The sequence below is a fragment of the Pristiophorus japonicus genome, chromosome 11 (assembly GCF_044704955.1).
Source record: "Pristiophorus japonicus isolate sPriJap1 chromosome 11, sPriJap1.hap1, whole genome shotgun sequence".
NCBI classification, from domain to species: Eukaryota; Metazoa; Chordata; class Chondrichthyes; family Pristiophoridae; genus Pristiophorus; species Pristiophorus japonicus.
Window position 1 is genome coordinate 53,858,289 of NC_091987.1, and position 144,179 is coordinate 54,002,467.

The window sequence follows — 144,179 nt, forward strand, 5'->3', positions numbered from 1 at the left end:
CACTTCCATCAGTGGCACCTCCTCCAAAGTCAGTACAACAGTGGGAGCTCCATTCCCTCACCTCCATGTTGGTCTGGAGGGTTGGATTGGAAGATGTTCTCCTTCAGGCTCGTCCGCATCTGAATCATCATCTGCATCGTCTGGGTTGATCTCAAGTTCTGCAAAATATAACACAACAGTCAAATGGTTAGCAGCAGAGGAGGGGGCAGAGTGGGTGGCATGAGTAGGCTCACACATCACCGGCCAGGCAGTAGGCTGATTCGAAGGACCACTATGAATTTGCAGGACTTTCCCTCTCCCTCGAGTGTGGGTCCAGCTTGTGCAGTAGTAGTTGCTTTTTTCCAGGCAAGACCAATCAAAGCAGCGACCCTTTCCTCCAAGGGTATCAGTGGGTGCAGATTTGCCAGGCCTCCTCCTGTTTGAGTTCTTTCCCTTTTATTATGTGCCATCTTCCTCTGCAAAGATGAAAACCTAACTTTTTAGAGAGGGTGTCTTTCTGCTGGGTGGGACATATACAGATGGTCACATTTACAATTGCAATTTCATTGAATAAATGAAAATATTACTTACACTAACTATTTGACCAAGGTTCTGCCACTTTTTGCACTGGCCTCCAGATCTCAGGATGGTCACCATTGCGCTGTAATCTTCTGCAACTTGGTTCTAGCATTTCTTCATTTCTTTAGGTGGAACTTTTATGTGACCTCTGCTGGTGTCCAGCTCCTGCCATCTGTACTCAATCACAGTAACTAAGAAATTCTTGGTCCTTGCATTGCATTGCATCTTGTATTGCTGCAGCTGCGATTTTTTCCAATGCTCTCACACAGCACTCAACGTTCTCACACACACAGCTGGCTCTTGAAAAGTGGCCGATTGCCAAATCCGAGCTGTACTGAGCATGTGCATCCATTGCAACAACGTCAAAAAATAACACTTTTTTTTCCCCGCGCATGCGCAGAAGGTGCAGCATCGTTTTTCGGCGCAGACAGCAGGCTCCACCCCCCGAAGCGACTGGACACGCTGCGCGGCGCCAGATTCAAATTATACATCGGGGAAACTTTGGCAAATTATTTCTGGCCTAGAAAAATGGGTGTAACTCTGGCAATATGCCAGAAAACTGGCTTGGGGAAAATTGAGCCCAATATAAAGTACCTACTTTGCATAATATGTATGACATTCTGGAGAGATTTTTTATGAGCTGCTGTTGCTCTGTCCAACCTATCAGCATGATACCCATTACAGCTAACATATCTATAACAAAGTATAGCGTATTAATGTTACCCGTGTATATATATATATATATATATATATATATATATAAAAATATTTATTTAGATGTTGGGTTACAAATATATATTTATTTTATTTAGATGTTGGGTTACAAAACTCCTGCTGTTCATTGGTTAAGAAGAGTTAATAGGATTTTGTTAACTGTGTGATCACATCTACCAATTTTGTCACCTTGGCAAACATTAGTAACTTTTGTTGAATGTTTCACTTAGTTAGAGATTTTACTGGGGTTTGGCCTACCAAGACTAAACTTGAGTGCAACAAGGTAGTAGGCCAACTTGATTTACAGTATTCAGTGTCCTTCACCCCTGCCCCCTCCCCACCTTAGAAATGCTCCAGAAAAATACAGATGAGTCAACCTAAAATTTACTACTAAACATTACAACTTCTCTATATTTTGCCTTTGTCACATGTGGGATCTTTTTCCCTGCACACTTGTCGAAATAATTTTTTAAATCTTGCAGCCACAAAATAATCCTGACACAAACTTTTTTGCAATACCACTGTTATCTTCTATTATTGTCCCACTGTTGCGCTAATAAAAGAATGTTAACAATACCATTAATGGCAATGCTACAGTACATGGGTGTTAAACAAAGGGGCTGGCAGCAGAGTGTTCAGTGACATTGACATGATTTTTAATGAAATAGTAATGCATGAATTGGTAGCACTGTCATGCTATTTAATTAGTTTAAATTAGGAGAATGCATCAGGGAAATGGGGAGACAGTAAATGGGGGAAAAATTAATGGAATGGATTCAACACACTCTTCTGAGGTGGTACAAAACGAGCCCTATAAGGGTAAAATTCCTGTACTGTATGTGGTTCTGGTTAATGAACCAAGACAAGTCAGCAAAATGAAGGTAGGAGGAAAAATATGGGGATGAGCAATCATAACAATTAAATTTGTTCAAATAGAGAATGAAAATAACAATTAAATAACTTGGAGTAACAATGGGTAATATGGAAGTGTGAAATTGATATATCACGGTCTAGAAACATTCCGATGAGGATACAGGAGCTATATCGGGGGCTGTGGTTCTGTAACGAAGTAGTACGATTGGGCTAGAAATAAAGGCCCTGAATTTGCGGTCCCTACGGGGGTGTATGTGGTGCGCACGCGCCCATAGGGGCCTTGCAAGTTCTGGGTTTAGGCATGTGAAGCGCATGTGCCTAAACCCGGCCCTTCCAATCTCTCAAGAATCCTCTTGACATGGCACGTATCCATAGCCCAACTTCTGCCCAGTGAATGTCCTTAAAATTCTTACGACTGATAAAGACAGGCATAAGGCTTGCTTTTATCAGCACAAGACTTTTAAAGGATAGAAAAATATTTTTTTCCAATAATTTTAACATTTAAAATCCTATTAAATAAGTTTATTTTTTAGACCCTTTTAAAATGTCAATTTATTTTTCAAAATGTTTAAATTTGTTTTGAATAATTAATTAAATTCCATTTTGATTTTAAATGTGATTTACATTTTTTTTAATTTTAAGTGTGTTTTTTGGGGTATTCCCATTCATACCTGTGGTGAGTTCCGTATGTACGGAATCACCATAAGTATGAATTGGAATACCCCTACTTTGGTTGGGCTGGCCCACGTGATCCCAAGTACCATGCGAAGTGCCTACATCCCTGTAATACGTGGGCATCTATGCAGGTCTTCGCGTAGAGGCCCAGGACCACCAGGTAAATCCGTAAAAAAATTTCAGGTCGGAGGTCCGACCGCAATTTCTGGGCCATTGTTTTAAAAAAAAAAGTCATATGACAAAGCTAAATCTAGTGACACAAGAGTTCAAAGATATCCTGTGATTTTATAAATTGAAACGAGTACAGAAACTAAAAGTATGGAAAAATACTTGCAACTAATGTAAAGGGAAATGGTAAGGGTTTTTACAAGTACATCAGCAAATAAGAATCATTTGAGGGGGCAAAGCTGCTCAAATGATTATAGTGAGATTAGTATTTACTTAACAAAGTTGCTTCAGTTTTTAGAAAGTGAAGGAAGTCTTAAATCTTGTGGATGAAGCAATAGAAGGGCATTCAATAAATATGTGGATTGATAAAGAAACAATTCTTAAGTGCATATGTGGTCCTGTGTTCAGGACTGCATGGTATGCACCTCAGAGTACAGAATGAAGATAGTGAAGACGTAATGGAGGGACTAACCATGATATTCCAACATTAGAAACAAAATAATTGAATACTTGAGAGGGCATGTACTGATCAAAGATTAGAACATAGATTTGGGAAGTGTCGGCCATGTTTGACTAATCTGATTTAAAGTATAAACGGGAGATGTGGGCTTGAAGAAAAAAATGTGATAAACGATTGCACAAGAAATTGGTTGAGAAAATTAGGGTCCATGGTACAAAAGGGAAAGTGACACTACAGATAAGACAGATGGCTGAAAGTCAGGCAGAAAGTGGTTGCCAGTTTCACAGACATCTGTTAACTGCAATCAGTGGCTAATGGAGTGCACCAGGGATCGTTTTTGGGATTATGAGGGGAATTTTAACATTGAAGAGCCCATGCGTTTAGGTGTGGGTGGGGGGGGGGTTAAGTTCATTGAAAATGTCCGCGCATCTGGAAGCCAGCTCCAACCTGCCGACTTCCGGTTTAACTCTTCAGAAGAGGTGAGTTTCCAATTTAAATATGCAAATCGTTCCAATGTGGCGATATTTCAATGTGCTTTCAAATTTAATGCTGCATGCGCAATAGTTTATACTGGGCTTCCTGAAACCCGCTATTTAAACCAAGATGAGAACACAAAGCAAATTCATGGGGCTCATTTAAAAATCTGTCAAATACTGCAATAAATGCTCATTGGTGCTTTCTTACCACTGGGAAAGTGTTTGTTCAGAGTACTTGTGATGAGAGGTTAGATTCTATACTTTGGATGTTTGGCAACTGATCAGGATGGGTGGCTTTGGCTGCCTTGGATTGGACCTTGGACGAGGATCAGCAGCAGCAACAGCCTGTTGTGGAGAGACCTGCAGGTGCTAAGCACAGAGGGGGAACAGCAATGGCATTGAGCTTGCAGGAGGCACTACCCATGTAACAGGATGTACAGGCAAAGGCTCAGGTTCCTAAACTTCTCTGGAGAGCAGTGCCTCTAGTGGATGAGGTTGTTGCTTAAGAGCACAAGAACATGAGAGATAGGAGCAGGAGTAGGCCATTCGGTCCTTTGACCTGCTCTGCCATTTAATAAGATTGTGGCTGAACTACTATATCAACTCCACTTCTTTACCGAATCCTCATATCCCTTGATTCCCTTAGCACCCAAAAATCTATCTATCTCGGTCTTGAATATGTTCATCAAATGAACATCATACTCTATGGGATAGAGAATTCCAAATATTCACAATCTCTGAGTGAAGAAATTTCTCCTCACCTCAGCCCTAAATAACCTAAGACTATGACACGTAGTTCTATATTCTCCAGCCAGGGGAAACAGCCTCTCAGCATCTACCCTGTCGAGCCCGAAAATAATTTTACACGTTTCAATGAGATCACTGCTCTACTAAACTCCAGAGAATATAGGCCCATCCTACTCAATCTCTCCTCACCGAACAGCCCTCATAAGAACATAAGAAATAGGAACAGTAGTAGGCCATACGGTCCCTCGAGCCTGCTCCGCCATTCAACATGATCATGGCTGATCCGATCATGGACTCGGGTCCACTTCCCTGCCCGCTCTTCATAACCCCTTATTCCCTTATCGTTTAAGAAACTGTCTATTTCTGTCTTAAATTTATTCAATGTCCCAGCTTTTACAGCTCTCTGAGGCAGCGAATTTCACAGATCCACAACTCGCCGAGTGAAGAAATTTCTCCATCAGTTTTAAATAGGTGACCCTTTATTCTAAGATCATGCCCTGTAGTTCTAGTCTCCCCCATTAGTGGAAACATCCCCTCTGCATCCACCTTGTCAAGCCCCCTCATAATCTTACACGGTTTGATAAGATCACCTCGCATTCTTCTGAATTCTAATGAGTAGAGGTCCAACCTACTCGACCTTTCTTCATTAGTCAACTCCCTCATCTCCGGAATCAACCTTGAGAACCTTCTCTGAACTGCCTCCAAAGCAAGTATATCCTTTTGTAAATATGGAAACCAAAATTGCACGCAGTATTCCTGGTGTGGTCTCACCAATATCCTGGAGTCGGGAGGCCCGGGAGTTCGAGCATCATCTGAGGCAGAGCGGGGAGATCGAGGCGGCCTACAAAAGGCCCAGTAGTCGGGAGGCACGGGAGTTTGAGCGTCGTTGGAGGCCAGCTGGTGCAGCTGCAGCAAGGAGGCAAAAAGAAATCGAAAGGTGACGTCACAGCCAAGGGGGTAAATGATTGGCTGGTGATTGGTAAGTAGTTTTAGTTTTTCTTTTCCTTTTCTATATCAGTAGGTAACATTTAGCCTTGTTGCCAATTTAAGTTAATCTCACGGTTAAGACATGGTAGAAGAGCTCGGACACGTGTTATGCTCCTCCTGTACTATGTGGGAAGTCAGGGACGTTTCCGGTGTCCCTGACGACTACGTGTGCGGGAAGTGTATCCGCCTCCAGCTCCTGACGGACCGCATTGCGGCACTGGAGCTGCGGGTGGATTCACTCTGAAGCATGCACGATGCTGAGAATGATGCGAATAGCACGTTGGTCTCACCGCAGGTAAAGAGTACACAGCCAGATAGTAAATGGGTGACCAACAGGAAGAGCAGTGCAAGGAAGGTAGTGCAGGGGTCCCCTGTGGTCATCCCCCTGCAAAACAGATACACCGCTTTGGGTACTGTTGAGGGGGATGACTCATCAGGGGAGGGCAGCAGCAACCAAGTTCATGGCACGGTGGGTGGCTCTGCTGCACAGGAGGGCAGGAAAAAGAGTGGGAGAGCTAGAGTGATAGGGGATTCGATTGTAAGGGGAATAGATGGGCGTTTCTGCGGCCGCAACCGAGACTCCAGGATGGTATGTTGCCTCCCTGGTGCAAGGGTTGAGGATGTCTCGGAGCTGGTGCAGGGCATTCTGAAAAGGGAGGGTGAACAGCCAGTTGTCGTGGTGCACATAGGTACCAACGATATAGGTAAAAAAACGGGATGAGGTCCTATGAGATGAATTTAGGGAGCTAGGAGCTAAATTTAAAAAGTAGGACCTCAAAAGTAGTAATCTCAGGATTGCTACCAGTGCCACGTGCTGAGTCAGAGTAGGAATCGCAGGATAGCTCAGATGAATACGTGGCTTGAGGAGTGGTGCAAAAGGGAGGGATTCAAATTCCTGGGACATTGGAACCGGTTCTGGGGGAGGTGGGACCAGTACAAACCGGACGGTCTGCACCTGGGCAGGACCGGAACCAATGTCCCAGGGGGAGTGTTTGCTAGTGCTGTTAGGGAGGAGTTAAACTAACATGGCAGGGGGATGGGAACCTATGCAGGGAGACAGAGGGAAATAAAATGGAGGCAGAAGCAAAAGCTAGAAAGGAGAATAGTAAAAGTGGAGGGCAAAGAAACTCGAGGCAAAAAAACAAAAAGGGCCACATTACAGTAAAATTCTAAAGGGTCAAAGTGTGTTTAAAAAGACAAGCCTGAAGGCTCTGCCTCAATTCAAGGACTTTGCGGAATAAGGTGAACGAATTAACTGCGCAGACAGCAGTTAACAGATATGATGTAATTGGCATCACGGAGACATGGCTCCAGGGTGACCAAGGCTGGGAACTCAACATCCAGGGGTATTCAACATTTAGGAAGGATAGGCAGAGAGGAAAAGGAGGTGGGCTGGCATTGTTGGTTAAAGAGGAAATTAATGTAAGTAAGGAGGGACATTAGCCTGGATGATGTGGAATTGGTATGAGTGGAGCTGCGGAATACCAAAGGGCAGAAAACGCTAGTGGGAGTTGTGTACAGACCACCAAACAGTAGTAGTGAGGTTGGGGACAGCTTCAAACAAGAAATAAGGGATGTGTGCAATAAAGGTACAGCAGTTATCATGGGCGACTTTAATCTACATATTGATTGAGCTAATCAAACTGGTAGTAATGCGGTGGAGGACGATTTCCTGGAGTGTATTGGGATGGTTTTCTCGACCAATATGTCGATGAAACAACTAGAGAGCTAGCCATCCGAGACTGGGTGATGTGTAATGAGAAGGGACTAATTAGCAATCTTGTGCGAGGCCTCTTGGGGAAGAGTGACGATAATATGGTAGAATTCTTTATTAAGATGGAGAGTGACACAGTTAATTCAGAAACTTAAGAGTCCTGAACTTAAGGAAAGGTAACTGCGGCGGTATGTGGCGTGAATTGGCTAGAATAGACTGGCAAAGGATACTTAAAGGGTTGACGGTGGATAAGCAATGGCAAACATTTAAAGATCACATGGATGCACTTCAGCAATTGTACATCCCTGCCTGGAGTAAAAATAAAACTGGAAAGATGGCTCAACCGTGGCTAACAAGAGAAATTGAGGATAGTGTTAAAACTAAGGAAGAGGTATATAAATTGGCTAGAAAAAGTAACAAACCTGAGGACTGGGAGAAATTTAGAATTCAACAGAGGAGGACTAAGGGTTTAATTAAGAGGGGGAAATAGAGTACGAGAGGAAGCTTGCAGGGAACATAAAAACTGACTGCAAAAGCTTCTATAAATATGTGAAGAGAAAAAAATTAGTAAAGACAAATGTAGGTCCCTTGCAGTCGGATTCAGGTGAATTTTAATGGGGAACAAAGAAATGGCAGACCAATTGAACAAATACTTCGGTTCTGTCTTCACAAAGGAAGACATGAATAATCTTCCGAATGTGTACTAGGGGACAGTGGGTCTAGTGAGAAGGAGGAACTGAAGGATATCCTTATTAGGCGGGAAATTGTGTTAGGGAAATTGATGAGATTGAAGGCTGATAAATCCCTGGGGCCTGATAGTCTGTATCTCAGAGTACTTAAGGAAGTGGCCCTGGAAATAGTGGATGCATTGGTGATCATTTTCCAACAGTCTATCGACTCGGGATCAGTTCCTATGGACTAGAGGGCAGATAATGTAACACCACTTTTTTAAAAAGGAGAGAGAGAGAGAGAGAAGGCGGATAATTATAGATCGGTTAGCCTGACATCAGTAGTGGGGAAAATGTTGGAATCAATAATTAAGGATGAAATAGCAGTGCATTTGGAAAGCAGTGACAGGATCGGTCCAAGTCAGCATGGATTTTTGAAAGGGAAATCATGCTTGACGAATCTTCTAGAATTTTTTGAGGATGTAACTAGCAGAGTGGACAAGGGAGAACCAGTGGATGTGGTGTATTTGGACTTTCAAAAGGTTTTTGACAAGGTCCCGCACAAGAGATTGGTGTGCAAAGTCAAAGTACATGGTATTGGGGGTAATGTATTGACGTGGATAGAGAACTGGTTGGCAGACAGGAAGCAGAGAGTCGGGATAAACAGGTCCTTTTCAGAATGGCAGGCAGTGACTAGTGGAGTGCCGCAGGCTCTGTGCTGGGACCCCAGCTATTTACAATATACATTAACGATTTGGATGAAGAAATTGAGTAATATCTCCAAGTTTGCAGATGACACTCGACTGAGTGGCGGTGTGAGCTGTGAGAAGGACGCTAAGAGGCTGCAGGGTGACTTGGACAGGTTAGGTGAGTGGGCAAATGTATGGCAGATACAGTATAATGTGGATAAATGTGAGGTTATCCATTTTGGGGGCAAAACTACGAAGGCAGAATATTATCTGAATGGCGGCAGATTAGGAAAAGGGGAGGTGCAACGAGACCTGGGTGTCATGGTTCATCAGTCATTGAAGGTTGGCATGCAGGTACAACAGGCGGTGAAGAGTGGAAATATCCTCTCCGTGTCCACCTTGTTGAGCCCCCTCATTACCTTATTTGTTTCGATAAGATTGCCTCTCATTCTTCTGAACTCCAATGAGTATAGGCCCAAGCTACTCAATCTATCTTCATAAGTCAACCCCCTCATCTCCGGAATCAACCAAGTGAACCTTCTCTGAACAGCCCCAATGAAAGTATATCCATCCTTAAATACAGAGACCCAAACTGTACGCAGTACTCTAGGGGTTCAATTTTCCCCAAAGCATTTTTTTGGTATACTTGAAGAGTTACGCCGATTTTTTTTTTTTGTGGCCTGAGTACGCCAAAATAAATGTGTTATAAGTTTCCCCTTAGGATCTTGGCGTGGCCTAACCCAACGGGGGTGGAGCCTTGATCTGCGCCAGAAAGATTGGGCTGCCGTGGAAACCTGAGAGTTCTCCTGCCTGCCGGTGCGATCTCTTGCCTGCGGTGAGTTCTGTCAGTTCACCAGCCCGCCCCTAGCCCAGGCTGAGTGGTCTCCTCCCTTTCAGTCAAAGGCTTCCTCCCCCTCTCTCTTACCTTTCCTACTGCTGCTGTCTGGGCATCTGCTGCACTTACCTACGCCGATTTCTTTAACTCTCCGCAAGGGTTTTCTCAAGTGGCCACATATGCTGGCCTAAGTAGAAATGGATTAACTATTAGCTGGCCAAAGTTGTCTAAATGGCCAGAACTGGTGTCGGTAGCTGATAACGCCCCATTTTGAGAAAAAAAAAACTAACCTTAAAAAAAAACTTAACTGAGTTACGCTGGTGCAAATTGATTGAGGAAACCGGGGATTTTTAAGTTACACCAGAAAAAGTAGCCTACTCCAAAAAAAAAAACTTGGCAACTCCTGGCCAAAATTGAGCCCTAGGTGTGGCCTTACCAATACCCTGTACAGTTGTTGCAGATCTTCTCTGCTTTTATACTCTCTTCCCCCTTGTAATAAAGGCCAACATTCCATTTGCCTTTTTGATTACTTGCTGTACCTGCATACTAACTTTGTGTTTCATGTATAAGGACCCCCAGGTCCCTCTGTACTGCAGCACTTTGCAATTTTTCTTCATTTAAATTATAATTTGATTTTTTAATTTTTCTGCCAAAATGGATAACCTCACATTTTCCCACATTGTACTCCATCTGCCAAATTTTTGCCCACTCACTTAGCCTGTCTATATATCTTTGTAGAATTGTTGTGTCCTCCTCACAATTTGCTTTCCCCACCCATTTTTGCATCATCTGCAAACTTGGCTACATTACACTCAGTCCCTTCATCCAAGTCATTAATATAGATTGTAAATAGTTGAGGCCCCAGCACCGATTTCTGCGGCACCCTACTAGTTACTGTTTGCTAACTGGAAAATGACCCGTTAACCCGACTCTGTTTTCTATGAGTTAGCCAATCCTCTATCCATGCTAATATATTACCCCCAACCCCGTGAACTTTTATCTTGTGCAATAACCGTTTATGTGGCACCCTATCAAATGCCTTCTGGAAATCCAAATACACATCCACTGGTTTCCCCCCTTATCCACCCTGCTCATTACATCCTCAAAGAACTCCAGCAAATTTGTCAAACATGATTTCCCTTTCATAAAACCATGTTGACTCTGGTTGATTGAATTATGCTTTTCCAAATGTCTTGCTACTGCTTCCTTAGTAATGGACTCTAGCATTTTCCAAACTACAGATGTTAGGCTAACCAGTCTATAGTTTCCTGCTTTCTGTCTACCTCCTTTTTTAAATAGGGGCGTTACCTTTGTGGTTTTCTATTAGGCTGGGACCTTCGTAGAATCCAGGGAATTTTGGTAGATTACAACCAATGCATCCACTATCTCTGCAGCCACTTCTTTTAAGAACATTGTAAGCTGCTGCTTTTAATCTAATACTATCCGTAACTTTTTAAAAATTTGTCGCTGGCAAGGCGAGCATTTGTTGTCCATCCCTAATTGCCCTTGAGAAGGTGGTGGTCAGCTGCCACCTTGAACCGCTGCAATCCATGCGGTGAAGATACTCCTATAATGCTGTCGGGGAGGGAGTTCCTGGATTTTGACCCAGCGACGAAGAAGGAATGGCAATATATTTCCAAATCAGAAAGGTGTGTGACTTGGAGGGGAACTTGGAGGTGATGATGTTCCCACGCGCCTGCTCCCCTTGTCCTTCTAGGTTGTAGAGGTCGTGGGTTTGGGAGGTGCTATCGAAGAAGCCTTGGCGAGTTGCTGCAGTGCATCTTGTAGATGCCATGGTGCACCAGTTGTGGAGGGAATGTTGAAGAGGGTGGATGGGGTGCCAATCAAGCAGTCTGCTTTGTCCTGCATGATGTTGAGCTTCTTGAGTATTTTTGGAGCTGCACTCATCCAGGCAAGTGGATAGTATTCCATCACACTCCTGACTTATGCCTTGTTGATGGTGGAAAGGCTTTGGGGAGTCAGGAGATCAAATATTCACTGCAGAATACCTAGCCTCTAACCTGCTCTTGTAGCCACAGTATTTATGTGGCTGGTCCAGTTAAGATTCTGGTCAATAGTGACCCCCAGGATATTGATGGTGGTGGATTTGATGATGGTTATGCCATTGAATGGCAGTGGGTAGACTCTTGTTTGTTGGAGATAGTCGTTGCCTAGCACTTGTATGGCATGAATGTTGCTTGCCACTCAGCAGCCCAATGAAGCCTGAATGTCATCCAGGTCTTGCTGCATGCGGGCATGGACTGCTTCATTATCTGAGGAGTTGCAAATGGAACTGAACACTACATCATCAGCAAACATCGCTAGCCATGGCTGTACCACTTTTCCAGTGGAGTTTTTATTACTCAAGGGAATGTATAATTGTTGAGAATTATGAATTTTTAAAAATGTTTTCCATTGCTTATCTACCACATATCTTTTGATCTAATTTTCCAATAACTCAGCCAATTCTCCCCTCATACCTCTAATTGGCTTTGTTTAAACTTAAGACCCTAGTTTCAGGCTTAACCACATCACTATCAAACGCAACATGAAACTCTATTGTATTATGATTATGCTTCCCCAGAGGATCCTTTACTATAAAATTACACAATACTGGATCTAAAATAGCCTGATCCCTATTTGGTTCCGCAACATATTGTTCCAGAAAACTGTCTCGAATGCATTCTATAAACTTGTCCTCCAAGCTACTTTTGCCAATTTGGTTTGCCCAGTCTATGTGAATATTAAAGACCCCCCAGGATGATTGCATTACCCTTGTTACATGCTATCTAATTTCCTGATTTATACTCTGTCTTACACTGATTACTGTTTGGGGGCCTATAAACTACTCCCACCAGTTTTTTCTACCCTTTGTTATTTTGTACCTCCACCCATACTGATTCTGCATTCTGATTTTTTTAGGCTAAGATCCTTTCTCTCTACTGGCTTTATTATCAGAGCTATCCTACCTCCTTTTCCATTTTGCCTATCTTTTCTAAAAAGTCAAGTACCCTGGAACACTTAGTTCCCAACCTTGGTTATCACGGCTCAGTAATGGCTGCTAGATCAAACCCATTAATCTTTTATCTGAGCCATTAATTCTTTTTAATTCATCTATCTTGTTACGAATGCTTTGTGCATTCAGATATAGCGCCTTTTAATTTTAACTTTTTACTATTTTTCCCTGATGTAGCCTATTACCGGTTATTAAACTCTCCGTCCCTTCCTGACATAACCTGCTTAATTTTACCCAAATCGCTACTCTGCTCTACAGCCTTGACTTTTCTCTTCAGTTGTGTCAGGTGGTGGCAGACGTCTGCAGCCTACTCGAAGATGACCTGCAATCTGCTGGACCTGGTGGCCACACATTACCAGTGGCTGCCAAAGTGACAACCACCCTCAACCTTTTGCCTCCTTATTCTTCCAGGGTGCTGTTGAAGACATATCTAAGATCTCCCAGTAGGCTGCACACAAATGTATTAGGCTGGTCGCGGATGGGATGTTTGCCAGGGCTGGCAATTATGTCAACTTCGCCTGTGATGAAGCCAGTCAGAATAAGTGGGAGCTTGAGTTTGCATTTTTGGCTGGCTTTCCCATTTGTGTAGGGCACCGTCGACTGCACACACGTGGCAATCTGTGCACCTCCAGATGAAGCCAGGAAGAATTCATAAACTGCAAGGGGTTCCACTCCGTCAGTGCCAGATTTCCGAGAAACTGCCATGATCCATTCTTCCTGTGCAATCCAAGCTGCCTCAGCTTTTTGGACCTGCAAGTAGACTTGAGGGGTGACTGCTAGAAAACAAAGGATACCCCCATGAAACTTGGCTGCTGGCAGCACTGAGGGACCCCACCAATGAAGCCCAATAACCTTATGACTACCAGATGGCTTTGAACAGGCGATTGGCATGCTGAACATGAGCTTCAGGTGCCTGGACAGATTTGGAGATGCCCTTCAGTACTCATCAGCCAGGGTCTTCAGAATGATTGTGGTGTTCTGCACTTTGCACAACATTGCGCAGCAGCGAGGATTGGAGCTGTAGGAGGGACAAGGCACTGAGCAGCAATAAGAGCTGAATAGCCTCCTGTGCTAAAATCTCTATTTACAAATAAAGATGTTTTATAAATTGCTCCCAATGGTTCACCTGGTTAAAGTAGTGAGTAACTAAGTCATACAGACCAAGAATATCAGAAATGCAACTTCTGATTTGTACTGAATTAATCAGTCTCAGCCAGGGTAGGGTCACTACAAATACAAACTACCTAATCGAAAGATGAGGTGCTATTCCTCAAGCTCTGTCAGTTGGTAGCACCCTCGCCTTGCAGTCAGAAGGTTGCGCACAAGTGGGTTCAAGTCCCACTCCAGAGACTTGAATACACAAATCTAGGCTGACACTCTTGAAAAGTACTTCCCTGCCAGGCAGCTAGCCAGCTCGGCAGGGGGGGGGGGGGGGGGTCATCATGCTTGCGGACTGAATGGAGATGTTCAGAAAAGTGATCACCCAATCTGCATTTGGTCTCCCCGATGTGTAAGAGATAACTAGGTGGCAACAGTGTTAATGTGATAATTTTATAATTTGTTGGAAGTATTTTCTAGCTGCAAGGATACTGGCACCTGGTTGCTATACTTGCTGGAAGTACATCAGCGTGGATATTGTTGAAAGCAGGTTCAGGCTTGCCTCTATGATGCTTTCAATGAATGAAAAGTCTGTTAACATGCATGGTCAAGGCTCATACATGAATATTGTCCTTGTGGGAAATCTATTGGCGAGTAAATGCCACCTGTAGAATCATACCTGTAGCAAGGAATCCATTGCTTTCAGGAGAGGAGTGTGTGTAAGGTGCAGGATATTTGTTAAAAGTTAACCTGGCCACTTCGGTGAAGGGGGGAAAATTGGAAGGAAATGAAAATGAGAAAAATAAAATGAATATATCATTTAACCACTCCAATGTTGTTTCACTGGCCTTATTAATATATAATCTTTGAGATTACTATTCTAGTTGTCCTTGCATTTCTCCTTTATAATGGAAAGCTGCTAAGATGAAATTCAAACATTCATCCCCCAGTTTTCTCCTGTTCCCTCCTTTCATTGCTAGGTCATACTGAAGCAAAATTCTAAAGTTGCAGAAGCTCCCCGCTCATGAATATCACTCTCGCTCACTTGCAAACTTGCACACTAACACGGACACACACACTTCCGGATTGATTTCACACTCTCCAAGAGGCAAAATGGCATGGCTGTGATCAGCTAATTAACCACTGACCATTGTAGCATTTTTAAACACCCATTGTAAATGATATTTCATTTAAATTAGTAAATCTCCTCATAGTGACCTCTAAGGATTTGATGATAATTGGTGTGAACTTTGTTTATAGATAAATGCAAGAATCATCCAAGTGTTGCCCAGAGTAGTACAATGTTATTTAAGACCAAGTATACAAAAATAGTTTTCTAGCAGAAGGTTTGAGTGTATTAATAACTGGAAACATTCAAAGCCTTTTTTTGTTTTGAGAAGAACTGAGGTTTTCGCTGGGTTTATATTTTTGGTGCTGATTAGGACTTGCTATTTGTAATGTTAACCTATTATATTTTTCTTTTAACCTATGACAGATTTTTACAGTAAGCCGCTGCCACCAGTACATGTGAGCCAGAAACCAAATGCTGATACCCATGATGTCATTTCCTAGCAGTATGGATGTCTTGTTACTCTTTGAACAGAAAAAGTAGATAATTTTTGAATTTTTATATTAAAAAAAAATCAAACTCTTGGTTCATTTTTCTTTTTTTTTCCCCCTCCAAAATCAGGAAAGATCTAAAGGACCTATCATCAAGAAGGAAAATAATCTACTGGTGATCACTTTTCAGAACAAAACAGACCTTTGGATTCTGCATTCAAGGATGCTGTATTGAATCTGCATTGGCATGTTAGTAATACAAAAAAAGGCTGGTATGGACAGACTTTAGCTTCGAGGAAAGTGTTGAATGATATATTAGACATACGGCATCCTTTGTAAACAGATAGCGAGACAATACACTACAAAAGTATTTCTTCTGCTGTTTAAGCCAGTGGTACTTTGTATCAATTGAAACATTCCTGAAGACCCACTGAAACCTGGCAGAAAAAAACTAATCTTTTTTTTAATAAGATTTGGTATTTGTATAGTACAGACCATTTTAATGCCATTTGTAATTAATGTCTTTTGAGCAATCTTTCTAGAAAATGCAACATCGTTATGAAACTAATTATGTTTAGAACTGCAGATATTTTAGGTTTTGTTTCAAAGTTTAAGCAAGAACTTCTATTCAAGTGGTCTTGAAACTCAACTGGACTGGATATCTGCAAATACTGAATTATTGTATGTTCCATGGAGGAAAATGTGTGTTTTTTTTAAATATCACGTGTAATATTAACTTGCATAATGCATTCACCTCCCTCATATACTGTTGAGTTTCCTCTGGATATGCTCTTATAATTGTTTACACACACATCCCAGTTTTAAATTGCAGAACCACTTGGCTTTAAAGACTCGCATCCTCCGCGATCAGAGAAAACAAATCACGGTTATGTAGATTAGTCAAATGAGAAATTATTTTAAAAGTTGTTTGTATTTTCTATTCTGAGATGTAGATGGATCTGTTCTTGTAGAGAACAGCTGTATAATGTAGTGTACATCAGTGGTCATAAGTTATGTAAAATTTAGAGTTTATCTTCATAATTAAACAACATATATTGTTTCTGTAATGCTTATTCCTTTTCATAAAATGTTTGAGATTATTTACTGTTACATATTTGTATTTATCAAACCTAGTTTGTGACAATTTTTCAAGCACTTTTTGTACATCTTTCAGGAAAGAATCTTGCATCTTCAAAAAGTATTAGGAGCTGTGAGAAGACTACAGTGAATCACTTGGTGTTATTAAACTGTACTGCATGGGTATAAATCAAACAAAACCTGCTAATAAATTTCATTAGAATAACTTGATACTTTTACAAATACAGTACTTTTAAAACCCCTATACTTGTCAATTTAGTTTATAATCTGAGGGTTTATGATGATTTGCTTGTGCAATAACTAGCACAATTGGTACTGAAGTTGCTGCTCTGAGAAACATATTGCAGATCAGCAAGGATGCTGGCTGGCATACATGACTTGTTTATAGGTGTTCCATTTTTATATATTCCCCATCTGCAGTTTTTATACTGCACAATTTAAGCACCACAAAAACTATTGAATAGTGGTCTATTCTCATGTATTGACGTTGAATCCTAATGAATTGACTTGGACATGCACTAACATCAAACTATTGTTTCATCAATCAAAATGATCAAGTTAATTTTACCAGATTATAGTGGAAGATAAAGCCTTTCTGCAAACACATTTCGCACTAAATTAGCTTTATGCACCTTGTAATTTCTCGTTGTAAAATTTTCAGTTTTTTGTTTCTCTGCAACTGAAAAGTAGTGTACCAACTCATGCACATTTTTCCTCCTCCAATTATCCATCTTTCCTCACAGTTGGAGTATGAATGTCAGCAACTATCTAGTAACTCACCAAGTAGGAACTTTGTGTGTCAGCCTGGACAGGTTATGCCACTGATATTTAACCAGTGGGCTGTCACAGCTGAGCCCAATCTGTTTTCCTGCGATGTCTGTGTCTGTCTGCACATTCCAGCAAGGGGACCAAGTGGATAACTCTCAGATGTTCGAACACCAGCTGATTCCCTGTGCTCCCGCCGCGCCCCCCCCCCTCCGCCCCCCCCAAAAAATACACCCTCCCAGTCTTTCGGAAAGTGTGGCCAATTGTCATAATACATAAAGCCCCATCTAAAATTGGGTAACAGCACAGACAAGGGGTTGAACCTGTGAACTTATTGTACAGGATGCAACTAATAATGGTATATTCATGTTTGGTAAGAACATTATAAATTGTCAGATTTATAACATTAAATATTTGTATCAAAATATTTATGTTTATATTTCTGATTTCTTACTGAGTTTTTCTTAATCCAAGTACATAAGTTTTATCACAGTCAATTGTTACTATTTATTTTGTTCCAGGACAGCCAAAGTGTTAGACTGTGTGCTCTGCTTTTTAAAAAAAAAAAAATCCACCTCTGGTTTGCATCAACAATTCCTTTAAAAATAAGAGTATGATTAAATGGTGCGTTCTTGCATTTCAAATGTCAACAACAAATTTAATATTACAAATTAAATATTTTGATTTACAGTATGCTTCCCTTTTAAGCCCAGCTTGCTTAATCACAAATGTATTTTTGAAAGTAGTTATAGCCATTATTTTGAACATTTTTGTAGTAATATATCTATTTGTAATCCAGTAATCATTCTAAATATATATACTCATTTATTAAACATACTTGTTTGTCCAAAGTCAATACTATGTAGCAGTGTTTGGAATGTTGTAAAATATCATACTCAATAGCTAATATCTGATTAAAACATGGTGATTATTATACTTCAGGGTTTCATTAATAACTCAAGATTTTATGATCTTTTAAAATAAAAAGATTACCTTTTTAAAAGGTGTGGGATAATTTTTTTTTCTTCCGTCATAAGTTTGGAGACTAAGGTGTAACACAGCTTCAACAGTAATTACTCCTTTTTACTTCTGATAATCTATGATCGAACACAGGCTGGAGATCACCTCTGATGCATTGCTTACAAATGAAATGAATCTGTACCAAATTAGTTCTTGGTGGATGAGGCAAGAATGTCTTTTACATCTGTGCCTTTGTCTTGATTGTTCTTTGACTCAAGCTACGTTGTATATCAATTTGGACAACTGGAATATTTTCACAGGTGATTCCCGCAAGCAGCAATATTAGCTAATCCGACTACAAGGTCCAAAAATGTGAACAGCAATCTGTCCATCCCAGATGGCTAGTTTCAGTCTGTGAAATATGCAGGAAAAAGTGATTGGTTCATAATGAACCAGTCATCAACAAAAACAATTCTCTTTTTAACAAGAGTGGTCAACTTAGAGTATGCAGGACTATCATTGCCATAGCAGTTGTTAAAGATCATAAATGAAATAAGTTGTATTTTAAGTCTCAAGTTATACAAGCTGAGCTAAAAGCAATTGTGCTTTTGCAAACACAAATGTTTAATTCAGCTCTTGGTACAAAATATCAAATACCAAAATTGATTTATAGTGATAAGTAATGTTTCTAGAATATTTAAAACGAAATTATGTAAATAGGTTCTGTTTATTAGACTTTAAATTTCAATTTTAAAAGAATCAGGCTGTGCTATATTCAGGATCAAACTTATTCAATCACATTGTGACCAGGTTATCCTTGTTAACTTCTCTGACTTCTGACTGGCCCTGCTGCTTTTATAAATGCAGCTGGCATCAAAAATCATAATGGCAATATCTGAAGCATTTTAAGATATCTGTGGACCTTGTGATATAGGATATTTTTGCATTTCAATCTCATAGAAACATAGAAAATAGGTGTAGGAGTAGGCCATTCGGTCCTTCGAGCCTGCACCACCATTCAATAACATCATGGCTGATCATTCTCTCGGTACCCTTTTCCTGCTTTCTCTCCATACCCCTTGATCCCTTTAGCCGTAAGGGCCATATCTAACTCCCTCTTGAATATATCCAATGAACTGGCATCAACAAATCTCTGCAGCAGGGAATTCCACAGGTTAACAACTCTCTGAGTGAAGAAGTTTATCCTCATCTCGGTCCTAAATGGCTTACCCCTTATCCTAAGACTGTGTCCCCTGGTTCTGGACTTCCCCAACATTCTACCCGCATCTAACCTGTCCCGTTCCATCAGAATCTTTTATGTTTCTATTAGATCCCCTCTCATCCTTCTAAACTCCAATGTATAAAGGCCCAGTTGATCCAGTCTCTCCTCATATGTCAGTCCAGCCATCCCGGGAATCAGTCTGGTGAACCTTTGCTGCACTCCCTCAATAGCAAGAACATCCTTCCTCAGATTAGGAGACCAAAACTGAACACACTATTCCAGGTGAGGCCTCACCAAGGCCCTGTACAACTGCAGTAAGATCTCCCTGCTCCTGTACTCAAATCCCCTAGCTATGAAGGCCAACATACTATTTGCTGCCTTCACCGCCTGCTGTACCTGTATGCCAACTTTCAATGACTGATGAACCATGACACCCAGGTCTCATTGCACCTCCCCTTTTCCTAATCTGCCGCCATTCAGATAATATTCTGTCTTCATCTCACATTTATCCACATTATTCTGCATTTGCCCACTCGCCTAACCTGTTCAAGTCACCCTGCAGCTCTTAGCGTCCCCCCTCACAGCTCACGCCACCACCCAGTTTAGTGTCATCTGCAAACTTGGAGATATTACACTCAATTCCTTCATCTAAATCATTGATGTATATTGTAAAGAGCTGGGGTCCCAGCACTGAGCCCTGCGGCACCCCCACTAGTCACTGCCTGCCATTCTGAAAAGGACCCATTTATCCCGACTCTCTGCTTCCTGTCTGCCAACCAGTTCTCTATCCACGTCAGTATATTACCCCAATACCATATGCTTTGCTTTTGCACACCAATCTCTTGTGTGGGACCTTGTCAAAAGCCTTTTGAAAGTCCAAATACACCACATCCACTGGTTCTCCCTTGTCCACTCTACTAATTACATCCTCAAAAAATTCCAGAAGATTTGTCAAGCATGATTTCCCCTTCATAAATCCATGCTGACTTGGACCGATCCTGTCACTGCTTTCCAAATGCGCTGCTATTTCTTCCTTAATAATTGACTCCAACATTTTCCCCACCACTGATGTCAGGCTAACCCGTCTATAATTACCCACTTACTCTCTCCCTCCCTTTTTAAAAAGTGATGTTACATTAGCTACCCTCCAGTCCATAGGAACTGATCCAGAGTCGATAGACTGTTGGAAAATGATCACCAATGCATCTATTTCTGGGGCCACTTCCTTAAGTACTCTGGGATGCAGACTATCAAGCCCTGGGGCTTTATCGGCCTTCAATCCCATCAATTTCCCAGACACAATTTCCTGCCTAATAAGGATATCCTTCAGTTCCTCCTTCTCACTAGACCCTCTATCCCATTTTGAACCTAAAAAATTCATTCTGGAAAATTTACTCCAGTAAAATCTATACTCCTGCTTCCTAAGAAGTCCCTTTGTTTTTTTTGAATACTTAAATATTGAGTTGCCCACTCAGTTTTTCAGGCTTTGATCAACCTCATGGGCCACTAATTTACAGAATTGTTAGAATTATGAGATTGTAATCCCCACAACTGCCTGCCCCAAAATCTAGCACCAGTGGTGAGCCTGGACTTTGGTAGCATTGGAGGAAGAGATGATGCTGGGGGCTGGCCGACATCCTGACGTTCAGCAGGACTGTGGTGCAGCTGCTGAGGTTTGGCAGCACACATCATGGTCCTGCACTTCTGCAGTACGAAATGTGGGGTTGGTTGCTGAGGTTTAATAGCATAAGAAAATGAGCTATCCTGAAGCTTGGCAGCAATGTGGTGTGGGTCTGGAGATTAGCAGCAAGGGGTGGAGGGTCATGGGGATTTTTTACACTGAAAAAATGATGCTGTAGTAGGGTGCCTCGTAGCACTGAAAAGCGGGGGCCTTGAGTTAAGAATGGCGCACGGGGCTCCTGGGGTTTGGTAATGCTGTGTCAGGGTTTGGGGTGTAGCAGCAGTAGCTAGCGGTACCAGGCATGTGGTAATTAGAGCGGAGGAGTCTTGGTTTTTGTCACTGTCAGGGCGGTTCCTAGGGTCTGGTAGCAGTAGGGTAGGAGCCCTGCGCCTGTGACAAGACAGGGTGGTGGATCTGCCAGCACTGAGGAAGGCTCTGCAGTCTGGCAGAGGTGGAAGAGGCAAGTCCCAGTGCCTGACAGCACCGACAGAGCGATTCACAAAGTGAGAGGGGTGTTCCTGGGGTTCAGGACTCAGGAAGCACAGGGGAGGGAGCATTACAGCTTCTCCCTAGGCTGGCGATCCCGGTGGGTCGGTCTCGGATCGACTACTGGTGTCGGAGGAACGTGAGCTGCCCCGCGTCAGCCGGCCGGGGGAGGGCGGTAGAGCCGGGGGCCGGTGCCCCGTGGCCGCCATGATCCGGGGAGCTGTCGCCACCGCTTTGCTCACACAAGCCGGCGGCGGTACAGGTGTCGGCCTCACTTTATCACGCGGCCGGTTCAAGTCTCTCAGGGCCGCAGAGCAGCTTGGACAGGTCCGCGGCCCAGAGCGGGGTCCGAGTGTAGGCCCCGGCCCCCGCCCCCAGCAGCAGGTGAGAGCCGCCATTCGCCGTTGGATGAGCCGAGGGCCGATGGTGCCACAGTGACTCGGGTTCAGGCTGGCTGAGTTTGCCGATACTCGCCCTTATTAATGTGTAAATGACCCGGCAACTAGTGGCGAGCAGGGGATGCTTCTGACAGGGTCACAGACCTGAAACAGTAACTCTGTTTCTCTCTCCACAGATGCTGCCTGACCTGCTGAGTATTTCCAGCATTTTCTGTTATTTTATATAAGGGATCATTATCATAAGCAGTTCCACTCTAAAAGTGAGTTCTCAGGTGACTGCACAGTCCAATGCGGGAATAACAGTCTCTGTCACAGGTAGGGCAGACAGTGGTTGAAGGAAAGGGATATAGCCGGGGAATCGCCAACCGGCACAAGTTGCCGGATGATTTGTGCCGCATCCGCCGTGAACTTCCCCCTAAGTGTCACAGAGCCATAAGTTGCTGTGGCGGGACATCTCACCGCGTCTGCTGTTAGCTAGACTTGGCCTTGCACGTTTAGGATTTTTACATTTTTTGCTTGGCAAGTTGCTAACGTCACAGCGAGGGCATGCAACAATGCATCTCCTTAACCAACCGGATTGAAGTATGGCGATAAACACCGCAAGGACTGAGAAGGAATTGTAAATTAGAGTGGGTGAATTCAATGTCAAATCAGGTACAGGAAGTGAAATAAAAAGAGGGAAAGAAAGATTGGATTCCGAGAGAGAAAAAGAGACAAAGGAAAAGTGAAATTAAAAAAAAATCTTCAACAAATAAAACCTGAAGAAATGAGTCCACACTTGTAATTATAAATTTTCAGTGCCGGAAAGGTTAACTGGCAGTAATTAACAGTTATTGTGTCGTTAAAAGGGCACTTGTAATGGACGAGACTAAACTTTCTGTGGCAAGTTTAGTTCGTATCTACTGTGCAAGGACAGGAACTTCACGCCGTTCAACACATTTCAATGGTGAGGAATACAGCAAGATGCCGTTTTCACGGCAATGCGAACAGCAGTTTTGGGATTTTTGAGTTTTACTGTGCCTCTGCCCATCATCTGAAATATCTGTACCATTTGTGCATAAATAATGAGTGCCATTAACCGCACAGGAAAATCAGGGCCATGTTGCTGCATTTTCTCATTAATTGTCGATTAAATGTGCCAGAGGAAATTAAGTCTAGTAATTAACAGCGTAAATACAGTTTTAAAAAGTGATCATTATTCATGACTGCCGACGAACCTTTATTGCCCAGAAAATGAACAATTGCAAGTTTGGAGTCTCATTCATTCAGGCTGTGAATTGTTGTTGGAGATTTAAAAAATGTTAAGAAAAATCAAAATTCTGACTCTTCCTTTCTGCCTCTTTTATCTCTTTCAATCCAATCTTTCTTTCCCTCTTTATTTTTCTTTCTGCACCTTATTTGGCATTCACCCTTCTTCTCAGTCCTTCCCCTGTTTATTTCTGAATCCTTAAATATTATTGTTAAGGAGATAGACTGTTTGCCCAGTTTTTCATTAAGGTCCAAGATACCCTGTTGCCCTTCTGCACCGTTATCAGCTCACACTTTCGGCAACGTTGTGGACAATTCTTTTGAAAGCCTAAATGTGCACTAAAACAAGGCTAATGAGACGCTTGGCAATATCCGGCCCAATGTTTTTTACATCAGTTGGTCAGCCAGGGATGGACTGCGCTCAGAGTGCTCGGGTTGGAAATCCAGATATACTTAGTGCATAAACAACCCCAACCAAGGGCCGTAGAGTAGGAGAGAAGATAAGGTCAATAGGTCAAGTGACATCCAGCTTGAGTTTTAAAAACTTGCACAATTGCAGCAGGCGACCGGTTCAAAATCATGGAAAAGAATGATCAGAGTAGGAGAAAGGGCAAGGAGTCCTCATTTCAATGGAAGATTGCAGGCCAGAGAAAGAGCATGTAAGATGGAATATTTCGAGATTATGGGGAAGAAGAGAAGAAAGGAGTAATGATCACAATATTAGTGATAAAACAGACACAAGAAAGATTCTGATGAAGCAATTCACGTGGGTTGAAGCTGAGAGAAGGACCAGCTATCAGCTGAAAAACCTTTTCTTGTATGCTGGCAAGGAGTGAAAGAGATGTTAAAAGGACCTCCCCAGATACAAAACAGCATTTTTTATATAATGAGATGTTAAAAATAAAAGTTTTGGGGTTCAAAGAGGAAATGGGGCTTCTGGGAAGAAGTTAACAATGGAGAAAATGTAGTAGTTCTATTTGATAGCAAGATAGTGAGTCAAGAATGTCAATAATTAAAGTATTAAAATAGGAGATTGATACAGATAGTTGCTATGACATGAAGAAACTGTCTTTGAAGAACTCGAAGAAACAGGAGTATAAGTTTTCTAGTCGTAGCAGAACTGGAATGTGCCAAGCATAATGCTTCCCAACTTTCCAGCTGGATTAAACTCCCAAGGTTTTCTGGCACCAGCTTTAATTATATATTTATAGCAAGTTCATGACACATATTGGGGCTTGGTGGTGAGATATGTCTAAAGGGCATGGAAAAATTGTGCATGTACTGCAACAAAAAATTCGAGATTTTAATTAAATATTGCATATGAGGGCGAAATGCTGCAGCCTTTGTAAAGCCCACAAATATTTTAAAAGGTTTGTGTGTATGCATATGTATCAACCTTTACAAAACTGTAGGGGTCAAAAATGTGGAGGCAAGAAAAATCTATAAGTGATGGAGTGACACAGCACCCGGCCCCTAGACAGCTGGCCAAGTCATGCTGCTGCATGAGCTGGGCGCAGGGAATTACATTGAATCCACAATAGAGAAATGGGCTATTCTGCCCATCTAATCTATGCTAGTGTTTTATACTCCACATGAGTCTCTTCCCACTCTAATTACCTCTTCCCACCCTGCCACCTTATCCCACTATTCCCTTCTCCCTCAGGTATGCATCAAATATCCCTTAAATGGATCAATGGAATTTGTTTCAATCACTCCATGGGTGGCATCGAGTTTCACTTTCTGAGGAGAGTCGGCATTGTCCACAGAGGACAACAATGCAACATGCCTGGCAGGTGGCGACGGCCAGGTTTAGTGCTGTGTATATTATCTGCTGGACCTGGGACCAGTTTGGAAGAAGATAGCACACCTTCAGAAAGCTACCAAGCTCAGATACTCAAGAGTAGCATTTACCAGGTAGAAGGCCCAAGTGTGCATGCCACCCACAAAAATGTTGCTTGTTCAACATTTATTGCTGGCTGAGGTCAAACTCTTGCACAACTATACAGCTCTTTTGTTGATCATGCATGCCAACATCTGTGGTTGGGATAATTTGGAGTCCATTATTAAAGAAGCAGTAGCAGGATATTTGGAAAAGCATAATTCGGTCAGGCAGAGTCAGCATGGATTTATGAAGGGGAAGTCATGTTTGACAAATTTGCTGGAATTCTTTAGGATGTAAAGAACAGGGTGGGTAAAGGGGAACCAGTGGATGTGGTGTATTTGGACTTCCAGAAGGCATTTGACAAGGTGCCACATAAAAGGTTACTGCACAAGATAAAAGTTCATGGGGTTGGAGGTAATATATTAGCATGCATAGAGGATTGGCTAACTAACAGAAAACAGAGTGTCGGGATAAATGGTTCATTCTCGGGTTGGCAATCAGTAACTAGTGGGGTGCCACAGGGATAAGTGCTGGGACCCCAACTACTTACAATCTATATGAACGACTTGGAAGAAAGATACAAAGATGGGAGGAAAACCAATGTGTGAGGAGGACACAAAAAATCTCAAAAAGGTCATAGACAGGCTAAGTGAGCGAGCAAAAATTTGGCAGATGGAGTATAATGTTGGAATGTGGCAGAAAAAAAAATCAAAGAGCAAGTTATTATTTAAATGGAGAAAAATTGCAAAGTGCTGCGGTGCTGCGGTACAGCGGGACCTGGGGGTACTTATGCATGAAACACAAAAGGATAGTATGCAAGTACAGCAAGTGACCAGGAAGGCAAATGGAATCTTGGCCTTTATTGCAAAGGGGATGGAGTATAAAAGCAGGGAAGTCTTGCTACAGTTGTACAGGGTAATGGTGAGGCCACACCTGGAATACTGCGTGCAGTTTTGGTTTCCATATTTACAAAAGGATATAATTGGTTTGGAGGCAGTTCAGAGAAGGTTCACTAGGTTGATTCCAGAGATGAAGGGGATGACTTATGAGGAAAGGTTGAGGAAGTTGAGCCTCTACTCATTGGAATTCAGAAGAATGAGAGGTGATCTTATCAAAACGTAAAAGATTATGAGGGGGCTTGACAAGGTGGATGCAGAGAGGATGTTTCCATTGATAGGGGAGACTAGAACTAGTGAGCGTAATCTTAGAATAAGGGGCCGCCCATTTAAAACTGAGATGAGGAGGAATTTCTTCTCAGAAGGTTGTAAATCTATGGAATTCGCTGCCTCAGAGAGCTGTGGAAGCCAGGACATTGTTTATCTCTGTATTAAATGTATTCAATTTCTTAACCGATAACGGGTTATGGGGAGCAGGCAGGGAAGTGGACCTGAGTTCATGATCGTATCAGCCATGATCGTATTAAATGGCGGAGCAGGTTCGAGGGGCCATATGGCGGCCTACTGCTCCTATTTCTTATGTTCTTGTACTCTGGCAAGGCATGCATTCAAACTGTAGATCACAACTGACACCCTTGGCATACTCACATCTTCAATGGGCCTCACATTTGAATATTATCAGTATTATATATGGTTACTTATTGCAACAAAATGGATCTCATGTCTGCTATCAGTGACCCCTCACTTTGGGAAGTGCTATTCAATGGAAAAGGAGATGAAGCTGGTAATGCTAACCAATGCATCAACCTGTTTACTGAATGTATGGGCAGCACATTAGCTGATATTGCAGGCGATATTACACAAGCCTGAAAGGAGGCAGGGACAAAAATGTTGAGGCAGAAGTTGTTGCCAACTCCCATTGGCTTGCTTTTCCTGTATGAATTCAACTATGAAATACAAGATTTGTGGTGCTTTGAAATCAACCCCCATCATTACTTTTCAACTTGCTGACCACTATATACTCTTCAAGACATTTAGATGTCTTGTCAGTCTTGAGCTTCCATGAAATCTCCTTTTTCGTATTCCTTCTTCCTTTCAGCTCCTCCTGTTTTGCTGAAGCTTTAAAAATACTTTAATTACTACTGACTTTCTGGTGAATTAGCCGACAATATTTGGCTTACTAGGTTGTACATAAAAGTTATATACGGTCAAGAGAAAGGCAAATTTTTAAAATAAAAATGCAAACACAAATTAATACCAAAAGCCAGTACTATACTGAAAACCTGGTGTAAAGCTGTTTTACAGCTGTATCAGTCATGGAGCTTGCCTTAGCTACCTTCCAGATTGGTAGAGTGAGCACCCAGTCCTAAATAAATGAAAAATTGTGCGAGCCTTCATATAAATGGATCATAATATTTAAATGACGCCATAACCCTTTTTAACGAGGCCACTTTAAGACAGTCTTAAAGGCCTTCCAGAAGTCTGTGCTTAGCCCTAAACTAGTACAGATCCGCATATATAGGTCTGAGTCAGATTTTACAGTACCTTTCCTGTACCACTGACCTTAATGATTGAAAAATATACCCTAGGATTTTCATTGCCCAATGAAGAACAAGCATGTAGGAGAGCAAACTGTAATGATTAAACTATTAAACAATAAGATAAATGGAGGTCATATACACTGAGGCATGAAAGAAATTGATGAATGTGGAGTGGAAGAATCAGCAAAGGAATGGACAGCATTGGATCATTCAGTGTAGGTGATTGTTAATGTGGAGAAGAAACAAAGTTTAACAGAGAACAACTACATGGAATCTCTGAGTGCCATCAATTACAGCACAGATAAATTTGAGAGGAAACTAGATATCCATAAACATAACTAGTGTAAAACCATATAATGGTTTAGAAGTGTACATGCAAGTCCCATCAAAGGCTTTTGAAATACAAGACTGGGAGATCAACAAAGAGCTCATGAACTGAGTTCCAGGGTGTGTACCATAGACAAGAAGTTTAGTAATGGAATGATCATACTGAAAACAATGATGATCACAATCTAAGCTAATTTTAAGTTTTTGAATAATTTGAATTAATAGCATCTTCAGTAACTTTAGAAAGTACAGATACAAGGGTAACTAGGGTTATCGACCTTTAAATGGTATAATTGTCAATTATAGCTTTTCATTAAGAAAAAGACCGGCTGCCTAACTGCTAAAAAAAAGTTATTAAATTAGTACCTGGCTATATTCTTAAACATACACACACTTGGTCTACTTAGACTTGCCTAGGAATGCGAGTATGATCTTGGATATTATTTCCACCAACTTAATCATTTTTAGATACTGCGTGGCAGTGCAGGACCTATTAATGTTTACCTGCTTCTGCAGGAGCAGCAGAGAAGTACTTGGGTATAGACGTACCTAATTGCACCAAAACTACAACTGGAATGTTTCTACTTGGGTTTTGCAAAACCTATAATTTATGATTGTTAGAAGCAAAGTATTTCTCACCTTGAAACAATTCAACCTTTTAATCGGGATTGAATTTATTCCAGAGTTGAGCAAATAAGCAAGAATCTAACACAGCGCAGCTGCCTGTTTACTTCCAAATGCACAAACCGTATATAATATAAACGGGACAGCTGTACAAGAACCACAGCTTACCTTGTGTGCAGCAGGCAATATTTTGAGAAATTAGTAGCTGGTGCACAACTGAGACATTGGTCTTTTCTAGCCATTAAGTTTTGGAAATATTATTTCCCTCCCTCCCCTCCACCCCTGCCAATGAGTGCAGCATTTAAAATCATTGGCGAAGATAGACAGATTTTTGAGTGATAAGGGAATAAAGGGTTATGGGGAGCGGGGGCAGGGAAGTGGAGCTGAGTCTATGATCAGATCAGCCATGATCTTACTAAATGGCAGAGCAGGCTCGAGGGGTCAGGTGGCCTATTCCTGCTCCTATTTCTTATGTACGAGAATAGACATCAATTTTGAGGGAAGATATTTTTCTATAGGGTAGCTTTTAAAATGCAATTATCTCGGAATAGTTTAAGTCACAGCTTTATACAGCAAAGAGTATAGGAATTATTATAAAGGTATTGGAATGCACTTTGAAAGAAATAAAACAGTTTTTGTAAACCTTTCCTCCCTTTCTCCTGAAGGTGTGTTACATACTAGGGTATGGCCAGCAGCTCTTCAGCACCTTGTTCATTGGCCATTTTTCATATGTAAATTTTGGCAGGCAATTTCTTCTTTCTCACCACCCCTTTCTGCCCCTTCCAACCCCGCCCCCCCCCCCCCTCAACTGAACAACATTTAGAAGAGAGAACTTGGGTTGTTTTCACTGCTGTTTTAATGTAAACTGCATATACACAGTACATGAAGAACATTTGAACATTTTTGGTGCATGCTTACTATTATTTGAAAAAGGATATCTGGATAGTCTCCACTGGATACAGGAAGTTTTGTATTATTGGTTACTTTCTACATAGTGAAATAACAGGATAAAAGAAGGTGATGGCAATTTAAAGACAGATTCATAATGAGCAACAGAGTTGGTGGAAGCAATTACTGTTATAAATTTTGTTTTCATTTTTTAGACAAACAAGAAGTCTCATATCAGACAGAAACCACAGAAACAAATTTGCAAACCTGTTTTGGAACATTTTGATGAAAAATATGGACAAGAACTTGGGGAATTATGGGACAAAGTCAGGTAATAAAAGAGGTAATTTCCTCCTTGATAAATTAGATTGAAATAAGGCATAAATATTGTAATATTCATTTACCAAATACAAATAAAGTTATGATTACATGCTATAGATGTAATCCCAGTCTCAATTTAACATGTCATCTGAAATACGCACCGTCAACAGTACGACATTAAAGTGTCGGCCTAGATTACACGCTCAAGTCTCTATAATGGGGCTTAAACCTACGATTTTCTGACTCGGAGAATTGAGTGCTACTATTGAGCCAAGCCGAATGTCGAAGGAAAAGTTAAAATTTGTCAACAGATTAAATAATTAAAACTAGTGTATCTCTTGCAGCATTGCTCATGGGGTGAGATTCAGACCAGATACTCAGTTTGACAGTGCTGTGGAGAGTATAGGCCAGATGGATTAGAGAACGTAGTTGTAATGTGGAGCTAGCACGGGCATAACTGGCTGAATGACTACTTTCTGTGCTGAAATTTCTGTGATTCATTGATTCTGCTTTGGTTCGGTATTCACTAAGGAGGACACAAATAACCTTCCGGATATAAAAAGGGGTCAGAGGGTCTAGTAAGAAGGAGGAATTGAGGGAAATCCTGATTAGTCGGGAAATTGTGTTGGGGAAATTGATGGGATTGAAGGCCGATAAATCCCCAGGGCCTGATGGACTGCATCCCAGAGTACTTAGGGAGGTGACCTTGGAAATAGCGGATGCATTGACAGTCATTTTCCAACCTTCCATAGACTCTGGATCAGTTCCTATGGAGTGGAGGATGGCCAATGTAACCCCACTTTTTAAAAAAGGAGGGAGAGAGAAAACAGGGAATTATAGACTGGTCAGCCTGACATCGGTAGTGGGTAAAATAATGTAATCAATTATTATGGATGCCATAGCAGCGCATTTGGAAAGAGGTGACATGATAGGTCCAAGTCAGCATGGATTTGTGAAAGGGAAATCATGCTTGACAAATCTTATGGAATTTTTTGAGGATGTTTCCAGTAGAGTAGACAAGGGGAACCAGTTGATGTGGTGTATTTGGACTTTGAGAAGGCTTTCGACAAGGTCCCACACAAGAGATTAATCTGCAAAGTTAAAGCACATGGGATTGGGAGTAGTGTGCTGACGTGGATTGAAATATAGAAAATAGGTGCAGGAGTCGGCCATTCGGCCCTTCGAGCCTGCACCGCCATTCAATGAGTTCATGGCTGAACATGCAACCTCAGTACCCCATTCCTGCTTTCTCGCCATGCCCCTTGATCCCCCTAGTAGTAAGGACTACATCTAACTCCTTTTTGAATATATTTAATAAATTGGCCTCAACAACTTTCTGTGGTAGAGAATTCCACAGGTTCACCACTCTCTGGGTGAAGAAGTTTCTCCTCATCTCGGTCCTAAATGGCTTACCCCTTATCCTTAGACTGTGACCCCTGGTTCTGGACTTCCCCAACATTGGGAACATTCTTCCTGCATCTAACCTGTCTAAACCCATCAGAATTTTAAACGTTTCTATGAGATCCCCTCTCATTCTTCTGAACTCCAGTGAATACAAGCCCAGTTGATCCAGTCTTTCTTGATAGGTCAGTCCCGCCATCCCGGGAATCAGTCTGGTGAACCTTCGCTGCACTTCCTCAATAGCAAGAATGTCCTTCCTCAAGTTAGGAGACCAAAACTGTACGCAATACTCCAGGTGTGGCCTCACCAAGGCCCTGTACAACTGTAGTAACACCTCCGTGCCCTGTACTCAAATCCCCTTGCTATGAAGGCCAATGTGCCATTTGCTTTCTTAACCGTCTGCTGTACCTGCATGCCAACCTTCAATGATTGATGTACCATGACACCCAGGTCTCGTTGCACCTCCCCTTTTCCTAATCTGTCACCATTCAGATAATAGTCTGTCTCTCTGTTTTTACCACCAAAATGGATAACCTCACATTTATCCACATTATACTTCATCTGCCATGCATTTGCCCACTCACCGAACCTATCCAAGTCACTCTGCAGCCTCATAGCATCCTCCTCGCAGCCCACACTGCCACCCAACTTCGTGTCATCTGCAAATTTGGAGATACGACATTTAGTTCCCTCGTCTAAATCATTAATGTACAATGTAAACAGCTGGGGCCCCAGTACAGAACCTTGCGGTACCCCACTAGTCACTGCCTGCCATTCTGAAAAGTACCCATTTACTCCTACTCTTTGCTTCCTGTCTGCCAACCAGTTCTCAATCCACGTCAGCACACTACCCCCAATCCCATGTGCTTTAACTTTACACATTAATCTCTTGTGTGGGACCTTGTCGAAAGCCTTCTGAAAGTCCAAATACACCACATCAACTGGTTCTCCCTTGTCCACTCTACTGGAAACATCCTCAAAAAATTCCAGAAGATTTGTCAAGCATGATTTTCCTTTCACAAATCCATGCTGACTTGGACCTATCATGTCACCTCTTTCCAAATGCGCTGCTATGACATCCTTAATAATTGATTCCATCATTTTACCCACGACCGATGTCAGACTGACCGGTCTATAATTCCTTGTTTTCTCTCCCTCCTTTTTTAAAAAGTGGGGTTACATTGGCTACCCTCCACTCCATAGGAACTGATCCAAAGTCTATGGAATGTTGGAAAATGACTGCCAATGCATCTGCTATTTCCAAGGCCACTTCCTTAAGTACTGTGGGATGCAGTCCATCAGGCCCTGGGGATTTATCGGCCTTCAATCCCATCAATTTCCCCAACACAATTTCCCAACTAATAAGGATTTCCCTCAGTTCCTCCTTCTTACTAGACCCTCTGACCCCTTTTATATCCGGAAGGTTGTTTCGTTCGGCATTCACTAAGGAGGACACAAAGTACTTGTTCAATTGGTCTGCCATTTCTTTGTTCCCCATTATGACTTCCCCTGATTCTGACTGCAGAGGACCTACGTTTGTCTTTACTAACCTTTTTTTCTTTACACATCTATAGAAACTTTTGCAATCCGTCATAATGTTCCCTACAAGCTTCCTCTTGTACTCTATTTTCCCTGCCCTAATCAAACCCTTTGTCCTCCTCTGCTGAGTTCTAAATTTCTCCCAGTCCCCGGGTTCGCTGCTATTTCTGGCCAATTTGTGTGCCACTTCCTTGGCTTTAATACTATCCCTGATTTCCCTTGATAGCCACGGTTGAGCCACCTTCCCTTTTTTATTTTTATGCCAGACAGGGATGTACAGTTGTTGTAGTTCATCCATGCGGTCTCTAAATGTCTGCCAATTCCCATCCACAGTCAACCCCTTAAGTACCATTCGCCAATCTATCCTAGCCAATTCACGCCTCATACCTTCAAAGTTAGCCTTCTTTAAGTTCTGGACCATGGTCTCTGAATTAACTGTTTCATTCTCCATCCCAATGTCGAATTCCACCATATTATGGTCACTTTCCCAAGGGGCATCGCACAACGAGATTGCTAATTAATCCTCTCTCATTACACAACACCCAGTCTAAGATGGCGTCCCCCCTAGTTGTTCCTCAACATATTGGTCTAGAAAACCATCCCTTATGCACTCCAGGAAATCCTCCTCCACTGTATTGCTTCCAGTTTGATTAGCCCAATCGATATTCATATTAAAGTCACCGATGATAACTGCTGCACCTTTATTGCATGCACCCCTAATTTCCTGTTTGATGCCCTCCCCAACATCACTACTACTGTTTGGAGGTCTGTACACAACTCCCACTAACGTTTTTTGCCCTTTGGTGTTCTGCAGCTCTACCCATATAGATTCCACATCATCCAAGCTAATGTCCTTCCTAACTATTGCATTAATCTCCTCTTTAACCAGCAATGCTACCTCACCTCCTTTTCCTTTTATTCTATCCTTCCTGAATGTTGAATACCCATGGATGTTAAGTTCCCAGCCCTGATCATCCTGGAGCCACGTCTCTGTAATCCCAGTCACATCATATCTGTTAACATCTATTTGCACAGTTAATTCATCCACCTTATTACGGATACTCCTTGCATTAATACACAATGCCTTCAGGCTTGTTTTTTTAACACCCTTTGTCCTTTTAGAATTATGATGTAGTGTGGCCCATTTATATTTCTTGCCTTTGTTTACTCGGCCTTCCACTATTGCTTTTTACCATCTGTTTCTGACTCCATATTACTTTGCCCTATCTCGCTGCATAGGTTCCCATCCCCCTGCCATATTAGTTTAAACACTCCCGAACTGCATTAGCAAATGTTACCCCCAGGACATCAGTTCCAGTCCTGCCCAAGTGCAGACCGTCACTTTTGTACAGGTCCCACTTCCCCCAGAACTGGTTCCAATGTCCCAGGAATTTGAATCCCTCCCTCTTGCACCACTGCTGAAGCCACATATTTATTCTAACTATCCTGCTCCCTCTACTCTGATTAGCACGTGGCACTGGTAGCAATCTAGAGATTACTACCTTTTGAGGTCCTACTTTTTAATTTATCTCCTAGCTCCCTAAATTCAGCTTGTAGGACCTCTTCCCGCTTCTTACCTATATCGTTGGTACCACGACAACTGGCTGTTCACCCTCCCTCTCCAGAATGCTCTGCAGCCGCTCCGAGACATCCTTGACCCTTGCACCAGGGAGGCAACATACCATCCTGGAGTCTCGGTTGCTGCCGCAGAAACTCCTATCTATTCCCCTTACAATAGAGTCCCCTATCACTATAGCTCTCCCACTCTTTTTCCCACATTTCTGCGCAGCAGAGCCACCCACGGTGCCATGAACCTGGCTGCTGGTGCCTTCCCCTGGTAAGTCATCTCCCCCAACAGTATCCAAAACGGTATATCTGTTTTGGAGGGAGATGACCGCAGGGGACTCCTGCACTACCTTCCTGCTCTTGCCTTGTCTCTTGGTCACCCATTCACTATCTGACCTAACCCTTACCTGCGGTGTGACCAACGCACTAAATGTGCTGTCCACAACATTCTCAGCATCGCGCATGCTCCAGAGTGAGTCCATCCGCAGCTCCAGTGCCGTCATGTGGTCTGTCAGGAGCTGCAGCTGGACACACTTCCCGCACACATAGTCAGGGACACTGAAAGCGTCCCTGACTTCCCACATAGCACAGGAGGAGCATGGCACAGGTCCGAGCTCTCCTGCCATGACTTAACCCTTAAATGAATTTACTTACTAAAATTTACTTAAACACCAAACAGCTACTTAGTAGTTCGCTGCCAATTAAACCAATCTAAAAGTCAGTCTAAAAGAGAGTTATACTTACCAGTCGAACAGCCAACCACTTACCAGCTTGGCTGTGACGTCACCTCTCGATTTCACACCCCTCTATCTTTGTCTGCAACTGGTTGGGCTGGTCTCTGGGCCTCCGTCTCCTACTCTCGTAATCTTTATCAGCTGCTCTAGTGTTAGCACTGGTAGGAAAAACAAGACAAAACAGCACCTGCCACCCCGGCTTGCCTGAACTCACCCACTTACCATACTCACAAATGCCACTCTATGCTGTTGCACTCCGTGCTCTGCACGAGCTACCTCTTTTTAAACTGTATTGCGGTCAGATTGAGAACTGGTTGGCAGTCAGGAAGCAAAGAGTAGGAGTAAATGAGTACTTTTCAGAATGGCAGGCAGTGACTAGTGGGGTACCGCAAGGTTCTGTGCTGGGGCCCCAGCTGTTTACATTGTACATTAATGATTTAGACGAGGGGATTAAATGTAGTATCTCCAAATTTGCGGATGACACTAAGTTGGGTGGCAGTGTGAGCTGCGAGGAGGATGCTATGAGGCTGCAGAGTGACTTGGATAGGTTAGATGAGTGGGCAAATGCATGGCAGATGAAGTATAATGTGGATAAATGTGAGGTTATCCATTTTGGTGGTAAAAACAGAGAGACAGACTATTATCTGAATGGTGACAGATTAGGAAAAGGGGAGGTGCAACGAGACCTGGGTGTCATGGTACATCAGTCATTGAAGGTTGGGATGCAGGTAGAGCAGGCGGTTAAGAAAGCAAATGGCATGTTGGCCTTCATAGCAAGGGGATTTGAGTACAGGGGCACGGAGGTGTTACTACAGTTGTATAGGGCCTTGGTGAGGCCACACCTGGAGTATTGTGTACAGTTTTGGTCTCCTAACTTGAGGAAGGACATTCTTGCTATTGAGGGAGTGCAGCGAAGGTTCACCAGACTGATTCCCGGGATGGCGGTACTGACATATCAAGAAAAACTGGATCAACTGGACTTGTATTCACTGGAGTTCAGAAGAATGAGAGGGGACCTCATAGAAATGTTTAAAATTCTGACGGGCTTAGACAGGCTAGATGCAGGAAGAATGTTCCCAATGTTGGGGAAGTCCAGAACCAGGGGTCACAGTCTAAGGATAAGGGGTAAGCCATTTAGGACCGAGATGAGGAGAAACTTCTTCTCCCAGAGAGTGGTGAACCTGTGGAATTCTCTACCACAGAAAGTTGTTGAGGCCAATTCACTAAATATATTCAAAAAGGAGTTAGATGTAGTCCTTACTACTCGGGGGATCAAGGGGTATGGCGAGAAAGCAGGAATGGGGTACTGAAGTTACGTGTTCGGCCATGAACTCATGGAATGGCGGTGCAGGCTCGAAGGGCCGAATGGCCTACTCCTGCACCTATTTTCTATGTTTCCACCAATTTCTAACGTTGCCTTTTATACAGATAGGATCAAAAATTCAACTCTTCAAAGCAATAAATATGTACCCTATGGAGACCACACATTCTTCGAATTGATGGATATTAGACACAGAGCAGACTTTTATGAGACTATCAGAAAGAATGTGACTGCTTTATTGGCAAATGTGTGTTGCATAGGCTTACAGAGCATTCGTTGTTATCATTTTTCTTGGTAGCAAGATCAGGTCATTAAATATGGCAATATCTGGTTTTCAATCCTCAAATGGCCTCTCAAATCTTTGAGACACATTTCTGTGATCTGAGAGTATAATGAATAAAGAAGGAAGTAGATTAATCACCTTTTGGTAATACAGTCATTAATCTTTTTAATTATAACTTCTGTACATTACCATAATTTCCACACTTCACCCCTCTTGATTCATAATTGTACTGGACTATTACTTCAGTACTTTTAGTTTTTAATAAGTTTAACGCTGTGCATTACCAGAATTTGTAGACCATTACAATAAGCTTATTTATAGTTTAATTGTAAAACTTCATGTTGTGCATTTTCACTTGCTAATATCTCTGATCGTTGAAAAGAATGGAGATGTGTACTCTGAGGAAATCCTTATGTAGTGAAAGATTTAATTCAAACAACCCTGAAAGAGAAAGAATCCCTGCAATTTGTCTCCCAGTTGGGCTTGTTCCTAGTTGTGGTATATGAACCATATATGAAATTATGTAAGTAACTAAAATTAAGAATCTATTGTATTTGTTCATCCATCATATTTTGCCCTAGGGTGGTTTCTCACTCAAGTCTCACACATCTTTGAGCTACTTATTGGGAAGAGTAGCTGAGGTGGTTTCCCGTCGTCTTCCACACAGTTTTTATCTTCGGAGTACCTTCTCTTAGGTAGGCTGGAATCAACGCTAAAGATCCCCACTGCACTTTACAATGGGGGGAACCCAAACCATCAGACGCAGGTACTTTCGCTGGACGTCAGTATTCAGAGCCAGCAATCCTGTCTCCACTTGCCAGGCCTGTTTGGAGTAGGGCCAAACCCAATCTTTCTGACTTAGAGGTGGTAATACTGCCACTGAGCCAATGGTTACTCCATCTGGACATAATGAATGTCAATCCAGTATTTAGAGACCATTTTCTGGTTTCCATTTGCTAGGGCTATCTGGAGTGGGGCTCGAACCCTTCACCTTCTGACTCGGAGGTGGGAATGCTACCATTAAGCCATAGGCTCTCTCCCTATCTATTCTGTAATACTAAGTTTTCATGAAAGTTAATACAACATGCCTGAACTTTATAATAGTGCTCTTTGTGATTTTTTTTTTGGGGCATTAAAATCATATAATTTACAAGTGCCCCCTATAAAAGGGGAGGAGGACACTAAAACCGGCAATTAAAACAAATTAAACTTTAAAACATAAAATCAAATTAAAATTTGGTTGCCGGGGGTGATGATGCACTCCAGTCCCTCCGACGCCCACCTCTCACGGAAGGCCACGAGCGTACCGGTGGACACCGCGTGCTCCATCTCCAAGGACACCCTGGCCCAGATGTAGGCGCGGAAGAGAGGCATGCAGTCAGGCTGAACGACCCCCTCGACCGCCCGCTGCCTGGACCGGCTGATGGCACCCTTGGCCGTGCCCAGGAGCAGTCCTATGAGGAGGCCCTCGGACCTACCTGCTCCCCTCTGCACAGGGTGCCCAAAGATCAGGAGTGTGGGACTGAAGTGCAGCCAGAATTTCAGGAGCAGCCCCTTTAAATATTGGAAATGGGGCTGCAACCTCGTGCATTCAATAAAAACATGGAACACGGACTCTTCCAGACCGCAGAAATTGCAGGCGGCCTGGGAGCCCGTGAACCGGCTTAAAAATTTGTTGCACGGGACTGATAGTGCTCTTTGTATATTTTGGCGAGTACTTCAGCTGATGGCTCTTTATCCTACCTGTATCTAATTAGCATAGCAGCATTTGTAGCACCTGTAACTAATTAGCACAGCAAAAGTGTTGCACCTGCATCTAATTAGCACCACAACAGTTGACCCACCTGTGTCTAATTAGCACAGCAACCATTCTTCAAACTGGAGCAGCTGGACTGGCTGATTACCGTCTCAACTTGTTCTCTCTCATAAGGGAGTGAGTACTCATCATCCCGATCAGTGACCATCCAGGGGATAACCTCTGTCACACATTTTTGAAAGGCTCATTAATTGAAGAGCAGGCAGCACCTTTTCATCCAAAGATCAAGTTGGTTTGTTTCATTGGGAACTTCTTAATTGTGTTTAGAATGTATTTTCCTGCAGTAAATTGGGTGAATCCTGTCCAGTTCTATACTTGAGTATTTACTTGCATATAGTATTTTGTTGTAGGGTGGTATTGAGGAAGGTCCAATCACATAGTACTGTCAGTTGTGTATATGTGCAAGTAATACTGTAAAGTTCATCTCAAAACTTTAGTCAAAAGCAGGATAAGTCAAGATGCTTGACCCTTGAGAGATTAAATATTGGAGTTTGCATCTATTTAGAAATTGTTTCCAAATTACAGCACACGATCAGATGAAGGGCTCCATTTTAGTTGTGCTTGAAATGTTATATTAGACATGACATTATAATGCAATATGATATACCAATATTGAAAGTGGTGGAAGACAAGTTCTAATGAAGTTACCTTGGTAAAAAACAGAACTTTGCTGAACCATCAAATACTGTTCTATTTATATGTATGTATACTCTTTAGTATTTATCAAATGTTTGTGCTGTCACTGTTCAATTGTGTATATATATATTGGTTGGTGTACATCGTGAAAGTCTGGTCTGTTACCCACCAAATTGAACAATATTTGATAGTGTGGTTGAATGTAAGTCAGTAAGCAATTGGTATTTGATCCTTGGTGCTTGCTTCTGCTAAAAGTCGTTATCAAAAAGATACAGATTGTAGGAGATGAGGACTGCCTGCCTCTCTGTGGTTACATCCAAGCCAGGATGTCCCTGGAGATGGAGCACACGGTGTCCATCGTGGCCTTCCACGAGAGGTGGGCGCCGGAGGGACTGGAGTGCATCATCACCCCCGGCAACCACATTTTAATTTGAACCACATGTCTAAAGTTTAATTTGTTTAAGTTTGTTGGTTTTAGTGCCCCCAGCCCCCCTTTTAGCCAGGCGGCACTTGTATAATTTGTGTTTTTGGTGCCCTCAAAAAAAAAAACAAGGGGGCACTTGATTGAAAGTTTTTGGAGTGTGACCCCCCCCCCCCCGTCTTTAACCAGGGGCACTTGATTATTGATTGCAACAAAATAGTTGTAGACCTGTTGATTGTGCCCTTAAAAGAAAAAGGGGCACTTGATTTAAAAGTTTTACTTGATTTCCAGTTGCAACTTATTGTAGGTGATGAGGACTGCCTGCCTCTCTTCTGCGGTTACATCCGAGCCAGGGTGGTCCCTGGAGATGGAGCACGCGGTGTCCACCGGTACGCTCACGGCCTTCTGCGAGAGGTGGGCACCGGAGGGACTGGAGTGCATCATTTCAACAGGGAACAGAATTTTAATGTGATTTGATTTGACAAAGGTTCCCTTTATGTTCAATTGTTAGTTTGTGTTTTCGGTGCCCTCAAAAAAAAACCCAAAGGGGCACTTGAATGAAAGTTTCTGGAGTGTGATCACCCCCCCCCCCCCCCCCCCCCCACCCCACCACCACTTTTAATCAGGGGCACTTGATTATTGTTTCTACAAAAATAGTTGTAGGAGATGAGGACAACATAAAGGAGCTGTTGTTAAACCACTGAGATAAAATGATTTATAAAACCTCATCTGTTTAAAAAAAGCCTGATGACTGAAGTACTGTACAATTACTACTGCCTTGTCTATATGCAGTTGTACAACACATCTGAAATGTGATTGTAAGTTAATTTTAATATGCCCCCAAAAAAGGAATTCATGGAACTTGGTGGCATATTTTATCATGGTCTAGTAATTAAATGCATAATTACCAAATTATTGGTAAAAATAATACAATATAGATTATTATTATCAATAGTTATTGTTTCTCTTTTGGCTTGTTCCATATTTGAAGTACTGTGTAACTAGCCAAAGATAATGTATAGTTTTCAGGTTAGGATGCCAGTTTTTGAATCTTAAACAAAATTTAAAATCTAATTTTTGTAATCATTACATTTTATATTTCATATGGTAATGAAGGGTCCAGTAGGAGGAGGAGAAGTAGGTTGATGAGAATAAACATTATAGTTACAACCTACCCTGCCATGAGTGCTGACACTGCTGTTCATAAGGTTGGAATTGTTGAGAGAAAAAAAGAATAAAATGTACAGTTTCATATGTTGTTCACTGCCCTGGAGCATCAGCTTGCTTCACTTAATAGCACTCTTGCCTCTGGGCCAGAGTTGGAACCCATACCAGGACTTCAGCCCCTGGTATCTGCTATGTGCCTAATGAGGGCTTAAAGCCATGTTTGTCAATTTCTAATGACTAACTACTGACTATCCACCTGGGAAAGAGGGAGATGAACAGGATCTCTTTAGGGTTAAGATGGCTCCAAAATTGTATGGCTGGCAATGGAAGTTCGGAACTGTTAACTTTTCATGGCAGAGTTAATAATCAGACACCTGAGCCAGGCAAGTCTGCAGTGGATGATTGATCAGTCAGCCTGACTCATTAATGGGTGCTGTTGGGCTATATCTGTCAGTGAGGGTGCTTTATTTCCATTTGGTTCCAGATAATCATACAAGCCAGTACCCTAATGGATGGACAATGCAGCGGGAAACTTGCGTGCCTCAGTGAATCATAGAAATTTACAGCACAAAAGGAGGCCATTCGGCCCATTGTTTCTGTGCCGGTTGAAAAAGAGCTATCCAGCCTAATCCCACTTTCAAGTTCTTGGTCCATAACCTTGTAGGTTCCGACACTTCAGGTGCATATCCAAGTACTTTTCAAATGTGGCGAGGGTTTCTGCCTCTACCAGTGCCTCTGATGTTCAGAGAAGGTTCACTAGGTTGATTCCGGAGTTGAGGATGTTGACTTATGATGATAGGTTGGGCCTATACTCATTGGAGTTCAGAAGAATGAGAGGTGATCTTATCGAAACGTATAAGATAATGAGGAGGCTCGACAAGGTGGATACAGAGAGGATATTTCCACTCGGGAAACTAAAACTAGGAGGCATAGTCTTGGAATAAGGTGCCACCCATTTAAAACTGAGGAGGAATTTCTTCTGAGGGTTGTAAATCTATTGAATTCTCTGCCCCAGAGAGCTGTGGAGGCTGGGTCATTGAATATATTTAAGGCAGAGATAGACAGATTTTTAAGCGATAAGGGTTATGGGGAGCGGGCAGGGAAGTGGAGCTGAATCCATGATCAGATCAGCCATGATCTTATTAAATGGTGAAGCAGGCTCGAGGGGCCAGGTGGCCTACTCATGCTCCTATTTCTTATGTTCTTACCACCCTTTCAGGCAGTGCGTTCCGGACCCCACCACCTTCTGGGTGAAAAAAATTCTCCTCAATTCCGCTCTAATCCTTCAACCAATTACTTTAAATTTATGCCCCCTGGTTATTGACCTCTTTGCTAAGAGAAATAGGTCCTTTCTATCCACTCTATTTAGGCCCCTTATAAATTTATACACCTCAATTGAATCTCCCCTCAGTCTCCTCTGTTTCAAAGAAAACAGTCCCAATCTTTACTCATAGCTAAAATTCTCCAGTCCAGGAAACATCCTTGTAAATTACCTCTGTACCCACTCTAGAGCGATCACATGCTTCCTGTAATGTGGTGAGCAGAACTTTACGCAGTTTTCTAGCTGTTTCCTAACTAGTGTTTTATTCAATTCTAGCATAACCACCTTGCTCTTGTATTCTATGCCTCGGCAAAGAAAGGAAAGTATCCCGTATGCCTTCTTAGCCACCTTATCTCCCTGTCCTGCCAACTTCAGTGATCTGTGGACATGCACTTCAAAGTCCCTCTGTTCCTCTACACTCCTCAGTAGCCTACCATTTATTGTGTATTCCCTTGCCTTGTTTACCCTCCCCAAATGCATTACCTCACATTTCTTTGGATTGAATTCAATTTGCTACTTTTCAGGTTTGCAGCTTACCAGCATTGGTGCCGGAGGACTGCTAATGTTGTACCGTTGTTAAAAAGGGCGAAATTATCAGCCAGTCAGCCTAACCTCAGTGGTGGGCAAATTATTGGAAACATTTCTGAGGGACAGTATTAACCACCTGACCAGTCCATTCATATCTTCCTGCAGTTTACAGCTTTCTCCTCAATATCAACCACACAGCCGATTTTTGTATCATCCGCAAACTTCTTAATCATGCTCCCTACATTTAAGTCTAAATCATTGATGTACACCACAAAAAGCAAAAGACCTAGCAGTGAGCCCAGCAGAATGCCATTGGAAACAGCCTTTCAGTCACAAAAACATCTGTCGACCATTACCCTTTGCTTCCTGCCTCTGAGCCAATTTTGGATCAAACTTGCTACTTTGGATCCCGTGGGCTTTTATGTTTCTGACCAGTATGCGATGTGGGACTTTGTCAAAAGTCTTGCTAAAATCCATGTAGATTATATCAAATGCGCTACCCTCAACGACCTTCCCTTAACAAATCCATGCTGACTGGCTGTGATTACTCCGTGCCTTTCTAAATGACAATACTGTTCCTCAGAAATTTTTACAATAATTTGCCCACCACTGAGGTTAGGCTGACTGGCTGATAATTTCGCCCTTTTTAACAATGGTACAACATTAGCAGTCCTCCGGCATCAATGCTGGTAAGCTGCATTTTTTTAGCTGGTTATACACCAGCAGTAGTACCTTTGCACACACCTTGTGTTGCTAAGATATGTCTCTCATAGAAACATAGAAAATAGGTGCAGGAGCAGGCCAATTGGCCCTTCGAGCCTGCACCACCATTCAATATGATCATGGCTGATCATGAAACTTTAGTACCCCATTCCTGCTTTCTCTCCATACCCGTTGATCCCTTTAGCCGTAAGGGCCACATCTAACTCCCTTTTGAATATATCTAACGAGCTGGCCGCAACACCTTTCTGCGGTAGAGAATTCCACAGGTTCACCACTCTCTGGGTGAAGAAGTTTCTCCTCATCTTGGTCCTAAATGGCTTACCCCTTATCCTTTAGACTGTGACTCCTGGTCTGCACTTCCCCAACATCTTCCTGCATCTAATCTATCCAATCCTGTGAGAATTTTATGTTTCTATGAGATCCCCTCTCATTCTTTTAAATTCCAGTGAATATAAGCCTAGTCAATCCAGTCTTTCTTCATATGTCAGTCCTGCCATCCCAGGAATCAGTCTGGTGAACCTTTGCTGCACTCCCTCAGCAGCAAGAATGTCCTTCCTCAGATTAGGAGACCAAAACTGTGCACAATATTCAAGGGGAGGCCTCACCAAGGCCCTGTACAACTGCAATAAGACCTCTCTGCTTCTATACTCAAATCCTCTTGCTATGAAGGCCAACATGCCCTCCTGCTGTACCTGCATGCCAACTTTCAATGACTGATGTACCATGACACCCAGGTCTCGTTGCACCTCCCCTTTTCCTAATCTGTCACTATTCAGATAATATTCTGCCTTCCTGTTTTTGCCACCAGAGTGGATAAGCTCACATTTATCCACATTATACTGCATCTGCCATGCATTTTCCCACTCACCTAACCTGTCCAAATCACCCTGCAGCCTCTTGGCATCCTCCTCGCAGCTCACACTGCCACCCAGCTTAGTGTCATCTGCAAACTTGGAGATATTACTCTCAATTCCTTCATCTAAATCATTGATGTATATTGTAAATAGCTGGGGTCCCGGCACTGAACCTTGCGGTACCCCACTAGTCACTGACTTCCATTCTGAAAAGGACCCGTTTATTCCTTCTCTTTGCTTCCTGTCTGCCAACCAGTTCTCTGTCCACATCAATACATTACCCCCAATACCATGTGCTTTAATTTTGCACACTAATCTCTTATGTGGGACCTTGTCAAAAGCCTTTTGAAAGTCCAAATACACTACATCCACTGGTTCTCCCTTGTCCACTCTACTTGTTACATCCTCAAAAAATTCCAGAAGATTTTTCAAACATGATTTCCCTTTCATAAATCCATGCTGACTTGGACCGATCCTGTCACTGCTTTCCAAATGCACTGCTATTACATCTTTAATAATTGATTCCAACATTTTCCCCATTACCGATATCAGGCTAACCGGTTTATAATTCCCTGTTTTCTCTCTCCCTCCTTTTTTTAAAAAGTGGGGTTACATTAGCTACTCTCCAATCTATAGGAACTAATCCAGAGTCTATAGAATGTTGGAAAATGACCACCAATGCATCCACTATTTCTAGGACCACTTCCTTATGTACTCTGGGATGCAGACTATCAGGCCCTGGGAATTTATCTGTCTTCAATCCCATCAATTTCCCTAACACAATTTCCTTCAGTTCCTCCTTCTCGCTAGACCCTCGGTCCCCTAGTATTTCCGGAAGGTTATTTGTGTCTTCCTTAGTGAAGACAGAACCAAAGTGTTCGTTCAATTGGTCTGCCATTTCTTTGTTCCCCATTATAAATTCACCTGATTCTGACTGCATAGGACCTACATTTGTCTTCACTAATCTTTTTCTCTTCACAAATCTATAGAAGCGTTTGCAGTCAGTTTTTATGTTTCCTGCAAGCTTACTCTCATACTTTATTTTCCCCCTCCTACTTAAACCTTTGTCCTCCTCTGCTGAATTCTAAATTTCTCCCAGTCCTCAGGTTTGCTGCGTTTTCTGGCCAATTTATGTGCCTCTTCCTTGGATTTAATATTATCCCTAATTTCCATTGTTAGCCACGGTTGAGCCACCTTCCCCGTTTTATTTTACGCCAGATAGGGATGTACAATTGTTGAAGTTCATCCATGTGAACTTTAAATGTCTGCCATTGACTATCCACCGTCAACCCTTTAAGTATCATTCGCCAGTCTATTCTAGCCAATTCGCATCTCTTACCATCGAAGTTGCCCTTCTTTAAGTTCAGGACCCTAGTCTCTGAATTAACTGTGTCACCCTCCATCCTAAGGAACTAAGTTCTCTGTACTTGGGTAAGCGGGGTATCTCCACGAGGTGAGAACGTGCAGTCCACATTGGGCAAACAGAAACTCTTTGTTGATAGCTCAGTCGCTAGGTTTGGACACTCCTGTTTTGTTTTAGATTGCCAGTGTAAACATTTTATAATCAGCTCACAAAAAAGTTAAGCTGTTCCAACATGCACATAGTATAGTACAGGTACAACAATACTATAAATTTAGTATTTTTTGTTGTTCATGATTTTGGTTCTATAGCTGGAAAATACTGGGCATAAGCATTCCAGCGATTCCTTTAGTTTCAGGAGGTTTAGGTGAAAGTTTTACTGACTTTTTCTTTTTTTGCCTGTCTTTCAGAGAAGTGTTCTTACTTCCTTCCAGCTGGCAGTACGGCGTGCTTGTGAACAAGTTCAGTCACAATGTAGCACTTGAACAGTATCTTCAATCACAGGGATATTACAATTTCCTACAAGATGTTTTACCCTTTTCCCAGCATTCTTTACGATGTTACATCAGCAGGACCCAGTGCCGGTTCCCTAGACTCCAACATCATACTGAAAGGTTGAAGGAGTATTTCCTCCTGAATGCAGCCTCTTTGCTACCTGTCCTTGCATTGGATGTACAAGATGGACAGTGTGTGTTGGATATGTGTGCTGCTCCTGGCGGGAAATCTGTGGCAATATTGCAGTCAGCTACTCCAGGTAATCCTTTGTTAGCTTATGTGTTGCCCAGAGATCGCACTATGCTTTCACTCTACAGAATTGCCACACTTGCAACTTACTGAAGGCTGATTATATAACCATTGTTAAATTACTCTTTTCCCTACCCTTGTAGTGTAATTGTCACCATTCCTTTTATGGTTACTGGGGTGTAATGTTCTATCTGTTGACTTGTTGCTCATTTGCCATTTCAGTGCCATTATACATTGTGTTTCAGTAAATGAGAAGCAGTTTCCAAAATGTCAACAAGAAAGTGGCATTGTAACTCAGATTCAGGTTGGTTGCTTGACTGCTGCTTTGAACCTCAGGGATGTGAGATCTTCACTAGTGGCTGATATTCCACCAATTGGAGCCTTGGATAGGGTGTGGCATAATAGCAGCCTGGTGCAAAGCCAAGTTTAAAAAAGGTGTCCAGGAGGTGCACGTTTATAAATTTACTTATGAATATACTTTAGCGATAGGGGACTTTCAAAAGCTGTTTGATAAAGTACCACATATTAGGCTTTTTAGCAAAATTGAAGCCCATGGGATTAAAAGGGACAGTAGCAGCATGGATACGAATTGACTAAGGGATAGAAAACAGGCCGTGAAATTTGGCTCATTTGCACGAGCTGTTAAGGCCGGTTTAGGTGCAAAATTGGTAGCTGCCTTCCGGTAGATCCCGCGACTGCCATTTTGGGCAGGTCGGCAATGCTGCCATTGCCTGCACTCAGTTCAACACCTCCAAAGCATGCGTTCAGCAGCAGGAAGGACCCCTCACCAATGCAATTTCAATCAACAACAACTTGCAGTTGACTTGCTTTTTGACTCTACTGGCTCTGTGTAAGATTGTGCAGCTTTTTGGACCTTTCTAGATGTGTTTAAAGTTGGTGCGGTGACAAGGAGTTGTGCTCCAAGCAGAGAACATCTGATTTAAAGGGTTCTGTTCACACTACTTGCACCCAGTCATGGGGGCTCTATGTGCAGTCCACCTCGTGCTCAAGTATGACAGGGAGATGGAATAGAGGCAGCGAAGAGGTCAAGATGCTAACAGAGGGATGAGGAGGAGAGGCAGTGGGGCTCTCAGCAGGAGGCATTATCCACCTAGGGTCTTCCGAAGCACTTCTCCTTCCTGCACATAAGCCAGGAGCAGGGAGACTTTGCATCGCCAAGGAGGTGGTCACACAACTCTGCCACCTCCTGGAACCAGACCTGCATCCTCAGAGGAGGGCAATGATGAAGCTGCCAGTGACCCTCAAGGTCACCGTGGCCTTCAATGTTTTCTCCACCAAGTCCTTCATCTGGAGCAGGAGAGATAGCTAACATGTCCCAGTCTGCCATTCAGCGCTGCATCTGGGAGGTCACAGAGACTCAGAACTCCAGGTGAAGGGACAAGCAGGAGGAGCACGCATGTGGTTTTGCCAGCATATCAGGCTACCCCATGGTACAGAGCGCCATCAACTGCACATACATGCTTTGCCAGCGTTACATATCAATCCTGAGATGTTCTGTAATTGAAAAGACTACCACTCACTTATTGTTTAGTTGGTACGTGACCACGCCCAGGACATCATGATGGTGAATGCCCGTTAACCTGGCAGCAGTCATGATCAGTGTTTCCCCTAATTTTTTGGGGGGGGTTGCGGCCCATTCATATTTTCAAGCATGTGCGAATCTTAACATTAAAAAAGCCAGCAGTCCTCCAGCCACCACGTCAAACCCGAGGGTGGTTGCTCAGAGATGAGGGCTACCTGCTCTACACCTGGCTGATGACTCCCCTCCGCAACTCCACTACCCATGGCCAGTACTCATCATGAGATCCATGCTGCCACGAGGAACCAGATCAAGTAGACCATTGAGGTGTTGAAGCAACGGTTCCGCTGTCTTAACTGCTCAGGGGGAACCCTTCCGTACGCGCCAGAATGGGTGTCCCATTTCGTCATGGTCTGCTGCATCCTCCACAACTTGGCCATCATGAGGGATCAGCCCTTGCCACCACGGGTTCCATGACCACCTCAGGAGGAGGAGGAGGAGGGAGACAGCAGATCCCTGTTCCGGACGGGCTGCCCTTGAGCTCCTCATCAGACTCCTGTTCCAATGAATGAAATCCCAGATCCCTGTTGCATTACCACGTCCCCAACTTACCATCCCTCTGTCACAGAATATCACAGTACGAAGCTGAAATGAGAACCACCACAAAAGAAACATTCTAAACATAATTTAGACATTTATCAATTCCAATTCAACATAACATCAACTAATCCAAATTCTCTTGGGGACCAATTTTCAGCAAGGCCTCCGCCCACCCAAGTGCTGCCCAAAGTGCCGCCGAGGTGGTACTTTGGGCGGGATATTCATGAAGAAGGTCCCTCGAAGGTCGGCGGGCGGCAAATGGAAGATATATGCCGCCAGTTTGGGCGGAACGGGCAGGAGATCGCATTCTCAGCAGCAGAGGCGTTTGTCGCCCAAGTGTCACCGAGGATGGAATCAGGCCCACGGAGGATCAAAGACCTGGAAAAAAATCTCTCTCAAAAAGTACAAAAACTGTCCAACTATTTACAATCTATATTAACGACTTGGAAGCAGGGACTGAGCGTAACGTAGCCAAGTTTGCTGACGACACAAAGATGGGAGGAAAAGCAATGTGTGAGGAGGACACAAAAAATCTGCAAAAGGACATAAGCTAAGTGATTGGGCAAAAACTTGGCAGATGGAGTATGATGTTGGAAAGTGTGAGGTCATGCACTTTGGCAGAAAAAAAATCAAAGAGCAAGTTATTATTTAAATGGAGAAAGATTGCAAAGTGCCGCAGTACAGCGGGACCTGGGGGTACTTGTGCAGGAAACACAAAAGGCTAGTATGCAGGTACAGCAAGTGATCAGGAAGGCCAATGGAATCTTGGTCTTTATTGCAAAGAGGATGGAATATAAAAGCAGGGAAGTCTTGCTACAGCTACACACGGTATTGGTGAGGCCACACCTGGAATATTGCTTGCAGTTTTGGTTTCCATATTTACGAAAGGATATACTTGCTTTGGAGGCAGTTCAGAGAAGGTTCACTAGGTTGATTCTGGGGATGAGGGGGTTGACTTATGAGAAAAGGTTGAGTAGGTTGGGCCTCTACTCATTGGAATTCAGAAGAATAAGAGGTGATCTTATCAAAACGTATAAGATTATGAAGGGGCTTGACAAGGTGGATGCAGAGAGGATGTTTCCACTGATGGGGGAGACTAGAACTAGAGGGCATGATTTTAGAATAAAGGGTCGCCCATTTAAAACTGAGATGAGGAGAAATTTCTTCTCGGGGTTGTAAATCTGTGGAATTCACTGCCTCAAAGAGCTGTGGAAGCTGGGACATTGAATAAATTTAAGACAGAAATAGACAGTTTCTTAAACAATAAGGGAGTAAAGGGTTATGGGGAGCGGGCAGGGAAGTGGAGCTGAGTCCATAATCAGATCAGCCATGATCTTATTGAATGGCGGAGCAGGCTCGAGAGGCCGTATGGCCTACTCCTGCTATTTCTTATGACCTTCAGGGGACTCCATGCAGGTAAGTCGATGCTGAAATTTAAAAAAAAAATGTTCACTTTCCTTTTTTTTCAGGTTCTTCAGACTTACCGTCAGGGACAGACCAGCCTGCATCCAGCGGTCTGTCCGCAGGAATCTGGGAACTCGGCAGGTGGGAGCTCAGTTGCGCCACTCGGCTGTCCGCTGACATCAGCGGGCAGTTCCCAGCGGCTCTCCCCTCACCTGCAAAGTGGCACTGGGTGGATCTGCAGGAGGAATGTGGGCAGTAGTCAGCGGCGGTGGGCTGATGAAAATTGGCCCCTCAGTGCCTGTCTTTCGTGCTTCTTTTCCTAGTCTAGTGCTCCTACACAGTGCTACCCCAGTGGCTGCAGCATGCCTGATGGAATGCTGCTGACTTTCAGTGGAAGAGACTGCAGATGCCCCTGCAGGATGACCTCAAACAGCTCTGGGCCCAGAAGGCTTGGCTGTAGACTACCACCTCAGCATAGGCAGCAGCAGTCTGGCTGGCTGGCTGGCTGATAGGCAGCGGCAAGGGAAGTGGTGGGAGTAGGAATACTATTATCCTGAGAGAGGACATCAGTTATTTGCTCCACAGAGAACCCCTGCCACTCCCCTGGGGCGACGCCTCAGCATCCTAGTAATCCGTCGGAGGAAAGATTGCTGGCCTGCTGTGCCACCCAGCAAGCCCTTTTCGAGACTCATAAACCCAGCGATGATGGCAGTGAGTTGAGTTTCCAATACAGCAGTGAGATATTGGGTCGCTTCTGCCTGTGCTGCAGTGGAAGCTTCGAGATCGCCCATCACACTCAGCATCATGTTTGGGTCCACAAGTTCTTGAATGGAGTTGCCCATCATTTCCATCCTGAAAATGATGGGCTCCAAGCTCTGTGCAAAACCCCATGCAGTGATGGAGCTAAACTCCTCCATGCTCCTTGACACTGACAAGAGGCTCTCTGGCAGGCTTGCCATTACACCAAGAATTTCTGAGTGCATGCCCATCACCTTCTTCTGAAGGTCCCCCAATCGAGGACATCTAATTCCCCTGCAGCAGAACTCATGCATGAACTCTCCCTCCAAGTAGCTGGCACCCGAGCTACCCTTTCCCCCTGGCCTGGCTGCAGCCCACTTGTGCCCTGTGACTCACCACGTGCAGATCCGCCTCTATACTACCCTCTAGCTCAACCGTGATCGTATTAAATGGCGGAGCAAGCTCGAGGGGCCGTATGGCCTACTCCTCCTATTTCTTATGTTCTAAATCCATGCAATGCCATTTTCTGAGCTGGGGCCTGGGAGTGTCAGATCGAGTGATGGTGCCTCTTCTCCTTCACTCTCCTCCCCCATAACTTTGGGGACAGCCTGGGCTGGTGGGACGACTTTGGTATCTGAAAGGAAAAAGGGTCGGGGAGCGGGGATGAAACATGATGTCCATCAGCAGCCTGTAAGTGAGAAGAAATTATAGGGTGAGGAGAAAGTGGATTGTGAGTGGAAGAATTAGGTATGCTTTCAACTTCTCTGCTCGCCATGACTTCAGTGACGCCCCCTTCAATTATCTCCAACACTCGTTCCTCCAGCTCCGTGAGGTTCTCCAGTCAGACTTCCTCGCTGCCCATCTGCTGCTGTTCCCGGCAGTTATGAGCCACCTTTGCCTGCAAGAGAAAGGGAATTGGGTCACTGAGTGTGGTGCAATGTGTTTCGGTGATGTGCCTGCCATGGCTGATATCACTAACTGTGCAAGGTGTGAGATGTGGACGTGGGTCTTGCAGCAGTGGTAAGTGTGTGAGGTTGAGGTGAAGGTATACCTAATGAGGTATGAATGGTGATTGCTAGCGATTGTTGGTAGGTGAGTGATTGGGGGTGGGGGGTGGTGCATTTAGCAGTGTGTGAGGCTTGTGGGGCAGATGTTGCGAAATGGCATTTGAAGATGCATTCATTTACCTTGACCATTCGTGTGAGGTTATTAACTGCATGCAGCACAGGATCCAGGTCCTGGGACAACACTCGTGGCACTGATAACTTGAGCTATCTCCTCCCACATGTTTCTGGCATTCCGCCTGAAAGGCCTCTTGCATTCCTGTGGGTAGATGACCTGACCTCGTCTGTGAACTCCCAGGACCAAGGCCTCCAGTGCTGCATCCGAAAACCTCCTTGCCTTATCTCTTGCCTGTTGGGCCATGACTACATGCATACTAACAATGAGGTGCTTTTGCAACAAAGCACCTCCCCTTTAGTAGTGCAGAGAGCCGAGGCTAATTTTTATTGGCCAGTAGACTGCAGCTGATATTGACCCCCCCATACAGCACTAAGCCAACCAGCAGCATGTTTAGCGCTGAGATCAGTGCTACAATCATTGCAATGAGCAGGCGGCACTGAGATTTTGCATGCTACCTGCACCACTTTGAATGGGCATGGGCACGTAGCAGTTAAGCAACGCCTCGATTTTAAAATTCTCATCCTTGTCTTCAAATCCTTCCATGGCCTTGCTCCTCCCTATCTCTGTAATCTCCTCCAGGCTCACAACCCTCCGAGATATCTGCGCTACTCTAATTCTGGCATCATGAGCATCCCTGATTTTAATCGCTCAACCATTAGTGGCCTTCAGCGACCAAGGCCCTAAACCTCTCTGTCCCTCTACACCTCTTTCCTTCTTTAAGACGCTCCTTAAAACCTACCTCGTCTGCCCTAATTTCTCCTTGTGTGGCTCGGTGTCAAATTTTGTTTTATAATGGAAGATAATAGCCCAGAAATTCCTCTGGGGGTTCTTCCCATGGGCAATTGCCTCTTCGCTGGATATTTTTTACGAATTTACCTGGTGGTCTAGGAGGTGCCCTGATTTCCGATGAGGAAGCCTTCTCCTCCCGCGCTACAAACCGCGCTCCCGCCCAGAGGGTCCCAACGCAGAAGGTGCAATCAGGCAAGTATTTCACAGGTTCCCATTAATAGCACTGAGACTCGCGTAACTAGGAGTTCTCAGTGATATAAATGGGAACAAAAGCAATCACACAAAATAATAACAAATAAAAAACAGACCACACATATTTAAAATTAATGGAAATCCAAGTTATTATGTCTTATAAAAATAACAAATTTTCCTGATGTTTAAAAACGTTTTTTTAATTATGGTTAAAAATAAACTTACCGTAGTGTGGAGGGTTTTCAACAATAAGCTATGTGTTTATAATTTTATTTTACAATTGTTTTTGTGTTTTAAAATACTTGTGCCTATAAAAGTAGGCTATTTCAGGTGCAAGATTTTTGAGGACATTTGCTGGGCAAGATATGGGCAAATAGCCCAATCTTGCCCGTCCAAATGTCCTCGCTCCCGATCTGGCTACGATCTAGCTCCAGCTTGGCAGATCGGAAAAGCCGGTTTTCAGCGCATGCGCATTGCGTGCTGAAAACCAGCTTTTCCGATGCCTTCCCGGGTCCGTAGAAACTTCGTACGGGCCCGAGATGTCAGAATTTCCATGCCATTGTTATGTCCTCACACTTATTATTGCAATGCAAGTTTTACTTAATATACACAAGTAATCAAATAGAGATATTGGCCCAGATTGCGCAGTGGCAAACGAATGACACTCAGCAGTTACCCACAGACTTTTCAATGGCTTTTGCGTGGCAACTTAGTCATCAGGCATCTGAACTAGTGTGGCGCCATCTAAGGGAGATCTGGGGCCTGTGTGAACTGGGCAAGCAACAGCATGTCTCTTCAACCAATTAGATTGAAGAATCCTCACTGAGGCATGCAGAGTCTAAGCTAAGAAGTGAAAGTTAGAATATTTAATTCAATGTAAAATCATGTACTGAAAGCAAAATAAAGAGAAAGAAAATGGGATTATGAGAGAAATAAGGGACACAAGGAAAAAGTTTTTAAAAATGTTTTTAAATCTCCAACAATAATTAAAATCTGAGGGAGTAAGACTCCACACTTGTAAAAATAACACTTCAGTGCCAGGGAAGTTGTTTGGCAGTAATTAGGACTTATCACGTGGTTAGAAATTTACTGACACTTGAACGGACAAGCCTCAGTGTCATATCCTGAGTTGACAGCATTGGAACACCACCGTGTGAACCAGGTAAGTTTTTTATGCCCAACTTATAGGGAAGGCCTGTATTTCAGAACAGTATCGCTGTTTTGGTAATGGAAGAACTAGTATGTTTGTCAAACATCTCCGATGGTAACCACAGTACAGATTATGTATGTCTGATGTATGAATCCTTATGTACATGCATTTCATACAAATGTGCAAACTTTTTCATTGAATGTTGCTGCACAATTGATGTAGATTATGCCTATGTTATACTATGGATTCTATATAACATGTAGTTATTGGTAATCATGCCAATAAATACTTTAAAATCTTTTTCTAGACGTGAAGTACACATCAATATGTTAATAAATATCGGTGAATATAAAATAAACTAATTTGGTTGCATATTTCAATGTAAATTATGTAAGTACTTTCCTTGATCTCTATTACAACCTTGGTAGGATTCAATTTTTTTTCGTTTAAAAGGAATACTTCCCCATCGTTTCTGGATATTTTCTACTTGAGCAACTAGCTTCAGCTAGCATATGCAAATTTAGAATCCATTTAGACTGCATCATTAATTTTCTAATAGATGTGACTCTGAATGACTCGCAAGCTTTTTTATCAAAGTAATTCAGACTTTTTCAGGTAGAATGCTTCACTGAGATGCTTTTGAACTTTCTAAATTTTAACATTTTCTTGTATTGGTAAAACATTGATAGCTACAGACTAGGTTGCACTCAGAGTTAATTATGTGAGAGGAGCCTTAAGGATTGAATAGTACAATTTGTTTGTTTAGTGAGGTGTAATGCATTTAAACAGAATATTGTTACTTGATGATGTGCAGCACGTTTTTTTTATTAAATTGAAACCTAGTTCTTCATTTGACCGGGCTTAGTGATGGTGATCTTACCTAATTTAAAATATGTTATGACTTTCTTTCCTGATTATTGCTGTAGGGGCAAGTAGAAGGTGCAGTAGATTTCATTCTTTAAGAATCATTGTTTTTCCTTGTAACTATTTTCTTCTAAGTGTCTTTACTTTTTATTTCTTTCATATCATCTGTTCTACCCCAGAAGGTTAAACTTACCTAGCGTCCTGATGGGAATTGTTATATACTTAGGCACTAATTAACTATTTCAATTGAAGTATATACATCTAGAAACATAGAAAATAGGTGCAGGAGTAGGCCATTCTGCCCTTCGAGCCTGCACCGTCATTCAATAAGATCATGGCTGATCATTCCTTCAGTACCCCTTTCCTGCTTTCTCTCCATATCCCTTGATCCCCTTAACCGTAAGGGTCATATTTAAACTCTTGAATATATCCAGTGAACTGGCATCAACAACTCTCTGCGGCAGGGAATTCCACAGGTTAACAACTCTCTGAGTGAAGATGTTTCGCCTCATCTCAGTCCTAAATGGCCTATCCCTTATCCTAAGACTATGTCCCCTGGTTCTGGACTTCCCCAATATCGGGAACATTCTTCCCGCATCTAACCTGTCCAGTCCCGTCAAAATCTTATATGTTTCTATGAGATCCCCCCTCATCCTTCTAAACTCCAGTGAATAAAGGCCCAGTTGATCCAGTCTCTCCTCATATGACAGCCCAACCTTCCCTGGAATCAGTCTGGTGAACCTTCGCTGCACTCCCTCAATAGCAAGAACATCCTTCCTCAGACTAGGAGACCAAAACTGAACACAATATTCCAGGTGAGGCCTCACCAAGGCCCTGTACAACTGCAACTGCTTTGGGTACTGTTGAGGGGGATGACTCATCAGGGGAGGGCAGCAGCAGCCAAGTTCATGGCACCATGGCTGGCTCTGCTGCACAGGAGGGCAGGAAAAAGAGTGGGAGAGCAATAGTGATTGGGGATTCAATGGTGAGGGGAATAGATAGGCGTTTCTGCGGCCGCAACCGAGACTCCAGGATGGTATGTTGCCTCCCTGGTGCAAGGGTCAAGGATGTCTCGGAGCGGGTGCAGGACATTCTAAAAAGGGAGGGAGAACAGCCTGTTGTCGTGGTGCACATTGGTACCAACGACATAGGTAAAAAAAGGGATGAGGTCCTACGAAACGAATTTAAGGAGCTAGGAGCTAAATTTAAAAAGTAGGACCTCAAAAGTAGTAATCTCGGGATTGCTACCAGTGCCACGTGATAGTCAGAGTAGGAATCGCAAGATAGTGCAGATGAATACGTGGCTTGAGCAGTGGTGCAACAGGGAGGGATTCAAATTCCTGGGGCATTGGAACCGGTTCTGGGGGAGGTGGGACCAGTACAAACCGGACGGTCTGCACCTGGGCAGGACCGGAACCAATGTCCTAGGGGGAGTGTTTGCTTGTGCTGTTGGGGAGGATTTAAACTGATATGGCAGGGGGGTGGAAACCAATGCAGGGAGACAGAGGGAAACAAAAAGGAGGCAAAAGCAAAAGACAGAAAGGAGATGAGGAAAAGTGGAGGGCAGAGAAACCCAAGGCAAAGAACAAAAAGGGCCACTGTACAGCAAAATTCTAAAAGGACAAAGGGTGTTAAAAGAACAAGCCTGAAGGCTTTGTGTCTTAATGCAAGGAGTATCCGCAATAAAGTGGATGAATTAACTGTGCAAATAGATGTTAACAAATATGATGTGATTGGGATTACGGAGACGTGGCTCCAGGATGATCAGGGCTGGGAACTCAACATCCAGGGGTATTCAACATTCAGGAAAGATAGAATAAAAGGAAAAGGAGGTGGGGTAGCATTGCTGGTTAAGGAGCAAATTAAGGCAATAGTTCGGAAGGACATTAGCTTGGATGATGTGGAATCTATATGGGTAGAGCTGCAGAATACCAAAGGACAAAAAACGTTAGTGGGAGTTGTGTACAGACCTCCAAACAGTAGTAGTGATGTTGGGGAGGGCATCAAACATGAAATTAGGGGTGCGTGCAATAAAGGTGCAGCAGTTATAATGGGTGACTTTAATATGCACATAGATTGGGTTAACCAAACTGGAAGCAATACGGTAGAGGAGGATTTCCTGGAGTGCATAAGGGATGGTTTTTTAGACCAATATGTCGAGGAACCAACTAGAGGGGAGGCCATCTTAGACTGGGTGTTGTGTAATGAGAGAGGATTAATTAGCAATCTCGTTGTTCGAGGCCCCTTGGGGAAGAGTGACCATAATATGGTGGAATTCTGCATTAGGATGGAGAATGAAACTGTTAATTCAGAGACCATGGTCCAGAACTTAAAGAAGGGTAACTTTGAAGGTATGAGACGTGAATTGGCTAGGATAGATTGGCGAATGATACTGAAGGGGTTGACTGTGGAGGGACAATGGCAGACATTTAGAGACCGCATGGATGAACTACAACAATTGTACATTCCTGTCTGTCGTAAAAATAAAAAAGGGAAGGTGGCTCAACCGTGGCTATCAAGGGAAATCAGGGATAGCATTAAAGCCAAGGAAGTGGCATACAAATTGGCCAGAAATAGCAGAGAACCCGGGGACTGGGAGAAATTTAGAACTCAGCAGAGGAGGACAAAGGGTTTGATTAGGGCAGGGAAAATGGAGTACGAGAAGAAGCTTGCAGGGAACATTAAGACGGATTGCAAAAGTTTCTATAGATATGTAAAGAGAAAAAGGTTAGTAAAGACAAACGTAGGTCCCCTGCAGTCAGAATCAGGGGAAGTCATAACGGGGAACAAAGAAATGGCGGACCAATTGAACACGTACTTTGGTTCGGTATTCACTGAGGAGGACACAAACAACCTTCCGGATATAAAAGGGGTCGGAGGGTCTAGTAAGGAGGAGGAACTGAGGGGAATCCTTATTAGTCGGGAAATTGTGTTGGGGAAATTGATGGGATTGAAGGCTGATAAATCCCCAGGGCCTGATGGACTGCATCCCAGAGTACTTAAGGAGGTGGCCTTGGAAATAGTGGATGCATTGACAGTCATTTTCCAACATTCCATTGACTCTGGATCAGTTCCTATGGAGTGGAGGGTAGCCAATGTAACCCCACTTTTTAAAAAAGGAGGGAGAGAGAAAACAGGGAATTACAGACCGGTCAGCCTGACATCGGTAGTGGGTAAAATGATGGAATCAATTATTAAGGATGTCATAGCAGTGCATTTGGAAAGAGGTAATATGATAGGTCCAAGTCAGCATGGATTTGTGAAAGGGAAATCATGCTTGACAAATCTTCTGGAATTTTTTGAGGATGTTTCCAGTAGAGTGGACAAGGGAGAACCAGTTGATGTGGTATATTTGGACTTTCAGAAGGCTTTCGACAAGGTCCCACACAAGAGATTAATGTGCAAAGTTAAAGCACATGGGATTGGGGGTAGTGTGCTGACATGGATTGAGAACTGGTTGTCAGACAGGAAGCAAAGAGTAGGAGTAAATGGGGACTTTTCAGAATGGCAGGCAGTGACTAGTGGGGTACCGCAAGGTTCTGTGCTGGGGCCCCAGCTGTTTACACTGTACATTAATGATTTAGACGAGGGGATTAAATGTAGTATCTCCAAATTTGCGGATGACACTAAGTTGGGTGGCAGTGTGAGCTGCAAGGAGGATTCTATGAGGCTGCAGAGCGACTTGGATAGGTTAGGTGAGTGGGCAAATGCATGGCAGATGAAGTATAATGTGGATAAATGTGAGGTTATCCACTTTGGTGGTAAAAACAGAGAGACAGACTATTATCTGAATGGTGACAGATTAGGAAAAGGGCAGGTGCAAAGAGACCTGGGTGTCATGGTACATCAGTCATTGAAGGTTGGCATGCAGGTACAGCAGGCGGTTAAGAAAGCAAATGGCATGTTGGCCTTCATAGCGAGGGGATTTGAGTACAAGGGCAGGGAGGTGTTGCTACAATTGTACAGGGCCTTGGTGAGGCCACACCTGGAGTATTGTGTACAGTTTTGATCTCCTAACCTGAGGAAGGACATTCTTGCTATTGAGGGAGTGCAGCGAAGGTTCACCAGACTGATTCCCGGGATGGCGGGACTGACCTATCAAGAAAGACTGGATCAACTGGGCTTGTATTCACTGGAGTTCAGAAGAATGAGAGGGGACCTCATAGAAACGTTTAAAATTCTGACGGGGTTAGACAGGTTAGATGCAGGAAGAATGTTCCCAATGTTGGGGAAGTCCAGAACCAGGGGACACAGTCTAAGGATAAGGGGGATGCCATTTAGGACCGAGATGAGGAGGAATTTCTTCACCCAGAGAGTGGTGAACCTGTGGAATTCTCTACCACAGAAAGTTGTTGAGGCCAATTCACTAAATATATTCAAAAAGGAGTTAGATGAAGTCCTTACTACTCGGGGGATCAAGGGGTATGGTGAGAAAGCAGTAATGGGGTACTGAAGTTGCATGTTCAGCCATGAACTCATTGAATGGCGGTGCAGGTTAGAAGGGCCGAATGGCCTACTCCTGCACCTATTTTCTATGTTTCTATGTTTCTATTAAGACCTCCCTGCTTCTATATTCAAATCCCCTAGCTATGAAGGCCAACATACCATTTGCCGCCTTTACCGCCGACTGCACCTGCATGCCCACTTTCAGTGACTGATGGACCATGACACCCAGGTCTCGTTGCACCTCCCCTTTTTCTAGTCTGCCGCCATTCAGATAATATTCTGCCTTTGTGTTTTTGCCCCCAAAATGGATAACCTTACATTTATCCACATTATACTGCATCTGCCATGTATTTGCCCACTCACCTAACCTGTCCCAGTCACCCTGCAGCCTCTTAGCGTTCTCCTCACACTGCCACCCAGTTTAGTGTCATCCGCAAACTTGAAGATATTACACTTATTTCCTTCATCTAAATCGTTAATGTACATTGTAAATCTACATTACTATTATTCCCATCAACCTTTACAATTAAAATGCTATAACTTGTACATGTATTATAGAGTCTGACAATTATTTCCTAGTAATCACTGCTGATAGACTTGCAGTGATTATGTCCCATACTTTTATCCTTCAGTCTTTCACCACATGCTGCTGCTTTCCGCTTATGTCAGCTAATCTAAGCAAAAAGAAAAGGGATCTCAAATCAAATGAAACCCTCTATATGGAAAACTACACAGCGTATACATAGTAAAATGTAATGGATTCCATCATCATCATCATCATAGGCAGTCCCACAGAATCGAGGAAGACTTGCTTCCACTCCTAAAGTGAGTTCTTTGGTGGCTGAACAGTACAATACGGGAGCCACAGACCCTGTCACAGGTGGAGCAGACATTCGTCGAGGGAAAGGGGGAGGGGTGGGACTGATTTACCACACGCTCCTTCCGCTGCCTGCGCCTGACCTCTTCACGCTTGCAGCATTGAGATTTGAAGAGCTCAATGCCCTCCCGGATGCACTTACTCCACCTAGGGCGGTCTTCGGCCAGAGACTCCCAGTGTCAATGGTGATGTCGCACTTCACCAGGAAGGCTTTGAGGGTGTCCTTGTAAGGTTTCCGCTGCCCACCTTTGGCTCGTTTGCCATGAAGGAGCTCCGCCTAGAGCAATTGCTTAGGGAGTCTCGTGTCTGGCATGCGAACTATGTGGCCTGTCCAGCGAAGCTGATCAAGTGTGGTCAGTGCTTCAATGCTGGGGATGTTAGCCTGGGCGAGGACACTGATGTTGGTGCACCTGTCCTCCCAGGGGATTTGCAGGACCTTGCGGAGACATCGTTGGGAATATATCTCCAGCGACTTGATGTGTCTTCTGTACATCGTCCATGCCTCTGATCCATACAGGAGGGTGGGTATTACTACAGCCCTGTAGACCATGAGCTTGGTGGTAGGTTTGAGAGCCTGGTCTTCGAACACTCTTTTCCTCAGGCGGCCAAAGGCCGCACTGGAGGCGATGTTGAATCTCCACATCAATGTGTGCCTTTGTTGATATGAGGCTCCCGAGATATGGGAAATGGTCCACGTTGTCGAGGGCTGTTCCGTGAATCTTGATGACGGGGGCAGTGCTGTGCGACAAGGACAGGCTGGTGGAGGACCTTTGTCTTACGGATGTTAAGCTTAAGGCCCATGCTTTCATATGCCTCGGTGAATATATCGACTATATCCTGGAGGTCAGCCTCAGAATGTGCGCAGAAGCAGGCGTCCTCCGTGTACTGCAGCTCAACGACGGAGGTTGGGGTGATCTTGAACCTGGCCTGGAGGCGGCGTAGATTAAACAGCTTCCCACTGGTTCTGTAGTTTAGTTCCACTCCAGCGGGGAGCTTGTTGACTGTGAGGTGGAGCATGGCAGCGAGGAAGATTGAGAAGAGGGTTGGAGCGATGACGCAGCCCTGTTTGACCCCGGTCCGGACGTGGATTGGGTCTGTAATGGATCTGCTGGTAAGGATCACGGCCCGCAATTCGTTGTGGAGAAGGCAAAGGATGTTGACAAACTTTTGGTGGCCAAAACGGAGGAGGACACTCCATAAGCCCTCATGGTCGACAGTGTCAAAGGCCTTTGTAAGATCAAAAATGGACATGCATCAGGGCTGGCGCTGCTCCCTGCAGTTGTCGTGCTGCAAATATCATATTGGTTGTGCCCCGTTGGGGACGAAATCCACACTGTGATTCCGGGAGGAGCTCTTTGGCCACATGGAGAAGACGGTTGAAGAGGACTCTAGCGACAACCTTCCCAGTGGCTGATAGCAGGGAGATTCCCCTGTAGTTGCCGCAGTCGGACTTGTCCCCCTTTTTCAAAATGGTCACGATCACTGCATCTCTGAGATCTCCCGGCATGTTCTCCCTCCAAATGAGAGAGATGAGGTCATGTATCCGCGCCAACAGCGCCTCGCCGCCATACTTCAGCGCCTCAATAGGAATTCCATCCGCACCTGTAGCCTTGTTATTCTTGAGCTGTTTTATGGCTTTGCCTATCTCGTACAGCATTGGGGTTTCACTGAGGTGGTGGCGGGTCGCATGCTGTGGGATGGAGTTGAGAACACTCGAGTCAAAGGCAGAGTCTCGATTGAGGGGATCTTCAAAGTGCTCCTTCCAGCGGGCCCTGACAGCCTCAGTGTCCTTGATGAGTGTTTTCCCGTTCTTGGCCAGGAAGTGATGTCAAGGCAATAATTTCATTTTAGAATTCAGGTGACTAATAAATCACTAGAACTTTGCATTTGTGGTTCATCTCATTCCAAACCCTCCAATATTCTGTAATCATGCAGGATTTCAGACACGATTTCAGACAAGAAAATCAATAGTCTGAAATCCGGAATCCTCGACCGAATCCGTGCCAGATTTTGGGTATTCACTGTTCAAAACCCGGCCCGGTTTCTGTCGAGGATTCCAGATTTCAGATTATTGGTTTTCTTGTCTGAAATCTGGAAAAACTCAAAAACCGGCACGGACTCAGTCCTGAGGATTTTTCACGTTGTACCTGTATTAAATTTCATGACCTTGGGATGTCCAAACACAAATAAAAAGAAAAATGGGAGTGGGGTCCACTCCTAAGAAAGCACATGCAACTATGAAGTTCTTTTTGAAGTGTAATCACTGTTGAAAGAAAGATTTGCATTTACATCGTGCCTTTCATGACCTCAGGACATCCCAAAGCACTTTACAGCCAGTAAAGTACTTTTGAAGTGTGGTCACTGTTGCACTGTTATAATGAAGGAAACACTGCAGCCAATTTGCATTCTGCCAGGTCCCACAAGCCACAGTGAGATACATACTGTTTTTGGTTAAGGGATATATAGGCCAGGACACTGAGAACTCTCCAGCTCATCTTCGAATAGTGTCATGGAATCTTTTTATGTCTTCCTAAGATGGCAGATGAGGCCTCGGTTTAACATCTCTGACAGTACAGCACTTTCTCAGCAGTGCACTGGAGTGTCAGCCTGGATTATGTGCTCAAGTCTCCAGAGTGGAACCCATGACATTCTGACTCGGGCACTGGTCCTACTACAGAGCCAAGGTTGACACATAATGGTGTCCTTGGGAGGATGGGTACAGAAGGTTTTAGTTTTATTGGGCCCAAGTTTCCACAAGAAAGAAAACGGGCGCCCCTCCGAGCTGGGCGCCCGTTTTTCGCGCCTAAAACGGCGCCTAAAAAAATCCTCGGTATTCTCCACCTACTTACAGGTCCTCTGGCCCTCGGCGCAGCCAGCACGAGCTGTGGGGGGGGCGGAGCCAGGTGCAGTAGCTCCAGGCGCCGAACTGTGTGGGAGGGGCCCGAAGCACGCAGCCCCTAGCCCTGGCTGAATGGCCTCACTGGGGCTGCGTGAATAAGGCTCCTCCCACGGCTAGCTCCTGCTCCCCGCCCCCGACAAGACCCGACACCCGGTCCCCCCCCCCCCCCCCCCAGCCGACCTGACACCCGCTCCATCCACCCCCCCACCCCTGTCGACCAGACTCCCGCTTCCCCCCCCCCCCCCCCCCCCGCCGACCAGACCCGACCCGCCACCCGCTCCCCCCGACCCGAGACCCGCTCTCCCCCCAACCCCCCCCCCCCCCGAATGACCCGACCCGTGCTCCTGTTCCCCGACCTGACCCGCACCCCCCCCCCCCCCTACTGGACCCGACTCCCGGACTGGATCCGATCCGACCTGACCTCTCCCTTCCCCACCCCCCCCCGCTCTCTCTCTCCCTCCCTCCCTCCCCTCTCACTCTCTCTCCCTTCCTCCCCTCTCTCTCCTCTCTCCTCTCTCCTCTCTCCTCTCTCCTCTCTCCTCTCTCCTCTCTCCTCTCTCCTCTCTCCTCTCTCCTCTCTCCTCTCTCCTCTCTCCTCTCTCCTCTCTCCCCCTCCCGCTCAGCGACACAAACGGCTTTCTCCCCCCCCCCCCCCCCTCCCGCTCAGCGGCACGAACGGCTGCAGAATTCTCCCTGGCTGAAGCACTTTCACACAGGTAGGAAGATGGTTTATTTAATCTTTTCTTGGCTTATAAATGTTTATTCAGGTTGGATTTATTTGTATAATATTTGTAGAAGTATAAATAAGGATTTATTGTCGAATTTAATGAGTTCCCTTCCCCCCACCTCCCCCCCACCTCGTTCTGGACGCCTAATTTGTAACCTGCGCCTGATTTTTTAATGTGTAGAACAGGTTTTTTCAGTTCTACAAAAATCTTCACTGGCTCCATTCCACTTTAGTTTGGAGTACATTTTCACTGTGGAAACTTTCAAATCAGGCGTCAGTGGCCAGACACGCCCCCTTTTGAAGAAAAAATTCTGTTCCAAAGTAAAACTGTTCTACCTGACTAGAACTGCAGAAAAAAAAATGTGGAGAATTGCGATTTCTAAAATAGTCCGTTCTCCACCAGTTGCTCCTAAAAATCAGGCGCAAATCATGTGGAAACTTGGGCCCATTATTGCTACACTTGTAAATTATTTCAGTTTATGACATTTCATTAAGTACATTTGCTAAAAGTCATGTTTTGTTTTCATATTGCTGGAACAAATGTTCTGTGTCCATTGGAATTTCTTCCTTGACTCTCAGGGATATGTTTGGCCCCCTGTACAATCACATTTGATTGTCTTTTTTTTTAAAGGTCATTTTCTCTGCAATGAACATGACAGCTTGCGACACAAATGGCTGAAGCAAACACTTGACTCTTTTGTACCTGAGGACTTGAGGTGCACAATTTCTGTGGCTGACCTGGATGGCAGACACATTGGTCCACAGCAGCCACAAATGTATGACAAGGTGAGGCTGCATTTTGATTATGTTTTGCTAGACAGGTGCAAACACACTGGTTTTAAGACAGTTGCTGTGCTGCGGTGACATAGCTCATTGAAGCCTCAAAATGCAGCTCTCCAGAATAGTGAGACATAGATTTATACATGTGGACCACACAGCACAGAGTTGATGATTTTTGCTGTACTGATTTTAAGTAGAGGCTAGATGATACAAGTTTTTAAAAAGTTATTGATGTATAAGAATATTTTATATATTTTAAAGTCTCTGCAAGGATTTACTTTCACAAGCATACATTCTATTAAAATAGAGACCATAAAAAAAAAAGATTTCAGAATTATCTAGAGTACAACAGTCAGTATGACTTCAGAAGGGGAAGATCCAGTCTGGCCAAGCTCCTTAACCTCTATGACATAAGAATATAAGAAATAGGAGCAGGAGTAAGCCATTTAGCCCCTCAAGCCTGCTCCGCCATTTAATAAGATCATGGCTGATCTGATCATGGACTCAGCTCTATTTCCCTGCCTGCTCTCCATAACCCTTTATTCCCTTATTGCTCAAAAATCTGGCTATCTCCACCTTAAATATATTCAATGACCCAGCCTCCACAGCTCTCTGGGGCAGCGAATTCCACAGATTTACAACCCTCAGAAGAAATTCCTCCTCATCTCAATTTTAAATGGGCGGCCCCTTATTCTGAGACTATGCCCCCTAGTTTTAGTTTCTTCGATGAGTGGAAATATCCTCCCTGCATCCACCTTGTCGAGCCCCCTCATTATCTTACATGTTTCGATAAGATCACCTCTCATTCTTCTGAACTCCAATGAGTATAGGCTCAACCTATCTTCATAAGTCAACCCCCTCATCTCTGGAATCAACCTAGTGAACCTTCTCTGAACAGCTTCCAAAGCAAGTATATCCTTCCTTAAATACGGAGACCAAAACTGCATGCAGTACTCTAGGTGTGGCCTCACCAATATCCTGTACAGTTGTAGCAGGACTTCTCTGCTTTTATACTCCATCCCCCTTGAAATAAAGGCCAACATTCCATTTGCCTTCCTGATTACTTGCTGTACCTGCATACTAACTTTATATGTGTCGTGCACTAGGACCCTCCCTCTGTACTGCAGCATTTTGCCGTTTTTCTCCATTTAAATTATAATTTGCTTTTCTATTTTTTTCTGCCAAAGTGGATAACCTCACATTTTCCCACTTTGTACTCCATTTGCTAAATTTTTCCCCGCTCACACAGCCTGTCTATATCCCTTTGCACATTTTTTGTGTCCTACTCTTAATTTGCTTTCCCACCCATCTTTGTATCATCAGCAAACTTGGCTACATTACACTCTGTCCCTTCATCCAAGTCATTTAATATAGATTGTAAATAGTTGAGGCCCCAGCACCGATCCCTGCAGCATCCCACTAGTTACTGTTTGCCAATTGGAAAATGACCCATTTATCCTGACTCTCTGTTTTCTGTTAGTTAGTCAATCCTCTATCCATGCTAATATATTACCCCCAACTCCCTGAACTTTTATCTTGTGCAATAAACTTTTATGTGGCACCTTATCGAATGCCTTCTGGAAATCCACTGGTTCCCCCTTACCCACCGTACTCGTTACATCCTCAACGAACTCCAGCAAATTTGTCAAACATAATTTCCTTTTCATAAAACCATGCTGACTCTGCTTGATTGAATTTTGCTTTTCCAAATGTCCTGCTGCTGCTTCCTTAATAATGGACTGAAGCATTTTTCCAATGACAGCTGTTAGACAAAAAGCAGGAAACTATGTCTGCCTCCTTTTTTAAATAGGGGCATTACATTTGCGGTTTTCCAATCTGCTGGGACCTCTCCAGAATCCAGAGAATTTTGGTAATTAGAACCAATGCATCCACTATCTCTGCAGCCACTTATTTTAAGACCCTAGGATGCAAGCCATCAGGTCCAGGGGACTTGTCCATCTTTAGTCCCATTATTTTACCGAGTACTACTTCTTTAGTGATAGTGATTTTATTAAGTTCCTCCCTCCTTGTAGCCCCTTGATTATCCACTCTTGGGATGATTTTAGTGTCTTCTACCACGAAGAGCGATACAAAATATTTGTTCAAAGTCTCTGCCATTTCCCTGTTCCTTATTATTAATTCCCCAGTCTCATTCTCTAAGGGACTAACATTTTACTTTCGCCACTCTTTTCCTTTTTATGTATCTGTAGAAACTCTTACTATATATTTTGTGCTCGTTTACTTGCATAATCTATCTTCCCTACCTTTATTTTTAGTCATTCTTTGCTGGCTTTTAAAAGTTTCCCAATCCTCTGGCCTCCCACTAGTCTTGACCACTTTGTATGCCCTTGTTTTCAATTTGATACCGTCTCTTATTTCCTTAGTTAGTCATGGATGGTTACCCCTTTTCTTACAGTCTTTCCTTCTCACTGGGATATATTTTTGTTGAGAGTTATGTAATATCTCTTTGAATGTCTGTCACTGCTCATCAACCGTCCTACACTTTAATCTATTCTCCCAGTCCACTTTAGCCAACTCTGACAAAGCAACAACCCAAGTGAACTGTGGAAAACTCTATCACCACTTCCAAAAAGGCATTTGACAGAGTAGCATGCAAAAGGCTATTAACTAAGCTCAAAGCTGTGTGAGGAATCGGTAAATCTTGGGAATGGATAATGAGTTGGTTGATTTCTACTCTTCAATGAAAACTTGTTAAAGGAGTTATGTTAGTGTATGGTGGGGTACTGAGTTGGGTGCTCCAAGGCTCACTGTTGAGACCATTTATTATTTCTAATTTAATCAATGACTAGAATTCAGAAACTCAATGGAAATATTTCCTAGCAGAAAGGATAAAAAGGACTGTCGATAGGACTTTAAACTAAACTAGTAAGAAAAGGGGAGAGATCTGGTGAAAATGACATAAGTCTGAAGAATTAAGAAATGAGAGTAAAGGTCAGGCGAAGGTAAGGAACAAAGGTAACAAACAGTCAGAACAAATATAGTTATAAACTAGAAGTCTATAAAAGGACTTAAAATTAAATGAAAAGGAACAACTACCTAAAGACAAATTAAACTGCCTCTACAGCAATGTACACAGCATGCTAAATAAGATGGAGAAACTGGAAGTAATAATCCATAGTGAGGACCCAGATGTAGTAGGAATAACTGAAACATGGCTGCATAAAGAAAAGGACTGGCAACTAAATATTGCAGGTTATGACATAATCAGAAAGGATAGTGAAGGAAAAAGTTGGGTAGCTCTACTAAGTAGAGATAACATAATGGCAGTAGAAAAAAGGGACATAACTAGCAGAAGATTAGAAATAGCATCCATGAAATAAAAGATAAAGGATCAATCACACTAGTAGGGTAGAGAAATATGTCAGCAAATATGTGAAATGAGTAAAGGACATAGAATAGTAATGATGTGAGATTTTAACTACCCATAAATCTTCAGACCTTCTATAGGATACCGCATATTAGATCCATGATTAAGGTCAGAGTATGTGGAGTCAGGGGACAAGTAGCAGAATAGATACCAAGCTAACTACAAAACAGAGAGTAGGGGGTTAAAGGTAGTTACTCAGATTGGCAAATGGTGGGAAGTGGTGTTCCACAAGGATCGGTGCTGGGACCACTGTTGTTCACATTTACATCAATGATTTGGGCTTTAGAATCGGAAGTAGAATTTCAAAATTTGTGGATGACATCAAATTGGGCAGTGTAATTAATACAGAGGAGGACTGCGACAAAATACAGGAAGACATTAGTAAACTTGCAAAATGAGTGTGTAATTAGCAAATTAACTTCAATACAGATAAGTGTGAGGTAATACATTTTGGTAGGAAGAATAAGGTGGCCACATATTCCTTGTAAAATAAATTCTCAATGGGTTCGAGGGATGTAGGTTAATAAGGCCATAAAAAAGCAAACAAAGCACTGGGGTTCATTTCTGGAGGGATAGAATTGAAAAGTAGAGAAGTTAATGTTAAACTTGTGTATAACCTTGGTTAGACCACATTTAGAGTACTATAAACAGTTCTGGTCTCCATATTTTAAAAAGGATATGAAGGCACTGGAGAAGATACAAAAAAGATTCGCTAGATTGATATCAGCATTAAGAGATTATAGCTGTCGAGAAAGACTGGGGCTCTTTTCTCTAGAAAAGAGAAGAGTGAGTGGTGACCTGATAGAGGTCTTTCAGGTTTTGATAGGGTAGACGTAGAGAAGATGTTTCCACTTGCAGGCGAGACCAGAACTAGAGGTCATAAATATAAGATAGTCACTAATTAAAAAATAAAATAAAAACACAGTAGGAAGTTCAGGAGAAATTTATTTACCCAGTGAGTGGTTAGAATGTGACACTCGCTATCACGGGAGTAGTTGAGGTGAATAGCATAGATGCATTCAAGGGGAAGCTAGATCAGCATGAGGGGGAAAGAAATAAAAGGATATGTTGAAGTTGATGAGTGGGAGGAGGCTCATGTGGAGCATAAACATCGGCATGGACCTGTTGGGCCGTATGGCCTATTTCTGTGCTGTTAATCCTTTGTAAAAATTCTTCAAATTTATAGATGATACCAAACCAGGAGGGGCAGTGAAATTGAAGGCAGGACCTCATAAATTACCAAAAGCGTTGGACAAAATATAAATATGGGAAGAATGATGACAGATGAAAATGCAGACATGTTAAGTACTGTACATTAGAAGGAAAAATGGACAATAGCATACTCCATGAATGGTATAGAAATAGCTAAAGGTGACATTGAAAGAGACCTTTGAGTGTTCTTAGACATGGCGCTCAACATACACTGCAATTTAAAAAACCTATACCGGTAGAATGTTGAACTACGTAGCTAAAACAGTGGAATATATGTCAGAGGAAGTTGGAATTAAACTCTACATTTCTCTAGTCATTTTGCCCCTTGAGTACTGTGTCCAGTTCTAGTTGTCAAGAAACAAGGGAGATATTTAAACATTAGAGCAGAGCAGAGAATATTCTTAGTTTCAAAGGTCAAAGTTATAAGGGAAAACTAGAGAAACTCTGAGCCAGAACTTGGTGGCCTTACTGCCCACTACCGCTGGCTGCCGCCGGGTTTTTTGGGCAGTCTCCCTTCGGTGCCATTTTCCACTAAGCCTCCTGCCGGCGGGAGGGGAGGACCGCTGGGAACTGCCCGCTCATGGCTGCTAGCGCGCAAGTGTCCTCCCGCCCACCTAGCTGCCAGGAGTCGGCGGCAGCAGGGGGAAGGACCACTGCGTGAAGGCAGGTCTAACCCCAACGGTAAGTAAGAAGACCTCCAAAAAAAAAAGATTAGTGAAGGTGGATGGGGTCCCCTGAAGGTTTTCCAGTGGATTTTTTTTTTGTGTAATTTTTTTATTTTTTTAAATGTTCCTCCCTCCCTGGGCTCGACTCAATCCTTGGCAGCACTTTGGTGAGGATCACATTTGCCACCGAGATTGGGAGCTCCCGCCCGCTGCTGCCCATATTCACGGCATAAGTCGTTTTCTTTTTGCCGCCGGGCAGTCTTTCAAGAACTTTTTCATGAAACTCCCGCCCAAAGTACCATCGGGTATCTCGGCAGTCCTTTGGGCGGAACTTGGCTTCCACCAAGTTTGGACCCTCTGTTTTTCAGCCTGGAAAGGAAGTGCCCAAGAGGTGATATTGTAGAGGTATACAAAGTACTTACAAGTATGGTTACTTTTTATTAGATTGCGAGAATAGAGCAAGGGGACATAGTAGTAAAAGTTACATTTTTAAGACTGATAATCGGGAAATGCCTCTCACAAAGAGTGATCAACATATGGAATGGACTTTCAGTTTGAGTCGTAGAAGCATAAGCATTTAAGAACCAATTAGATGCTACATTGGGAGGTCTTTTCTGGATGGATGTACTCAGATGGGCTAACTGGTCTTCCTTACTTGTTGTTATCTTATGATTTAATCACATTGTGACAAAGCACAATACTGCATGCAAATACAATGAGGTTTTTCAGTTTAGACTCTTTCTAAGTACTCTGGTGTGCCAATATCAGATTTTTAAAGAGAGCTCTATATTGCCAAGTAAGTAATTACCTATAAACTTGCATTTTCCTCTGAATGGTTGTGCAAAGATATCTGATGCTTAGCTATTTAGCACTGAATTTATCTCCTACTTAAAAATAAAGTTATTCAGGAGTGATTCTCCTTGCAATTTACATATGGATATGTTTAGTATGTAGAATAAAAATATTTTATTCTATCATGTGATATATAAAATAAAATATTTTTATTTAAAATGTATTATTTGATTCTATTGGAGACTTTTGTTAATGTGAACAGGATATTGTCTAATGGCTTTAGCTTCTCAAGTGTTTCTAAAGAAGCAACATTAGAAAATAGATGCAAAATGGACTCCAAATGATATTTTAATAATTTGTTTAGTTACATTATGGCAAGTTTGGTTTCAATCATTGCATTTAAAATCAGACTTGTGTGCATGTGTGAGCAAAGCACTTCACTCATGTTCGCGGTGCATATTTGTAAATACAGCAAACTCGATGCTGGAGCCCCACCCATGACTGGTTTTGGATTGGATAAAAGATGGTAACTCAACACACAATAGAAATATATAAATGCAAAGATATGATTTTGTGCATAGTGATGTAACAATACCATAGGAGGTGAATAAGTTTTGTGTTATTTCCAATCCTTATTGGTCCCGCAACTGAATTTCTCATTAAAAAAATCATTTTTGTGGCAGTTCAGAACTCCTTAAAATGGTAGATCTATAAATGTTGCCTAATTTGGGACTAAAGTCAGTTGTTGTCAGGAATTAAATGACATTCTGCAATCAGTCAACATCACATTAAGTATCAGACTTCTGTCTATATGTAAATAGGATCATTGATTCTGTGGTGAATTTTTGAATATCCATGTTATATTGATTTTAACCACATGGGGGTGCTCAGTTGTCAGGTTTTACTCAACATTTCTGTTTGAGGGAAATGATTCTACTTCCTTGTCTGTGTACACATTGTACTTCTGCTGGACACATCAGGGTCAAGCAATCAGTCCAAGCATGGATAAAATACAATTGAATTTTATTTTATAGTTTCACTAAAAATATAACACTAAATTTGTTTTAAATAGTAATATTAACCTTCATTTAAGATGCTTTTCAAATTAATTCCTTCTTGCTGTTCATTATTTGTAAATTATGGGGAATTAAATTTCATTATTTACACAAATGACATGATCTTAGCACTGATGATACAACCACTTCACCCCTGTACAACCCTGTGCCTTTTTCATAAATTTGTTGTCCAGACTGCTGGACTTTATTTCAAGGACTAACTTGAGTGCAGCACTGCCAGAAGTTATGCTTTGCCAGTATGCGTAAGCCACACTAGTAGTGGCCCTTGTGCTTTGGGGATATTGTGCCATGTTATGTTGTCAGGGGAAAAAAAATCTTTTATCATTTTCCCAATAGACAGCCTATCATCAACAGCAGTCAAAGATGCGATTAACCAAATAATGAGTTTCCCAAATGTCTCCGTTCACAGTTAACTCTTAGAACTTCTTCTGAGTAGATGCTTTATTGTCTCTGAGATGTGGTTTGAAATTGCTCCTCCAAATTCGCTTTTTACCTGAGATTGTAGGGCCCTAGACAGTTATTTTTCTTCAGTTGTCCTTTTTGATATCCCAGCTTTGTCTGTGATGTGTCTCTTTATCTAGGTCGCCATGTTCACTTTTTGAAACAAATCTCCAGACACGCTTCATCCCAGAACACCTTGAAGTAGTGTTGATAACCTCAGAATTGAGAATCTCACTGTTAATTAATGTATCCATTTTCAGCAACTCTGCAGTTAGAAATAATTCTTGTTTGTTTGGCAGTCTTCATAGCTTACTTTTGAGGGGGGTTTACCAATTCTACACTATACAATTACTTAATAAAAGGAAGAAAAATAAGTAAGTGTCTTATCACATCTTCTGCACATTCCAGTGCTCTTTACAACTATGGATTACTTTTTTGAAGTGTAGTTACTGTTATATATGTAAACACTTCAGCTAGTTTGTGCACAGCAATTTATTTTTGGGGCTATTAGTTAAAGCAGGAATGTTGGCTAGGTCACCATCCTGACTAACATCCTGCTCCTCATAGAATAGTGCCATGGGATCATTTACATTCACCTGAACAGGCAGATGGGACATCAGGTAAACATTTCAGCTGAAAACTGGCATCTTTGACAATGCAACATTCTGTCAGCACTACACTGAGTGTTAGCCTAGATTATTGCTAAAGTTTGGAATGACGCTTGAAACCAGCACCACCAGACTTGGGTTAGAGCGCTGACAACTGAGACAAGTTGATATTAAAGTGTGAAGAGGATAGAAACATAGAAAGAAGGTGCAGGAGTAGGTCATTCGGCCCTTCAAGCCTGCACCACTATTCAATATGATCATGGTTGATCATGCAACTTCAGTACCCCATTCCTGCTTTCTCTCCATACCCCTTGATCCCTTTAGCTGTAAGGGCCACATCAAACTCCCTTTTGAATATATCTAACGGACTGGCCTCAACAACTTTCTGTGGTAGAGAATTCCACAGGTTCGCAATTCTCTGAGTGAAGAGGTTTCTCTTCATCTCGGTCCTAAATGGCTTACCCCTTATCCTTAGACTGACCCCTGGTTCTGGACTTCCCCAACATCGGGAAAATTCTTCCTGCATCTAACCAGTCCAATTCTGTCAGAATTTTATATGTTTCTATGAGATCCCCTCATTCTTCTAAATTCCAGTGAATATAAGCCTAGTCGATCCAGTCTTTCTTCATATGTCAGTCCTGCCATCCCGGGAATCAGTCTGGTGAACCTTCGCTGCACTCCCTCAATAGCAAGAATGTCCTTCCTCAGATTAGGAGACCAAAACTGCACACAATACTCAAGGTGTGGTCTCACCAAGGCCCCTGTACAACTGCAGTAACACCTCCCTGCTCCTATACTCAAATCCCCTCGCTACGAAGGTCAGCATGCCATTTGCTTTGTTTACTGCCTGCTGTATCTGCGTGCCTACCTTCAATGACTGATGTACCATGACACCCAGGTCTCGTTGCACCTCCTCTTTTACTAATCTGTCACCATTCCGATAATAATCTGCCTTCCTGTTTTTGCCATCAAAGTGGATAGCCTCACACTTATCCACATTATACTGCATCTGCCATGCATTTGCCCATTCACTTAACCTGTCCACGTCCCCCTACAGCCTCCAAGTATCCTCCTTGCCACCCAGTATGGTGTAATCTGCAAACTTGGAGATATTACGTTGAATTCCTTCATCTAAATCATTAATGTATATTGTAAATAGCTGGGGTCTGAACACTGAACCCTGTGGCATCCCACTAGTCACTGCCTGCCATTCTGAAAAGGACCCGTTTATTCCCATTCTTTGCTTCCTGTCTGCCAACCAGTTCTCTATTCACGTCAATACATTACCCCCAATACCATGTGCCTTAATTTTGCACACTAATCTTTTGTGTGGGACCTTGTCAAAAGCCTTTTGAAAGTCCAAATACACCACATCCACTGGTTCTCCCTTATCCACTCTACTAGTTACATCCTCAAAAAATTCTAGAAGATTTGTCAAGCATGATTTCCCTTTCATAAATCCATGCTGACTTGGACCGATCCCGTCACTGCTTTCCAAATGCGCTGCTATTACATCTTTAATAATTGATTCCAGCATTTTCCCAACCACCGATACCGTTTTTGGGGTAGTTTTTCTATTTTCTTACTAGTTTGTTTTGCTTTTTTAGGTGCTAGTGGACACACCATGTTCAAATGACCGAAGTTGGCTGTTCTCCTCCGATGTCCTTCAGGCTCGCATGAGAATTACACACAGGCCTAATCTACCAGTTTTGCAGAGGCAATTACTCAGGTACAAGAGGAATACCCTTAAAGACCATCTGTTCATGTTTTACATTTTAAATGGAATAATTGTCCAATATTTCAGTGAACGAGTGGTCAATCTATGGAACAGATGCCCTAGAGAGATGGTGGAAGCAGTTAGTATTGATTCATTCAAATGTAAATTAGATAGATTTCTTTCAGAAAAGAACATTTTGAGATACAGTAAATGAGTAATTTGAGACATGATATGTGGTAAGTGTAGTAGGCTTGGGAGGAAAAAGGTGACTTTGGACCGATGGTTCGCAAAACTCTGCACCATTGGGGGGTTTCCTTGTCATTTCTGAGTCTGTTGTAGACTTGTTAATAGAGATTGATTGCTATAATTAGTCAACATCTCCACAATCATCGCATCATGTGACGACCAGGATGATAGAAGGTGAACTAGATGGACCGTGGTCTTTTTTCAACTTGCAAGTCCTATGTTTCTGTTGGAAACCAGAAACCAGTCTTAACCTTACTTAAGATCTCATTCCAAGAGACAATGGCCTGCCCAGGCTATTCTTTTTCATTTTGCTTTCAGATGATTATACAGTACCAGTTGAGACAGTAGGTAGCTTATATGTAACCATATGATATTTGTCTTAATTTGGTCTCTAGTATTATTCACCAGTACTAAATCATGCAGCTTATTATTTCTATCATATGACTTATTACATTTATTTCTCATGCCTCTTTTTCTTTTTGTTCAATTATACTTTAACTCAATTTTATATTGATTTTAATTCTCAATGTGGATTTGAAGTTAAAAATTTCTGCCAAAATGGATGATAACACATTCTATTTGATTGTCATGGCATTGATTATTATTTATGCTCTGTAATTATACTGCTGTTTTAATTCTAGCATGTTCTTTCAGATGGCTAGAAGGGGAATGTTATTCCAAAAATATCTCTATAAACACATTAGCATAGTGATTTTATTATTTTTCAAGGCACTTTATGTACTGTTACCTGACTTCACTTTTTATAGGATACGAATATACGAAACTAACAGGAATAGACCAAATGGTACATTGAGCACGTCCCATATAGTTGTGATGCCTTATGCATCATAATACTGCCTCTCCAGACACACCCAAAGCCATGTAATCTCCTGTGAGAGACAGATTTTGATGATTTTCTTCTTTTAATTACAGAAACTACCTTGTTTTAATTCAGTTATTGATTGTAAAACAACTGCAATATGAAGTTTAAATTGTGTAATTGGAATGAGGTGAAATAAGAAAAGAACTAAACCACAATATGTAAAGTAACTTGTTTGTGAGAAATGGGTCTTGCATGGTCTTTTACAACAATATGCCAGATTTTGTGGTTGAAATAACAGTGAGGCTTTAATGGTGTGATAAGACTTAATTACTGCCAAACAACCCCTCCGGCACTGAAAATTAACTTATACAAGTGTGGAGCCTCATTCCTTCAGATAATTATTGTTGGAGATTTTAAAAATATCAAAAAATTGATTTATTTACAACTTTTTCTTTCTACCTCTTTCATCTTGCTCTCTCAATCCAGTCTTTCCTTCCCCCTCTCTACCTGATTTGACATTGAATTCATATTCGAACTGACACTTCCTGGTTCAGACTTTGTGCTGCTCATTAACAATTCTTCAATCTGATTGGTTAATAGAACATAACATAAGAATTAGGAACAGGAGTAGGCCATCTAGCCCCTCGAGCCTGCTCCGCCACTCAACAAGATCATGGCTGATCTGGCCGTGGTCTCGGCTCCACCTACCCGTCCGCTCCCCATAACCCTTAATTCCTTTGTTGGTTAAAAATCTATCTATCTGTGATTTGAATACATTCAATGAGCTAGCCTCAACTTCTTCCCTGGGCAGAGAATTCCACAGATTCACAACCCTCTGGGAGAAGAAATTCCTTCTCAACTCGGTTTTAAATTGGCTCCCCTGTATTTTGAGGCTGTGCCCCCTAGTTCTAGTCTCCCCGACCAGTGGAAACAACCTTTCTGCCTCTATCTTGTCTATCCCTTTCATTATTTTAAATGTTTCTATAAGATCACCCCTCATCCTTCTGAACTCCAACGAGTAAAGACCCAGTCTACTCAATCTATCATCATAAGATAACCCCCTCATCTCCGGAATCAGCCAAGTGAATCGTCTCTGTACCCCCTCCAAGGCTAGTATATCCTTCCTTAAGTAAGGTGACCAAAACTGCACGCAGTACTCCAGGTGCAGCCTCACCAATACCCTGCATTGTTGCAGCAGGACCTCCCTGCTTTTGTACTCCATCCGTCTCGCAATGAAGGCCAACATTCCATTCGCCTTCCTGATTACCTGCTGCACCTGCAAACTAACTTTTTGGGATTTTGGGATTCATGCACAAGGACCCCCAGGTCCCTCTGCACCGCAGCATGTTGTAATTTCTCCCCATTCAAATAATATTCCCTTTTACTGTTTTTTTTTCCAAGGTGGATGACCTCACATTTTCCGACATTGTATTGCATCTGCCAAACCTTAGCCCATTCGCTTAACCTATCTAAATCTCTTTGCAGCCTCTCTCTGTCCTCTACACAACCCGCTTTCCCACTAATCTTTGTGCCATCTGCAAATTTTGTTACACAACACTCTGTCCCCTCTTCCAGGATATCTATGTATATTGTAAACAGTTGTGGTCCCAGCATTGATCCCTGTGGTACACCACTAACCACCGATTTTCAACCGGAAAAGGACCCATTTATCCCGACTCTCTGCTTTCTGTTAGCCAGCCAATTCTCGATCCATGCTAATACATTTCCTCTGACTCCGCGTACCTTTATCTTCAGTAACCTTTTGTGTGGCATCTTATCGACTGCCTTTTGGAAATCTAAATACACCACATCCATCGGTACACCTCTATCCACCATGCTCGTTATATCCTCAAAGAATTCCAGTAAATTAGTTAAACGTGATTTCCCCTTCATGAATCCATGTTGCGTCTGTTTGATTGCACTATTCCTATCTAGATGTCCCGCTATTTCTTCCTTAATGATAGCTTCAAGCATTTTCCCCACTACAGATGTTAAACTAACCGGCCTATAGTTACCTGCCTTTTGTCTGCCCCCTTTTTTTAAACAGAGGCGTTACATTAGCTGCTTTCCAATCCGCTGGTACCCCCCCCAGAGTCCAGAGAATTGTGGTAGATTATAACGAATGCATCTGCTATAACTTCCGCCATCTCTTTTAATACCCTGGGATGCATTTCATCAGGACCAGGGGACTTGTCTACCTTGAGATCCATTAGCCTGTCCAGCACTACCCCCCTAGTGATTGTCTCAAGGTCCTCCCTTCCCACATTCCCATGACCAGCAATTTTTGGCATAGTTTTTGTGTCTTCCACTGTGAAGACCGAAACAAAATAATTGTTTAAGGTCTCAGCCATTTCCACATTTCCCATTATTAAATCCTCCTCCTCATCTAAGGGACCAACATTTACTTCAGTCACTCTTTTCCGTTTTATATATCGGTAAAAGCTTTTACTATCTGTTTTTATGTTTTGCGCAAGTTTACTTTCGTAATCTATCTTTCCGTTCTTTATTGCTTTCTTAGTCATTCTTTGCTGTCGTTTAAAATGTTCCCAATCTTCTAGTTTCCCACTAACCTTGGCCATCTTATACGCATTGGTTTTTAATTTGATACTTTCTTTTATTTCCTTGGTTATCCACGACTGGTTATCCCTTCTCTTACCACCCTTCTTTTTCACTGGAATATATTTTTGTTGAGCACTATGAAAGAGCTCCTTAAAAGTCCTCCACTGTTCCTCAGTTGTGCCACCGTTTAGTATGTGTTCCCAGTCCACTTTAGCCAACTCTGTCCTCATCCCACGGTAGTCCCCTTTGTTTAAGCAAGGAGAGACACAGTTGCTTTTCCTGTTTACACAGGTCCCGGATGCTCTGTAGAGGGTACTGTGCTTTTGGCTCTTTAATTTACAGCACGTTCCAGTGCAGAATCCCACAGAAACTCAATGGGCAAGTGCAAGTGTAATGGATGGTCACTGGTGTGAGCCAAATCTGGCCCATTGTGTTTTTAATTGAATGAAAGCTTCTGATGCTTTCTAATGAGATTGTGTTCGGTTTTGTAGCAGTATCTTTACAATATCAGCTGCATTTTTGTACACCTTTTCAATATGGACATGATGTAAACATTTTGGCTCTGATTAGAGAATATTACAACCTGTTGGTGAATGTTTTAACTTCCGTTTATCTATGCCAGCCACAATGGTTACCTCTAAAGCCTTAATTTTTATTAAAATTCTGGAAACGTAAACTTCTGGTTATTTGCACCACTGAACAAATTTATCAAAAAATCTTTTACAATTATCTAACATTAAAATATTTATGATATAAAATATTTTAATAATTAAAGAATTTAAATGAATCTTACATTTTCTCTAGTGTTTTATTGGACAGTTTCAAGGGTAAAGTTTAAATAAATAAGGAAAGAACATGTAAAAGGGAATTAATTATTGAAAATTATAGAATACAAATATTTTGGTCATTGATATGATTTGGTTTGTGCAACAAGCAAGTGTACTCTGTTTATAATGTGATTAATGGATTAATTTGCAGTCTTAATATTATATATTACATGTATGGGTTTCTTTGTTGATTTTAGCTGACCTTTGATCATACTTACTCCTCATTGATTCCATTATCATCCACTGAAACCAGCTCTGACACACTGCTAAACTTTCACCATGCAGCCTTTTTTACCTCCAACAACCAATCCATCTACCTGAGATTCAACTTGCCCAGTCATTTGTGAGCAGGGAAAGTACGCAATGAACCCTTACAAGGTTTATCCACATCCTGTTTGACCCTGAGTTGAATGCCATACTCCATATCTGGCCCATCAAGATAGCATTCACCCACAAGCAGAACATTGTGTGACTACCCGCATTCCTTCCGCTCCTGTCAAAAACATAATCCACCTCCTCATCACCTCAAGATCGACTTCTCTAACCCTCTCTTTGAAAGCCCCTCATCCTTAACAAACTACAGTAAATTCATAACTCAACAGCCCATTCCCTCTTCAGCAGGAAGTCCTCAAACCCATTACCCCATATTTTTGCAAAGCTATACTGGCTTCCTGTGCCTCAGCAATTGATTTCAGGATCTTTACCCTTGGCTTTAGGTCCCATGCTGTCCTTCATCCAACCTACCTGAGCCATATATCCTTACTCACATGCTCTAATCCTCTGGTTCAAAATTACTTGTTGATTATTTCCTTCCCTTCAACTGCACCATTGAAGGCCAATCATTCGAACACTATGCGGTGGTCCTCTGGAATTTTTTCCTGAACCACTGCACCTGCAGCTTCCCTCCTTGTCTTCAAAACCTATGTATTTAACCTTGCCTTCATATAAATTTCCTCCTTTCCCTGCTTGGTCTCCATCTCTTCAGTTTGATAGAGGTGTTCCTTCAGGGAGTACTATATAAATGCAATTTGTTGTTGCCATCTTTGTGCAGGGATAAATGGTTTCTGTTTCATTGATTTGTAGTCATAAAACAACTGTAAATTAATGTGTATAAAGGTTTGCTGAGTTTTTCTAATTGCCTTTAATTTTCCTGTTACTAATTTGTCTTCGATAAAATGTAACCTTCATTTTTACTTGGATAAAACTTTTTAAAATGGCGACTGAATGAAGAACCCAGCACTATACTTAATCCATATTAAATGTGACCTGTGAGTGCATGATGCTAACAGTGGGTGTAACATGTAGTGACATTCTTTAGCTTGAGGAGCACAAAATTTCACCAAAAAAGTTTTAAAAATCAAGAATGTTAACACGTGCGTGGTATTTTACAATACATTTTTTTTTTCACACGTGGTTCCCTTTTCTCTAATCCTGAGGTTTTACCAAATGGAACTGATGTGACATGACTTTTCAAACAGCTTGGCACTCACCCTTAGTACAAAAAGAAAATGGAACAGACTGACTCTTCATTTTGTAAATCTATATATCATTTGTAGAATTAACAATGTTTACATAATACTTTGCACGTAAAACTGCCTGTATAGACTATTGGTAGAAATGTACAATTAGCTAATTGATAACGGCCCTGGAGCTGCACTCCTCAGCTATTATCAATTAACTAATAGAATGTACAATCAGTAGGCTCTGCAGGAATACTTCCTTTGAGCAATACCTATTACTTAGTTTATCCAACAAAAGTCACAAAATTAAATCATTAAATATGTCATTAAAGACTTCACTTGAATAGGAATGAGACAAAACATATACAACACAACAAAGAACTGACAGTTTTTGTAAAGCTATTATGATAGGGAAATAAGCTGATTGTGACAAGTGCAAAATATAACCTTTTGATTTTACTTCTGAATATAATCTTGAAATTTCTCGAGGTATCATTGCATTTTTATTAATGACTTAAATGTGCAGTAGTTTGTCGTGTTTAACCATGGTGGTGATCATGAGTTATGGTTACTTGTTATTAAATAACAATTCAGTATATACTGGGGAATAAAATGACAAACTCATTGCATCGTGCACAGCTCCAAGCAATGTTCTGATGACCGTGCCAGCAGTGCATTGCATTGAATTCTGACTAAAGATGTTACTAGCAACAAATTTAAAGATTTCAGAATGACCTCACTAGAAGCCAGCTGAAATGCAATTTGCAATGTAGATGTCTAAGGGCTCAAATTTCCCCAACCTCTTTTTCTGGCGCTCTCACCCGAGGTGCGCCACTTTTGTCCGCCTCCAAGCGTGCCGAAAATCTTCCTCCTGATTTCGGCTGCTCCCCAGCCTCTCCTCGGTGGTGGCGTAGTGTGCCCCAGTGGATTGGGGGCAGAGCCAGGTCCGGGCACTGAAAACAGTGCTGGGACCTCTGCACATGCGGGCTAGAGTCTGCGCGCATGTGCAGTAGCTCCTGGCAGGCCGAATCTGTAAGTGCGCACTGCAGGCTGTGTGGGAGGGGCCCGAAGCACGCCGTCCCCAGCCCTGGCCAAATGGGCTCCCTCATCGGCGGCCCATTGCGTTCCCTAAAGTAGGACTTTTATTTTTTATTATTTACTGATTGATTGATTGCTTATTACTTTGGTCTTGGTGCTTTAGGTGCAGGGTTCCTTCTATTTTTTATTAATTAATTGCTTATTACTTTTTGTGCTTGGTGCAAATGTACTGCTTTGTTTATTGTTTGGTGATTTAAATGAATTTATGCTTCTTTAATGTTGTTGTGAAGGTGTTTAGTGCTTTGCAAGGTATCCCCCCCCCCCCCAATCTCTGGCTTCCTGCGCAGATTTCTTAAGTCACCGCAAGGTTTTTCTGAACGTACAAGAATGCCCACTTACGCTGGCCTAAGTTAGTTTGGAGTAACTTTTAGCTGGCTAAACTTGCTTAAATAGCCAAAACTAGCGTAAGTAGCTGGTAACGCCCCCTTTTGAAAAAAAAACTAAACTTAAAAAAAAACCTAACTAGCTCACTTACACTGGCGCAAATTAAATGGCCAGAATTGCAACTAAAAAGATACTCCAGAAAAATCAAGTTGCTCCAAAAAAAATGGAGCAATTCCTGGGGAAATTTGGGCCCTTAATCTCTCGAAAGCATTTTGACTGGTCTGTCATCACATATCTTATCAATTGTGCCTTATGCCTTAGTACAGTAGCACCTCAAATTTACAAACATCTTGGGACCAGCGGGTATTCATACAGTATTATGATTTTGTTTTTAAGGTTTATTTTAGTATGCACAGGTGGCATTTCAGTTTACTGTATATATGCTATATTGCATCATTATGTACCTAATAGAAACACTTGAGTAAGTACCTTGTGCAATACTAATACGTCATTAATGTACATTGAATGCTTGGTTATACAGTCAGTTCAGCGTATTGAAGATTGGTAGGTAGTGATAATTCAGATATAACCACACTATATAATTTGTCCAGAATTACAGGACGTGTGTCAAGTGAAACTTGATATTAGAATTTCTTCTCCCCCTTTTCCCAATCTTTGGACAAGCCAAATGTTCCTTCAACTAAATGTTGGTACCGGTAAAACCAAAGCTGTCCTCTTCAGCTCCTGCAAACACCCCTTATCTTCAGCTTCAACTCCATCTACTTCCCTGGCAGCCATCTCAGGCATGGCCCAGAGATGCAAAAGCTGGGTTTACTGTTTTACACCCAAGCTCAGGTTCCTACCCCACATCTGATCCACCATCAAAAGTAGTCAAGTAAGTTGGTTAGTTAAGAAGTTAAAGGCTATATAAAGATAAAACAGAGATAATCACATATTGTACAGAACTCATTATCTGCTGAAACTGTTTCTTTTGGTATGACATGTTAATAATCAGTCAAAGATGGAATTTGTACGCTTTAGGGTTAGATAGGTATACTGGAGGTTTGGAAGGACATAACATAAGAAATAGGACTGTGAGTAGGCCATATGGCCCCTCGAGCTTGCTCCGCCATTCAATACGATCATGGGTGGTTTTCTACCTCAACTGCACTTTCCTGTCCTAATCCCATATCCTTTAATTACCCTTAATGTCCAAATATCTATCGATCTCAGTCCTCAATATACTCAACAACAACAACAACAACTTGTATTTATATAGCACCTTTAATGTAGTAAAATGTCCCAAGGCACTTCAGAGGAGTGTTTTAAGACAAAACAATAAATTTGACACCGAGCACATAAGAAAAAATTACGGCAGATGACCAAAAGCTTGATCAAAGAGGTAGGTTTTAAGGAGCGTCTTAAAGTAGGAAAGAAAGGTAGAGAAGCGGAGAGATTTAGGGAGGGAGTTCCAGAGCTTGGGGCCTAGGCAGCTGAAGGCATGGGCAGTTATAATCGGGGTTGCTCAAGAGGGCAGAATTTGAAGAGTGCAGACATCTCGGGCAGTTGTGAGGCTGAAGGAGATTACAGAGATAGGGAGTGGCGAGCCCACGGAGGGATTTGTAAACAAGGATGACAATTTTGAAATCGGGGCATTGCTTAACCGGGAGCCAATGTAGGTCGGCGAACACAGGGGTGGTGGGTGAGTGGGACTTGGTGCGAGTTAGGACATGGGCTGCCGGGTTTTGGATGACCACAAGTTTACGTAGGGTAGAATATGAGGCCAGCCAGGAGTGCATTGGAGTCGTCAAGTCTAGAGGTAACCGGCATGGATGAGGGTTTCAGCTGCAGATGAGCTGAGGCAGGGGCGGAGGCAGGCAATGTTATAAAGGTGGAAATAGGCGGTTTTAGTTATGCCGCGGATATGTGGCCGGAAGCTCATTTCAGGGTCAAATATGGCACCTAGGTTGGAACGCAGTTTGTGGCGGGGACCAAAGACAACAGCTTCTGTCTTCCCAATATTCAATTGGAGAAAATTTCTGCTCATCCAGTACTGGATGTCGGACAAGCAGTCTGACAATTTAGAGACCGTGGAAGGGTCAAGAGAAGTGGTGGTGAGATAGAGCTGGGTGTCGTCAGCGTACTTGTGGAAACTGATGCTGTGTTTTCAGATGATATCGTCAAGGGGCAGCATTTAGATGAGAAATAGGAGGGGGCCAAGGTTAGATCCTTGGGGGACACCAGAGGTAACGATGCTGGAGTGGGAAGAAAAGCCATTGAAGGTGATTTCCTTGCTATGATTAGATAGATAAGAATGGAACCAACGATGGAAGCTAGAGAGAGAAACATTATAGAATCAATGATTAAATGAGTAGGGTGGAATCAGTGAAAGAGCTAATTGTACAAGGTGTAGGGAAATAATGGGTTGAATCGCCATTTTTTTTTGGATTCCTATAAAGTCGCTGGATTGGAACTTCTTGGTTTCACAATAAAGAACAGTTCTGCATCATCTGCTACCACCAGGCTTCTGTATTCAACAATTATAAACCATAACACACAGAAATATAGGCGACTAATAGATACCAGAATGTGGTGCAATTTCCCTCTTTAGGATTGTTGAGCAAGTCAAATGAATGCAGTTCCATTTAAGCCAACAAAAACTATAGGGTAACTTTTAAAGTAGACATTGGGCTAAAAATTGATCAGCCTACCGCCGGGTTTTTCAGCAGTATTTCCTTGTTTTGGGCGGTCTTTCATTCGTTGGGAAATTTATTGCAGTCTTCCACCGGTGGTTTCGAAATAACACTGGGCAATAGATCGCTGGCGTGCAACGCTGGGAAAACCGCTCCCGCCCAAGTTTGATGGGAGCGGTAATCTGTACGACTTCAAGAAAAACTCCCAGTCAGACCAGCCTTTCGATGGACGGTCGGTATGAAACCCTGCCAAAAATGGTAAGTGAACGTTTTTTTCTTTCATTCTTTTGCAGCAATTCAATTGAAAAAGGTCCTGTGAATGTGTTCCGATGTTTTATATTTTATTTTTTGAAAAAATATTTTTTGTGTTTTCCCCCCTCCCTAGGCCGACTCTAGCCTCGGATTTAATTTGACCAGACTGCCGAGAATCCATGTGCAACGCCCATTTTTCCCGCCGGGTGTTTTTTTTTTCTATTTTTTGATCAATTTTCCGCCGGCGTTAATTGCAGAATCTTGGCGGTATTTTGAGCAGTAAATGGGCGGTGGCGGCCTTTGATCAATTTCTAGCCCAAGGTATCTAAGGGACACTGGAATTAACATAGGGGTACATTTTTATTTTCCCTGCTTGGGTGGTAAATTGGTGGCGTGGAATGCTGACCTGCATAGAACTCATCTGATTTGTATTCCGTTGGCATTTTAAAGGAATAAAAATCAGGTAGGTTCTCTAAAGGCTGGGCAGTCTGCCCCACCAGGTTGTGTCCAGGCAGTGAAGACAAAAATCTACTCCTAAGTTTGAAGCTCATCAGTGACTTGACAGTTGAACTCTGCAAGCAATGGAAGCCATTTTAGAGCAAGGCTTTGTTAGCTGTCCTTCAACTGATGAGAAAGAAAAATAATATTCCAGAGTGCTATCTTTCCCGATATAGAGAAGCATTCAATGTGCAATCATGCTGAATGCTGAAGAGAAGGCTCAAATTTTAGGTTGAATAAAACTGAATTAAAATCACTTCCTTACATTTGTATACTATGGATGTTTCTGTCATTTGTGCAGTGAGATAACCAGTTGTGTAGTTTTGAATAATTATCTTTATAAACTAAAGTGGCTGACAAAAAGCAGCACCTCACTGTGCAGTGATCCAAGATGAAACATTTCCATGTGACATGTTTTTGTGTTTGAGTTACTCCACTTATGCTTTCAGCCAAATAGGTTTTCTCTCCCTGTGTGTTACAAATTTTGGATGTGTACAAGATATTCTCTTGGGTTCAGTGACATTGGTCACTCCTGTAAGTAGACCCCACAGTATAGTTTTACTACCCAATACTTTGTAAAATAATAGTATGATCTGGGGGTTCCTGAATATTGTGACCTCATGTACTCTCATGTGCATTTTCCTATCTTTTTGAGGGTTGACTTGAGCAGCAACAAAGTGGTTTATTTTTACATGAAAAATATGAACAGAATAGTTTCCAGTGCGTTTCAACCAATTCTCTACTGCTACTTAAACATTAAAATAATAAATTACGCAAACTTTGTCCTTGTAATGTGGGTAGACAGCACATTACAAGTCAGCCTAGCCCAGAAGGCTGAACGGCCCCCGGCCTGCGAGCACCATCGGAGCAAGCCAGGGAGTGGAAGGAGCGGTGTGGAGGCCTGGTCCAGCAGGCTGAGCGGCCCCCGGCCTGCGAGTGCCATCGGAGCAAGCCGGGAAGTGGAAGGAGCGGTGTGGAGGCATACCACCCCAGGGAGCAGCAGATGCTGGAGCAGGAGAACAACAGCAGTGAAAAGGGATGTCACCAAGGTCCAGGTCGGTGATTGGAGCGTGGGCAGATACAGCAGGAGCGGCGAAGGAGCGGCGAGAGATTGTAGAGGGATATGATCGGGGCCCAGGAGAGGCGTGAATCCGGGGCCCAGGAAAGGTGAGGGCCCAGGGGCAGCACGGACCAGCTCACACTGCGACATGTGTGCGCACTTGGTCCGTGCAGCAGAGCTGGTCTCCAGTTGACTTGGTTAATCCTTGCTACTGGACCAAGACCTAGCTCTGTCAAGCAGATTGAAAAACTGAAAATGTAACGCCCCTATTTAAAAAAGGAGGCAGACAAAAAGCAAGAAACTATAGACCAGTTAGCCTAACATCTGTGGTTGGGAAACTGTTGGAGTCCATTATTAAAGAAGCAGTAGCAGGACATTTGAAAAAGCAAAATTCGGTCAGGCAGTCAGCATGGATTTATGAAAGGGAAGTCATGTTTGACATATTTGCTGGAGTTCTTTTGAAAATGTAACGAACGGGGTGGATAAAGGGGAACCAGTGGATGTGGTGTATTTGGACTTCCAGAAGGCATTTGACAAGGTGCCACATAAAAGGTTACTGCACTAGTTAAAAGTTCACGGGGTTGGGGGTAATATATTAGCATGGATAGAAGATTGGCTAACTAACAGAAAACAGAGAGCCAGGATAAATGCTTCATTCTCTGGTTGGCAACCAGTAACTAATGGGGTGCCACAGGGATGAATCCTGGGACCCCAACTATTTACAATCTATATAAACGACTTGGAAGAAGGGACTGAGTGTAACGTAGCCAAGTTTGCTGATAATACAAAGGTGGGAGGAAAAGCAATGTGTGAGGAGGACACAAAAAATCTGCAAAAGACATAGACAGGCTAAGTGAGTGGGCAAAAATTTGGCAGATGGAGTATAATGTTGGAAATTGTGAGGTCATGCACTTTGGCAGAAAAAATCAAAGAGCAAGTTATTATTTAAATGGAGAAAGATTGCAAAGTACAGCAGGACTTGAGGGCACTTGTGCATGAAACACAAAAGGATAGTATGCAGGTACAGCAAGTGATCAGGAAGGTCAATGGTATCTTGGCCTTTATTGCAAAGGGGATGGAGTATAAAAGCAGGGAAGTCTTGCTACAGCTATATAAGGTATTGGTGAGGCCACACCTGGAATACTGCGTGCAGTTTTGGTTTCCATATTTACGAAAGGATATACTTGCTTTGGAGGCAGTTCAGAGAAGGTTCACGAGGTTGATTCCGGGGATGAGGGGGTTGACTTATGAGGAAAGGTCGAGTAGGTTGGGCCTCTACTCATTGGAATTCAGAAGAATGAGAGGTGATCTTATCGCGATGTATAAGATTATGAGGGGGCTTGACAAGGTGGATGCAGAGAGGATGTTTCCACTGATGGGGGAGACGAGAACTAGAGGGCATGATCTTAGAATAAAGGGCCGCCCATTTAAAACAGAGATGAGAAATTACTTCTCTGAGGGTTGTAAATCTGTGGAATTTGCTGCCTCAGAGAGCTGTGGAAGCTGGGACATTGAATAAATTTAAGACAGAAATAGACAGTTTCTTTAAACGATAGGGGGATAAGGGGTTATGAGGAGCGGGCGGGGAAGTGGAGCTGAGTCCATGATCGGATCAGCCATGATCTTATTAAATTGCGGAGCAGGCTCGAGGGGCCATAAGGCCTACTCCTGCTCCTATTTCTTTTATGTTCTTGCGTGTGGTGGCTGGTGTGCAATGGTCACCACATGTTTTTTTTAAAAATCCATGCACAGGCATCTTCCATCCTTCAAGATTTAGTTCGGGACCTGGAATTTTAGGTCCTTCATTGAAAGACTTGTGAACTTCTGGACATGGAAGCAAGTCATTCTCGATTCGAGGGACTGTCTATGATGATGATGACAAGCCAGCATTACTGAACTTACTGTTTGCCTATCTTTGAGTGTTCCAGCCTCAAACCTGCCACACAATATTTCCAGTGAGAGAGGAAACCAAAAGCTTGATGTTCGCACTCTCTCAATTCTTTACCGAGGAATGGCTTGCCGAGCTGCCATCTTAAATGAGGAAGCTGATCTCCTCCTCCCCCTCCCCGCCCCCCACTACCCACCCTCATGCAGGTGTGGGAGACATGACCACTACATTGCAAACTTGACTAGGTCTCCTGCTGACCTCTCCAAAATGTGCGAATGTCTCCGCCCACCCACATTGCCTCAAACTAATATGGTATTGTGAATATATGCAGTTCTGGGAACTACTTCATTTGCTATCCCAGCTAATAGACCTAATTTATATCATGGGAAACTTTTATGTTTTTCGAAATTAGTCCTTTGTGTACTGAATTTATTTTCGTAACGGCATCAAAATGAAATTCATCTCAAAATCCCTTCCATGCTAAACTGGTAGAAATTTAAAAAGGTGATTCGTGGTCATGCTCCATTTTCTAGACAAGCGGGTGCGCTGGTCTCCCAGTCACAGGCATGTTCCATCGCTGCTCTGGGAGCGTGTGAAAGTAGCTCATGACATGACTCTTCCTCTAATTTGTTTTGTGGTAATCCCTTGTATGGGAAGATGCCTAGATTCCATTTGTTCCCTCTATTAACAATATGGTTGAGGGTTGGGAGGTCATTGTAAAAATAATTATGGCTTGAAATAAAGTCCAATATTCTGCAGCCTAATAAATATAACTTCCCAAAATATGTTTTCTTTAATTCTTAAAGCAGCACATGGTTAAATTGATTATATTGGTGCAATATGCACAACAATTCATTTGTGACACCAGTTTATAATCAATAATCTACATCTCTTGTGCATTATTTTGTGCATTCATCAAACTGCATCATGATATACTTTAATTTTATTGACTAACAGCCAAAAAATTTTATACCATGTCTTATATTCATATCAAAATTTCTTTGCTGCTCCAATGAATAAATTCGCAATTTACATCTCATCTAATTTGCACATTTATTCAACTGAATTGAGATTACAGGAAGCATGCCACACATTACTGTGTAAATAGATTGACAAAAATGATTTACATGGCGGGGAAATGGTAAGAATTCTAACATTTCATGTTGTCTTTTAAGTGAAGTTAGATGCATGGTCAATATTCTGTAAGAAGGGAATTGAAAACCTGAGTGGGTAAAATGTAAGGTTTGAATTATGATTGCACTTCTCAGCTCTACTGAGTAAGTAGATCAGGAGTTCATAGTATATAATTAGAGTAAGTGATAAATAATTGTGAATTTGGATTCTGTGCTCAGATCTTTAATTGCTTGCAGCTTGCTTGCAAATTCTACTCTTCGCCATCAGGTGGCACTGTTGATATAGTTCAAAGAACTTTTATTGCTAAATAATTAGTGGAGATGAAAATAGCTAAAATTAGCTTATGTTCATTGTGGTCAAATTATTTTAAAATAACTACAAACCAAAGAGTATAGCAGGTATAAAATTATGTGTATAACTACTATACAGGTTAAAATAGATATGAACATTGTTTAAAATAATTGTCTACTTCCTGTTGGGTTGTACATCCAACTTTATTTTTGGTAAATTGGATACTGTCTGCTGTCATTTCCAGTTATATTCACAGATCTGTCACCAAAAATCATGGCAGTTGACCAGTCCACTACAGTGATGATGACTGACAATAATCATCAAAAGTGGAGTATTTTTCTACTTGTGTATAAGAAGTGGATGCGTGGTCAAATATAATAGCAACAGATTGTGAGAGGGGATCGAGGGAACCTCAGCAGTCAGGATAGCCATTGACCAGTTGCCCACTGAAAGAAGGAAACTTTTACCATTTGTCTGAATTCTTTTCTTATGGATAGAATAATTGACCACTTAATCAAACAATAGGTCGACTGTTCAACTTGTATTGAATTAGTACTGTTGTGATAGTGTTAGGCAGTGTACTGTTGAATGTCAGCTTTCTAATGTTAGTCCAAAACAATACACCATTTTAGAAACTATTTTCATCTGATAGCTAATGAGGTACTGAATTATTTGCCACTTAGCAGCATCTGTATTTTTTTGTGTTCAACATTTCAAAAATATTGGAGAATTAGGAAGTATTGAAATCAATGAAAATGATACTATTACAATGTGGTCAAAGTAAAACAAGTAATTTCTTAAGTACATTTCTCATTAAACTGCATTAGGGCCCGAAATTGATCAAAAACAAGTTCCGCCCATTTTCCGTCAAAGACCGCTAAGATCCTGGGATGGAAGTTTGGTGAAAAAATAGGGGAAAAAACACCCGGTGGAAAAAATGGGCATTGCATGTGGATTCTAGGTGGTTCTGGTCAAATTAAGTCCAAGACTAGAGTCAGCCTAGGAAGAGGATAAACACAAAAAATTGTACACCGGCGACCCGCATCCAGCGGTATTTCGAAACCGCCGGCATAAGGCCCTGATGAAACTCTCAACAAATGGAAGACCGCCCAAATAAAGGAAATATTGCCGAAGTACCCGGCAGTAGGGTCATCAATTTCAGGCCCAACTTTACAAGTATAATATGTAAAACTGGCTCTGTTTTACATTAGAGATACAGTTATGAAAAAGTGTGATAGTCTCCAAAACACAATGATTTACTGAGTCAACAGAACTGTATATAGCGTGTAGGTAGAAAATTGTTTAACTATTTGTGCACATCATTTATCAGATTACAAAGATGCTCCAAAATGAATTTGCATTTGCTGCAATGTGCTTTGTTTGATATTAAATTGGTACTTTGCAGCTTGAGGTGTATGAAGAACATTTGTTTGCTTTGTTTCACCTGATAATTTGTGACCTACAAGGCAGCCATGCCTTCATCCTGCTAACTACTTAACAGTTATGCTGAGGCAGTTACTAGTTTCGATCCATAATGCCATATCCTTATTGAATCAGCTCTTTCTTTATTGACTTAAGGGTTGCTATCTCTTTTTCAGGAACTCATGATTCCTGTAACCTATTTAGCACAAGCACACCATATTTTAGAATTACATAAAATAAGATTTATATGGACAGGTGCCTGCTCACTACAAACTGCCAAATGTCACAGTGTCTTGTAATGTTGTTAACTTTTAAAATTATTTTCAAATGATTTACTGTTAATTTAGAAATTAAATTAGGGAGTGTGGTTAATTGAGCATAAAACTTATTTGGAAAGCTCTTTTTCTATCAGGTTAATATTTTACATGCCAGAAAAATGTTAGCATTTCAGAATGCCTGATTTGGGATGTTAATCTTAGCCATGTGTGTGTCTTTAACATGCAGCCGTACTTTCTTGCTAATTACTTGTATTTTAAGTTGTGTTCTAAACTGATATAGATCTAACAGAGATATTGCTTCAAGAAAAATAAGATTGAGAAAATGATTTGAAATATAATCCATATATATCTAAGTAATAATAGTGATGCTGGCTCCACAATTGGGAAAGCATGAGAGAATGAGCCGGATTGAAAAATAGCATCGACAAGCCACGTCGATTGACTTAAAATTGATCTGAAATAATATTTTATATGGTTGCGTGTGTGTGTGTATATATACACACTTATATAAATATCAATTGGTTTAATTCTCCCCTGTACTATTTTTAATATTTCTGTTGATGCATTTCCTTAAATTCATGTTTTTCATATAGTTGAGCAGTTTATTTTAACCTGCTTGTTCTAAATTGTTTAATGGTGCAGAGAGAAATTTATGCAAATATATTAAAAGGGTGCTCTAAAAATAGTGCACGGAGGAATTGAACCCACAAATTGGTTCTGTTTTTGATTGAGTACTTTCGTTAGACAGCTACTAGAAATGCACAGCTGTAAAAACGAATCACATGTATATGATATGGGATGTCCAGTACTAATTCCACTTTGAGAAGAAAGTTTTAAGTGAACTGAAAAGAAATTCTTCTGTTTCCTAGGTATTGCTACTACAGAATCAAAGTTCACTTAATATAAAGTAAAATGTCATATTTGCTTCCATAAGTGACCATCTCTTGTTTCAGAAACTGTTCATTGCGTGACATTGTTACTGCACCCCAGATTGATTGGGGTGCTCCATGGCACAACTTGAAGCCCATATAAAATGTACTGTTCCATAGAGAAAATACATTATCAAAAGTTACATTGCCGTCTAGTTACAAAAATAAACAAGATCCATCTTCAACTTGCTGTACTGCGCCTGATGGAAGTGACCTAACTGTCTCTTTATTGGTGACTTGCAGGTCAGCTGCTGAGGCATTGCGTCCTGGAGGGACTGTGGTTTATTCTACATGCACGCTATCTCAAGCAGAAAATGATGATGTTGTGGCCTCTCTCCTGAATTCTTGTGACAACATTCAAGCTGTGGATTTAACAGACCTGGCATGTTCCCTCTCTCATAACTTCACATTTGCTGAAGGTGTACAGTATGGACAGTTAATTGTGCCAGAAAGGGGTAAAACTTGGGGCCCTATGTATGTCAGCAAGTTGTCGAAGTTACACTGACTTGCAATTAACGTACAAATTTTAAAAATAGACATATGTATGATAACTGTGATCATATCAGGCTCAGCTTGCTTAGGGCTTTGTATACACTTATGAATGCAGTTTCCGCAAGTTAATTTACTTCACAGTTATGAGTTTCCCAAATTATAAAGCTTGGAAATTGTTCAGATGTATAAAAGATTTAACTGTGATAATATATGTTGGGATAAATATATGCAGATACTGCAAAAAAGAAAACTCTCAGGTGGTAATGACTAAGTTGGGTCTTTGTATTTTGCAATATATTCTAAATGTTTTACACTATAGAATCATAGAATGGTTACAGCACGGAAGAAGGCCATTGGGCCCGTCGAGCCCGTGCCGACTCCCACTCCCTTGCCCTTTCTCCGTAGCTATGCAAATTTTTTCCTTCAGATACTTATCCAACTCCCTTTTGAAAGATAAAATTGAATCTGCCTCCACCACCCTTTCAGATAATGCATTCCAAATCTTAACCACTTGCTGCGTAAAAAGGTTTTTTCTTTCGTCGCCTTTTGTTTCTTTTGGCAGTCACCTTAAATCTGTGTCCTCAGGTTCCCGATCCTTCCACCAATGGGAACTGTTTCTCTTTATCTACTCTGTCCAGACCCCTCATGATTTTGAACATCTCTATCAAATCTCTCAATCTTCTCTGCTCCAAGGAAAACAACCCCAGCTTCTCCAGTCTATCCACGTAACTGAAGTTCCTCATTCCTGGAATTATTCTCTCAAATCTTTTCTGCACCCTCTCTAAGGTCTTCACATCCTTCCTAAAGTGTGGTGCCCAGAATTGGACACAGTACTCCAGTTGGGGCCGAACCAGTGTTTTCTACATGTTCATCATAATCTCCACACTTTTGTATTCGTAGGACTGGAAATTCGACAACCTTGCACCCATTCTTTTGTCAATATTTCGCCATTTTTGATGAAAAACAGCGAACCGGGTAATTTGGAGAAGTCTTGCGCCGGCAGTTTTTAGGTGCTGCTGGGGAGAGGACCGGATGGATGCAAAACTCAAAATAGTGCTTTTGCCAAAAAATTTGGCTCCCAGCACATCCGTAGTTAGGACGAAAAAAAATGCCTGGGAAAAACCTGTGTTGCAGTTCTTGGAACAGCGGTAGGTATAAAGACCTGCAAAAAAGCTAAGTTAAAGTTTTTATTTTTTAATTCTTTTGCAGCGAATTGATAGTTAAGTGTCTTGTCAATGTTGTGATTTTTTTAATTGTTTTTTGCAATTTTTGGGGGGTGTTTTCCCCCCTCCCTAGGCCCAATGCACAGCAGTATCGGCTTTAAAGAAAAATTGCAGAAAATTTGCGGTTTGCGCCACAAATCCTCCTGCAACACTGATTTTTACCACTGGGCGAATTGAAGCCCGAATTTTAGACCTCGTAGCGGATTCATAGCGGTATCTTTGGCGCAAAAATAACACTTATCACCAAAAACCGAATTTCTAGCCCGATACCTCCTATTTATGAAGCCCAGGACCACATAAGCCACTTTAATTGCTTTCTCAACCTGCCCTGTCACTTTCAAAGATTTATGCACATATACCCCCAAGTTTCTCTGTTCATGCACCCCCTTTAGGATTGTACCATTTAGTTTATATGTGCTCTTCTAATTCTTTCTACCAAAATACATCACTTCACACTTTTCTGCGTTAAACATTCATCTGTCACATTGTAAGCGGTTTTGATCCTAGCCTAATTGCTAGACGGAAGGTTCGAATCGCCCCGCCTTACGAAAGTTCTAGACCCGAGAATTATTCAGATTGTAAATGAAATGAGTCACGGACAGGAATGCTTCGGTGAAAAATCGTACTTATATTTATTTGGTCTAACATACACTGGCTAAAACATGCACTACTAAATGAAATCACTGTCTCTGTGGAGAATAAAATCCAGGTTACAAACAACATACACACAGTACAGAAATGAGACCGAGTAACATGCAGTAATTCCCTGGTGGATTCTAACCCTACCCCTACCAACAAAGTACCCTCCCCAGAATAGCCCTGAAAAGCTTCACTTCTGAGAAAACCTTGAGCCCTTACCCAGCTTGCCTGGGATATCTGGTTACTGGCTTGGGACACTCGATCATGTTCACCACCACACCAGCCGGTTTCCTTTCTTTAGCTCAGCTGTGGGAAGTTACTGCCTGGTCTTCAGTCTCAGTAGCTTCTTCTGCGGTACTGCGGCTTCCTCCTGGTACATCGATTTTGGTGTAGTGAGAGGAGGAGAGGGCTCTCTCTACATTTTTTTTTCATTTCAAAATATACTTTATTCATATAAAAATTTGCACGATACACTGGAAGGCAGTTCAGTACATTTGGATGCGGTCAGCAATTCCATACAATACATTTGGATGCTGACGGCAGTTCCGTTCAATACATTTGCTTGCTTTACATTTCAATACGCAATTCAGTACAGGATATATTGTAATAGTCATCAAATTATGTTACATGTGGCACTATATGGTACACGGAATGGGTGAGGGTACAGTTACATTTCGTTACAACATACATTACTAAACAGTTGCAGAACTTGCATTATACATGGCACTACATAGGTATTTTCAGATCATGGTGCGCTATGTATACAAGGGTTTACAAGTACAGCCAAGGAGAGTTTTATACTGATTCCAGCCCCTGGGTTTACCGTGGCGGAAGGGCCTTAAACTGTGGCTCTTCCCCACCGTGCCTTTGCAGTGACTGCACCAATTTTTAGTGCGTCCCTCAGCACGTACTCCTGGATCTTGGATTGCGCCAGTCTGCAACACGCAGACGTGGACATCTCCTTGCTCTGGAAGACCAGCAAGTTTCGGCAAGACCAAAGTGCGTCTTTCACCGAGTTGATGGCCCTCCAGCAGCAGATGATGTCTGTTTCGTTGTGTGTCCCTGGGAACAGTCTGTAGAGCACAGAATCCTGTGTTACAGAGCTGCTTGGGATGAACCTCGACAGCAACCACTGCATCTCTTTCCAGACCTGCCTTGCAAAGGCGCAATCCTGAAAGAGATGGGTGACCGTCTCATCCGCCCCACAGCCGACTCGGGGGCACCGTGCCGTGCTGCTGAGACGCCGGCTGTGCATGAAAGATCTGACGGGTAGGGCCCTCCTCACTGCCAACCAAGCTACATCTTGGTGCTTGTGTGAAAGTTCTGGCGATGAGACATTCTGCCAAACGAGTTCGACAGTCTGCTCGGGGAACCACCCGACAGGGTCTACCCTCTCCTTTCGTAGGGCGTCCAGGATCTTGCATGCCGACCACTGTTTTATGGCCTTGTGGTTAAAGGGGATTTTTCTGAAAAACTTTTCCACAAAGGACAGGTGGACAGGCATGGTCCAACTGGTGGGGCGTTTCGCGGCAGCGTGTACAGACCCATCCTTCGCAACACTGGGGACAGGTAGAACCTGAGCACGTAGTGACATTTGGTGTTTGCGTACCGGGGGTCTGTGCACAGCTTGATGCAGCCGCACACAAAGGTGGCCATCAGGATGAGGGTCACGTTCGGAACGTCCTTTCCTCCACTGTCCAGAGATTTTTACATCGTGTCTCTGCGGACTCGGTCCATTTTGGACCTCCAGACAAAGTGGAAGAAGGCCCGGGTGACTGCCGCGGCACAGGAACGTGAAATGGGCCAGACCTGCGCCACGTACAACAACACCGAGAGCATCTCACGCCTGATGACCAGGTTCTTTCCTACAGTGGAGAGGGAGCGCTGCCCCCATAATCCAAGTTTCTGTTTGACTTTGACGATACGCTCTTCCCAGTTTTTGGCACAAGCCCCGTTCGCTTCGAACCATATTCCCAACACCTTCAGGTAATCTGGCTTAATGGTGAACGGAATAAAGGATCGGTCGGCCCAGTTGCCAAAGAACATGGCCTCACTTTTGCTGCGATTAACCTTCGCTCCCGAGGCCAATTAAAACTGGTCGCAGATTGTGAGCAATCTGCGGACCGACTGCGGATCCGAGCAAAAGATGGCGTACGTCATCCATGTACAGGGCGGTCTTGACCTGAGCGCCTCCACTGCCTGGGATCGTCACCCCCTTAATGCCCGCATCCTTCCTGATGGACTCAGCAAAGGGCTCAATACAGCACACAAACAAGACAGAGGAGAGAGGACAGCCTTGTCTGACTCCGGATCTGATCGGAAAGCTTTCAGTTTCCCACCCGTTGATTAGAACTGCGCTACTGATGTCTGTGTAGAGCAGTTGGATCCAATTGCGGATACCCTCCCCAAACCCCATTTTGGAGAGCACGTCCATCAGCTACATGTGCGATATCCTGTCAAAGGCCTTCTGGTCTAAGCTGATTAAGCAGGTGTCCACCCTCCTGTCCCGCATGTAGGCGATCGTATCCCTGAGTAGCGCGAGGCTATCGGAGATCTTCCTACTGGGAACAGCGCAGGTCTAGTCCGGGTGAATCACCAGCTCAAGAGCAGACTTGACCCTGTTGGCGATGACCTTTGACAGGATCTTGTAGTCCACATTGAGCAGCGAAATGGGCCACCAGTTTTTGAGTTCCTCCCTCTCCCCCTTCTGCTTGTAGATGAGTAATGATGCCTTTCCTCATCGACTCTGACATGCTGCCAGCCAGCAGGTCTGGGCCCATCCTGTCCCACAGAGCCAAATACAACTCGACCGGTAAGCCGTCGCTTCCGGGAGTTTTACTCGTCTCAAAGGACTGGACAGCCTTTGTCAGCTCGTCCAGAGTTAGCGGGTGGTCCAGACTCTCCCGCTCGCTGTCGTCTAAGACCTCCGAGATAGATGACAGGAAAGATTGGGAGGCCGTGCGGTCTGTGGGCTTGACTTCATACAGCCTGGCACAGAAGGATTTGCTGATCCTCAGCATGTCAGGCTGTGAAGACGTCACAGAACCGACTTCTTCCTTTAGGCAGGTGATCACAGAGCTCCCCCTGTGTACTTTTTTGGAAGAAGAAATGTGAACACATCTCATGCTGCTCGACGGAGCGGACTCTGGAGCGGAAGATGATTTTGGAGGACTCTGAGGGAAAGAGCGAGGCTTGCTGGCCCTTCACCTCTTCGAGTTTCTCCGCGACATCGACCTCAATCGACTGCAGCAGGAGCAGGTTTTGCATACTCTTCTGGAGTTGGGACAATTCCCTCTGTCTCCCTCTCGCATCCTGAACACCTTTGAGGACGAAGAACCTCTTGATGTTCGTCTTGATTGTTTCCCAGCAGTGCATTGGGGAATCACAGGGGTTTTACGGTTCTCCAACCGTTGTGATCCCTCTGGAGTTCCTCAACGTTTTCCAGAGTCGACAGTTTCACGTTCAGCTTCCATGTCCCTCTGCCAACTTTCGGGTTTTCCTGTGGGTGACAGTCGGCCAATAGGAGGCAGTGGTCAGAGAAGAACACTGGCGTGACGTCGGTGGATCTGACCTTGAGTGTGTGGGACACAAACAGGAAGTCTATTCTGGAACGGACGGACCCGTCTGGTCTCGACCAGGTGTATCTGCGCGGTGCTCCGTCTGCAGGGTTGCTGAAGACGTCGCACAGCTTGGCATCTTTTACCGCGTCCGTCGGGAGTCTGGAAGTGGCGTCCAGTTTGCTGTCGGCTCTGCTGGATCGTCCGGCCGCATCGATGATGCAATTGAAGTCACCGCCCAGAATGACCGGCCTGGATGTTGCAAGTAGCAGTGGGAGCTGCTGGAGGAGGGCCAGCCGCTCGTTCTTGAGAGCTGGGGCATAAACATTAATTAACCTGAGAGGGGAATTTTTGTACATTACATCTGCTACGAGGAGGCGGCCGCCCACCACCTCCTTAACTTCGGTGATGGTGAAGTGGCCTCCCTGCAGCAGAATGCCCAGGCCGGAGGACCGGCAGTCATTGCCACCATCGTGACTACTGCCGGTAACTGCTGAAGTGCGGCAGATCGCACTCCTGCAAGAACAGCAGGTCTGCTTTGACCTTGGCGAGGTACCCCAAGGTGAAAACACATCGCATAGTAGATTTTATGCTACGCACGTTAATAGATGCAATTTTTAAATCCATTTTAAAGTTAGTGGTTACAGTTCAAAACATTACACTACAAATAAACTGTCCTTTAAGTCGGAGACCTGCCCAGTGGCCTGTTCCGGCATACATAGGTCAACACTATAAAAGTCTACTTCACCTGGGCTGGGATACAGGTCATCCTCTGCCGTGGGGGTGCTTCGACCAGAGGACTGCTGCTGTGTTGTCACATAGTCCGATATATCCTCTGCACTGTCCTCGCCTGGTGTTGGTGGTTCCCTCTTTTCATCACTCACAACGTTCTGGAGCTTGGGGTGCTTCAGTCGCTGCATCGCTCCCGATATTCCGGAGCTCGTGTGCACTGGGCACTTCGCTGTTCCCGGAGCGGGGCTGCACTGGTCGCTTCACTGCTCCCGCTCGCTCGGGGCTGTGGATTGGCGTTTTGCCTCTTCTTCTGGTGGCGGTAGTGAGGGGCTTTGTCTCACCTTTCGTCATCAGATGAGCTGCTGCCGCTGCTGTCTGTCATGGACATTAGCCACCTCTTCCCTTTCGTTTCAGCAGGGGCCCTTGCTTGCCTCTTTTCCTTATGCTTGCAGGCCTTTTTCTTGACGGTCTCCCAACCCGCTCCATCATCTGCTGCCTCCTCGTTCATGGACTCTGTGTGCTGGGGGAGAGCTTCACTGCTGGGTGTCTCGCAGCTCGCCGTAGCAGGCTTCTCTTCCTCCCTGACTTGTTCAGTGTCCATGAGGGTGGTTGCTTCTTTGCACAGCGTGTTGGTCGGGGGGAGGGTGTAGGTCGTCTCTGGAGCGTTGCATTCCTCAGCTTCCTCCTCCTCTCGTGCAATGTTCTTTGCCACCTGCGTATAGCTGAAGTTGCGTTTGGGGCAGTTCTTGTAAAGTTGCCCAGCCTGACCACAAAAGTTGCAGCACTTGGTCTCTTCACAGTCTTGTCTGATGGCCTTCGTTCTTGCAGTTGTAGCAGATGACTGTTTTGCAGCTTGCCGCCATGCGGCCTGCCTTCCCGCAAGTCCGGCACACGTTGGGTTGGCCCGCGTACACCATGTAGCCCCGACTTCCTCCGATGGCAAAGCTGGAGGGGGGGTGCAGGATGGTTCCGCTGGTGTCCACTTTCATGGTGACCTGGATCTGGTGCTTGCTGGTCCAAATTAATATATCTTTACTATACAGTATAAATGCACACAAGGCCCATACTTGAGAGAAGGTCACTCTGTGACCGGTAACCTTTATTAGCCAGCACTGAAGTGATGAAGGTAGGTGGAGCTTCCCTTTTTATACCTGAAAGTCCAGGTTAGGAGTGTCTCCCATAAGTTCACCATCTAGTGGTCAATGTTCTCACGGTGTATAACTTAGGTCAGTTTATACATGGGTTACAATGACAGTTAAATACATGACATCACCTCCCCCCAAACTCTTATAGTGATCACAGGTTAAGTCTCTCTGGCGGTTTACGCTCCTTTGTAGAGCGCCTGAGTTGGGGCTCTGGTTGTTGGGCGCTGGCCTGAGTGTCTGCTGTTTGCGGTGCCTCAGGCCTGTCCGGACTGCCCACAGTGACTGGGCTCTCCTCCGCTTCGTCCCGGTGTTCGGTCACCTGTGGAGGAGTGAACTCTACATCATGTTCTTCCTCTGCTTCTTCTGTGGGGTTGCTGAACCTTTTTGTTTGATCCACGTGTTTGCGGCAGATTTGTCCATTGGTAAGTTTGACCACCAGAATCCTATTCCCCTCTTTGGCAATCACAGTGCCTGCGAGCCATTTAGGCACTGTAGCGTAGTTGAGGACAAAGACAGGGTCATTGACATCAATACATCGCGCCCTCACATTCCCGTCATGGTAGTCACATTGTGATTGGCGCCTGCTCACAACAATTTCTTTCATAGTGGGGTGTATAAGGGATCACCTGGTTTTGAGCGTCCTTTTCATTAGCAGCTCTGCAGGTGGGACCCCTGTGAGCGAGTGTGGTCGGGATCTATTGGCCAACAGGAGGCGTGATAAGCGGCTTTGTAGGGAACCCCCTTGGATTCTGAGCATCCCCTGTTTGATTATCTGCACTGCTCGTTCCACCTGGCCGTTTGAGGCCGGCTTGAACGGTGCTGATCTGACATGGTTGATACCATTTCCAGCCATGAAGTCCTGGAATTCAATGCTTGTAAAGCACGGGCCATTGTCGCTGACTAAGACGTCAGGTAAACCATGGACGGCGAACATTGCCCGTAGACTTTCTACCGTGGCAGTGGATGTGCTTGAATTGAGAATGTCACACTTGATCCATTTGGAGTAGGCGTCTACTATAACCAAAAACATTTTTCCCATGAAAGAACCTGCGTAGTCCACATGGATGCGTGACCATGGCTTGGCGGGCCAGGACCAGGGGCTAAGGAGAGCTTCCCTGGGCGCATTGCCCAGCTGGGCACACGTGTTGCACCTGCGAACACAAAGTTCCAGGTCTGCAAATATCCCTGGCCACCAAACGTGTGACCTGGCAGTTGCCTTCATCATCACAATGCCCAGGTGCTCATTGTGGAGTTGTCTGTTGAACATCTGTCTGCCCATCTGGGGCATGACTACTCGGTTTCCCCATAGTAGGCAATCAGCCTGAATCGAGAGTTCATCCTTGCGCCCGTGAAATGGTTTGAATTCCTCAGGGCATGCCCCATACGTGGCTGCCCAGTCCCCATTCAGGACACATTTCTTGACTAAAGACAGTAGCGGGTCTCTTTATCCAAACTTTAATCTGACGGGCTGTCACTGGTGAGCCTTCGCTTTTGAAAGCTTCAACAGCCATGACCATCTCAGCAGCATGCTCGGTTGCTCCCTTGGTGGTGGCTAGTGGGAGCCTGTTGAATGCATCGGTGCAGTTTTCTGTGCCGAATTGTATAGTCATAGGTGGCTAACGTGAGTGCCCACCATTTGCATTTGTATTTGCATTTATGGCCTTGTCGGCCAAAAGGGACGTTAGGGGTTTGTGATCTGTCTCCAATTTCCTGCCAAACAGGTACTGGTGCATTTTTTTTTACAGCATATACCCTTGCAAACGCTTCCTTTTCTACCATCCCGTAGCCCCGTTCTGCCTGAGACAGACTTCTGGAGGCATAAGCTACCGGCTGTAACTGACCCTTGGCATTAACATGCTGCAACACACACCCGACCCCATAGGACGACATGTTGCACGTTAAAACGAGTTTCTTACATGGGTCATATAGCGTTAACCAAGCACGAAATTGGTTATGCTCCAACCATCTATCAAAAGCCCTTTCCTGGCTGTCCCCCCAGACCCATTCGCGATCTTTGCGTAGGAGCATGTGTAGCGGCTCTAACAGCGTGCTCAATTTGGGAAGAAAGTTACCAAAATAATTCAAGAGCCCCAGGAACGAACGCAGCTCCGTCGTGTTACGGGGTCTGGGTGCTCTCTGGATCGCTTCTGTTTTGGATGCAGTAGGTCTGATCCCATCTGCTGCTACCCTTATCCCCAGGAATTCTACCTCTGGAGCTAGGAAGACGCACTTCGCCTTTTTCAGTTGCAGACCTACCCGGTCCAGTATGCGTAGCACCTCCTCCAGGTTGCGGAGGTGTTCTTCAGTATCACAACCCGTGATGAGGATGGCCTGAAAAACCACTGTCCTTGGAATTGACTTGGGGAGGTTTTCCATATTTCATTGAAAGATCACGGCGGCCGAGCAAATCCCAAACGGACATCTGTTGTACTCAAACAACCCCTTGTGTGTCGTGATGATGGTCAGCTTCTTCGACTCACTCGCCAGTTCCTGGGTCATGTAAGCTGAGGTCAGGTCCAATTTTGAAAAAAGTTTGCCACCGGATAGCGTTGCAAAGATGTCCTCCGCTCTTGGTAGCGGGTACTGGTCTTGGAGTGAAACCCGATTGATGGTGGCCTTGTAATCACCACATATCCTGACCGATCCATCCGCCTTGAGCACCGGCACAATCTGGCTCGTCCAGTCACTGAATTCGACTGGCAAGATGATGCCTTCTCTCAGCAGGCGGTCCAATTCGCCTTCTATCTTTTCCTGCATCACGTACGGCACCGCTCTGGCCTTGTGGTGTACTGGCCTGGCGTCTGGGTTTATGTGAATCACTACCTTGGTCCCCATGAAAGTGCCAATGCCAGGTTGAAATAGTGAGTCAAATTTGTCCAGGACCTGTGAGAATGATATTCACTCCACAGAAGAAACTGCACTGACATCGCCCCATTTCCAGTTCATGACAGCCAGCCTACTCCTCCCCAGCAGTGCGGGACCGTCCCCCGGGACAATCCAGAGTGGCAACCTGTTCTCCGAATCTTTGTGGGTCACGACTACCGTGGCGCTGCCTAGCACCGGAATGATCTCCTTTGTATATTTCCGTAGCTGTGCGTCAATTGGCAACAATTTTGGCCTCCTGGCCTTGGACGCCCACAACTTGTTGAACTGTTTGATACTCATCAGGGACTGGCTGGCCCCTGTGTCTAGCTCCATTGATACTGGGATGCTATTGAGGAGCACTTTCATAATTATCGGTGGCGTCCTGGTGTATGAACTGTATATGTGCTCCACATGAACTCTCTGAACTTCAGCTTCCAGCAATTTCCCCCAGTGTCCATTTGGCCTCACAGGGCTTACATCGTCCCTGTCCTCCTTGTACATCAACCTGGCTGCAGGCTTCCTGCACATACGTGCCAAGTAACTGCTGACATTGCAGTTTCTGCAGGTATATTGCTGATACCTGTAAGCTCTGGCTGTGTTTGCCTCCACACCTCCAACATGAGCCGTTGTTGGAAACAAAAGGTCCATTACCAGTCAATCGTCTCTGACTTTCTCTGTAACTGTCCTTAAGCGCACCATTGACAGGTGTTGATGGCCCCATTACTGGCTGCATTGTCCCTTGTGATGGCATGAATCGCCGTTCAGCTTGCCATTGTCGCTGTTGAATTCCTCCTTTGGGTTCGACTGCATGCTCGGGCATGTCCGATTGCCCGTCTGCCTGGAGAACTGTGTGCCGCGTTAACAATGTTGACTCCCTGTCCATTTGTTGCATTTAAACCAAGATTTTTGTCAAATATCATTCTGGTCTCTTCCTCCTCTGAGATAAATGTCTGGGCCATCAAAGCCGCCGTTTCCAGGGTCAAGTCTTTGGTCTCAATCAGTTTCCTGAAAACCCCAGCGTGCCCAATGCCCTCAATTAGAAAAAGTCACGCAGTATCTCCGCTCTGCATGCATCTAGGAACTTACATAGGCTCGCCAGTCGCCGGAGGTCTGCCACAAAGTCTGGAACGCTTTGCCCTTCTCGCTGCCGGTGCATGTAAAACCGGTGTCTCGCCATGTGCATGCTGCTCGCCGGTTTAAAGTTTTCCCAATCAACTTACTGAGCTCTTCAAAAGTCTTGTCCGCCGGCTTCTCTGGCGCTAGAAGGTCCTTCATCAGGGAGTATGTCCTGGATCCACAAACCATCAGGAGATGAGCCCTGCGTTTGTCGGCCGAATACTGTCCCAGCCATTCCTTAGTGACGAAACTTTGCTGTAGTCTCTCAATAAAATCGGCCCAATCATCACCAACACAGTACCTCTCGTCAGTGCTGCTAGTGGTCATGCTCACATGGTTTAAATCCCATCTTCGTCGCCAATAATATGTCCTTACTATAGAGTATAAATGCACACGAGGCCCATACTTGAGAGAAGGTCACTCTGTGACCAGTAACCTTTATTAGCCAGCACTGAAGTGATGAAGGTGGATGGAGCATCCCCTTTTATACCTGAAAGTCCAGGTTAGGAGTTTCTCCCACAAGTTCACCACCTAGTGGTCAGTGTTCTCACGGTGTACAACTTAGATCAGTTTATACATGGGTAACAATGACAGTTAAATACATGACACAAATCCCGTGGAGGTCTTTCAGGTCGATGCTGTTTCCTGCCCCATCAACATACCTGGCGAGGAATATCAGTACATCACTGACCGGATGTGGGAGTTGTACATGTGCACTGTAATAGTGCGTTTCCTCTGCAACGGGAGGGTGAATAGTGGTTCCCAAGTCAGCATTGACCGCCACCTTCAATCCCTTCAGGAACTTCTGGCATAGGGTGACATTTCTCAAGGTTACATCAAAGTAATCTCTTTTCGGGATGTCCTGCAAGGCAAAGACATCGGCGACTTTCATGCCACAGGTTTCAAGCAGGATTTTCTTCACGAAGAGGTCCCGGTTGATCGTCGTCTGCCCTTCCTTCCACTTTCTTTACAATCACTCGGATGGTGTTTCGGACGCCCTGGTTCAACCCTCGGTTGGCCGCCATCTGGGTTGCAGATTCCTCCTTTCGGCTTGTGTTTTGGCCGAAGCCTTCAATCTTTTGTGGTGGCAGTCCGGCACCTTGGCGGACCTCCTGGTCCGCCCACAGATCGGTCGACATGCAGATTTCTTCTTCTCTCCAATTGGTGCTTGGCCCGAGTCAAAAGGCCAGACCCAGCCAAACTGGAAAGACGAGTTTCTGCAATTAGTCAATTAGCATATGAATGCCCAATCAACACTTGATGTTGGCCAAAGGGCGCTCTCTAATTACAAGCTGCAAACTCCAACCTTCAATCCCACCTTCAAGCTACAAGCTTCAAGCTAAAAATAAAGTGGAAAAGGCCCTGTCTTTATGGGAGTTTTGCAATCCCTATCTTTCCTGCCAATCTTTAAAACCCCTTTGTTTCTAAGCAGGGGTACTTAGTCAGTGATGGGCCATCCAACCCATATGCATTGGGCTGATGGCCCTTAATCTGGGCATCTCTCTGAGCCTTTGTGTTGGGAAAGACCCACCCGGCTCCTGTATGGCTGGCCAGGCTACTGGGTTCATTGTCCTGTTTCTCCTTCTGAGATGGAGGTGAGAAGTGCTTTTGTATATTAGAGTAGCTTTGTCAATGGCCCCCCTTCCTGGCCGACAGCTCTTTTGTCAATATTCGTGGCCCCCTTCCTTTAGCTGTGACTGGTGGGCAAACCCATTCTGGATGACTGAAAGTTCTTTTGTCACAGCTAACTGCCATGCAAACTCTGGAGTTTTAACAAAACAGCTTTTTCACTTCTCTGCATAGGGTGATCCCATCACAGGGAAAATACCCTCAGAAAAACCCATAAAATCCATGAAATATTCTCGACTGAGTCCATTCTTTAAACAGAAACTTTGCGATCTCTTCAACATGTTCGCCCATTTCACCAGGCTATCTATGTCTTCCTGAAGTCTATCACGCTCCTCCTCATTGTTCACTACTTCCAAGTTTTGTCATCTGCAAATTTTGAAATTGTGTCCTGTTCACCCATGTCTAAATCATTCATTTATATCATGAAAAGCAGTGGTCCAAGAACCGACTCCTGGAGAACACCACTGTATACCTTCCTCCAGTCCAAAAACAACTGTTCACCACTATGGGACAGACTGCGACTGTCCCTTTTATTCCATGGGCTTCAATTTTACTGGCAAGCCTATCTGAATTTATTTTATTTATGTTACAGAACTCAAAATAATCAGCAAAGTTTAATCTAAACAGTGGCATGTTCTGCGAGGACTGCACATCCTTCAAATTTGGAAGGAGGCTCTGAATAAAAATGTGAACATAAATTTGAAGTCGATCTTTTTGGTAACGTTGAATACTGTTTTAACGTTATATGGTAATGAAGGAAAAATGCAAATTAGATAAATCTTCTCTTCCATTTTTAAATCCTTTAACCTGTGCCAAAAAAACAAAACAGGTAGACAATCAAAGTAAAAAAGCTTCTTTCTCCCTGCCAGCAACACATTTATTTAACTACTACTTATTTATTTCCCAGAAACCAATCAAAGACACATACTTCACTGTCTCTGGAGAGATGTCTTACAAAATTCCTTGCAAATGTTTTGAGTGTAGATATGCTCCCCTTCATCTTTTCCACACCGCAGCATCTATTCTTTGCAACATCTGACTTAGCTTACGCAAGGGGGTTATTCTAGTAGTCTTCCTTGCCATATAATAAAAGGAAATATTAGATAATTGTAAACTTTAAATGATAGTGAAAATGTGTGCAAAAATATTTTTGTATATTTCTGAAACAAATAGCAAATACATGCAGGTGAAGATATTGATAACTTCTATTATGTGCAGTGCCCAACCAGTTCCAAAACCTGTATTTACAAGGCAGTTAAAAACAAAATAATCCAGGAATAGGTTGCATTGTCTTTCAGCTGGACTCAAATGATGAAATTGAATGCTGTGTTGGTTATAATAATTTGAATTTGGATATGCTTAGTCCAATATCTAGTGGCATGATTAGGGACCAATGATGCCAACTGTCATTGAATTGCCAATCTCACTCGGGCATCAGGAGAGCTGGTGTGAGAAATGGAAAATTACACCCTCGTACATACAAACATACGAAAATTTTGGACGGGGCAAGACCAGCTGGTCCATCTAGCAGGTCTCATACAGTTGTGATGCCTTATGCATCCTGATTCAGACACTCCCTACCCAGCCAGAGATTGTCATTTCTTGGGGTGTTTTTTTTCTGAGATTGGTGCTGAGGTGTACACTGAGAGGGAGTAGAGCAAGCTTTACTTTGCATCTAACTTTGCTGTACCTGAATTGGGAGTACTTGTCACTTACACCATGTGCTGAATTGGAAAATCAATTCATTTCCCATCAAATAGTACATGCAAGTTTTAAAAAATTGAAAAATGGGAGCAGAAGCACTTTCAATGTGTTAGTAGTATTTCTGTAATAAGGACAGTTCTATAAACTGCAAATTACTTTTTCTGGATTTTAAACATTTAACTTTTAATAAGTTAGTGATCTGCGTGCTATTGCTTGTAGAAGATACATTGGGGCCGAAATTCAGCCTCCCGAAAAAGCCTCTTACTGCCCAGAAAGTAGCGGCCAAGCGGCGGAGTCGAGTGGCCGCCGATTTGCGGTCGAGTGGCCGCCGATTTGCGGTCGAGTGGCCGCCGATTTGCGGTCAAATGGCCGCCGCCAGTGATATTCACCTCAGGTTTTTCTGGCGGTCAGCACTTCCACCCCGCTGCTGTCGACCCATCCTAAGTGCGTCATCAAAGAGCGCACCACTGATCTCCCGCACCTCCAGCGAAATTTAGCTACAAAAATCTTTGCTCAACTGCGCGGTGCCATCAAGATCCACAGCACGGCCCTGGACAACGTGGACCATTTCCCATACCTCGGGAGCCTCTTATCAACAAGAGAAGACATTGACAACGAGAATCAACACTGCCTCCAGTGCGCCATCCTTCGGCCGCCTGAGGAAGAGTGTTTGAAGACCAGACCCTCAAAACTGCCATGAAGCTCATGGTCTACAGGGCTGGAGTAATACCCACCCTCCTGTATGGCTCAGATACATGGACCATGTACAGCAGACACCTCAAGTTGCTGGAGAAATATCACCAACGATGTCTCCACAAGATCCTACAAATCCCCTTGGAGAACAGACGCACCAACGTTAGTGTCCTCGACCAGGCCAACATCCGCAGCATTGAAGCACTGATGACATTTGATCAGCTCTGCTAGGCAGGCCACATAATTCGCATGCCAGACACGAGACTCCCAAAGCAAGCGCTCTACTCTGAACTCCTTCACGCCAAACAAGCCAAAGGTGGGCAGAGGAAACTTTACAAGGACACCCTAAAAGATTCCCTGATAAAATGCAACATCTCCACTAACACCTGGAAGTCCCTGGCCAAAGACCGCCCTAAGTGGAAGAAGTGCATCCGGGAGGGCGCTGAGCATCTTGAGTCTCATCGCCGAGAGCATACAGAAATCAAGCACAGGCAGCAGAAAGAATGTGCGGCAAACCAGTCCCACCCATCCTTTCCTTCAACAACTGTCTGTCCCACCTGTGGCAGAGACTGTGGTTCTCGTATTGAACTATTCAGCCACCTAAGAACTCACTTTAAGAGTGGAAGCAAGTGTTCCTCGATTCCAAGCGATTCCAAGGTGTGCCACAGGGAACGGTGCTGGGACCACAACTGTTTACAATATACATAGATGACCTGGAAGAGGGGACAGAGTGTAGTGTAACAAAATTTGCAGATGACACAAAGATTAGTGGGAAAGCGGGTTGTGTAGAGGACACAGAAAGGCTGCAAAGAGATTTAGATAGGTTAAGCGAATGGGCTAAGGTTTGGCAGATGGAATACAATGTCGGAAAGTGTGAGGTCATCCACCTTGGGGGGGAAAAAAAACAGTAAAAGGGAATATTATTTGAATGGGAAGAAATTACAACATGCTGCGGTGCAGAGGGACCTGGGGGTCCTTGTGCATGAAACTCTTTTGAGTCCTTGTGCATGAATCCCAAAAAGTTAGTTTGCAGGTGCAGCAGGTAATCAGGAAGGCGAATGGAATGTTGGCCTTCATTGCGAGAGGGATGGAGTACAAAAGCAGGGAGGTCCTGCTGCAACTGTATAGGGTATTAGCGAGGCCGCACCTAGAGTACTGCGTGCAGTTTTGGTCACCTTACTTAAGGAAGGATATACTAGCTTTGGAGGGGGTACAGAGACGATTCACTAGGCTGATTCCGGAGATGAGGGGGTTAACTTATGATGATAGATTGAGTAGACTGGGTCTTTACTCGTTGGAGTTCAGAAGGATGAGGGGTGATATTATAGAAACATTTAAAATAATGAAAAGGATAGACACGATAGAGGCAGAGGGGTTGTTTCCACTGGTCGGGGAGACTAGAACTAGGGGGCACAGCCTCAAAATACGGGGGAGCTAATTTAAAACCGAGTTGAGAAGGAATTTCTTCTCCCAGAGGGTTGTGAATCTGTGGAATTCTCTGCCCAAGGAAGCAGTTGAGGCTAGCTCATTGAATGTATTCAAGTCACAGATAAATAGATTTTTAACCAATAAGGGAATTAAGGGTTACGGGGAGCGGGCGGGTAAGTGGAGCTGAGTCCATGGCCAGATCAGCCATGATCTTGTTGAATGGCTGAGCAGGCTCGAGGGGCTAGATGGCCTACTCCTGTTCCTAATTCTTATGTTCTTATGACTGCCTATGATGATGATGCCCCCGACAGCTTTTTCTGTCAGTGCACCTTGCTTTCAGTGTGTGAGGCATGGCAGCGCGGTGGCCCATTAAAGGGAGAGCGCATTACCGCGGCCGCCATGTTTTTTTTTCAGCCGACTGCCAAGTTGGGCCGATAATTATGCCCCCAGGCAGCCTGGAAACTATTCTTGGGTGCCAGGCCACTGGCCTGGCTAAAAACCTTCCTGGTGGCCCAGTGGACCGAAGTTTTAAAATGCACACGCGTCATGCCGTCATCACTGCTCCGCTGATGATTGACAGCGGTGGTGACTCTGTCCCGCCTCCACTTCCTCCCCTTTTGTTGGTGATCTGCTGCGTACCACCTGACTTCTGCTCATTATGACCGGTTTCCGGTCCGCCTGAAAATAAAAGACAAAGAGCTGAATTTACTGACAGAGGAGACCTCATCTAACGTGGCGGAAAAGACACTTCAGGAGTGGAAGGCGCGAACCCTTTCGTGCGGGGGTGAATTTCGGCCCCATTGTGTTATAATGTAGGGATATTACGTCTCTCTCTCTCTCTCCCTCTCTCTCTCTCTTCCCCCCCTCTCTCTCTCTCTTCCCCCCCACACACACTTCCCCATCTCCATCTTGCCCCAATCAAGAAAGTATGTCATCTATCTACCTTCTACTCCCCTCCAAGCAGAGCACTGCCAAGCTGAATTGCTAATTGCTGAGCACAGGCAAGGCCTAGGAGGGGATACACTTGGTGGTGGGAAGAGAAGGTGAAGTACAGACTGAAAATTATAATTTAATGGCATTTAACTGGAAAAATTCATACTAAAGCAAAATTCTGGTAACCAGCCTATTTCAATTGTGACAAGATTTTACTGATTGGTGATTGAGCTTGGTACCATCTCACACCTCATTAGTTAACTATCCTGTTGGTGAAATCTGTTAAAATGACAGGTACACGACGTTTGACATAAGTAAAAAAGCTTTAGATAGATGTATTATATAGTAGCATTACATCAACAAAATGAATGGTGGTGTTTAGTTTTATGAAGCGCAAGTGTTTTTCAGGACATTGTTGCTTTTAGTAGTCATACAAAGTAAATCTGGACTAGCATCAGTGGTGCTTGCCCTACCCACATCACGACACATCTCTGACAATGTAGGCTCAGTCTTAAACTCCAAAGAGCAGTCTCCACTGTTCTTAGTGACATTTTCATCTTTTTGAGAATTGATATTCCAGAACTAAGGTAGTTTGTGTTGTGGAGTTTTATTCACAGAGGACTAATTGGAAGCTGCCAGTGCTCATTCCATTTCAGCTTCGAGCAGCTGCTGAAGCGAGGTAATATTTTTATTTATTCTCTCTTGCTGGTTTGACTCCAGGTCATCGGAAGTGAAGGGCTGTGCATAGTATGGCCGCTATAAACTGTGGTGTCATGATCAGAGATAACGCAATCTATAAATGACATGATGATAAGTAGAAAACATTGTGATGATCTCTCTTTGTATATTTATTTTGATAACTATATAATTAGCAGAACTATTAACAAAATTGTTTCAGAAATGTAACTTGTTACAAATAAATATGCTTTAAACCAATGCATCGCCTTTATTTTGATGTCTTTTTGAATCATATTTTAGAAAGGAATACCCTTGAATTAGAAGAGGGAACTTTGGATATTTTCTGTGAATTTGCTAAAATATATTATGTTGTTAGTTAAATATTCTAACATGACTTGATTGTAATAAACTAACCTCAATCAGCTTGTTTGTTTTGTGCGGTTTTCAGTTTTCAACTACTACTGTGAAGCATTCTTTTCAGTTGCAAGGTGATCTCTTTTAAACTAAATAACCAAAAAAGACTCCTTTTTTTTATTTGTGTATCATAATTACCAACATTTAGATATTAAAGACTAGAAATTCGCCAAATTTAAGGACATTTTGCTAGTTTCGCCAGTGGTGTAATGCCATCCTTAAAAAAAAAATAAAGGACGATTTTTTTTAACCGTTTTTGTGTCAACCGACTTGGCGTCAAAATCAACGATAACGCTGTTTTTGAGAGTTTACCCGATAAGGACATTTTTAAGGACAGTGATAAATACCGATTTGAAAAAGCTTGCCTTACCTGATTGAGGCCCATCAAAATCTGCGTTAACGGCGCCATCTTGGGAAACGGAGCTTCTTTGGAGGGAGTTTGTAATGTTTGTAGGGACATTTATGGAGATTTTAAGACTGGGGGCATTCTATCTTTGCCATATGTGGTGAGTGCTTATGTTATCCTGGATTATCATGAGACATTACATAAGTTGGGTTAGTTGAAAAAATAATTTGCAGTTTATTAAACATTTGTACACTTATACCTAACTTTAATTTTTAAAAATTATATTAAACTTTAAACTTTTAAATTAAGATCACTTAAATAAAAATAGCTGATCCAGACCAGGAAGTGTACTGCACATGCATGGGCACACCCGCCACATGAAAAACGGGCGATTTTTTTTTTTTCTTTCTTTTGCGCACGTGCAGAACGTGCGTTATTTTTAACGTGAAAAAAATTATTTCCATCATTAAAAACAGTGGTATTTTAATGCCAAACCAAAGTTTAAAAAACTTTTTCCGAAACTTAAGCCTTTTTTTTGCGTTATTCGGCATAAAAAATGGCCGTTATTCGCAAATAACGTCAAAAATGCTATTCGTAAATGTGGAAATTATAGCACTAAAAGTTTTTGTGAATAAGGCATGATTTGCCTCAATACATGGCATCAATTGCTGCAGAGTTAATGTTTTTTTTGTGTGTGTGTCAAGCCTTTTTTTGAAATACAGTCTCAGTGTCTTCATTGTGGATAGTTCTTCCTTTAATGGAACTATCCTATCACCGTAGCACTGTTCCTTCTTTTCACCAGGATCCCTTGTCAACATGGAAGTTTTCACTTATGAAAAGACCTAACACACACAAGACAATAAAATCTAATTTGTATTTCACTTACAAAAAGAGGCAGCTTGAATTTTTTTAGTAGTCTTTTTCTCTCTTAAATAAGAGCCAATTATATTGTCAACCTGCATATTATCCTGAAGTGAAACCTACTGTGTACAAAAAAGTAATTGCATCACTTTCTAATTTTCCAAATAGCACACAAAGTGCCCTTTCTCTTCGCTATGTAAAAATCTTAGCAAGTTCCTTTTAAAAAATCTCAGTTTCTCAAAGATGTAAATAGATAAAATATTATCCACCAAATTCACTTGTAGATTATTAATGTTCACTATGGCCAAGTTCAGTGCAGTACTTATTTTGTTTCAGTAGCTCTGGAGTATGTGAAGCATAAGAACATAAGAAATAGGAGCAGAGTAGGCCATACAGCCCCTTGAGCCTGCTCCGCCATTTAATACGATCATGGCTGATCCGATCATGGACTCAGGTCCACTTCCCTGCCCGCTCTCCATAACCCCTTATTCCCTTATTTATTCAATGTCCCAGCTTCCACAGCTCTATGAGGCAGCGAATTCCACAGATTTACAACCCTATGAGAGAAGAAATTTCTCCTCATCTCAGTATTAAATGGGCAACCCCTTATTCTAAGATTATGCCCTCTTGTTCTAGTCTCCCCTATCAGTGGAAACATCCTCTCTGCATCCACCTTGTCAAGCCCCCTCATAATCTTATACGTTTTGATAAGATCACACCTCATTCTTCTGAATTCCAAAGCATAGAGGTCCAACCTACTCAACCTTTCCTCATAAGTCAACTCCCGTCATCTCCGGAATCAACCTAGTGAACCTTCTCTGAACTGCCTCCAAAGCAAGTATATTCTTTCGTAAATATGGAAACCAAAACTGCATGCAGTATTCCAGGTGTGGCCTCCTAAAATCCTGTATAACTGTAGCAAGATTTCCCTGCTTTTATACTCCATCCCCTTTGCAATATTCCATTGGATTTCCTGATCACTTGCTGTACATGATAAGTAAGTTCATAAAGATTTATATGTTAGTAATTTTAAATTAACTTGGTAAGTGCACAGACATGTCTGTTATTTTAGGACTGTTAACATCTAAGTATACCTACTTTAATAAACCAGGTTGCCTCAGTGTCATCCTTTGTTATTTTATGTCCCTTAACAAGTGTGATTTTTAAATAAATGGACCAATGTTTTATTTGAAGGAGCAGTACATAACAATATACAGGTTCAGTTCATCTTACAGATGTGATTTTTGCTGAAGATTGAGAGCAGAAAAATGTAAAATCTTCAGAGTGAAACAAAATGATTACAATGTCAAATTAATCAGCTGTGGCTCAGTTGGTAACACTCTTGCTTGAGTCAGAATGTTGTGGGTTCAAGTCCCACTGCAGGAATGTGAGCACAAAATCTAGGCTGACACTCCAGTGCAGTACTGAGGGAGCGCTGCACTGTTTGAGATGCTGGGGCCGAAATTTACCTCTGCCTGAAACAAGTTGCACCTTCTGCTCCTGAAATGTTTTTTTCTGCTGCATCGGATGAGGTCGCCTCTTTAGGTAAATTCAGCTCTTTGTCGTTTTTTCCCCGGCGGACCGGAAGTCAGTCATAATGGGGGCGGAAGTGGGGTGGTCAGTACTCTAAAGGGGCAGAAGTGGAGGCGGGATGGAGTCTCCACCGCTGTCGGTCAGCAGTGGAGTGGAGATGGCGTCATTACACGTGTGCGTCGCCACACTCTCCCCTTCGGCATTTTAAAATTTTGGTCCACTGGGCCACCAGGGAGGGTTTCTGCCGGGCCAGCGGTCTGGTACCCAAGTGGAGGTGTCGGGCTTAATTGTCAGCCTGACAGTTGGCCAACAAAAAAAAACATGGCGGCCGCAGCAGTGCGCCCTCCCTTTGAAGGGCCGGTGCGCTGCCATGACTCAGAGTGAAAGTAAGGTGCACCGACAAAAAAAGCTGTCGGGGGCACCGCGTGGTGAATTATAGATTTTTGCAGCTAAATTTTGCGGGAGATGCGTGAGATCGGCGGTGCGCCCTTTGATGACGCACTTTGGATGATCGGCAGCAGTGGGATGGAATTGGGGATCGACAGAAAAATTGGCAAGCTGATTTTCACTGTTGGCGGCCATTGGACTGGAAGTCGGCGGCCGTTCAACTCTGCCACCTGGCCGCCACTTTCTGGGATTTTTTGGGGAGCTGAATTTTGGCCCCGCTGCCTTTCAGATGAGCTGGTAAACCGAGGCCCAGTCTGGCCGCTAAGATGGATGTAAAAGATCCCATGGCACTAATTTGGAGAAGAGCAGGGGAGTTTCCCCAGTGTCCTGGCCAATATTTATCCTTCACCCAACACCTAAAAACAAATTATCTGATCATTATCACGTTGCTGTTTGTAGGACCTTGCTGTGTGTAAATTGGCTGCTGCATTTCCTACATTATAATAGTGACTACACTTCAAAAGTATTTAATTGACTGTAAAGGGCCTTGGGACATCCTGAGGTTGTGAAAGGCCCTATGTAAATGGATAGTTTTCTTTTTAAAATGGGCTATCTGGACTAAAGCCATAGAATTGAAATTGCTCTCCAAGCGTGTAAAGTTGATCCTACCAGTAAAGCCTTTAAACTTCATTAGTGCTGTAAAGTCCTTACTCTACAGTATGAAACCACACAAGGCACATTCTGGAGACAAGGTCACTCTGTGACCTTGACTCTTTATTCACAGGACTCCAAAGACGATGACCCTGCGTGGGACCTCCCTTTTTATACCTGTGTGATCAGGTAAGGAGTGTCTCCCACATGTTCACCCCTTGTGGTCAAGGTGTGCATCTAGGTTGAGTGTATGCAGTAATACAGTGGTGTTACATTGTGGTTACATACATGACATCACCTTCCCCCACAAAGGTTTAGTCTTTCAGGTGGTCTACGCTCCCTCGTGGAGCGCCGCAGTTGGGGCTCTGGTTGTTGGACACTGACGTGAGTGTCTGTCACCTGTGGTGATTCCGGCCTGTCCGGTCTGACCGCAGGGACTGTGCATTTTTCTGATTGCTCTTGTTGCTCGTTCAGTGGCGGTGTTGTGAGCTCCATCTGATGGTCTTCAGGTTCCTCCGTGTTGATGCTGAACCTTTTTTTTTACTTGGTCCAGATGCTTACGGCATATCTGACCATTGTTGAGTTTTAACACAATGACCCTATTCCCCTCTTTGTCAATTACAGTGCCCTCAAGCCATTTGGGCCCCATGGCGTGATTGAGGACGAATACAGGATAATTTATTTCTATACATCTCCCCCTCGCATTACGGTCATGGTACTCGTTTTGCGACTTGCGCTTGCCCTCAACTATGTCTGTCAGGACTGGGAGAATGAGGGATAACCGAGTTTTGAGTGTCCATTTCATTAGTAGCTCTGCGGGCGGTACCCCCGTGAGCGAGTGCGGTCGGGATCTATAGGCCAGCAGGAGACTCGATAGGCGGCGTTGTAGGGCGCGTCCTTGAATCCTGAGCATACCTTGCTTAATGATTTAGACTGCACGTTCCGCCTGGCCATTGGAGGCCGGCTTGAACGGCGCAGTCCTGACGTCGTTGATGCTATTGCCCGAAATAAACTCTCGGAATTCGTAGCTTGTGAAACATGGGCCATTATCACTAACCAGGATGTCTGGCAAGCCATGGGTTGCAAAGATCGCACGTAGGCTTTCCACGGTGGTGGATGACGTGCATGAATTTAGAATGATGCACTCGATCCATTTCAAGTACGCATCTACCACAACAAGGAACATCTTATCCATGAACGGGCCCGCGTAGTCAACATGAATGCGTGACCATGGCCTGGTGGGCCAGGGCCACGGGCTGAGCGGGACCTCCCTGGGGGCATTACCCAGCTGGGCACACGTTGTGCACCTGCGAACACAGTGTTCCAGGTCTGAATCGATTCCAGGCCACCAAACGTGTGACCGGGCAATGGCCTTCATCAGCACAATGCCTGGGTGCTCGCTGTGGAGTTCCCTAATGAATGCCTCCCTGCCCTTCTGCCCCATAGTAGGCAGTCGGCTTGGATGGAGAGCTCATCCATCCGTCTGTGGAAATGTATTTTTATCTAAGCTGATACCATGTGGTATTTGTGTGCCCTTTGCTATATATATATAACAAAATGGAGTCCTGGTCCTTCCAGAACTTTCTGCATAAAATCAGTCAGCTTGCATAAACAGCTAAACCTCGTTTGAGATGGCTGATGGCCATCAGACAGCTAGAAGACAAGTCATGCTGAGACAAGTACCCCCCATGGTGCTCTCCTATTGTCTACATGACAAGAGTTCCATGTCACCCCACCCTTTTCTTTGTACTCAAACCACCAGCCATTATCTCTTGTAGAGACCTCATCCATTTGATGCAAACAGATAAACTGACTAGGAAACTGAACAATCCTGACACAATGCAAGACAGGTAATAGCTCATTACCACACTCTCATGGAGTAATGGCCGGTTGGCCAACTAATAACCCTGACAAAAGGAAATATCTGGAAACCATGTCAGGACAAGGATGTAGTAATTAATTCTTTATCTGTATTCACTGACTGCGAGACAGAGCCAATATACAGGGAGAGGCCATAACTTGGGTTTTACTGTATAAATATCTTGTGAAACTCTACCATTTCGGAGGTGTTCACTTAGCCCTTGACTGAGTGTGACCTGCCCCTTGCTAGCAAGTAAATTAAAGAAACTTCTGCCGGAGCTGAAAGTGTCGGAGTCATTCTTTTCGGAGGTCGAGATTTCGACATGTCTGTGGAACGGTCTGACCTCCTCAGGGCATGCTCAGTGTGCGGGCGCCTAATCCCCAGTCAGGACACATTTCTTAATCAGGGATAGGAGGGGATCTCTGTCCAGATTTTGATCTGGTGGGCTGTGATGGGGGAGCCTGCGCTGTCAAAGGCATCGACAGCCATGACCATCTCGGCGCTTTGCTCTCCTGCCCCCTCAGAGGTGGTCAGTGGAAGCCTGCTGAGCGCGTCAGCACAATTTTCAGTGCCAGGCCGGTGCCGGATGGAATAGCCATAAGCAGCCAGCGTGAGAGCCCATCGCTGTATGCGACCTGATGCGTTGGCATTGATAGCCTTGCTGTCTGACAACAGGGATGTTAATGGCTTGTGTTCCGTCTCTAATTCAAACTTTCTATCAAAGAGGTACTGATGCATTTTTTTTACACCATCGACACATGCAAGCGCTTCCTTCTCGACCATCCCATATCCCCGTTCTGCTTGAGAGCGACCTGGAGGCATAAACCACAGGTTGTAGTTGACCCTCAGCATTACCCTGCTGCAACACGCACCCAACCCCATAGGACGATGCATCACTTGTCAGAACCAATTTTTTTACAGGGGTCGTACAGGGTCAACAACTTGTTTGAACAAAGTAGGTTTCATGCCCGATCAAAAGCCCGTTCCTGACAGTACCTCCAAAACCAATCGCAACCCTTACGCAGGAGCACGTGTAGCTGCTCCAACAATGTGCTCAACTTCGGCAGAAAATTCCCGAAATAGTTGAACAGTCCCAGGAATGAACGCAACTCCGATGTGTTACAGGGCCTGGGTGCTCGTCGAATTGGCTCTGTTTTGAATTCGGTGGGCTGAATCCCATCTGCAGCAACCCTCCTGCCCAGAAACTCAACCTCAGGAGCTAAGAACACACATTTTAGACTTGTTGAGTCGCAGGCCTACCCGGTCCAGTCGGCGTAGCACCTCCTCCAGGTTGTGGAGGTGTTCCTTGGTATCTCGACCCGTGATGAGGATGTCGTCCTGGAATATAATCGTTCCAGGAATGGATTTAAGCAGGCTTTCCATGTTTCATTGGCATTTGATCAGCGGCCGCGATTTTTCAAACGCGCACCTGTTATAGACGAACAGTCCCTTGTGCGTGGTGGTGGTGGTCAGTAGTTTAGATTCGTCGGCCAGTTCCTGAGTCATACAGGCTGTAGTGAGGTCCAACTTGGTGCCTGCCAGCATGGCGAAGAGGTCCTCCGCTCTCTCGAGTGGGTATTGATCTTGTAGGGACACCCGATTGATGGTGGCCTTGTAGTCGCCACAGATCCTGACAGAGCTTTTAGGACGGAAACGATGGGGCTCGCCAACAGGCGAGATGATGCCCTCTCTCAACAGCCAGTCCAATTCGCGCTCTATCTTTTCCCACATCACATACAGCACTGCTCTGGCTTTGTGGTGCACTGGCCTGGCATCCGGGGTGATGTGTATCCTTACTTTAGTGCCTTTGAAAGTCCCGACGCCAGGTTGGAATAGTGAATCGAATTGTTGTAGGACTCGAGCATGAACTTCGCTCCACAGATGACATTGCGTGAACATCCCCCCCATTTCCAGTTCATCTCGGCTAACCAGCTCCTCCCTAACAGTGGGGGACCATTGCCCGGGACAATCCAGAGTGGCAGCTGATTCACTAACCCATTGTGTGTGACAGACAACATTGCACTGCCTAGCACCGGAATGATTTATTTAGTATAAATAATTGTGTCTCAATACGTGCTAATTTGCGTCTACTGACTTTAAGTGGACATAGCTTCTCAAATTGCTGAACGCCCATGAGTGACTGGCTGGCCCCAGTGTCCAGCTCCATGTGTACAGGGATACCATTTAATAAAACCCTTATCATCATTGGTGGCGTTCTGGTGTATGAACTGAGTATTTGCCACATGGACCCGCTGAACCTCGGCGTCCATCGATTCGCCCCAAAAGTCATCCTATTTCAAAGAACCCTCTTCTGGTCCATCCACCTCATATATTAGTCTGGTTGCAGACTTCCTGCACATTCGAGCTAAGTGGCCACTGAGATCGCAGTTCCTGCAGACAAACTGTTGAAATCTGCAAGATCTAGCTGAGTGTTTTCCCCCACACCTCCAGCAGGAGTTAAAGTTTCCATTGTTGGGAACAAGGGTACTCTGGCCAGGCATTCTGTGCTGACTGTCCCTTTGACTGCTCTTAAGTACCCTATTGGTGGGTGTCAATGGCCCCATCCCAGGCCGCATTGTCCACAGTGATGGCGAGAATGTCCGTTCAGCCTGCCATTGTCTGTGTTGAAGTCCTGCTCTGGGGTCTATTGCTTCAGACTGCCCCTGCCTGCCTGCGGGGCTCTGAGTCGCATTGATGATGTTGACTCCCTGATCCATCGCCGCATTAGAGGCAGAATTGCGCGCGTATATTATTTTCGTCTCTTCTTCCCCCGCCATGAAAGTTTGAGCCATCAACGCTGTCGCTACCAAGGTCTAATCCTTGGTCTCAATTAATTTGCGGAAAATTCCCACATGACCGATGTCCTCGATAAAGAAGTCCCTTAGCAACTCCCCCCCTGCAGGCATCTGTGAACTTAGAGGCTGGCCAAACGCCGGAGGTCCGCTACAAAGTCCGGTATGCTCTGTCCTTTATGACGTCGGTGGGTGTAGAATCTGTGTCGGGCCATGTGTGTGCTACTCGCCAGTTTGAGGTGCTCCCCGATCAATTTGCTAAGTTCTTCAAAGGTTTTGCCCGCCGGCTTTTCGGGTGCTAGTAAGTCCTTCATGAGCGCGTAAGTCTTTGGTCCGCAGCTGGTCAAGAGATGAGCCCTTCGCTTGTCGGCCGCTACATCCCTCAGCCATTCTTTCATAGCTTTGTGAAGCCTCTTGACAAAATCGTCCAGTCCTCCCCAACACAGTACCATTCCTCTGTGCTACCGGTGACAATTCCCGTTTCTCATCGCCAATGTAAAGTCCTTACTCTACAGTATGAAACCACACGAGGCACATTCTGGAGACAAGGTTACTCTGTGACCTTGACTCTTTAGTCACAGGACTCCAAAGACGCTGGCCCTGTGTGGGACCTCCCTTTTTATACCTGTGTATCAGGTAAAGAGTGTCTCCCACAAGTTCACCCCCTGTGGTCAAGTTGTGCATCTAAGTTGAGTGTATACAGTAATACAGTGGTGTTACATTGTGGTTACATACATGACAAGTGCAAAAAGAATGTTTCTAAAATGTGTCCGAAATTAGAGTATATACTGATATTTTATTTTAATTTTCTTTTAGTAGCTGCGTGATCCAATTTTACTCGCCAGTATCTTCGAAAGCCTCGATGTGATTAGAATCCACCAGCAGGTCACACACTTCATTGCCTGTGGTTCTAAGATTATTCCGGCCCTGAAATTCTATGCCTCAAGGTCGTTCTAAGCTGCAGCAAATGACATAAGTAACATTAGTCAATTTGTGGTACCCTCAACTCAAAAAGCAGCATGGGAAAAATTGGATAGACTGGGGTTGCTTTCTTTGAAAGAGAGGAGGCTGAGGGGGACCTAATTGAGGTGTATAAAATTATGAATGGATAGGAAGGACCTATTTTCCTTAGTAGGGGGGGGCGGGGGTGTCAATAACTAGGGGGCATAGATTTAAAGTAAGTGGCAGGAAGTTTAGAGGAAACTTGAGAAGAAATCTTTTCACCCAGGGGGTCTGGAACTCACTGTTTGAAAGGGTGGTTGAGGCAGAAACCCTCATAGCTCTTAAAAAGTACTTGGATATGCACTTGAAGTGCTGTAACATACAAGGCTACAGACCAAGAGCTGGAAAGTGGGATTAGGCTGGATAGCTTTTTGTCGGCCAGCACGAACACGATGGGCTGAATGGCTGCCTGTGTTGTAAATGGCTATGATCACATCACAGGGCACAATGAAAAAAGAATAATCCAAAGAAACTTCATAAGAATTAATTCAAAAACTGATTTCAAAATGCCAGTAAACACAGAAAAACTAATGGTCACCTGGTCCAAACCTCTAATGCCTATCTTGGGTACTCTTCTACCTAGTCTTGTACTCCTGTGAAGTGCTACCACAGTAGCGACAACAAAGGCAGTGGAAGGCTGGTTTTTATCCAGGGAGGGCACTTGAAAGAGCCATCATGGTTGACCATGTGGAGCTCAGACCTGAGAGAGCCTGACTGCAGTATCTCTGGCCAGAATAATCTAGTCCAGCTGTCTTTCTGGTATGAGCATGTTTAGTTTCGGGAGGGGGGGTGGTGATGTTGGGGGTATGTAGGGGAGGAGATAAGCTGTCATCTGAGAGAAGACAACATGCACTGCCACTCACATTGGGCTGCATCTCAGCACTCCCACTGGTCTGCAAGAGAACAGTATAGTAGTGATGTAATGGTTTGAAAACCTCCATCTGCACTTTCTTTCAAGTTTAGCCAGTTGCAGGAGAAGGTGGAACCCAGAGCCTGAGTTACAGCATTCTAAGCTTCCATCAAAATTATCAGACCTCTCACCTGGCTCCATTATTAAGGCCCCATTGTTGTGTGCATCGAGGTGACCAGATACTCTGGCCAGAATTTTGTTCGGGAGGCAGGTTGGGGGTGGGAGGGGTCGAAGGCAGGCGGGAAAGGATTTCGCGCAGGCCCTACCGATTTTACCGGGTAGGCCTAATTTGAATGTGAAACCTCAGTTTTGAGGGGTGGGATCATGGGAGGAGGGGATCAGAGATTGGGGGTGGGGGGAGGGGGCAGGGTCAGCAGGGCGTTGATAATCAGCGGGGAGGGCGGAAAAGAGAGGTTCGGCAGGGGTCAGCAATTTGCAGAGGACCATCAGTCGGGAGGGGGAGAGTGATCGGGGGGGGGGGGTGCAGGATGGGCAGGTGATGGGGGTGGTCGGAGATCAGCAGCCAAGCGGAGATCACAGAGAGGTGGGGGGGAAATGAGGCGGATCGAAGATCGCGCGGAGGGTCGGCCAAGGATCGGGGGGTGGGGGCAGGGGGTCCTCCCCATCTCTAGCGGGGGAGACCTGGGGATGGTGAGAAGGATGCCTGGGAATGCGATCAGAAGCATTATGAGGGGGTCTCCGATCATGGGGGTGGGTATGGTCGGGACCCTGGATCCAGGAGTTAGGTATGAAGCACCTTACTTCCTGGATGCAGCAGTCCCCGCCTTGGTTTAACTGCCGAGTTTCACACACTGTGAAATTTGTCCACGTGCAGTTAAATTCAAAATGGAGGGGATAATAGATGCTGCCAGCCTCATTACAATATTTAAATTACACTAACGTCCCCTGGCAGCGGATTGGCTGCCCTCCCCCCATCCCGCCTCCAAGAAAAACGGAAGTGGGCGGGATCAGGTCGTGATTTACATTTTTGACAATTTTACTGACCACCTGTTCTAAACCCAGCCGTTTTTTGATGGGAAAATTGTGGCCTCGATGACGACAGTGCTTCAATTCTTTGCAAAGGGACTCCGCACAATTGGAGATGGACTCCTCCACACGTCGGACATTGTGCACAATCTCTGCGGCAGGCAGCTCAAAGCATTAAGCAGTTGCTAGTACACAGTCTTTCATATGCTGGGCTCTGGAAGTCTTCATTTCTGCCCTCTACAGTAGGGCTACGGGACAAGCTCTCCCTCCTGGAGAACTGGTCCCTGGGCCGTCCTTTCCCCCTGCCTTTCCCCTGCTTACTTGTGCTCTTGCAAATTTGAAAGCACGTGATGGTGCATCTTTCGGGGGGCTGTCCTCCTCCTCTTCTGCTGCGTCTGAGTTTGGGACTTGGAATGGGACAAGGGTTAGCAGTTAGTGGCAAGGATAAGCAGTAGCAGTAGAGTGGCACTCAATGCAGCACCAAGTTGTTATGTAGAGTGTGTGAGGGTGAGAGTTCATTGAGAAAAACAAAGGAAGATAGGATGGCCAAACACTTGTGGGACATATTGGCCTGGCTACTTGCTACACTTTCTGTCAGCCCTCTACATCCATGGCAGTCTCTTTCATTGGTGTGATGGTGTGCATCTGCTCCCTGTGCGTATTAGGGTACCATAGTTTAGATGGTGCGTGAAAGAAGCAGCAGTTGGGCGTAAGTGAAGGGAGTGATTGTGAGAACAGTAGCTGGTGAAGATTGTGCAGAAAGAGGTTTAAGTGAAGTGTGCTGTTGTGATTGGGGGAGAGTGATGGGAAGCAGGGCAGAGAAAGCTTGTAAGTGCTGGGATTACAGGTGATGTAAGGCTAACCATTGAATTGTTTTCCTGGCACAGCTCCCAGGTCCTTGATGCAATGCCATAAGTATTTACCTGCTTGGCCAGCTCTGCCCACTGCTGCCAGGCTATTTACCTTGGCACCTTTCTCCCATCAACTGAAAACAGGACTTCCATCTGACCTCTTCTACAAGAACTTCCATGGCAATGTCTGGTAATCTCAGGGCCCTTGCAGTATTCATTGTGACTATATTCTCCAAATTTAAGCTCACAAACTTGTATCACAGGCAACATGCACCTCCCTTTTAAGAAGTGCAGGTTGTCTTTAAATAGCGTCACTCCTAGCATGTTAATAACCAGCATGAGCAACAATTTGCCCATCATATGAAAATGGTACGTGCCCACGTCGTCAGATGGATGCCATTTTGGGTGCAAGTTGCAAATCCCCCTCACTGTATCAAACCCAACTGGTGTGAGATTGTCTCCCACAGGAATGCCACTTGACTCTTTTCCAGAGGCGAAGTTGGATCCAAATCATGAATTACGCTGTAACATGTGGATCCTGTTAAGAGAAGTTACTTTGCAGCAATGTTGAAGTTTACTATAAACGAACACCAAGACTGAAATAAATTTAGAAAAGCAAAGAACATCATTTAAGTTATATAATCATTGGAATAAAGTGCACTTGTTTTTATTCTGGGGTTAAAAATGAAGGGCTCAATTTTCCCCAGTCACGTGTGTCATTTTTTTGCCGCGCGCCACTTTTTTTTGGCGTAAGTTTTTAAATTAAAGCTTCCCCAAGGAATCTGCGCCAGCGTAACTGAATTAGTTATGATTTTAGGTTTGTTTGCCAGTGCCAGTTTTTATCATTTTTCAAAGTTTGCCCAAAAACAAATTATCCTAGGTTGGCGTATCTGGCCACTCCCAAAAAACCTGGTGGGTTAAGAGAAAGCAGCGCACATTGAAAAATCAACACAGAAAGACGCCATTATTTCTCATCGAACGCTTTGCTGCCTGAAGGCTCAGCAGCAACTATTCCACATGGAGCATGTTTACTGTTTGTACCTGTTCCATAATGTGTTGTGTTAATGAAAGTTGTGTTAATAATGGAACAAATAATGTAAATGATTCAGTTATAATTTAAAATATATTTTATTTAAAAGCTAAACAAACATTTGTACTTCAATAAAAATATTCTTGTATCAAACTTTAAAGTTTTCAGTTACGATCTCTTACAAATTTAAAGATCACTTACAAACTCTCAGATCACTTCAAAAACTTTAAGATCACTTGCTAACTTTAAACTTGTAAATTTAAATAACTTACAAAAAACTTTTAATTTGAGAACAGTAACAACAGTAACAATAATAATAATAACAACAACAGCAAAGAAAGGCTGCACCCATCTCTCCTCCACATTATTCTAAGACCGCCCGCCATGTTTGGTCTTGGTGACTCCACCACCCCTGCCCGCAGGCGGTGGCGCGGTGTTTTTGGGGTTGGTACCGAGCTTATTCTTTCTAACATCTCGGGTAGTGCACACCTGTTGACGGGGGGGGGGGGGGAGTGGGTGGTGGGCAGGCGGCAATATGGATGGCCCGGCTTGGGGCTCTTCCGAGGCTGGTCTTGGGATTGCAGTTGGAGTAGCAGTTGATTCTGTCAATGGGCGCGGGGTCTGGACGTGTTCCCTTATTGCAGCAGCTAACTCCAACATGCCCTCCCTCATGCGCCCTGACAGTGTCTCAACGACCTCCAACATTCCCTCCCTCATGTTGTGAAAAAGTGTCTGAACTACCTGCAACATTCCCTCCCTCATGTTCACTGACATGGTTTCAGCTGACTGAGATATTCCCTCACTCATGGTCCCGGACATCGTTCCCATTTCTTATGAGAGTGTTGTTACTTCTCCCAACAGGCCCAATACCTCATCACCCACCCACTGATGGTGTCCAGGGGTGATTGCGTAAAGTCAATGCTCTCCATACTCACTGCCATCATCTGAACCACATCTGTTGGACCCTGCACCTCAGGAGAGCACGGTCGAGCTCTCCTTCCCCTCCTCACCCTGGGTGTGCTTCGCTGCACCCCACTGGGACCCGCAGCCTCGGACGGTGGGAAACCATGGAATGTCCCACCAACACTCAAACCACTAGTCAGGCAAGGGGCTGACACTTCAATGGGTGGCACCTGCAGCTCCTCCAAAGTGAGTACAACAGTGGGTGCTTCATCCATCACCTCCCTTTCCCTTCACCCCAATGCTCTTGGTCTGGAAGGTGGGTTTCGAAGATGTTCTCCTCTTCAGGCTTGTCCTCGTCTGAATCATCTTCTGCATTGTCAGGGTTGGCCTCAAGTTCTGCAAAATATAACAGAACAGACAAATGGTTAGCAGCAGAGGCGGGGGCAGGGTGGCATGAGTAGGCTCACACAGCGCAGGCAGCGGGCTGATTTGAAGGACCACAATGAATGATAACACATTGTATCAACCCAAGCATAGCTGACGGAGACATCCCCATGAACTGAAGCATGGCTAGCCCGCACAGTACTTAACATTTAGCAAAGCCAGACTGGAATTTGCAGGACTTACTCTTTCCCTCGTGTGTGGGCCCAGTTTGTGTAGTGGTGGTTGCTTTTCTCCAGGCAGGATCCATCAAAGCAGCGACCCTCTCTTCCAAGGGTGTCAGTGGGTGCATATTTGCAGGGCCTCCTCGTGTTCGAGTTCTTTCCCTTTTGTTATGTGCCACTTTCCTCTGCAAAGATAAAAATACAACTTTTTAGAGAGGGTATTTTTCTGCTGGGTGGGACATATACAACTGGTCACATTTACATTACAATTGCAATTGCATTGAATAAATGAAAATATTACTTGCACTAACTACTTGACCAAGATCCTGCCACTTTTTGCACTGGCCTCCAGATCTCTGGGTGGGTCACCATTGCACAGTAATCTTCTGCAAGCTGGTTCCAGCGTTTCTTAATTTCTTTGGGTGGAACTTTTATGTGGCCTCTGCTGGTGCCCAGCTCCTGCTATTTGGTCTCAATCACAGTAACTAGTGCCTCCACTTCATCCTGTAAGAAATTCTTGGTCCTTGCACCGCGTTGCATCTTATATTGCAGCTGCGATTTTTCCAATGTTCTCACACAGCACTCAACATTCTCACACACACAACTGGCTCTTTAGAAATGGCCGATTGCAGACCGGGAGCTGTACTGCGCATGCACACCCATAGAAATAACGTCAAAAATGTCCTTTTTTTTCGTGCATGCGCAGAACGTGCGGCATCGTTTTTTCAGTGCAGACAGCAGGCTCTATGCCCCGAGGCGACTGGACAGGCTGCGCGGCGCCAACTTTGAAAAATACAGAGGGAAATTTGGCACAAATATTTTTGGAGTATTTCTGGCCTAGAAAAACAAGCGTAACTCTGGCAATATGCCCCAAAAAAAGCTTTGGCCAAAATTGAGCCCTATGAAAGTAATAATTGGGTCTGGGGATTTATTTATTGCAGTACCTGTACCTGTATAACATTCCTGACTTTATCACTGGTATGTGCTGGTCAATCTTCTTGCTATGGAAAAATGTACATTTTTATATTGCTGTATTTTATATACTGTATACTTGTAATTTTTGGTCACATAAATGTTTGAGATCAAACTTGGAACTGCTAAATCATTTTTGAAACATACTCATTTGGACTGTATACCACATTGTATTTTCCATGTCCACATGGAAATTGTTGCTTTGAAAGCTTTCAGAGTTAGCAACTTTGCTTTAAACTTGAATTGGCATGGCAAAATAAAAGTGCACTTGTAGTTCACATGTGCCACAGAAAAAGAAAGCTGTTGAATCTGATGTCAGTGGTGGCGATTTATGAAGGTCAGCAAATAGAATTGAGAAGTCTGTTGTGGCATTGGTTCTCCCATCCTCATGGCTTTGTTACAAAATGGTCAGGGCCACAAACATGGAATGAAGCACTAACATTATAACAAGTCTGTTTTGAGAAGTGCTTTCTTTGTGTTTTATTTTTTTTAATTCGTAGCCAATCTTTCCAATTCTTTGTCAAATCACAAACGCCAGAGGTCACCTTGCACACATCAAGGATCACTCTGCGCCAATGCTCTTAGCCAAAAGGCCGAGAGCCACTGCACCGTTCCTGGAAGTACTGCAATACCAGGTTCGTGCCATGGAGGTGGATGGGTCAATCCACCCCACCCACCTCCTATTTCCTTTGTGTTTTGCTGAGAAACTGCTTGGAAGCCTGACAATGCTAACTACTGATGACCTATATCGAAATATTGAAGAATAAGTAGTGACTAATGCTTTGTTTACTAAAAGAAATGGGTAGCTATTTTGGTTAATTGAATGACCTCAGGTTTGAAGAAGTAAAACCTCAACTGAGTTATTGTCCTAAAGGTTTTCTTGTGAAGAGAATGCTTTTTGCTTCCATTTTTTCCTATGTTTAATTGTTTCACCTTTTGTTGCAGTTCTGCTCCATGGATTTATGTACCGTTAAGAATCAGGTGGCACACTTTTCCATTACTTACTTTACTCTGACAACTACATCTGAGATCTGTTTGAAGCATTTTATCTTCCTTGGAAAAGGTGGACCCTCCAACGGGTCAAATGGTAATCCACCCCTCTAATGCACCAAACAGTACTTTTATTCCACACAGCTACAGCCAAAACTTATGAGAAAGCCAAAATCTTCGAATCAGGGATATATCTTGTCATTTCATATGCATTCATTTTGAAGTTCTCTTTTTTCCCTCAAATTCCGAAGTGTTTTTTTTTGGTAAAACTATTTTTTATCCTGCCATTGTCTACCCTCCTTTCCTGAAGGTGTTGAATGTTTGCTGGACTATAGATTCCTGGTTACCTTCTGGTACTTCATCCAAGACACTATTATTCATATTTAAGCAGGCAATTAGACTGCAGGTGTTATCACAGCCAAGCTTCATTGGGCATTGAATACCATGAGGGAGGGAATCTTTCCAGCAAGTCCTGTATTGTATTGTATTGTAGTGGTACCATTGCCACTCTGATTGAGATCGGCTAATTGAGAACAGACCTGGGATCAAATCTTAGACATTCCTGATATGCATGGCTCAGTTACTCATTGGATAAACTTACTGAGCTATTGAGGGCGCTACATTGGACAATATTTACCATCTTTAAAAATGTTTCTAAGTACAGGCCTATATTTCAATCTTCATTAGAATACAGCTCATTTGGCTTGCTTTAGATCTAGCTTACAGCATCATTTATTCTGAACAAATGAAAGAAGGAATGGCCTTATGGCTATTGTATTCTTTCTAATAGCATTACCATAGCATTGTTTTCCATAGCACATGATGGGCCTCAGCAACTTGTCATCTTCAGCTGACATTAGCACTTCAATTCATTTCTGGGACAGCACAGGCCAACCAGGGAGCACAAGTAATGGGCATGCTACACAAAGCAATGACAAGCTGCCTCAACACAGAATGCTTTTGATGGATGTGAGAAAGAATAGCCTTCAATGTGAGACAGGAATATTTCTGGCCTCTATTGTAGTGTATGTGTGAATGCAGCAGTAATGCACTGACTTATTTAACTAATATGTCTGTTTCCCTGCATCCTTCTTAAAAACAGTACAAAGGCTTCGGTGAGAGATGTTCAATAAACTTTCCTGAATATTTCTACATAAATCCTGGCCGCGACTTTTCTGGCACAAAACGGAAGGCCACAAGTGAATTATTCCCTATTTATATCTTTAGTTAAGGTGTTTCCAACACATGACTTTATCAAGCACCTTGCCATTGCTGCCTAAGTCCTCAGCAATAACTCTGATGAATTCAAAAAATGCCCAAAAAGCCTCTTCCAAAATGTGGTGCAACACCGTGCAAATTGTGTTATCTAAAAGGATCTCTTTTTCAGCTGCTGGGATCAGATAAGTGTTCACATTTTTCTTTGTCCTTTGTGTTGAGTACCTTGATTTTGGATGATTAAATATGTTTGTATGCATGATGGAGCAGGATAATGATCCAATGACTCAGACTGACCCTCTCATCTGTAACCTCTGACAGGGTCGTCTCTTAGTTAAGTGATTTAATTGTAAAGATAGATAAAAAGAAAAACTGTGCTGGCCGGAAATCTGGGTTAAAAATAGACATGAGCAATAGGTTCATCAGCATCTGTAAAGAGAAAGACTGATTAGCATTTTGGTTGCGAATGAGAAAAACCTCATTGAAACATTAACTTGTGTTGAATTTTCTCTTCCTCTTCAAGCATTTTTTTTTTGTATTCATTTCCTAACAAGTAGAATTATTTTATCTGCATGAAATTAATATATCCTACTTCTATTGAGCTTTCTGATATTTATCAACTGGGTGCTGGCATTCTTTGCTTTCCTTTTCCAAGGATTTCCACATTTTAGTTGCTGTTCCTATATTAGTAGAAAAATCATTGGAATGAACCACCTGTGTTGAAAACACAATACTAAAGCAAAATACTGCGGATGCTGGAAATCTGAAATAAAAATGGAAAATGCTGGAAATAACAGCAGGTCAGGCAGCATCTATGGAGAGCGAAACAAAGTTAACCGACGGGATTTTCTGGGGGGTCAGTGGGTGGGATCGGTGGCGGGTTGGGTGTGAAAGTGTTTTTGTTCCCCAGCAGGTCGGGGCCCCTCTGTGAATTCCCTGCCACGCGCCTTTCCCAATGTTGGGCCTGTCAACGCTGAGCAGACCCGACACGCAGCAGCAGGGGACCCAATTCGGGTAATTATGATCTTGCGGCCGAATTTAGTCAAGGCCTCCACCCGCTCAAGTGCTGCCCAAAGTGCCACCGATGGCTGGCGAGGTACCGGATGGTACGTTCGGCGTGGTTTTCATCGCCGAGGTTCCTCAAAGGTTGGCGGATGGCAAATCAACGATGTACACCGCCAATCTGGGCATCAGCGGGCAGGAGATCTCATTCTCGGTGGCAGAGACGCTTGCCGCCCAAGTGCCGCTGAGGATGGAGTCGGGCCCACGGAGGGTTGAAGACCTAAAAATAAAAATCATCAACAAAGAGAAAAAGAGACATCTGAGGAGCTTCAGGGGACCCAATCTAGGTAAGTACCTGTAAAGAAATAATTTAAAAATATTCCACTTACCTTTTTTACAGGATCATGACACTTACCGTTGAGGACAGAGCAGCCTCCACGCAGTGGTCCACCGTCGTCCTACCACCGACTCCCGCCCACACCAATCTGGCATCTTGGCGGGCGGGAGTCTACTTACGCACATCGGCCGTCCGCTGACGTTGGCAGGCGCTTCCTGGCAGCTGTCCCCTCCCACCTGTTCCAGGCCACCTCGAAAGTGGCATTGGGCGGTTCGAGCAGAGGAATGTCGGTGGTAGTGAGCAGTAAGTTGATCAATTTTGGGCCTCTTGTTTATAGATCATTAAGAATACATTTGAGCTCACGTTTTGATTTTACGTGCGTTCTCACAGGGTCCACCCTGGTCGTGGACCATGACTGTGAAGCTGATGCAGGAGTTCAGTGGTCATTGAATCAGCTGTTGAGTTGACAGCTTCAAAAATACAGTAAAAGCTCCCACCTTCAAGATATCTTCCGTCAGCCACAAGCTCGTCCTCACTGCATTTCTATAACAGATTCAGAATGCTGCCAGTCTTTATACAAGTCTCCATCCAGTCTGACCTCATTAACTCTCTCACCACTGACATTGTTTTTGTCATCTCTCCTTCACCTGCCATCAATTCCATCAGAATAGGTGCCTTTTATACTCTCTCACCTTGGTCTTCAGAATCCCACCACGATCATCCCCAAAACCAGCAGCACCAACAGCAACACCAACCAATCAATCACCTGATGCTGCACAGGACACAGGGCATCAGCACCATGGCCACATTTACTTCACTTGACGCTGTACACCATGGCTGTCACATGATGCGCCAGGTTGGCACCACCCCACACCAGCACCATAAAGTATCCCTACAATGACTAAGCCATTCCTTTCACACTCATCACCATTGCACGGTTACCGTTATGTCTCACCATTCACCGCAACTCGCTAAGCCACTTCCAAAGTTGCACACACATCTGCTCAAAACCGCAACATGTTGAAAATAAAGGTTTCAATAATTGACATCACATTAACAGAAACTTTACATGAACATTGCATCCAAGTGCGTTGTGTGTTGTTAGTTGGAAGATTGCATTCGGATGAGGTTGAGTGTGAGGGGTGGCTAGTGAGATGGGGATGTGATAATATAGATCGAGAGGGATGATTGGAGGTGCAAGGTAAGTTGATGTGAGAAGGATGTGTAGGATTAGGGTAGGGAATACAGTGAGATGGAGATGTGGTGAGAGGCACAGCAGGATGAGGTTGAATGTGGCTTTGTACTAATGTTTCGTGATCTACTGAGATCATTGAACAGATTCCAGCACTACATCCAGGCCCTCCTGACCACATCTCTACTTGTGCCCTCTTCTGCAATGTGTAACCAGGCTGTGTTGATATCTTGGGGAGGTATCTTCCGCCCATGGTAAAGGAAGAGGACCTCCCTGCATGCTGTGACTCCCTCCATAAGCATACGGAGGGAGTCATGGATAAGCCTGGGTGCAGCCCTGTGCCTTTGTGCAGTCATTGTCAGTGTTTGCAACACCTCAATGCTGTAGAACACTGACAGTACAAATGTCAAATTAAAGTTGGCCTTGGTCCCTTTCAGGAAACCGGCTGATGACCCGCTTCCTCTAATTGGCCAAGAAATGCGCGGGGCAGGCTTAACAAGCCCCATCAAAGGAAATTAATTTCACAGAGCAGGATGGAGCCAGCAGTGGTGTCAGGACCTGCCACCAATGTTGTCTGCCCCAAACCCAGCTAAGGTCATCAACCTGAAACACATCGGCAGAACTGGAAAAAAGTTAGAGATGTAACAGGTTCATAAGGAAGTGCAGGGGAGGGTGCCTCCTCGACCCCTTTCCCTGCCCTTGCACTTGCTTAAGAATCTGTTACATCTCTGACTTTTCCAGTTCTGACAGACCTGAAACATTAACTCTGTTTCTCTCCACAGATGCTGCTTGACCTGCTGAGATTTCCAGCATTTTCTGTTTTTATTTCCGATTCCAGCATCCACAGTATTTTGCTTTTGTATTAGTGACATATTAGAATTTGCTGATTAATGAAAAATGAAAGTGTTGTGTACGGAGAAAGAGTCAGACTGAACACTGTGATCTCAAAGTAAAGTGTGACCGTAGTCTTTTATTGCAGGTCTCCAGAGTGCCTCTCCAACCTGTGAAGCCTCCTTAAATACCTGTGCTCCCAAGGGATTATGGGATCCCTTGGGAATCTAGGGGATGAGCCCTCTGGTGGCTGTACAGAGTAAATACAAGTATACCTATATAACAACACTTTCCCCCGCCTCCCCCCGCCGCCCCCCCCCAAGTCAATAGTGTAACTATTTACAATGTGAGTCGATCTGGGGCCCTTCTTGCCCTGGTTGATCGTCTCAGTGTGAAAGCTGGTGTTGTTCAATCATTTGTTGGGCCCTTTCTGGACTGCTGTGCAGCTGGCCTTGTTGGGCTGCCTGGTGTGTTGGGCACTGCTGGGCTGCTGTGGATGATGGGTTCTGCTTCGTGGTCAACCATGGTGCCAGTTGCCACTGGTGTGTGTGTTGGGGGATCAAAAAAGGTAGGGTCCAAGATGGGTTGCTCAGGTTAGTCCGTGAATCTGAGTTTGATTTGGTCCAAGTGTTTCCGGTGAATGAGTCCATTTGAAAGTTTGACCAGAAACACCCTGCTCCCATCTTTGGCCACAACAGTGCCGGGAAGCCACTTGGGACCTTGTCCATAATTTAATACAAATACAGGATCATTGATTTCAATCTCGCGTGACACGCGCTATCATGGTATGCACTTTGTTGAAGCCGCCTGCTCTCTACCTATTCATGTATATCAGGGTGAACTAACGAGAGCCTTGTCTTAAGTGCTCTTTTCATGAGCAGTTCAGCAGGTGGGATCCCAGTGAGTGAGTGGGGTCTCATGCGGTAGCTAAGCAGGACTCAGTATAGGCGAGTCTGTAGTGAGCCTTCCGTTACCCTCTTCAAGCCTTGCTTGATGGTTTGCACTGATCTCTCTGCCTAACCATTGGATGCTGGTTTAAACAGGGCACATGTGACATGTTTGATCCCGTTATGGGTCATGAATTCTTTGAACTCAGTAAAATTTGGCCCGTTGTCGCTCATCAGGGCATCGGGTAAGCCGTGTCTGGGAAACTTGGCCCACAGTCTTTCAGTATTGGCAGCGGACATGCTAGCTGACATTATGTCACATTCAATCCACTTGGAGTACGCGTCTACAAACACAAGAACATTTTACCCAAGAACGGGCCTGCATAGTCGACATGTACCCTAGACCACAGTTTGGAGGGTCAAGACCATAAACGTAGAGGTATCTCCCTTGGTACATTGCTTAACTGCGAGCATGAATTACATCTGTGAACGCAGGGCTCTACGTCCGCAGCGATACCGGGCCACCGCACGTGGGATCTGGCTATCGCTACGATGCCTGGGTGGAGGTCATTGATGAAGGTGTCTCTGCCCTTCTTGGGCACCACTACTCGATTGCCCCACAGAAGGCAGTTTGCTTGTATAAACACTTCATCTTTGCGCTGCTGGAACGACTTTATCTCTTCCTGCATTTCCACTGGGACACTGGACCAGCTCCCGTGAAGCACACAGCTTTTGACTAGAGATAATAAGGGGTCTTGGCTTGTCCAGGTTTTGATCTGCCGGGCAGTGACGGGTGATTGCTCGATCTCAAATGCTTCCATAACCACGGCTAGATCTGCGGGCTGCGCTATTTCCATCCCCGGTGGTGGCCAATGGCAGCCTACTGAGAGCATAGGTGCAGTTTTCTGTGCCTGGCCTGTGGCGGATGGCGTAGTTGTATGCGGACAACGTGAGCATCCATCCCTGGATGTGGGCCGATGCATTGGTATTTATCCCTTTACTCTCGGAAAATAGGGATATAATTGGTTTATGGTCAGTTTCCAATTCGAATTTTAGCCCAAACAGGTATTGATGCATTTTCTTTACCCCATAAACACACGCGAATGCTTCTTTCTCAATCATGCTGTAGGCTCTCTCACCCTTAGACAGACTCCTGGATGCATAAGCAACCGGTTGCAGTTTCCCGAAATCATTAGCTTGTTGCAATACACACCCGATGCCATATGACGATGCATCACATGCTAGTACCAAATGCTTACATGGATCATACAACACAAGCAATTTGTTTGAGCATAACAATTGTCTCGCTTTTACAAAGGAATGTTCTTGGCTTTTGCCCCAAACCCATTCATCCCCTTTTCGTAGCAAGACATGCAGTGGTTCTAGCAGGGTGCTGAGACAAGAAGTTACCAAAGTGGTTCAGGAGTCCAAGAAATGACTGCAGCTCCGTCACGTTCTGTGGCCTCGGTATGTTCTCGATTGCCTCCGTCTTCGCGTTCGTGGGCCTGATGCTGTCCGCCGCAATCCTCCTTCCCAGGAACTCCACTTCAGGTGCCAGGAAAACGCACTTTGAGTGTTTAAACCTGAACCCCACGCGGTTGAGTCGACGAAGAACCTCCTCCAGGTTCTGCAGATGCTTGACTGTGTTCCGACCTGTGACTAAGATGTCGTCCTGGAAGACCATGGTGTGCGGGACCGACTTCAGTAAACTTTCCATGTTTCTCTGGAATATCGCCGCCGCCGATCAGATTCCAAACGGGCATCTGTTAGAAACAAAAAGACCTATGTGCATGTTGATGCAGATGAGGGCCTTCGATGATTCCTCCAGTTCCTGCATCATGTAGGCTGAAGTCTCATCCAGCTTCGTGAACGTCATTCCTCCCGCCAACGTTGCAAAGAGGTCGTCGGTCTTTGGTAGTGGGTATTGATCCTGCAGGGAGAAACGATTGATAGTTACTTTGTAATCACCACAGATTCTGACGGTGCCGTCTCCCTTGAGGACTGAGACAATAGGACTGGCCCACTCATTGAAATCGATCGGGGAAATGATGCCCTCTCTTTGCAGCCAGTCTAGATCGATCTCTACCCTTTCTCTCATCATGTACAGTACTGCTCTCGCGTTGTGATGGATGCGCCTCTGGAATTAGGTGGATCTACACTTTTGCTCCTTGGAATTTCCAGATGCCTGGTTCGAACAGTGAAGGAAATTTGTTTAAGATCTGGGCACACGAAGTGTCGTCAGCGGGCGTTAGCGCTCGGACGTCGTCCCAGTTCCAGCATATCTTTCCCAGCCTGCTCCTGCCGAGCAGTGTGGGACCATTGCCCGGTACCACCCAGAGTGGTAGCTTGAGCACCACTCCATCGTAGGAGACCTTCACAGTAGCACGGCTGATTACAGGAATCAGTTCTTTCGTGTAAGTTCTTAGTTTCGTGCGAACTGGAGTTAAGACTGTACTTGAGGCCTTGTTGCACCACAACCTTTCAAAAGTCTTTTTGCCCATGATGGACTGGCTCGCACCTGTGTCCAGCTTCGTTGACACCGGGAGTCCATTTAGTTCAGCATTCAGCATTATCGGGGGACAATTCGTGGTGAATGTTTGCACCCCATGTATCTCTGCCTCCTCAATCTGAGGCTCTGGTTCGTCGTGATCCTCTGTGGATCTGTCCTCCTCTGCAACATGGTGGTTTGCAGGTTTAACAAGCTTTGCAGCTCACCTGCACACACTTTGGAGGTGTCCCATTGTTCCACAGCGCTTGCAAACGTATCCTTTGAATCGACATGAATGGAAACGACGATCACCCCCGCAGCGCCAACAAGGCATTAATGGCCTTGCATTCATCACCCTTGATGCTGGACTCAGACATCTGCGGACATGTAGCTGTACATTACGATTCGAAAACATCACTTTGTTCACAGTACTTGTAGCAGCACTTGTTGCTGAGAGATTTGCTTTGTATTGTCACTGATGGCAATGAACGCCTGGGCTATCGCTATGGCCTTACTCAAGGTTAGGGTTTCTACAGTCAAAAGTTTGCGAAGTATGGTTTTGTGGCCAATGCCAAGTACGCAAAAGTCTCTGAGCATATGCTCCAAATGTCCTTGAAATTCGGAATGTCCTGCAAGGTGTCTTAGCTCGGTGACATAACGCGCCACTTCCTGGCCTTCAGACCTTTTGTAGGTGTAGAACCGGTACCTCGCTATCAGAACGCTTTCCTTCGGGTTCAAATGCTCTCGGACTAGTGTGCACAAATCGTCGTATGATTTCTCCGTGGGTTTTGCTGGAGTGAGCAGATTCTTCATGAGGCCATACATTGGTGCCCCACAGATGATGAGGAGGATCGCCCTTCATTTGGGAGCGCTCTCTTCCCCATCTAGCTCATTGGCCACGAAGTATTGGTCGAGTCGCTCCACAAAAGTTTCCCAATCGTCTCCCTGCAAGAATTTCTCCAGGATGCCCACTGTTCTCTGCATCTTTGGGTTCGCTATCTGTATCTCGTCGCCAGTTGTTGTGTATGGAGAAAGAGTCAGACTGAACACTGTGAGCTCAAAGTAAACATAGAAACATAGAAACATAGAAAATAGAAAAGTGTGACCTTAGTCTTTTATTGCAGGTCTCCAGAGTGCCTTTGCAACCTGTGATGCCTCCTTAAATACCTGTGCTCCCAAGGGATTATGGTATCCCTTGGGACTCCAGGGGATGAGCCCTCTGGTGGCTGTACAGAGTTAATACAAGTATACAAATATAACAGAAAGTACCCACAAGGACACAAGATAAAATAGAGGTGATGGTTGCAATTTACCCCAACTTAACTTATTCATCTGGGGAGAAAAGCTTACATTACCCATCAAACTGAATCTTAAGTACATCTAAGATTTTTATCATCACTAACCTATCCAGAAGACTACACCACATGTCGATCACTTTTTACATGAAGAAGCTCCTCCTGACATTAGTTCCAATTTGCCCTTTGCCCAGATTTAGCTTGTCCCTTCTTAGTCTGCTGTCATGGCTTACCTTGAAATAGCCCTCCAAGTTTGCACTATCTATGCCATTTAATAATGCCTTACATACTTCTATGAAGGCCCCTCCTTTTAAGGCTTAATGCACCAGTTTTTCCAATCTTTCCTCATAAAGTAATACTGGGAGTAAGCCTTTGGTTTAGTGCCTCCCAGGAATCAGTGCCTCTCATTCCTGCCTCTCAGTCAGATGGTGCAGGGTTCAAACTCCAGTCCTGGCAAGTGGAAACTGAAGCTTCGGCTGTGAATTCTGGGTTTGTCATCCAGCAGTATATCTGAGTCCAATGTATGTGGGTGGCCCTCTCCCCCTAATCGTATGTTTTGTTGGAGACCATAAAACCCTCCCACCGTATATACCCCCTATTGGTTGGTATAAAGTTGGTTACGGCCTGTCAGACTATTAATCAACCTGTGAACCCTTCCACTACTTCACAGAATTCTCCAAGGGAAGAGCAGGAAGATACACAAACAATAACAATGCAACAGTACTGTGATGCAAGGGATCAGTCTCTGGAGTCTCTGCACCACATCCAGCACTTAAATATTTACCTTGTTTTTTGGTAGGCACAATGTAAAAGACAGTATTACTACCAGATAGCTTTCAACTTCACCAGTAGCTATTTCCAAACCTTTCATAATATGCACACATTTTTGAATCAAAGTTGTTGCTGTCAATTACACCCAGTAGGGGCCTCAGCACTAATCCCAGGGAACGCCATTCACTTGTGAACCCACCTGACATCATTCACCCAGGCTGCGTCCCCTGCTATCTTTCCTTAAGCCAATTTTTTTCCCTTTTTTAAAAAACTGGATCTACCCAACTGCTGCTGGTCTAACTTGGTGAATAAATGTTCTGGCAACTGCTGTGTGTTTACTGGTAGCGATGTTGTGATGCAATGTTGAGATATCAGCAGTTTGAGAGTGCATATTGGCCAAAATGCCGCAGCCAGTCTGCACATGTGCGAAACAACAGTTTAAAGGAAGACCTATAAATGCGCTCTCCCAAGACCTGGGCTGCTGTGTAAAAGAAGTTTTAAATTGTGCACATAGCTGTTGGTCCTTGCCAGTGTTGAATCTGAGATCACATGAAACTTAACCACGTTGTAGTTCCTATTGCCCAAGGGTGCTACATCTTCCATTCTCTGTATGCTGTCAAGGTCACTTATCATTACCAAGTCAAGCGGAGAGCTGCCTCTCATAGTTTTGGTGATGCACTGGGTCATGAAGCAACTGTGCATTATATGTACTAGCTCTGGTTTCTAAACCGATTGGACATTGTCAATTTATATTTAAATGGTTGAAGTCCCCATTATTATAACATCCATGTTTACATACATTCTCATTATCTCTTCATAGAATAGACTGCCTTACTTTTTATTATTATCCTGACAGTCTCTTACTAAGCCCTGGTGTTATTTTAGCTCTCTTTGCTTTAGAATCATCAGCTAGAGTGGTTAATTAAGTAGTCTTTCACATTGCACAGGATTTATTTAATTTACACCTCAAGTGTCCCAGACACACCGATCTACAACTCTTTCATTCCTACTTGTTGTATAATTCTCGAGCATTCTATACACTTCGATGTTGTATTCATCTCTCTGTTTCCATTATTCCATTATTATATCATATTCTCTACTTTTACAACAAATAAGACCAATCATTTTACCACAGCTGCTTCTAGCATTTCTATATATGCACCTTAATCAAAATGCACCCCCTTGTTTTGCTTTCAATGACTATTGTTCAAAGTTGGATCTAGTATTTTTCTCTTATGTTCACGCTTGTCTGTTGACTAACATCCACTCTTCTATCAGTCTTGTATGGGATCCAGTTGCTTCCCTCACCTTCCACCTCCCTGTCATGTATTTAACCATCTTGCAATGACATAGTCATGTAACTGTAACTCATGTACACTGTACCTGTACCCGAGAAATGCACACCCTGACCACAGGGGGTGAACTTGCAGGAGACACTCCTCACCTGGGTTTCCAGGTATAAAAGGGGAGGTCCCACCCAGGGTCAGCACTCCTTGGTCCTGGCAATAAAGGTGAAGGTCACAGAATGACCGTGTCTGATATATCCATGCCTCGTGTGAGTTTGTAGTAAGGTGCAGGGACACTACATTTGGCGATGAGAAACGGGAATCACCGAACCACGAGGATGGCCACTGGTGGCACAGAGGAACGCTACTGTGTGGGTGAGGACTGGGACGACTTTGTGGAAAGACTCCAGCAGAGCTTTGTCATGAAGGACTGGCTAGAAGAGACAGCGGCTGACAAGCGGAGGGCGCATCTACTGACCAGCTGCAGATCACAGACGTATGCGCTGATGAAAGACCTGCTCGCACCCCAAAAGCCGGCGGACAAGTTTTTTGAAGAGCTCAGCCAGCTGATCAATGAGCATCTCAAGCCGGCGAGTAGCATACACATGGCCCGGCACCGGTTCTACTCTCACTGGCGTCGGGAGGGGCAAAACGTCTCGGACTTCGTAGCGGAACTGCAGCACTTGGTCAGTCTCTAAGTTCTCCGATGCCTGCAGGGGGGAGATGTTAAGGGACTTTTTCATCGAGGGCATTAATCACGCCGGCATTTTCAGGAAGCTCATAAAGACTAAGGACTTGACTTTAGAAGGGGTGGCATTGATAGCTCAGACCTTTTTAGCAGGGGAAGAGGAGACCAAGCTAATCTACGCACGCAGCCCTGGTCCAAACGTGGAGACGGACCAGGAAGTTAACAGCAGCTCGGGACCCCGCAGGCAGGCAAGGGCATTTTGAAACCGCCCAGGCAGCATCAGGCTCTAGGGTGGGCCCACAACAAGGACAATGGAAAGGGGATCGTCAATTCACGCCATCTCGAGGAACAATGCGTCCCGCGATGGGACCATTAACACCCATCATCAGAGTGCTTAGAAACAGCCAAATGGGCAATCAGAGGAATGCCTGGTAATAGTCCTTTTGTTAACAGCCATCTCAATCTCAGCTCATGCTGGAGGTGCGGGGGTAGACACACTGCGAGAAGCTGCAGGTTCCAGCAATATACCTGCAGGATTTGTAATGTCAGTGAACACTTGGCCATGATGTGCAAAAAGGCAGTAGCGAAGCTAATCTGCGAGACAGAGGAACCAGACGAGGGGTCTGCAATGCAGGATGAGGCATGGGATAAAGTCATAGATGCTGAAGTTCAGCGGGTTCATGTGGCTGACGTCCACAGCTCCTACACTAAAACGCCACCCATGATGATGAAAGTCTTACTGAATGACACATGGAGCTGGATATGGGAGCTAGCCAGTCACTCATGAGCGCCCAACAATTTGAGAGAATATGGCCACACAGAGCTAGCAGGCCCAAACTGGAACGCATTGAGATGCAGCTACGGACGTACACCAAAGAGATCATCCTAGTGCTGGGCAGTGCAAATTTGGTGGTAACACATAATGGATTACAGAACCGGCTGCCACTCTGGATCGTTCCCCACACTTTGGGGGAGGAGTTGGCTAGCTGAGATGAATTGGAAATGAGAGGATGTGCACACCATTTCATCCGTGGAGCGAAGTTCATGCTCACAGGTCCTACAAAAATTCGGGTCACTGTTTCAACCTGGTGTCTGAACGTTCAAGGGCACGAAAGTAATCATACGCATGACTCCGGACGCCAGACCAGTGCACCACAAAGCCAGAGCGGTGCCGTATGTGATGCGTGAAAAAATTAAATGTGAACTGGACAGGCTGCTCAGAGAGGGCATAATTTCAGCCATTAAATTCAGCGACTAGGCAAGTCCCATCGTTCCCGTCCTCAAAGCAGATGGCTCGGTTAGGATTTGTGGCGACAACAAAGCCACCACCAAGTGTCGCTGCAAGACCAATACCCGCTTCCGAGAGCGGAGGACCTTTTTGCCACACTGGCAGGTGGCAAGCTGTTCACGAAGTTAGACCTCACTTTGGCCTACATGATTCAGGAACTGGCTGAAGAATCCAAGTTTCTGACCACCATCACAACGCACAAGGGATTATTTGTCTACAACAGATGTCCATTTGGCATTCGTTCGGCAGCAGCCACCTTTCAGAGAAACATGAAAGCTTGCTCAAATCCATTCCTGGAACGATCGTATTCCAAAACGACATTCTCATAACGGGTCGAGACACCGAAGAACACCTCCACAACCTGGAGGAGGTGCTATGCCGATTGGATCGGGTAGGCTTGCGGCTGAAAAAGGCCAAGTGTGTGTTTTTGGCCCCAGAGGTCGAGTTTTTGGGCAGGAGAGTTGCTGCAGACGGGATCCGGCCCACTGAATCAAAAATGGAGGCGATCTGCCGGGCGCCAAGGCCCGGCAACACGTCGGAGTTGCAATCATTCCTGGGACTTTTGAACTATTTTGGGAACTTTCTGCCGAACTTAAGCACATTGTTGGAACCGTTACACATGCTCCTGCATAAAGGTTGTGAATGGTTTTGGGGGGACTGTCAAGAACGGGCTTTCAATAAGGCGAGGAACCTGCTGTGTTCCAACAAACTGTTGACTCTCTATGATCCCTGTAAAAAAAACTGGTCTTAACATGCGATGCGTCATCCTACGGGGTTGGGTGTGTGTTGCAGCAAGGTAACAATGATGACCGACTCCAACCGGTGGCTTACGCCTCTAGGTCGCTCTTCCAGGCAGAGCGTGGATACGGCATGGTCGAGAAGGAAGCACTCACGTGTGTTTATGGTGTAAAAAAGATGCACCAGCACCTTTTTGGTAGACAGTTCGAGCTAGAGACGGACCACAAGCCGTTAACATCCTTGTTGTTTGACAGCAAGGCTGTCAACGCCAATGCGTCAGCTCGCATACAGCGCTGGGTCCTCATGCTAGCTGCGTATGACTACACCATACGGCACCGGACAGCCACCGAAAATTGCGCTGACGCGCTCAGCAGGCTCCCACTGGCCACCACCGAGGGGGCGTCGGAACAGAACGCCCAGATGGTCATGGCCGTTGAGGCTTTTGACACTGCGGGCTCCCCCATCACAGCCCGCCAGATCAAACTCTGGACCAACAGGGACCCCCTCCTATCCATGATAAAGAAATGTGTCCTGACTGGGGATTGGGCGCCCGCACACGGGGCGTGCTCCGAGGAAGTCAGACCGTTTCAGAGATGGATGGATGAGCTCTCCATCCAAGCCTGCTATGGGACAGCTGGGTAGTCATGCCCCAGAAAGGAAGGGAAGCTTTCATCAGGGAACTCCACAGCGAGCACCCTGGCATCGTGTTAATGAAGGCCGTTGCCCGGTCACATGTATGGTGGCCGGGGATTGACTCAGACCTGGAACACTGGGTTCGCAGGTGCACGACATGTGCCCAGCTGGGCAATGCCCCCAGGGAGCCCCCACTCAGCCTGTGGCCCTGGCCCATCAGACCATGGTCGTATTCACGTAGACTATGCGGGCCCGTTCATGGAAAATGTTCCTGATCGTTGTCGATGCATATTCAAAGTGGATCGAGTGCATCATATTGAACTCGTGCACGACATCCATCACCGTGGAGAGTTTGCGTACCGTTTTCACGACCCATAGCTTGCCGGACATCCTGGTCAGCGACAATGGCCCATGTTTCACCAGCCATGAATTCCAGGAGTTTTTGTCGGGCAATGGTATCAAACACGTCCGGACAGCGCCGTTCAAGCCGGCTTCCAATGGACAGGTGGAGCGGGTGGTTCAATTCATAAAACAGGGCATGCTACGCATCCAAGGACCCTCCCTTCAGTACCGCCTATCGCGCCTCCTGCTGGCCTACAGGTCCCGCCCGCACTCGCTCACAGGAGTCCCGCCAGCGGAGCTCCTCATGAAACGCACGCTCAAGACGCGGCTGTCCCTCATTCACCCAGCCCTGGCAAACATTGTTGAGGGCAAGCGCCAGTCCCAAACCGAGCTCCATGATCGAAACTCAAGGGGGAGGTGTATAGAAATAGATGACCCGGTATTTATTCTTAATCATGCTTTGGGACCCAAGTGGCTTGAGGGCACCGTAATTGGCAAAGAAGGAAATAGAGTTATGGTGGTCCGACTAAACAATGGGCAGATATGCCGCAAACACTTGGACCAAGTAAAGAAAAGGTTCAGCATAGACACGGAGGAACCCGAAGTAGAGCATGAGATGGCACCCACACCAGTGCCAGCGGACGAACAACAAAGACAGTCCTCAGCATACACAGTCCCTGCGGCCAGGCCGGAATCACCTCAAGTGACAGAGATGCGTGCCGAGGCTCAGCCACCAGAGCCACAACTGCGGCGCTCCACGAGAGAACGTCGACCACCTGAAAGACTTAAGCTCTGAAACAAAAAGACTTAAGGGGGGAGGTGATGTTATGTATTTAACCATCTTGCAATGACATAGTCATGTAACTGTAACTCATGTGCACTGTACCTGTACCCTAGAAATGTACACCTTGACCACAGGGGGTGAACTTGCGGGAGACAATCCTCACCTGGGTTTCCAGGTATAAAAGGGGAGGTCCCACCCAGGATCCACACTCCTTGGTCCTGGCAATAAAGGTGAATGTCACAGAGTGACCGTGTCTGATGTATCCATGCCTTAAGTGAGTTTGTAGTAAGCTGCAGGGACACTACATTTAACTGAAATTAATTTCAGTAGCTGTCTCCATGTTCCTACATTTTGCTTAAGTGTAGCCAACTTAGCTAATGCAGATCCTTTTGTCCTGAAAACAGTTCCAGTTATTTGCTAAAACAACATCTTTATTGTTATCCAGTCTGCCAGCCATTTGTTTGTGACACCTTTTTTCAAATAAGCTTGTCTTTCTTTTATAACAAACACCACATAACATTGTGCGGGAGATAATTACCTTCCACCTGAAACAGATGCGTAGTAGCCGGTGTCCATTCGTGCCGGCCTGAGGCCTCATTACTGTGCCGCTGTCGA

At 44.1% G+C, this 144,179-nt stretch overlaps 2 protein-coding genes across 3 annotated transcripts in view; both read left to right on the top strand.

Annotated features, from left to right (window-relative positions):
• The window catches only part of arl13b (ADP-ribosylation factor-like 13b), a 129,535-nt gene extending 112,225 nt beyond the window's left edge, over positions 1–17,310 (top strand). For both annotated transcript variants that reach the window (XM_070893387.1, XM_070893388.1), the window contains 2 exons: positions 15,174–15,252; positions 15,369–17,310. In XM_070893387.1, the coding sequence (XP_070749488.1) occupies positions 15,174–15,250 (77 nt within the window). In that variant the 3' untranslated portion in view covers positions 15,251–15,252; positions 15,369–17,310. The remainder of the gene's footprint in view (positions 1–15,173; positions 15,253–15,368) is intronic.
• A 4,285-nt stretch (positions 17,311–21,595) lies between these two features.
• Positions 21,596–92,573, top strand: nsun3 (NOP2/Sun RNA methyltransferase 3). The gene is made up of 6 exons (XM_070892909.1): positions 21,596–21,834; positions 29,470–29,585; positions 45,656–45,999; positions 64,029–64,183; positions 73,967–74,088; positions 92,102–92,573. The coding sequence occupies exons 1-6, from the start codon at positions 21,658–21,660 to the stop codon at positions 92,361–92,363; spliced, it is 1,176 nt and encodes a 391-aa protein (XP_070749010.1). The 5' UTR covers positions 21,596–21,657; the 3' UTR covers positions 92,364–92,573.
• The last annotated feature ends 51,606 nt before the right edge of the window (positions 92,574–144,179 follow it).

Coding starts and splice junctions, on each gene's coding strand:
- nsun3 (XM_070892909.1), top strand. CDS start 21,658: ATGATCCGGGGAGCTGTCGCCACCGCTTTGCTCACACAAGCCGGCGGC. Junction 21,835..29,469: donor GCCCCCGCCCCCAGCAGCAG/GTGAGAGCCGCC, acceptor TTCATTTTTTAG/ACAAACAAGAAGTCTCATAT. Junction 46,000..64,028: donor ATTGCAGTCAGCTACTCCAG/GTAATCCTTTGT, acceptor TTTTTTTTAAAG/GTCATTTTCTCTGCAATGAA.